Below are 144,179 nucleotides of genomic sequence, written 5' to 3'. Positions count from 1 at the left end.
AGCAGTTTCCCAGCATTGAGATGGAGGGTAAGGAAAGGAAACAGACACGGTTAAAGACAACAGGTAAGATCCTGAGGCCATAGGACTACTCTGTACCTTGGCTGTGGGGTTATCAACATGAATCTAGTGTGTGACAGCATGTATAGAACAGAGCACATACCATAAGGTGGGAATATTATCCCTGAGAATAGAGTCAAGAGGGGCAGAAACTAAGAAAAAGAAAGAAAGAGAAAGAAAGAAAGAAAGAAATTTGCCTTGAAATGGCTGCTTGACCATATGGAAAATCAGGACGAAAGGGAGAGGTGCACATGAGAACCCTTGCTTTGGTAGGTGACTAATGAAGTGGAATGCTGTTTCCTGTATGAAGTTATCGATGCCAACTTTATGTTCCAGAGGCCTTTGTGTAGGAAGCAGAGGAAGCCCCATGAAAACAAAATCCCTGGTGAATGTGTACTCTTAATGGAGGCACAGCCGTGTAAGGTCCTCCAATGCCTTAAACCCAAGCAAAACGGCAAAGCCTTCCCCAGGTTCAGGCACATGGTGAAGCCTTCTCCTGGTCATGTGAGGGTGCTGCTGGTGTGTCCAGAACATGTCCACTGCAGCTTTCTCCCCTGTGTTCACAGCCTGCTCTGCAGGTACTGCTCTTCCAAGCTTAGCTAAACCCGCCCCTCAAGGCAGCTGTCCATCATAAACACTGCCTCCTTAATTCAGCTGTATTGTACACCCAGCCTCCCTGCTCAACTGTGTACCACAAACACACTGAACTTCACGGGTGCTGTGGCTTCTCCTTCAAATAGCCCACTCCACCCAATCCCAGCTCTGCTGTGTGTACCTTTATTCATCATTTCATTCCCTCACTTCCCCAGTTAGGCCAAGTCCCTGGAGCTGTGCAGGATGTGACACTGAATGGAAGGATGTGACATAAATCCTTAAAAAAACACATCAACACAATAATATAGAACTGTCTCCATTTTTTCCTGAGGAAAAGAATGATACAGGAGAAAGGACTGGACCAAACCAGACACAAGCCCAGGACTGAGTCTATCAAGCCCCAACTTAAAGCTTCACACACCAAAGAGGCTGAATGTATCAAGAGATACAACACATATGTAAAAATAGGACTTAGCCATACAACCTGCAGCAAATTTCTGTCTACAGTGAATAACCCAGGGAGGCAGAGTTCTGCAACAATGATGGTTGATAACACCCGGAGACGTCCCCGGGTTTGTCGTCTGTTTGAACATCTGCTCGAACTCAGTCTTGCTCAGACCCAATTGCCATCTCCAGTGACAACATCCAGGAAAATGAACAATAACTTTCTGTAATGATGGTCCAGGAGAGTAAATGACAGCTTTCTATATATATATATATATATATATATATATATATATATATATATATTTTTACTATTTACAAATTGAGACAATGAGAGAAAGCAGACTACAGGACTTAACTAATCTGATGGCTGCCCCCTCCAGCTAACCCACCACTAACTTGGTACCCGATAGCCTCTAGTCAGGACACACCCCAAGCTCACTTTCCACATGGTCTTGCCTGTGTCTTTGCTCAGCTTAGATGATGGTGATTGATGTCCTGCTTCAGCAAGCTCAAAACAAAAAGCCTACACTTTCCTCATCTGATTGGTTTTTATTTCCATGCATCTTTCTAGATACTTGTGGGCTGTAGTATTTCAAACAACCAATGGAATTGCCCTCTTTCCTCATTCAGTCTCTAACTACACAGTCAGTGAATGGGTGGCTTCCACTGACACGTAGAACATGCCTGACAGAGTCTCAGTCCTTCTGGTTGAGCTCAGATGGTTGGTACCCATTCTCATTGATCCATGCCTTTGTCTGCCTGGCAACCATGCAGACTGGTTGGTAAGTATTTTGGATATTCTGATGGACCAGCCTGACTCCATCGTAAAGATGGAAGCCATACTGTCATAAGATCAGAACAAGTTCATTTCCCTTTGCTGCAAAATTGAAGTTGACTGTGCTTTACCCTGTTTCTGGTATTTAACATGCTCCCCATCCTATGGAGTTTTCGTCACACCTGGAATGTACCATAAGGTAAGATGTTCTGCCAAATAATTTTGAAATGTTCAGCCAAGTTCCTACATAATCAAACTCCCCCTGGAACTTCCCCAACCCTTAAAAAAATGAGAGTGCTGCAGTTTTTTGGACCACATAAGCTCCACCCTCTTCCTCATGTTCAATGCTATTTTTCCAAACCTTGCTTTAGGGAGACAGCCCTGTGTGACAGAATGGAAAGCTTGCTTAATAAAAAATGTGGGTAACAGTCTTCACTCTAACTTGGTGGGATCAGCAATTCTTACCGTACTCACAGGCGACTCCAAGCTAATGTGTTGCTGGTCTTTGCTCTCAGCACCATGCTTCCTACTAGAGATTGCCATGGAAGGATGGGCTATGTGTTGTCTTTCAGTCTCCACACTCTTAGCAGGGCCAGCCCCGCTCCCTCACTGCTCCTGTCTCTGTTACTAGACTGGAAACAAATCATGTCATTGGTCTCTTTTCTGCCTAACTGCTGAGCCACCTCCCGACCCCTCATGCAGGTGGGCATGGCAGAAGTCTCTGAAGAACCACTTTGAAGGGTTAGAGGAGGTAGCTCTGTGGCATCTCTTCTGCCCACAGAACAGATGCCAACCCAAAGCAGAATCAAGTTCCTGTTTCCATTGTACCAAATGGTATCACTTAGAACCACCAACTCTTAAGCAGCCACACCCTTCATTATCATTCACAGCTCACAGCCTCTGTTCCCTGGAAACATTTTTTTTTTTCAAATAGAATGATTTTAGAGCAGCATATGTTGCCTGCATGTGACATTGTAATATTTTTCATTTCCTCCCTGGCTTTCTACTCCGAAGCCACCCCCTAAAACCATTTTCATTGAACATCATTAAAAGCAAAACAAAACAAAACACAACACAACACAAACTTCTCCGTCCCCAGGCCCACACAGAGGCCCAAGCCCTGGGGAGCCTGAGTGCAGGACAGACTGTCTTCTCTAAAGTTCAGAAATAAAAATGACTCTTCCCCTTTCAGCACTGTTCCCTGATGTGATTCTATCATCAGTATCAAACACTCAGTAGCAAGAATTTCTGTCGCGCCTTCTCAGCTAAAATAGATTCCACCTGCCCGTTGCTCTTTGTGAGGGAACAATGGGTATAACAATACAGGCCTGCTACAGCGTTCATACGTGAATAGTCTCCATTCTAGGTATTTGCTGTTGGGCCCTGCAGATTACCTGTAAAGAATGTCCGTCTCCCTCCGTGGAGAAAGGTTACACCCCAGGCAAGCAATCCAGGCTGTTTTGTGGTAATGAATCAATAGAGGCCTGTAATTAATGGACTCTGATTTCCAAGTGGTAGGAATCACCTTTGGAACGAGGTGTGTTTTCTCCTCTAGTCTAATTGCACAGCCTAGGGTGTCTCCAGCTTGAAGGGATAAACTTTGTGTGTTAGCATGGACAGGGGTGCTGCAGGAGGGGACAGAGGATTGGCAAATGGGGTTCCTCTGGAGGCTTGTTTGGGTGAGCACTCTGGGAAATGAGACCCACATGTGTCCCATTAGCATGCAGCTGGGCACCAAGCAAGCAACAGGCAAGCCAAGAGTGTCTTCTGGGGTTTTCAGCCCGATTTTTTTTTTTTTTTTTGAGGGAGGTGGTAGAGAATGTTGGTGGCTGGGATGTCTGCCATGGGCTTTAGAATAAACCCCGGAGGACTCATGGCTTGTGCACTGTAGGACTGGAAGGAAAAAACTCAGAACAAAAGCCTTCTTTGAATATAACACATCTGAAGCCGAGTCATTGCTCTGTCCTTGCCCAACACTGTGATTTGAGGCAAATGACAGAACCTTGCTGAGCAGCCCTGTGCGGTCAAACAGGGGCCACCATGTCTGTGGAACGGTCTTGCAGCAATCACACATTCACTGAAGAAAAGCAGTTTCCTGGGGTCCCCTGCAGTTGAGGCGACAGCATAAGATAGCCCTGGTCAATCGGAAGTGGTCACGTGCTGAGCAGAGTTTCCTGGAAAGCTACTGGTTCTTTGATTTAAATAAAATGGATGTGCATTTGACATGTTTCATGCCTCTCCCTGTTTTTTCTTACTGGAATGCAGTCATGATGGCTGGAATCACAAGGCCACCATCTTGTAAACAAGAAGACTAACTCCGTAGTGTTTAGGTGAAGGGTATAGAGGGCTCAGAGGGAGGTGGAGGTGGAGGCCTCAGCTGCCCCTGCCCCTGCCCCATAGGTGCTCCTGTGAGAATGGTATTGCCCTCCGTGCAGATGGCGCTGTCGCTAGAACTCTAGGACTCATGGACCCACACGGTCTCTAAAGGATGCGTGGTTATTTCTGCAAGCTAGCATACCAGGGAAGCTTGAAAACTTCCCTGGAGACTGACTCAGAGAAAGGGAAAGAGCTGCCCCAGCAGACACTTTTAGGATTTTGCAACCAAACCTGCTTCGGGGTTGCCTAGCAACTTACGATGTCATCATGTGTGGCCAGGTGGCTACACCTGGAAGGCGTGGTTACCTTGCCCCTTAAAGGGACCAGCAAGCCATATGGTCCCTCTCTTGGTCTCTCTTGCTCCTGGCCTCTTCTCTCTTGGCCTTCTCGCCTTTCTCTATTGGGGCGCCCCCTCTCTCTTTCCCCCCTTTTTCTTTCTCCTCATTATGTCCTGCTCTCCCTTCTCTCCCTTCCTCCATCTCCATCTAATAAACCACTTTCATATAGAAGATCTGTTGCTTGCCTAATCGTCGTTATTTAATTTGTCCCATAATCTTACAGACACATCACCAGGAATCTAATGCTTGAGGGCCTTGCCACCTCCTTGTCATCTGTTAAGCCAGGCACCTGAACACTACCCCGCCTCCTCAACCACCATCATCATCATCACTACCACCACCTCCTCAACCACCATCATCATTATCACCACCATCATCATCAACATCACTACCATCATCATCACCAAAAACACCACCATAACCACCACAATCATCACCATTGTCACCTTCACCACCACCATCAGCAGCACTGTAAACACCACCATCACCACCACCACCACTAAACCATCATGATTATCATCACCATCATCACCAGCATCATCATTATCATCACCACCACTGCCATCATTATCACCACCATCACTGTCATCATCATCCCCACCTACCCCCACTCCCCACTCCCCACCCCCACCCTGCTGTCACCAGGAAATGAAGGCTTCTGGAGAAATGGAGTTAAATTAAGGCAGATCAGAGGCAAGGCTGTCTGCGGTAGTGCATGAGTACCTGTCTGAATCATGGAAGGTTCTTGAATCTACCCCAAGAACAAAGGCAGCGGCACAGGAATGGGACCCTGGCTGCTGCGCTGACTGGGCAAGGCTGCCAAGTGAAGGACGTGAATCTGGGAACCAGCAGCCCCAAATCCTGACAGCAGTCAAAGTTAAAAGGCCCCTTCCCTAACACGGAAAACTTTGCAGAACCTGGAAAGACAGACAAGCTTTTCCAGCTACCCAAAGTGGCTTGTCATGGGAGTTAGGAGAACAGAGCATGTTTAGAATAGAGCCTGACCCGGGGGATATCTGGTCAGGAGTTTCCTCGTGACCCGTGCAGGGTAACCTGCTGACCCCTCAGCTCTGGGCAGCGTGGCTTAGAGGCTTCGCTCCAGGAGGATAGCACAGTGAGAGTGAATCACAAATGAGCTAATCACCATTAATGTGGTGGCTGAAACTGCCACTCTGACATCCCTACTAATGGCTGACAAATGTCAGGGTGACTTGTGTGCTTTTCTTGTTAATTGAATTGGTTAATTAGGTCCCAGAGGCCTAGCTGCTAATTATGAGCTACAGCCAAATATGAGGGGGGAAAAGAAAAAAAAAAGATGCAAGGAAATTAAGACAAAAGAGAAAACACACGTGCATTCTGCACACAAACAGGCATCCCGACTCCTCTGTGCTTTGCAGAATCTATTGTGACTGTCTCTCCATTCCTGACTTCCACATCTTGATGTGTTCAAAAAGAATTTTTTTAAGGCAAAAAAAATTCCAATTCTGCCTTTTTTCCACTAGGAACATCTGCTCAGACAGTGCCTTGTTCATTAGTTTTCTGCCAATTAGCAAGGAGGAGAATGGAAGAGGAGAGAGGTAGGGGAAAAAAAGGCCCAATTTGCAACCTAAGCTGTTACGTTGTAAAGATGCTGTGTTTGAATGCAAAGGTGGCTACCAGGTGGCTTGTTTTTAACAAAATGGTTCCACAGCCCCTTAGCACAAGTTCTAGACACAGGGTGAAGACAGCAGGTCACACTGTCCTGCTGAGGAATAATTAGTAAAGTACCTGGGAGCTCATGGAGGCTTCCAGAAACAAGGTCAGTGGTGTCTCCAAGAACTGCCTGCTTGGTGGTGGGGAGCTGGCTCCGTCAGGAGAGTGCTTGCTGAGAAAGCTTGGGAGAACTCAGCTCGGAGCCCTAGCTCGGCACTGGAGGTGCACCGGTAACCCCACAGCTGGGCGTTGGGTGGAAAAACAGGCGAATCTCTACAGTTCATTGGTCAGCCAGTCTAGCTAAAGGACCGAGCTTCAGGTTCGGCGAGAGGCCCTCTATCAAGAAAGGTGGACAGTGAGAGGGGGACATTCCTGATACGCACACTTGCACACACACATACAAAGTGTCTCTCAACACTTCATCAAGTCTAGCTGTCACTGTCACACTTCCGTGCTCATTCCATCAGGGGAGAACACGGAAGCAAGTTATCTTCCAGGCCGGTATTTCCAGCCCGCAATGCTTCTGGGAGCCGCTCAAAACACATATCAGATGACTGGTCAACATCCTGAGGTTGGTATGAAAGGGTGGGAGTGTACAGGAGACCAAGGTATTGGGGAGGCAGAGCAGGAGACCCGGAGGAGCTTTGAGGAAGAACCCGACTCTTGCTTCCTGAAGTCCTGGCAGCAGTTAGACTCCTTAGGATTGAGCTGCCTGGCTCCATGCTTGACATTCTGAGAGTGGGAAAGGGGTTAGGTTTGAAAATCAGTGACTAGAAGCTTGGAACGTGAAGCATGTGTGTGCTATGTGAGCCAGGCTCACCTCAGAGCCCGCCTCCTGATTTCTTCCAACCGGAAGTGTTGGTCTCTCCAAGCCCTATGCCCTGCTCCTGGAGACGAAGCTTTGGGTCAGCTACAGGCTGGCTCTAGCTACTTAACTCTTCTGAGGTCTCTGACTTTAACAGAGACGTAGGTATCGTGCAGGAGCCACCATCTACACCGACCCTCTCATGGATATCAAGGTCTTAAGTGTCTCCAGAAAAAACCAGATGGGCCCCATATGGTGTGGCTGGGACACTTCCTGGGAAGGAAGATGGCCCTGGAGAAGGCAGAACAAGAGAGCTGGAGACTACGGCAGCGGCTCCTCCCCCAGCCAGGCGGCAAGGCCTAGCTCCTCCCGAGTGGGATATTGACCTGGTGCTATTGACACACCACCTGCAGAGACTTCGGTCCTTATCGATAACCAATGGCGGTGCCTAAAGTTCAAACACGGCTGGGCGCCTTTCATGTTTGTAAACAGTATTGATGTGCATAAATCAGGGGCCATCAGACCGCTGCACGATTAACATGGATGGAGGCAGGAGATTCCATGTGGAAGAGGCTCATTAAAATCAGAGCTGGGAATGAAGCTGCAGATACCAGACCATTAATGTAAAAGCCCTCTCTCTTGGACATCCTAGACCCCTACCCGGCCTTTCCCACACTGTGGCCGGCAATGCTGCTTCCTTTCCTTTAGGGAAGACAAGGTCTCCCGCCCGTTCAAACCCTTGGTTTATCCCTGCTGCTTCTTAGGCCAGTTACCTTAAAGTCAGCTCCAGAAATGAGGCCCTATCTTAAGACACCGGGTGGCGGTGGGAGAAGACAGCAAATACTGTTGACACATAGTATTCCGATGTAGCCTAGAGCACAAATGCTTGGAACTTGAATTAAACAAGCATCAAATCCTAAGTGAAAAAGAAACGGAGGAGATAGGGACAGAAACGAAGGATCTAGGGACGCTTGCCACTAAATGCTAAGAGGGTCAAATGTAAGGACAAAACTGCTCCAGACTGTCTCCTGCCTCAGTATTTGTTACATTAAGGGTGGCGGCCATTTGCATGTTTGGTTTTGAGACAGTGTCCCATGTGGTCTAAGCTGGCCTCAAATTCACCATGCAGGCAAGGCAAGCTTTGAACTTTTGATCCCTCTGCCTCCACCTCCCGGTGCAGGGATTGCAGGTGTGAATCACTGTGCCTGCTGCCGAAGTGTTTTTAAAATGGATGTGCTTACTCTTGTAACGTAAGCATTTAGGAGGTCCTGAGGCAGGGGCGTTACTGCAAGTTGGTAGCCAGCTTGGATTACACAGTGAATGGTAGACTCACCTGCACTATGGTGTAAGATGGTCTCAACAAGGAAAAGTCTTTACATAGTGAAATAGTCCTATCTGCAGCCTCCACCCCATGGCTGGGGTGACCTGGATGTAAGGGTCACAGCAAGATGAAGGAGTTTCTTCCCATCTGGTTTCTCAGAAAATATTATATGTATGGGCTGGAGAGATGGCTCAGCAGTTAAGAGCACTGTCTACTCTTCCAAACGACCCGGGTTCAATTCCCAGCACCCACATGGCCGCTCACTCCTGTTCTAGGGGATCTGACCCCTTCACACACATAGACAAAACACCAACTTATATAAAATAAAAATAAATATTAAAAAATAAAATGTCATATGTACAACAACACGGAGGGGACCCCTGGTTATCCGTTGGCACTTCCACTTTTCTCCTCTTAGGAGTCCATAAAAGGAGCGCCAGGTGCGCCTTCAGCACTGCACATGCACAACCCATTTCATAATTATTAGCCGGGACAAAGAACTCCCAGAGGAACTGAGGCAGCTGGACAGGGCGTCCAGTGACCGTTCTTCTCAAGACATTTTGGAAGTAAGGTAAAAGAGGTTAGCGACAACAGGTATTAGTGACACTGACACGGGTAGAAGTCTGGGGTGGCAGAGAGGGTTGACTTGCAGTCCAAGGTAGCCATCTAGCAAAGGCCCCATCTTGGGGGACACAAGGCTACCTTACTCTTGTTTTCTTTTTCTTAACGTTTTTGGTTGTTTTAGTTAACATACAAAATAATGAGTTCTATTATGACATGCTCATACATACATGTACCTTAGACTTTGTCCATGTCAGCGTCCACATTTGAGGAAAAAAAAGTTTTATTTCTTCCCCAGATTATTCTCGCTTGTTTTTCTTTCCCCCACATAGCCCTCCATTCTACTTTTATCACACACACACACACACACACACACACACACACACTTCTAGTTCTCCATGTATGAAGGAAAACATGAAGTTTGTCTTCTGAGTCTGACTTATTCAGGCTAACATGATGCTCTTCAGTTCTACCCATTTCCCTGTGAATGACATCATTTCATACTTTGTTAGGCCATCTCCTGTTTTTGAAGTGGTGTCATGACCATGACCCATCCTTTGCCTCCAGGAGCTGTTTGCCATAGTCTGCCCTGGATCTGTCTTCCAGATACCCTGGGAAAGGATGCAAAGGTCCCCAGCACTACATTGTCATGAACAGCACTGGGGCTGGATCCTTACACAAGCAAAGCTTATAAAACTTGCTTTGTTTAAATCTGAACAGAGGGCTTCTCTCCCACAAAACTGACAAGGCTGCCATTTTCTTAGCTGGTCCCAATGAAGTTGCCTGACTGGGCAGCAGGAGAGCTGCTTTGTGTAAAGGACCTAAGGTTGTGGAAGGAGGGAGCCAGGGTGTTCGTGAGTGAGCCATATCATGTTTCTGGGTTTGGGCTAGCTTCAGGACTTAACGCATGTGGTTTTCCAAGATTAATCATAAGTTACAACAAGCTGCCCTCACCCTTGGGGTATTTCATTTGCATCATTTTTTTTCCTCCCAGAGAGTTGAGGGAAAAAAAAATCCACTACATAGCATTGGATATTAGCTGCTTGTCACTCATGAACTTGGAATGGGATTCCAAGCTCATGCTCCATGCTCCAGAGCCCTGGTCTAGCTCGCCAGCAAGCAGGAGACAGACAGATGGAAAAGACCTGTTCCGAAGCACTTGAGTGAAGAGAGATTTGGGGCAGCTCTGGAGTAACTTGAGCCTCCGGCTTCTGAGCTGCACCATTTTTCTGTAGGTCCCAGGGCACTTTCAAAATGAGGCAGTCAGTCCCGTGTATGTGCAAGAGATCAGGAATGAATGGGCCAGCATGTGCTGGGCTCTGTAGAAAAGAAGATGGCGGGTCTGAGCCTGCAAAGGAAGCTTTCTGCTGCACTGGTTGGGGGGGGATCTTTGGTAGTCCAGGTGGTGTGGCTAACTAGACATTACCCAGGCTAGAAGGCTGATAACCACTTTTTAGAGGGGCACAAATTTTCTGATCTTGTATTATAGAGTGTCAGCTGGGTTGGGTTCAGGGACATGCTGTCAGAGCTTCGCAAATGTGAGGCTAATTTTTCTGAAGGAAAATTCTGTCAGATGGTGAAGTAGGTGTGTCACTGAGGCCCAGGGGTCAGGAGGGTACTCAGTCTTCTGCATCCACAGTGATGGAGACACTGAGATAAAAGAGTAAACAAAGGTGTGAGAACCCCTGTTACGTGAGCAGGACTTACGTGGGAAGGTCTGATGAGACAGGGGTCCTCCTTGGCCGGGATAATGCCACAAAATTCCTGATAGACTCCACCTCCCTTCCACACAGCCAGTGCTGGTGCTGGACTTCCTATGTAGCTCAGGCTGTCCTTGAACTCCTGCTCTTCCGGCCTCCCCCTCCCTGCCGGGTACTAAGATTGCAAGCATGCCCCACCATGCCAGGCCTTGATGCTGCAAAATGTTAGGCTCCCCAGTATTGGAAGAGGCTGCCTACTGGAGGAGTGTTCCTTTGGGGTGCCTGTCTGGCCACCACTGAGTGGCCACCTCTTCCTGAGGTGTCACTGCTAAGATATCCTGAGTGCCAGAACCTGACCAGAAATGTAGGTTCTCCACGAAGCTCAGCTGGGTGGGCAGAGGGAGCTGTGCCTCCATCACAAAAGCCAGGCACTCTCATGACTTCATTCTTTACTGGGCCAATTTGATTTCCCTTGTTCCAGTACGCTGGTTAGTATTTAATTTTGACCATTTTTAAACTCCAAATCTCCTACAGTATCCTTCCTCAGGACTCTGGAACACCTGATTATCAGAACAAAACCCTTCTGTCGGGCCATTCATCAGGAGTGGGCTGAGATTAGTTGCCTGTTAAAGCTGCTGTGATCAAAGTATGGCCTAAAGAGGGGCCAAGGAGTTTATTTTGGCTCAGGATTCCAGAGAGAGTCCATGATGCTGGCAAGGACATGGCCAGGGGGTGGCCAGAGTGAGACACTGCCTCATCACTTCTTTGGCCATGAGAAGAAAGCAGAGAGAGTGAATGGGAAGTAGCCAAGGGTACAGACTCTTAAAGCCTGCCCCTGATGAGCTTCTGTCAGCACAAGCTCCTCAAGTAGGCACCATCGTTCAGGAACCAAGCGTTCAGATACGTGAGCCTATGGGGACAGTTCTCACGCAGACTACCATAGCACCTCAGCGTTCTCACCAGCTCTGCACGGACGGCATCAACTGTCTGCCAGTCCTCAAACACATCAGGTGGGGTCACACCCCAGGTTCTGTCATTTCTCCTGGCCTGGAATCCCTCTTCCTTCCCTACTGCTTGTGGGGGAGGGAGGGTTATTCTTTGCATAATTAAGTACTTAGTTTTTATCTTATGCGTATATTTTGTCTCTACACCATATGCATGTCTGGGGTCCACAGACACCAGAAGAGGGCGTCGGAGCCCCTGGAACTAGGGAGGGTCACAGATGGTTGTGAGCTGCTATTGTAGATGATGAAAATCAAATCTGTCTCCTGCAAGAATAGCAAGTGCTTTTAATAGCTGAGCCACCTCTCTCGCCATGCCTTTTCATTTCCTTGGGTTTCTGTTTTTATTTTCTGTGTCGTCCAGACTGGTCTCCTACTTTGGTCCCCCATGCTGAGACTGAAGGTAGGCTCCATTGCATCTGGCTCCCAACCCCACTTTTATCACCAGATTGTGTCTGACTCAAAGGCTCAGTTTCTCCCAGCTGTAGGGCCTGAAGAAATTGAGACCTGCATTGGTTTTCCAGGGTGTAGCTGGGATTGTCCTATCTGAGGCTGAGAGCAAAGGGTCTGGTCTGGGGGTAGCAGGCAGGCACATGTATGTTCTCTGTGAACCTGTCTCTGAGTCCATATTTCTCCTTTGTCATAAGCACACCACCACACTGTATTAGAGCCGAGGCTAATGACCTGCTCTCAGCCTCTGTAAAGACTCTGTCTCCAAATAATCTCACATGTGATGCCCTGAGTGTGAAGAAGACAACAGGAGACACTTGGATGGGACACAAATCCTTTTACAACAAGAGACATGAATGGCGAAAACAGAAAAGGATTCTAAGGGAACATTCAACCCCAGCCACCTAACTGAGGCCTGGAGGGGTTAGATGTTCATTCCCACACAAGCAAAGCCCTGAGTCTCTTAGCTGTGTGGGGTTGGGTTCTTTGTACCACATCTGTTATGGTCACTTTGTCAACTTCCGCCATCTCCTGGGCAGAGAGTGTCAGTGGGGAATTGTGTGGGTGAGCCGGCCTCTGCGTGGGTCTGTTTGGGATTATCTTTGTGTTGGGGTGGGAGGCCCCCGTGTGGGTGGTGCTTTTCCCTAGCAGGGACCCTGAAGACACAGCCGCGGAGAAAGCAGACCAAGCACAGGCGTGCACACACTCACAATCCGCTCTGGAGCTCAGCTGTGACTGGTTTCTTGAGGTGTCCTGCCACCCTAACGTCTGTTATGAAGGACTACGGCCTGGAGTTATGGTCTAACACAAACTCTTTTCTCCTACGTTACCTTAGTCAGAGCATTTCTATCACGGCCACAGGTAACAGAACTAAGGCACCATCTCACCTCATGCTCATTATTTCTTCTGTGGGGAAATTGAGGCAGAGGAAAATATAGGAACGTAGACAGGGAATGGAAGCCAGATGACTCTAACACACAGGAGCTCTAACACACAGTAGCTCTAAAACACAGTAGCTCTAACACACAGTAGCTCTCCACCCCTGCAGTGGTTTCCCAAGCTAGCGCCGTTTTCTATTCACTGACCATTCACTTGACACTGCAGCTCCATGGGAGACAAGGGCCTCTGAGTTCCACTGCACTGGCCGGTGAGAGTGCTTTCTTCTGCACACTGTCATCAGTGCATGTGGACCTAGGCTAGCGCCGTTTTCTATTCACTGACCATTCACTTGACACTGCAGCTCCATGGGAGACAAGGGCCTCTGAGTTCCACTGCACTGGCCGGTGAGAGTGCTTTCTTCTGCACACTGTCATCAGTGCATGTGGACCTAGGGGGAGATCGTTGCAAAGTGAGCAGGATGGGGATTCAACCCAGGGGTTCTCTGTGACCAGACAGAGAACATCCATTTGGACAAAGGAAAATCAAAAGCAGAACCACTAGGCCTCAAGGAGCCTTGAAGATGGGAGAACTAAATATTAACATCACTGGCCTGGGTACCACCATGGTTCAGGGTCACAGTGATGGAGTTCAGGGCTCTATGACACGGGATGAGGCAGACAGATGGTGCTAAAGTGTGAGGCAGAGGCCACTCAAATCACCTCCTCCTAAGTGCTTCCTGGCAAGAAAGCAGAGGAGGGAGACTCATGCATGAAGGGCATGTTTAGAGAATTCACTGTATTGGTTAGGATGTGCCAAGATTGCTGTGGTAGCACCAAAACCCAAATTCTCAGTAGCTTACAGTGACAAAGATCTGCTTGTTATTCACACATGTTCTCTGGGGCCCACAATGAGCCCATAGCATCCCAACGGAGCCAGGGATGACACAGCCGTGCTTGGACCTTCCGCACTGAGAAGTGCATCAATCACTCCCAGGTTTTCTTGGGTAATGCTCATATTTCACTGGCCAGATGAAGTCGCATGGCCAAGTCTTATGTCAACAGGCAGGCATTTATGGCCCTCCCCTAGGGAGGACCCATCGCAGGGGAGGGCTTGACACAAGCCGCAGAAGCTGACGTGTCCCATCCTTACCTCCAACCCTAGTTTAGCTCCTGAAGAACCAGTGGTTCTGGGTGTCCTCCACTTCTCTAGACCTTAGTCTGCTCAGTTACTGGGAGCCATGGTCCTACCTGCCTGCTGGCTCCACTGTGAAAGGGCGGCACAAGTGTGCTGCTAAGTTCCCTGCAAAGAGATTCTTAAAGTATCCTACATGCTAAAGGCTTAAGTTTACTAGAAAGTCAGTGTATATAAATACAAAGACAGGTGGAGGGTGACAAAACAGGTATTGCAGGAGCCAGGGAAATGCATGGTGGGCCTTGATAGGGGGCCGGAGATCAATGCTCAGAACTCATGTGCCTGGTAGTAAGAACTGCACACACACACACACACACACACTCAAACACTTATTTTAACACTCCTGAAACTGGGATTGTCTTTTCACTGAGGACATGTCATAGTTTGAATCAAGTTTATTTTTCTTTCTTGGTGACGTAAATGCAGGTGCCTTTTAAGACTGATGACATCTTACTTTGAACCTTGAGTTCTTCTCACCCAGCCCCTCCTCCTTCCCCTCATCAATTCCAGACTTATAACTGGGTCTTCCTCTGCGCTGGAAGGGAAGCTAAACCCAGCCACAATCCTGTCATCAGTCCGTCCCTCTCCTTCCAGCCTTCTGGAGGAAAATTCAGAGGGAGAAGCTGACAGAAGGGGCCAGCGGTTCGGGGACAGAGCAGACGGAATGGCCACTCCCTGGTCTTATGTGGGCTGGGTGGGAGTGCAGCCGGTCATGCCTGCATTTCAAGGCCTTGGCCGGAGCTCCATGCAGCCCAGGGCTACTATCACAGCACTGCTGAGAGCTGCCCCACTTTCCGCAGTGCAGAAGGAAGCCGCGTAGGAACTCAGAACGGAGAGGGCACATCAACCGTGCGGCAGTTACCGAACAACACACGACCGGTGTCCATTTCTTGGGGAGTAAATGCTACCACATGTGCCTGAGGCTCTCACGCCATTTAGTCTGTGCTGACATGAATCCCCCTGGAAGAGTTAGCATTCGGTTAGGTAAACGTTTCCCCTCTCCCTCCCTCCTCACGTTTCCCCTTTCCAGCAATATCTTGCAGATGTTGGAATTGCACATTGATGGACTCTGTTCCCACACTGGAATGCTGGCCCGGGGAAGACTTGAACGGAGCACTCTGGCCGCCTCCACCCCTCAGCTACGGCCTCCTACATTCTCCAGCTTGTGTATCAAGCCTTCGCCTGCTTGCTGCCAAGTATTAAGTGCTTGATCCACAAACCTGGTGTAGATTATCACTTCACTGTGTAGATGTACCTAATAGAATTAAATAGTTGGCTCCTGCCCAGGAACAGATGTGCTACATATAATGCAACAGTAATGAGACTGAAACCACCATGTAATATTGAGGGAAAGCAGAGGGTGGCTTGTGTTTCTCTAGCTTGGAAGCCACCTTGGAGGAGAGAGAACTTGGAGGGATAGCCAGGGATTGCCCTGTATGAGCTATAGGTCTGGTTCTGGTTTCATGTCTTGCACAGCTCAATATGCACCTAGGAAATGAGTATCAGGGGCTTGTAGCAAGAGCCAACGCAGGGAACACCTGCTCCCCCAGCCTCGTGCTGCCTGGATGTCATGAGCTCAGAACAGGGTCAGGTCTTCTGGGCTCCTCCAGGGAAGAAGTGACCAGGAAGCCCAGGCTCAGGGGTCAGTACATGGGCCGGGGAAAGAGAGAATAAAAAGGAATAGATGAGAACAAATGAAAATCTGGCTACTGTTCAGGAATCTCCTGGTGTTCCCAGAGGGAGAATTCCACTCTGATTCCAGAGGGGTGTCCGGTTCTGGAACCTTTCTCACAGTGAAGAGGAGTTGGCTATCTGGTGTTCTAAGTGTTGAGAACTTTGTTTCCTGGGGGCTTCTAAGAGACTCAGAAACATGCCACGATGAATGGTCGCCAAACCCAACCCTGAGACCAAGAATGCGTCTAGCCACAGGAATGGGATTCCTACTGGGTGAACCCAGAGCTTGGATTTTTTCTGAGTGCTTGGATCCATTTGGTCCCTTTGCCTCTGTATTCCTCTCCTATTGTCCTCTTTTGCTCTGCTCTTCAGCATAATGGCTGTATCAGGTGGCCATTGCTGAGTAACAAACAAGTGCCGAACTTAACACATTCTTTATTTTTACTCACAAGTCAGCTTTCTGATCTTCAGGGACTTCAGTGTCTTGTCTATGCTCATTCACACACCAGTCAAATAGCAGGTTGGCAGGGGACTGGCTGGTATACAATGGTCCTGGCTGGTATACAATGGTCCTGGCTGGTATAGGGCGGTCCTGGCTGGTATACAATGGTCCTGGCTGGTATAGGGTGGTCCTGGCTGGTATAGGGCAGTCCTGGCTGGTATAGGGCGGTCCTGGCTGGTATACAATGGTCCTGGCTGGTATAAGGTGGTCCTGGCTGGTATAGGACGGTCCTGGCTCCTGCAGCCCCTTCTACAACACAGCTGCAATATGATCTAAAAATAAGCAGGGTCCTGAACAAGTTCAGTTGTGCAAGAGGGTTAGCAAAGAATGGATGCATAGTTTCCAAACTCCTGTTTATACACATTTGCTAACAGCCCATTGGCCAACCAAATCCCATGCCTCAGTCAGAGCTGAAGTAAAGGGGACACTCAAACTCATAGGGCTAAAAGAAGCCACTATAGAAGACCATTGAGATGATAAATTGGAGGGCTGGAGATACAGCTAATTTGGTGGAGTACTTGTCTGTGGTGTACAAGGCCTTGGGTTTGATCCTCATCACCACATAAACTGTGGCACACAGCTTAAGTTCTGTACTAGAGAGGGGAACCAGGGAGATCAGAAGTTCATCTTCAGTTATGTTGTCTGGGCTAGAGATTCTGTCTCAAAAATAAAAGAAGAGAAAAAGAAACTCTAAGAGGCAATAAATTAGAAACCTGGAGTTTCCCAGAGTTTGAATTCATAGAGCAGGTTCAGTGGAATGAGTCCATGTTCAGTCTTTCTGTTGGGCTAGTTGCTGGTTGTCTTCATCTGGAAACATCTGTCTTCCTCATTCCCCAAGCTGGCACTTGGGGATCATCAGCACTGTCCTCCCTAACCCCACAAACCACCAGCCACCCCCACCCAGCCCCAGGTCAGTTTCTGAGGGTCCTCTCTACCATAGCCTTCCACTCCCCAGGAGAATGGATAAGACACAGAATGCGCAGGGCACAAAAAGAGAGCCCAGAATGCAGTCTTTGGGAGTGTGGGGTGAAAGTAATGAAGAATCGAGCAGACAAGACGAGATTCTGAAAAGTAGCAAGATGAGGCAAGGATTCCCTCATGCCCTGAGCCCCAAGCTACAGCCAAGGCCATGCCAAAACAAGGGTAAATTATCCCACCTGATCAGAGGGGCAAAATTTAGGATTTCAGCACATATTCCCAGCAGGATTGGTCTAGAAGAGACGGCACAATCCACTTGGCATATAACAACTGCTCAATGAATACCGTATACTGACTGACTAGGAAGCAATCCTAAGAATCCAGTGGAATCTACAAGAGGAGTTAGGAACATGAGGAAGTGGAGCCTGGTTTGCTGAGAAGAAACAATAGGGAGATGCTTACCTGGTTCATGCTACCTCTCTGTGCTGGGCTCCAGCTCCAGCACAGTGTGGACCAAGGTGGGTCACAGTGTCGGTGATGACCAGCTGATGGCTGATGTTTCTCTCTAGACTTTAACTCTTAAACTCTCAGGCTGGCAACCTGGTTGCTCTCTACATATACTTTAACTCTTAAACTTCCAAGCTGGTAGCCTTGCAATTTGGGTCTCTCTCTATATACAGTTTAATGCTATATATGCACTTTAACTCTACATACAGTTTAATTTCCAGAGTGGCTGGTCATGAGAGCCTCTAAAGGAAAAAGACAGCAGAGGGCTTTGTCAAGCCAGGTGGCCTCTTTAACTTAGAGTATAAGTGTCCGCAGCCTTGACAGTTCCTTGCTATAAATACAAGGGGTTGTAAAAAGGAAACCAAAACAAAAAAACCCCTTAGTTCTTTTTAACTTAATGGCTCAGCAGTGAACAGTGGCTTGCTAGAAGGTAGAGCCCTAATTAAGAAGGCCAATAAAACACTCCAGACTGCTTATCACTTACTAAACTTAATAACTTAAAAATATGCAAAAACATACACGTTTGGCAGACAAAGCAGGCAGACACAAACCTCACACACATCTGCACACATACAATCAATAGACAAAAAGGAGCTCCCAAAGACACCATTCATCCACGAATCTGCAAACATATAGATACAATGTACAAATATACATATACACAATACATACAGACAATTAGAGAGACAGACACACTTTTGGATGAAGCAAATGACCTCAACAAATGTTTAATTCTGTCTTGGGCTTTTGGTTCGCTATGTATGGAAAAATTACATCATTAAAAAATAGATACAATCGTTCCATTAAAAAGGGAGCTATAGCAGGACTGTTGATCCTAATATCTAACTAGATAAGTTTAAAGCAGTGGTTTTATCTATATGCTCATTATGAGTTCAAAGCAGACGTTTTTATCTTATTTCAACTGTATATTATGTGTTCAAAGCAAGTTTTCTATGTCAAGGTTTTTCTAAGAAACAGGTGTCTGTCTTGTCTTGTATAGCTAACCATTTAGTCTTTATTCTATATTCATATGGTCTTTCTTATCATGGGGTACACCTGGGCCTTATCCTTGGGTGAAACCTAGGATGAGCGTAAATCAGGTGCTTGACATATGGAAGTCCACAGAGCTCCTAGCAGTTTTAGCTACATTGCAGGAAGGTTTCAAAATTACTTGAATAAAGTCAGAAATTCTTTAAAATCATCATCAGGGGTTATGAAATCATCAATTCACTTAAACAGCACTATGAAGGTACATCTTCAAAATCATCTGCAGGAAATCTGTCCAACAGAGGGAAGCAATAAACAGTGAGTGTCTCTGCCAGGCCAGCTATCTCAAACAAGCATGAAAGGGCAGTATAGCAGCAATAAGTGGTCTTGAGGCAAAATCCTGGGGCTCTTGCCTACACTGGGGTGCACCCACTCATCAGCTGTGCGAAAACAAGTGGCTGCCTCCAGGAAGTCACTTGCTTGCTTCTGCCAAGCCAGCGTGCAATTGCCCCCAGCATCTCATAATGCTATGTGATGCACTGACTTAGCGTGATGTTTTAAATTACATTTTTATGACTCGGGAGAGGCTTACCATGTAATCTGAAGTGAAAAAGCAGGTTACAAATTATGCAACATGATCCCAAGGAGGCATGAAATGGTGTGGTTGCAACATGCTTTATGAGAGAGTTTTGTATCTTTTCTCTGTCTCTATTTTTCATGTTTCCATAACAAAAGTATTTCCCTTACAAATATAAGCATAAAAGAATTTCTAAGAAGAACATGGATCCTGATTTTGAAACCGGGACTGAGTTGCTAATGTCTCCTTTTAAGTCAGGGCCTCCCTGTGCCTGCAGCCGGAGTTTTACTGGGAGAGCCTGCCACGTGTGATGTGCCCTTGGTGCGTGCTCATCTGAATCCTCCGACAGAGTGCAGATTCTGGGAGGCCGCTCATTTTGCCTGTCATTTTCCTTATGATCCCAGAACTCCCTGTGACCTCACATACAGCAGGATCCCTGGGAAATTCTGGTTGAATGCAGAATGAAGACGTTAATGCATGATCATACCTAGGGCGGTGGCAGGCTAGAAGGTGATTCTTAACAGGGTATAACTGAGGAACAAATGGCATTCCATACAGAATATTAAAGAAAGTCCAGTTAAACATGACCTCTGCTCCCCCCCCCCTCCAGTCCTGATCACTCTAAGTCAATGGTGGTGTTTCTGGCCCCTTGCCCTGGAGCTCAGCACCAGGAGCCTGTTGCTTCCCCCTCAGGCACAGGACACCTGTCAGCAGCTCTTGCTGTATCCCGCTTCCATCCACCAGAGTTAGTTTCAGCCATGGGATCCTTCCGGGGTTGGCAGAACCAGTGCTTTCAGCCTGGCCACACCTCTTCCCAGAAACACAAAGATGATCTTGATTTCAGTCTCTTCTTCACTCTTGAAGTATTTCTCACTCTGACTTCAGCACCCCCTCCCCATCAAACACTGCTAGAAACACAAGAAGTGACAGAGGGAGAAAACTACTACCAAGGTTAGAGAGAACACCTTCTCCGTGTAAGGCACCAAAGTTCCCTTCAGAACCCGCCTTCCAGCCTCTAGGGAAGCCGTGGCTGCTCATCCAGCAGAGCTTGAGGAAAACAAAGTGTTTTCATTAGTTTTGAGAGAGTTTTTCTTTGTTATTAGTGAGATTTTCTTCATACACACACACACACACACACACACACACACACACACACACCTCACACCTGTGATATTCTGAGTGACAATAATGGCTACCCATGCTGAGTTCTTCTTCCTCACATCTAGACAGGTGCACCGAGGACCAGGTCCTTAGGTATTTAATTACCTCCCATAAGTGACTGCACTACTGCTCTTACTTCATAAAAACAGAAACTGAGAGGCTGGAGAAATGGCTCAGCAGGTGAGAGCACTAGTTGCTTTTCCAGAGAACCTGAGTTTCCATCCCTGCACCTACATGATGGCCCATAATCACCTCTACCTCCGTCTCTAAGGGATCAAAAGCCCTCTCTCTCACACACAAATAAAAATTAAGAAAAACAAATACAGTAAAGTTTTAATATAGACACTGACTCTCAAAGAGAATAAATTTGTCCTCAGACATCCAGTTAATCTGAAGATACCATTCCAGTCACAATCTCTCTTTCTCACGTACACACACCCTGCATGCATCCACACACTCATGTCAGGAACACAGACTTCTACTTCCTGAGAAAATATCAGTGTGACTTCCTCATCATGGCAGATATGGATTAGGGCGTTTTTGCAGTGTAAAACTGACAGCCCCCTTTTGTTAATGGGTCAATTAGATCCGTGTCTGCACACAGCAATGACTGGTTTGCAAGGTGAACCTTGGGCCTAATCTGGGCCATTAAGTGTCTTTCCCACAGATTGGAACTGTGAGGTCTTCAGGTGGCAAGTCCTTTCCTGTCCCTATCTCATCACAGAGAGGTGCTGCTGCTGCTTTAGTTATAAGCAGAGGAAACAAACAGCATGCTGATGGTGGGAGAAAGGGGGCAGGGAGTGGGGAGAAGCAGAAATTAGCAGCGACAGACAAAGGGGAAGAGGAGACAGGGAGACTCATCCAATTGTCCCAAATTCTCAGAGGAACTGCTTCTTTTTGTTTATGCTTGAGCGAACTAAGCCAGGAGAATGAAGGTGTTGGGCAAAGAGTATGCATTTGAAGGCAAGACTGAGCCTGCAGCACAGGTCCTGGCTCCCAGGAGTGTTCCTGAGGATGCTGGTAGGCCTGAGACAGTGAGGGTAGGAAGGGAGGAAACAGGATGTTTCAGCTAGCACCAAGGCCTGAGCCCAGACTTCTGTGTCTGTGCTACAATCACTCCCTGTTCCTTGTGGCTGCTGGCTCAGCTCAGCCCAATCAATGCCTCATTAACGGGATCCACCTGTGGGCACTTTATTTAATTATCTCAATTGGAATGGAGTCAAGATACCAGAGTTAATGTCCTTCTACTGTCTGAGAGCTAATTATCACCTGTAGCTTGGCCCCAGGCACAGCGGAAGGGGTCGACAGCAGCACTGTAAATGTGCTGGCTGTAACGTAAGCAATTTTAATCTGGATGGGGAAGTGAGTTCAGCGTGACAGAGGACAAGAAAGCCTCTGAACAAGGCCCCTGCTTCCAGAGGTCAGGACATCATCCCTGGGTGAAAATATATCCATTTGGGGGCATTAAAAAGTTCCCAAAGCCCTAGGTCCAGAAAGCAGCAGTGTGTGCCTCGTATACCATTTGGTTAGAGGCAAGTCCCGTTGGCTGTTAGCAATGCAGTCACTGGTCCTAAGGGTGGTTTGATCTGCACATCTGTCTGGGAATGAAACGATGCTCAGAGAAGTTAGGTCATCTGCCCAGACACACATTGGTAGGGGAATGAGCTAGGATTGAAACTGAAACTTGGCTGACATCCAAACTTAGATGTTTCCCTTGGTCTGTTCTGCATGGTGGGAGCCAAGGACTTGATTAGTTTTGGAAAAGCGACCCACTCCTTTCTGAAGGACTGTGTAAGTAGCTCCTGTCTATTTCTGTCTGAAAACTAGTTAGGCTTTCGTGACAGGATGCAGGAAAAGAACATAGAATTTGGAGTAAAAAGTATGGGTGTGAGACTGGGCAGATGGCTCTGCTGGGAAAGCATGAAGACCAGAGTCCAGGTCTCTAGAACCTGTGTGAAAAGCTGGGTTCAGTGGTGTTTGCTTAAGACCCCAGTGATGGAGGAGACAGGAAGAACCTACTGCTGATTTCTAGCTTGCTTGGTCTACATGGTAAACTTAAGGCTAGTGAGGACCCTGTCTCACAAAAAGAGGAAGGTGCCTAAGGGTTAGGATAGAAACTGACATGCAAGGTTGTCCTCTGACCTCCATGCATACCCCAGCACCTACAACTACATGAACACACACACACACACACACACACACACTCATACAATACAAATGTGGGTTTGAATTCTTGCGTGACCCTCCTTAGCTGGACAATCTTCTAAAAGTCATTTAAGTTTTCTAGCCTGAGCCCCACATCATGGAACATGGAGCTCATTGTACTTGCCCTGGATCACGGGGTGTCCCAGAGCCCAAGTCAGATAACAGGACAATGCTGTTCACAAATGCATGGCTCCATCTGCCATAGGGCACTATTTTGCTGGGCACACTTCAACCCTCTTGCCTTCTCCAGAGGCCGAGAGTCACATAACCCACAAGTGAGATGTCTTAGCTTCCAAAGTAGAGTTCCAGAAATAGGAACAGGGTGCCTGCTTGGGAACTACCACTTCCACTTTACACTGGACTAGTGTTAAGTGCACAGTCCCGGGGTGCCTTCAAATGGGCTGCTTGTTGCGAAATACTGGACACAAATCATAGGTTCCTTACAAAGCATGGAATTTAAGCTATTTCTTTGCTTTTTGCCTATCTGAAAGGAAAGCTTTTTGTCCTTGTTATGTAATAGCCAGGATATCATTACTGCTGTATCCTTCAATATTTGTTATAATGAGGAGAGTGTTATTAGTGGGGAGGAGACAAAAGGCATGAACAGGCTTGCCTTCCCTGGACCTATGTGCCAGGGAGCTGCTGCAGCAGCAGCACCCCCTTCCCAGAAGTGGCCCTTGGCATGAACACCTGTGGATGTTCAGCATGCAGCTGGACGTGTAGCTCTGTTGGCAGAATGCTCACCTAGCATGCACAGGGCCCCGAGTTCTGTTCCCAGAGCTACATAAAGTAGGTAGGGCAATGCACAGCTGTGGTCCCAGCACAGGGAGGGCAAAAGAAGAATTTCTAGGTCATTGTTAGCGACATTAAAATGTTGTCCTGGCTTGGTAACATTCTGATATTGTCTCAATTTTAGAGGTGGGGGAGGGGGCGGATAAAAAGAAGCAACTCAGTGTCAGCTAATTCAGCCATCCCAGTTTATCAAGGATGTTTCTGGGTTTAACACTGGAAATCCTGTCTACCAGAAGCTCCATCCCTACTGAGCTACCTGGGTCTGCAGGTGAGCTATCTGGGTCTGCAGGTGACCCTACCCACCTCTGATCTTTCTCATCTGAGTCAGAAGAATAAATGTAGGCTTGAATCTTGATTCTAGTAAGCAAAATTTAGTCCATTTTCTGTAGCTAAAACATATTACTTGACACTGGGGAATTTATAAAGAATAAGTTATTTATTATTTATTATAAACTGGTTTTGGAGGCTGAGAATGACATTCCCAGCTTGTGGTGAGGGTCTTGTTCTGTTTCGTGCATCGTGGAAGCTGGAGAAAGCTGTGTGTACGGGACAGATAGAGCGGAGTCTCACTTTGTAGCAACCTGCTCAGTTGATCCAATCTCTGAGACAGACACTCACTGAGGAGACATGATCTGCTCTTGAAGGTCTTATCCCGCCTCAAACAAGTCCTGACGTGTCACAGCGCTGCCACACTGAGAACTTAGTGAACTCTTGAGATACAATCGATCCATAGCAAGCATGGACCCCACCTTCTCGCTCACGTGGGGAAAAGTCTTAGCTTCTCTGAGCCCGAGTTCCCGCATCTGTGACAGAGCAGCATAAGCATCTGTGAAGACAGAAGGATGGATCAGGCATGTACAGCACTCCCGGCAGAGCCGTCACCCCCACTACTCACTGTTCCCACACGGGAGTCCAGGTGACAGGCCGTGTGCCCTGAGCTAGTTTCACCTCTTCCTCTTCTTTTGCATCTTTCTTCCTTCCTCTGCCTCACTGGCTCCCCTGCTCTCCAGCTCTGCCCCACTGCTTAGCCCACCCCCAGGACACATGATGCTGTTTCTTCCACCGAGCATTATTCATTTCTTGGCAGGCAGTGCTGTGCTCATAAGAATTAACATTTGGGTTTTATTTACTGGCTCCCAAAGTGCCAGGATTGCATCAGGGATTCAGTTGCACAAACTCTCTTGATGGGAAATCAATGACAAATTGAGAGGGGGGGGTCCTGAGGATCAAACAGCAAACTCTTCCAAATCCCTGTTTGAAAACTCAGTCCCAACTGATTTAGTGCCCAAAGTGGAGGTGGGAAGGGGCTTAGTGTCCGCAGTCCCTCCCTGACCACCAAATCGAACAGTTAGACCCGTTCCCAAGTCTTACATGAGATTAGTCACAGGATATTTCATTTTAAATCCAATGGAATGTTTTCCTAAATCAGGCAAGACTTTTCCAGTGTTTATGGTTGTTTTTCTGGAATTCTTTTTGGCTCTAGGGGGGATTTCAAAATTAAATACATTTCCTTTTGGTGACCCTAGGGCCTGAGCAGAGGGGGATGAGACCCTAGATTCGGGCCAGCAGTAACTTGTCAGACTTATTCCAAGAAAACTCCCCCACTGGCTAGCCTTCTCCAGCACCTGCAGCCTACCACGGAGGCCAGGCCAGACAGCTCATCCCTGCAGGCCTCGCTTCTATGACCTGGCTTGCTGTTTCCCCGGGGGACAGAAGATGCAACAGGAGCGTGCAGCAAAATTAGAGTCGGCCTATGCCCCCGGAAGAGAAGCGGGAGCTTTGCCCCACAGCAGCTTCCTCTCTGCCTGGGTCATGGGCAAACACGTGGATTCTAGGCAAAGCACTGTGGCCAGAGGTTGGAGGACTGTCCCAGCCGGGTGGGCTGCCGTTTCACTTGACTTCATAGAGACGGCGAGCCAAGAAGAGCGGTGTTTAGAGAGAAATGCTGAGGAGATGGGGTCCTGCCATGAGACTGGTTAGCTGCCCTGTAAACGAACACAACGTTCTGCAAAGGTCTCAGGGTCTTTCCAGGGTAAGGCCGAACTCCTCAAGGGGTGATTCTTCCTTGTCGTAATTTCAAGTGAGTTCTACATTAACTAAGAATTTCTGCTTTTCTTTGCCTACCACAAATGCAAAGCAAGACAGGGAGAAACATGGATCCTTCTGGAACCAGATTAAATTGGAATCTAGTTTCAGCTACTAAGTAGCTGTGTGTACTTGAACAAGTAACTTAATGTCAGCTGTCCTAGTCAAGGTTTCTATTGATGTGAGGACACACCACAGGGGACCACAAAGCATGCTGGAAAGGAAAGGGTATGTTTGGCATACACGCCCATATTGTGGTGCAGCAGTAAAAGAAGTCAGGACGGACTGAAACAGGGCAGGAACCTGGAGGCAGGGTCTAGTGCAGGGACCACAGAGCAGGGCGCTTACTGGCTTGCTCAGTCTGCTGTTTATGGAACACGAGACCAGCCCCGGGATGGCCCCCCACACAGGGCTTGACCCTCTCCGTTAATCACTAATTAAGATGATGTTCTACAAGCTTTTGTAGACCCCGATCTGAGTCATTGTCTCAGCTGGTTTCCCTCCTGTCTGATGACTCCAGTGTCAAGCTGGCACCACCAGATCTCAGTTTCTCAGCTGTGGCATGTAGAGAATGACAGGCCTCCTTGCATTGTTTCTGGGATGATGAAGTAAATCCTGTTAATGAGTCAAAGGGTTCCCAATACTCACATAGCATGCTCTGCAAAGGGCTTGTTGCTATGAAACATGGCTTCATCCAAAGGTTTGATAGTGCTATCAGTCGTAATTCTTGTAGAATCCCATCCACACAGGGAGTTCCTGAGGCACCTTAGAGGCTGTTGGTGGGATGGGGCTTAGGGAGGCCTGCTGCCTTCGAGGAAGGTGAGGTTAAAAAGATTGGTGGTTCTGGTCTACTATACAAGCCAGTTAGAATGAGGCAGAGAGTAAACAGCAGAGACGCCAGCCAAATGGGTGTAAACACGTAGGAGGTCATTGCTGTTGTCATTCGGATCAGAGGCAGCAAGATTTCAGCTTGATTCTGGACCATCCACCACAGCGGCGGTTCAACCTTCCCAACGCTGCGACCCTTCAACACAGTCCCTCATGCTGTGGTGACCCCCCAACCGTAAAATTATTCTGTTGCTGCTTCATAACTGTAATTTTGCTGCTGTTGCAAATCATAATGTAAACATCTGTGTTTTCTGATGGTCTTGTAAAACATTTGACTCCAAAGGAGTCGGAACCACAGGTTGAGAACCCCTCAGGCAGTCACATAGGTAGTAGCCTCCTTCAAGACATTCTCAGAAGTCTCCATTGCATCATATTGCCTCTCTTCAACTGACTCTCTGCTCAGTTTGAAGCCTACCTTTTGCTGGAAAGGTGGGGTCACCTCCAGATCTGTGGCCTAAGCACCAAATAGCCTGAGCGCTACCCAGAGCTGGAAGGCTAGGTGTACACCCAGGGGTCACCTGATGTCCACTGCTTGGCAGGAAGTGCCAGCATATTAAGTGGTTGTTAACGACAACGTCCAGGGCCACATTCCTTGACAGGCGATCTAAAAGGCCTCATATCAGCCAATTCTGTAGATTACTCTGCATCGTGGAACTTCTAGGAATGAACATGTCCCAGAATAGATGGGGACTGGTATTAGGTTTACTGTGTCTTCTGCATCACAAGGCCTCAGCCTTGACTTACACATTGTTGAGGAAATGGTAAGTCACTGGTCTTGCATGCACAAGGTCCTAAGTGTGGTCTCTAGCAGTGCAAGCATGTGGTCTCTAGCAGTGCAATCATGAGAGTGCGTTCACGAGCGAGAGAGCGCACGCGCGCGCACACACACACACACACACACACACACACACACACACCCTGCAGTGCTGTGCCAGGGACTGTGTCTGATACTGCAGGGTTCACAACATGCACTCTAGCAGAGAGGCCTGTCTCTATAGATGTCACTGGACCTGAATGCATCCAGGCCTTTGTCCCAGCAAAGCTGCATGGCAGCCAATGTGTGGAGACTGCCAGGGCTCCTCCAGGCCATCCTGTATGTGTTTTGTGTCTTGGCCAAGCTTAGCTGTAGCAGGCCACTGCCTCAGGCAGTCACTGGTGGAGTGTGGGCTCTGAGCAAAGCATGAAGTCAGCATGGGTTGCACTGGTGCATCCAGGCTTTCTTTAGCAGGAGCAGCTCAGTTTGTTGACATGCAGGCCCCCACGCCCAGGCTGTCCACTGAGGTATCCCTGTCTGTGTGCCTGGCTCTTCCTGGCGATCAGGAGCACCAGAATTGTGGACTGATTCTCCTCCTCCATTCAAAGGCTGAGAACACTCTTGGCCTCTCACTGGAGGCACAAGAATGGAACAGTTAACAGATGCTTGCTGTGGGTTGTGTCCCTTGGAGCACCCTTTAAGTACTTCCTGCTGGGCCACACATATGGGACCTCTACTGCACAGCTCTCCACTTCTTCCCAGAGGCAGACCAAATTGAGAGACAGTGTGTGGCCACTGATTTTGCAGGCTGGCCACTGGAGAAGCTGTGAAGCTGAAGGCTGGCAGGATCTCCTGGAAACTAAAGGCAATTGTTGACATCTGGAGCTATGTGTTTGTGTTCCAAGTGTCAGTCATCAGCCACAGTTAGGGGAGAGAGGGTCCTGATGTTTGAGGTTAGAATGGAGAGAAAGGTGACTTTACTACCAGTCTCAAAGATTCAGAAGGCTGATAGGCCTATACGGTGAAAGCAACATCCTCAACTGGGTAAATGAAATTCTAGGGTTGAGATTGTGAATTTAATCTAACTATGGCAAATCTTTAAGCCATTCTCTCTCATCTCTGCTTGTTGTTTTCTCTGATCTCATTCTCCAGCTTTTCCCTCTCCTTCTATGTGGCCAGAAAGAGAGAAGCAAGACCCCTTCTCTGAGCCAAGAAATATTTTCTTTATTATAATTGATCTCCTGGCCTCAGGCAAAAAAAAAAAAAAAAAAGAATTGGAAGACTTATAAAGGAGGAGATGTCCTGAAGGAGTTAGGGAAGCACACATGTGCAGTTTATATGAGAGCGAAATGCAACAGAAACTGTTCTCTCCTCTCTAATGCTCAACACAAAGCATATTCTTGAAACAGAGAGATGTGAAACAACACATACACAAACATACAAACGTGGTTTTAACAAATCCAAACAGCCAAATGATCACAATAAATGTGAATGGATCAAAGCCTTCATATTAAAAGATAAAGACTTTCATGCTGAATTTTAAAATAACACATACTAGGTGTGTGGTTCTTAGAAGAGATGCCCCAAATAAAATGACACATCAAAGTTAAAAATAAAGGAGTGGTTAAAAAGTATATCAGCTTTTTTTCCCCACCGCAGAGGAGAAGGAGAGTAGAGAACAAATAGAATGGCTACCAAGCCCTTCCTCTATGTTCAATTAAAAGTACTTCGCTTGGCTCTATTTTCAAAGTAATAATGAGGGAAAAAATTTAGAAGTTCTGCTAAGACATATTCCAGATTAGAGCTTCTCCTATGTTCATTTTTTGGCCCCTTCACTTTCAGAAAGTAAAGAATACATGAAAATCTCTTGGGCATGTCATTCCCTCTTTTTTTTCTCTCTCTCTGCTTATGAAAGCAAAGAAGGTAAATTAAAAGCAAGTCCAGAAGTCTCCCTCTGCTTATTCACATTACCACCCCCAGAAAATAACTTCAGGCTGGCCAGTTTGGAAAAGCTCCCAGGCAAGAGGTCAAATATGGGGCACAGAACTCCATCCTTCCCTCCTTTTCTCTCTCCCTCTCTCTCTGTCTCTCTCTGTGTTACTTTTGTGATACGATCTCACATCTCAGGTATCCCAGGATGGTCTTGAACTCACTGTGTAGCTAAGGATAACCTTGAACTCCCAATTATCTTGCCTCGCCATCCAAAATCTCCCCAGTTGTGAGCTTGTAGGCATGTACCACAGAAAACTTTTGTTAATTGTCCAGTTAGGCTGCTCATTTTGCAACAAAGAAACTAGCACAAAACTGAACTGGTGACACCACCAGAGGGACTAGTGTGCACCTGTTTACACAGGCAGCTTCTCCAAAGACAGACCTTAGAGGGGCTGGGACTTTTAGTAACATACATAAATTATGACTCTATGAGTTCAAAGAAGGCTCATAGATTTTGCATAATGTCAAATAGATTCAAGTTTTCAAACAGTGTTAGAACCATTCAGTGTCATGATAATTTCAAAACTAAAATAAGTCAGTGACCTGGGTGCTGCTAGTCCTCACAAGGGAGGACCTGGGGCTCTACAAGACTCTCAGAGAGCTGAATTGTTCCCGTGGTCACAGGGCCGAGGAGAGAACCATGGCCGAGGAGAGCATGTCTGTGGTCACTCTTTCTAGCTCCCTTTGCTGGACAAGCTGCATTCTTAGACATAGATGTCAGCTTTTATTTTCTTCCTCTGTCACCACTATGCAATCTCAGGGTCACAAGATGAAGAAAGAAATAGGTGAAGATTAAGCACAGGTCAATATGCACTGAACCCAGTCTCACCCTCCTTGGCCTTCAGAGTGAGGTTGCTGAGACCCTTTCACACCTACCCCTCTGATGAATGATGTAACCTTGAGCGTGCACCTCACGAGGGATGGGCCACATGGTGAGGAGAACTCTAGAGAGCTCCAGATGGTCATCTGGAGGGCAGGGCGCTTCAAGAGAGTTCTTTAGCATTCTGGCCATAATGGGTGGTGCCAAGACACTTGGGGGCTAAGGCATGGGTACTAACCTACCCATCCTCCCAGCAGAGGCTTCTTGTCTTGACAGACACCAGAGCTGTTGGGACTGATTGTCAAGGCAATCATATTTATATTAATAAATGGTAACATCCATGCTCACATCCCATTTTCACCATGTCCAGGCTGTGCAAACTCATGAAAATTCCTCAGCCTCTTTGCTTCATTTTCAAAGTCATAACAATAGCTACACCCATATTATAGTCCTGTTGTAAGAATTAAGTGGAAAAAATATAAATCTCCTTTTAAAAAGTCCTGGCTCATTTACACACTCATGATTAGCAATTGCCACTACAATGGCTTTTTCTATATGATGCCTAGATTAAGGATCAGTGTGGTATTTTGAATGGGAATGGCCCTTGCAGGTTCACGTATTTGAATGATTGGTTCCCCGTGGGTGGAACTGTTTGGGAAGGATTAGGAGGTGTGGCTTTGTTGGAGAAGGTGTGTCATTGGGATTTGAGGTTCTAAAAGCCCATGCTCTTCCCAGTGTGGTTTCTATCTGTCTCATGCTTCCAGATACGGAAGTAAGCTCTCTGCTACTGCTCCAGCGCCATGTCTTCCTCCTGCTGCTATGCTCCATACCATGATGGCCACAAGCTCCAACCCTCTGGGACTGTAAGCCCCAATAAACTCTTCCTTCCTTAAGTCATTTTGGTCATGGTATCTCTTTACAGCAGTAGAAAAGTAATAAGGCAATCAGAATGCCTGAGTTCCGAGCCATCTCCTCAGCTAGTATTCTTCCTAGCCTTCAAGCACCTTGCACCTCAGTTTTTCCCATCTGTGAAGTGGGAGTTCTGTATCTTAGGAGGAATTCATATGGCTCAAATGACATCAGAATCCTTAATACTTTAGACAGCATCAACTCTAAAATTACAGTTGCCAGCACCTGCTCTGTGAGCAGGCAGCTACCACGTGCAACACACATCAGCAGCTGTTCTGCACATAGTTCATCCTTCTCTCTTCCCTCTCTGTCTCTTTCTGAGGCTCTAGGATTAGGTAGTTCGCCCTGGCTCTGTCCTGGAACCCAGAGCTGTGGCTCCAGTCCAGTACAGTTCTTAAGGGACTCAAGACACAGAGCATTCTGTCTTCCAGGGCCTAAAGGATGCCACTGAGCATAAACTTCATGCATCTGGATGACCACAGAGGTCTGCAGAAGGACCCCAAGATGGACCGGGCCGGAATGAGTGCAGCTGAGATGATGCTGCCGGCCATGAGGAGGAGGAGTGTTTCCTCAGAGTTAGGCTATGGCTGAGGGAGGTCCCACATGTTCACATTCTCCGCACAGCCTTGAGGAGGGGGAGGCACCCAGCAGTGTGCATTTTATAAGAGCCACTCTCAGCCCAGTTGGCCGTGCTAACAGTGTACCCCACTTGGCAGCAGGTGGAGACAACGCTGAGGAGGAGCGTTTGTCTTCCAGAAGGTCTTCTCCAGCAGCTGGGAGGAGTCTAAGCTGAGGGGGTCGTCCTGGCCCTGCGGCATCGAGTGACCCCTCAGTGCCACATCAGGACTAGAAGCTTCTCACTCGCATTGCTTCTGGCTGTTCACACTGAGGTGTGAGTGAGCCATCACGCTGGCCCACTCAGGATGTCAGCATCGCTGACAGGCTAACTCAGCCAGTTCCTGGTGCACATTCTCTTCCTCCTCCTTCTTCCTTCCCTGTCCCCCAAGTAGCTCAGCTCTATTGAACGCAAGTTTTTGTTTCATGTCCTATGCCCTGATTCTTCTTTATAAACTTTAATTTCAGTTTTATTTTACCAGCATATACCATTATGCATAACAATGGGTTTCATTGTGGCATTTTAATGAACATATCCATTGCATTTTGATCATATTTACTCCCATTTCTCACTCTCGTACTCTCCTGCTGACTTTCTTTCCAACTTCTCTGCTCTCTGCTTCCGATGTGGTGTGTGTGTGTGTGTGTGTGTGTGTGTGTGTGTGTGTGTATGTGTATGGGGGGAGGAGACAGAAACAGACTCAGCATTGCTAACATTAGCAAAGGTGAAGGGCTAGCTACAGGAGCAAAGACACATCACCAGTGGTTACAACACTGAAGGAAATGCCTCGCCCATCCCAATAGGGCTTTAAAAGGAGTATGCACCATCATGCCCTAGTTCATTCTTTTTTTCTTTGGCTCTCTCTCTCTCTCTCTCTCTCTCTCTCTCTCTCTCTCTCTCATGCAAGGTCATGTTTTTAAGGTCCATGTATTTGGGCTTATGTACCTGTCCACACACCACTCCACTGTATCCCAACAACCGGGCAGCTTGCTGAAGAAGGAAGTCAAACAAGACAAGGAATGTACAGGCAGAGCAAGAGGAATGTCCGCTAGGGAGCAGTCTGCAGCGTTTTTTCCCTGGCCTATAGACACCGGCCAGAAACGGAGGGGATGGAAATCCCAGCACAGTGAGTCCTGACTCAGTGCCAGCTGCTCAGGCACACCTGCACCTTCTAGGATGTCTGTGCGACCCAAACTCACATACCACCACCAACTGCCCTTCCAGTCTCAACAGCAAGGAGCATGGGAGCGCTAGGTTGCAGCCCACTGCCCTGTGGAGTCACAGGAGTATTTGCCACAAGTCATTGGCACGTTGTCTTGGCTACAGGGCCGCTGAGGATGGAATCGGGGAACTGGCCATCGAATGTGGAATGTGGCCCAGTCTCCTGGCCGCTCTTTGTGCCCTCTCTCCATCTGCACCAGACTATAGGAACAGGCTGACTTTGGGTTAATCAAAACCAGTTTCATTTTTTTAAATTGAAATTTCACAGGTCATCAGCCTACCCCATGGCCCACTGCCCTTGGAAAGGGTGGGGAAATAATTGAAATCACATGAGCCAGTTTGATTAGAGAAGTAAATGTGGTTTGGAGCAAAGGCCTGGAGTCTTGTCCTTGGTGACTACTTGACCTCCCCTAGCCTCAAACCTCTGGAGACAAAACTGCCTTATGGCTGGGGAAAATCATCCTAATTTAAGAGGCGAGGGGTCACATATCTCCCCAGAGGTCGGCAGTGTTCACCTTGCCAACAGTTGGGCTTGAAAATCTCAGCTGATCAGACCAGTTCCCATCCGATGGTAGCCCCTGTCCCTAACCATAGACCACTGAAGCCACCAGTTAGGTGCTGGGACTGGACTGCAGGTGCAGCTGACTTTATCTGAACACCACAGGTCAGAGTTTGCTGGGAAAGCCTTGTTCACGTGGCTAACGGCTCTAGCAACGAGCACGTCATACAAGGGAAAAGCTCTGCACAGAGCTCTTTGTTGGTGTTGTTTAAAGAATCAAAGCTCATGCTCCTTTGTCCACTTGGGCTGCCATCTCCCCGTCCCCAGCTCCTCAGTCCCCAGTAACCTCTATTCTACGTGCAGCCAGTTCAGTTTGGAGAGAAGAGGGCTCATGAGCCAGAGAGACCGGGAAGCCTGTGTCTGGCTGATTCCGATTGGCATAGTGGTCGTCAGGGCCATCCATGTTGTCACACCCCACTTTAGGGCACCCTAAAGTGAAATCGGTGTATCAGACACATCTGCCCTTCCCAGCCCTGGGCAGCCCTGTCCCCAGGAGCCAGGTTAGAGTCAGCCCAAGACAAACGTTTTCTCTAAGCTTCCTGTAGTCCAGAACTCATACTGGGGAGTTGGTGAGTGGCTGGGGACTGCCTCCAGCTGCCTGAGCTGTCCTGATAACCTATTTTGACTCCCCCATAAGCCAATTTCACAGCCCTGTCGAATGCAAACCAATAATTACCTCTAACAACATAGACAGGAGGGGCCATGCGTGTCAGAGCCGGGAGTGGCTTAAACCAGATGTGCATGGAAAATAGAGCTGCTAAAATACTGAATGACTGAATGGCCCTCTTCTTAATACCTCTTGTTAAACATGCTTTTCCAAGACCCCCAGCTATCTATTGCTTTTTTTTTTTTTTTTGGCTTAGTGAGGTGATTTACCTTTCCCCCACAGACCTCTCCTGCAAATTGCTTTTCAATAATCCCCACACAACCTGCTGGCAGCCGTATTCTACATAACAATGCAACTCCCAAATACATCACCTGCAATTATAACTCTAGCTTTGATGTAAGACCAATTTAAAGATAGAGAATCTTGGTCTAATTAAGGCAGCTCAAGCTCAGACTGATAAGGGCCACCTTCATTACAGCTCAAGTGAGCTGCAAGCTGCCTGAAAGAGTCAGGAATCAGCTGGGAATGTATTCAAGGCATTTCAAAGCACCATCCATTGTAAATCAGGATTCCAGGCCCCATGTCTACAACCCTGGACCCGATGGTAGAAATCTCACTTCCTCCTCTAGTCTAGCTTCAGAAAGAAAGAAGTCTCCGCATTGGAAAGCAACAGTGACAAAGGGCTGTCCATATGGAAGGATGACTGTGTGGGGTCAATCTGCTGATGTCATCTCTCCTTACAGGACTCTAGTGGCTTCCTATTGTTCCTAGCATAAACTTTCACTTCCCGCCACAGCCCTCAGGGCTCTGGAGAGCCCAGGCTGCATTGGAAGGGCCAGCCACATCTAGTTGTCTCCATTACCATGTTTAACTGCCGCGTGGACTTATTCCTAAGTCAGACAGTCCGTGTAGCTGCCATCCCCTCCTCTGCAAGGCTGGCTTTTCTTTTCAGACCCAGTGTCCCCTACTAAGAAGGACAAGCCTTCCCTTCTGTTTTCAGGAGCAGTAGTTCTCTTCCCCTTTGTTCTGTTTGTCCCTCCATGCGATCTCTTCTTTCCCTTTTCAAACTTTGGAGAGCTCTCCTACTACCCAGAATAACACCCAATAAGCACTCAGTAAAAATTTGCAGAAGGCAAAGGACCAACAGTCTCTCATTAAAGAGCCAACACCAAGGCTACAGTTCCTAAGGTTGCAAGGGTTACTGGGAAGGAATTCAGATACCTCTTATCATGCCAAGACTCTTTCAAGACCATAAATGGATATACTTAGCCTCTGCTTGAACACTCTGCTGACATTTCGCCTTGTTGGCCATGGAAGCCTATTTCCTACAAGGTTAATTTAAATCATCTGAAGAGACTGAAAAGATAAAACACTTGGCTGAACAGAACAACACAATCGATCTTCCTAAGACCAACCCTCCTCAAGAGCGATCAGAATACAGACTCATCATTTGGGGTCTTAGTTTCTACCACCTAAAGAGGGTCAGAGAAATAACCAGAGTTAAGATGCTGCTGATAAGCTCTGACATTGAATATAAGCCGCATACCATGCCCCAAAGGGATTGCTTTGGCAAAGCCATTGAGATACAATTAATTAGCAGGCAGGAGGCAGTTGGGTGCCCTCCCTCACCAGCTCCAAATGCACAAATGATTTGTGTTTAGTGTTGGCCTTGATGGCTACAGAACTGGTCCTGCCAGAACAGAGGTGACCAGGTAACAGAGCTGGCTATGACAGCCAAAACAATTGGGTGTTTCTCTGGTTAAGAATCACTAAGATTAAGAGTGTACTTCTCTATACAGGGCATGCTCTTGGCTCTCTGGGGAGCCTTTGAAAGGGCCTGGTTTTGTATTTAAGAGTGAAGCATTGCTGTAAGAATTTTGAGTATATTCTCCTGCAACTGAAAGATGACCTGTGCCTCGGAGCACTTCGGCAGAAATGCTTCTGAAAAGACTGAGACAGAGGACGGTAACACCGAAGACTCATGCCAGAGGTGTGGCAACCCTGAGATGGGCAGTGACATCACAGGTGGAGGGACAGTATGTGGCAAGAAGAAGATGAGGCAGAGGTCACAACACGCAGTCACAAGGCTCCGAGAGAAAAGTGGGAAGCTCGGCTGCAGAAGGGTAAGTGGTCTGCTGTGCAGAGCACACCAGAAGTACATTCTCATGTGTTGGGAAATGAGTGTGGCAACAGGGGTTAGTGTGTTAGTCCTCTTTGAACCTAAGTGTCTGGAGATGGTCCTCCCTGGTTTAGAAAACTGATCTTACGACATGGCACAAAGACACAATAGAAAACCCAGCATGTGATCATAAGTCACACGTGGTAGCACAGAGGGTTTGGTGGACTCTGGTCATTAGTGCTCAGGGTGAGTGTTTTGGGTAGCATCACTCTGGTAGATTCAGCCTGCCTTGTAGTCATTGTGGCTCCTAGAAGTCAGTTTCTCCCTGGAGCTTCTTCTTTTCCTTCTTCCTGGTGAGGGCTGGGAGTAATGGCCAACAGGAGAGAAAGGTAGAGGAGGGGTTTAGAAAAATCTATAGCAGTTGTGGAATTTTATCTCAAAACTTCTCCATTTTAAATCCTTCAGGATTCCTCTGAGGTGAACCCACCTGTGTGTAGGTGACATTCAGCCATTAGCAAGCCACGATGGTAAAAAGTCAGTCAGCATTCTGAAGAATTGGATCAATCAAATCAAAATGATTGATTCTCTTCCCCCTAAAGAGCTATGGGCAGCAGCCAGTGTCCTACATAGTATCTGTGTTTCAGAATTTTCCCCCAGCTGTTACCTACATTTTTCCCTACTGAAAATAAGAGTTGCTGTATTGTGGTTACTGATTTTAAGTAATATTTAGAAAAGAGAGGGGTAAAGCCAGTCAGGGCCCTACTACAAACCTCTTCTCCCAGGTACTGTCTGTCAGTCAAGAAACTTCTAGAACCGCTTAGTCCTTGGCATGCCCAACATGTTAGCTGTGTTTACAGGCTCATAGGACTCTGAGCCTAAAGTAATAGAAAGAAAGAGCTGCCATTTCTTCGATAGTTTCTGAAGAAGAAAGTAGGACTCATGAGAGTCTTGGCAGTCGTGAAATCTAAACAGCAGCGATTCGACCACTCACACTGGCGTGTCTAATAGCTCATGTGTGTAGCTGAAAATTTATTCTCGTACTAGCGAGTGAGTATATGTAAATGAAGGAGAAGGAGAGTAGGTGAACTCATCTACGACCCAAAGACATTGGACTCTGTTGACACCGGTGAGGGATTGGGGCTCCCCCACAAAGTTCAGCAAGAGACAAACAAGCGTGTGTGTGGCCCATTACCCTGCCTACTCTACTATTAAGATACTTAATCACCAAACGCCCTTTCCTAACCAGGGCAGCCTTGGATCCTTGCCTGCTGGTAACTGCTGGACTCCCAATCAGCTGTGCTAGGCAGGGTGACCGTGAGGGCCCTGCTTTGCAGTCTCTTGGCCCCTGCCAGAATCCCGGGGACAGAGCAAGGGAACGGCTGCAGATTGGTGACACTGTCGTCTGCGTATTGCGGAAGTTCTTCAGGATTCCTACCCCCTCCTGGACGGAGCTTTACCGTGTCAGGATCACTGTCTGGGGCTCCCTTCTTCATGCTGAGGGGAGGCCAGATGGGATAGTTTATAGTTCAGTTATGTGTTTGGATGGCTTGTGTGAGACAGCAGCGTGGCTTAATGCCCGCCATACCCCCTCTCTGCTGTTGCCTCATTTCCTGTGGTTGCTGGGAATCCCTGTCCTTCCCTGGCTTGCAGTTGCCACATGTGTCATCTTCCCTATGTGTCCGTTTCTGTCCCAATGTTTCCGTACAAGGACAGCAGTCTTTGGGACAGTAGCACCGTGACACTGTATGAGCTTATTGTACGTCTCTACAGACCTGTGTCCAAATAAGGCTACAACTAACGGTGCTAGGGGTGACACTTCCCATCTTCCCAGGGGACACTGGTGAACTCGGTGCTTAGACTGCACCTTCCCTCCACGGCCCTCAATTCTGGACTCTGAAGCACAACTTGGCATCTGTGCTGGCTTCGAGACAAGTAGCTAAGCACACACATATTGTCTTGTTGGCCAAGATGGAATCGTATCAACTCTGAAGCTGTTTGGGATGTATGCGTTCAACACACATTCAGAGTAGGCAATTTTGGACAAAACTCCCTCTTGCCTGTTTTCTGGAATCTTCGTTGCTTCCTGCATCAGTAATGAAGGGGCTAAGAGATGCATGAGTCTCCACAGTTGTGATGGCGGAGGCGTTGTCCCTGCCACTTTGAGCATTCTCTTTCAAGTCCTGGTTTCGGACCCCTTTTCACACTACTTTACCCTGAGAGGGCGCGCAGTGAGGTTGAATTAAGCCACCGCGGCCTCAGCCAGCCCAGCCCAGGAGCTGCGTTGTCACTCTGCCTAGCAGTCCACGGGGCCTGGGTGGGGTGCAGTGATGGAAATAGACCCTGTTTTTCTGACAGGTCGCGCTGTTGGGTGTGAGCTGGAGTTAGTAGATACCTGACAAGCTGTGCTAACCCTGTGACTCAAAGATAGACCTGAAAGATCAGAAGGGAGCTGACGAACATTTGTCCACGCTAACTGAGGGGGGCATGCGCACTGCCTTCTTTGTGAGACTTTCAGAAAGCACAGGCTCCGCCTAAGGTGACTCAGCAGAAACCTGCCACCTGAGGCAGAGGTGACTTCCAGCCTCACCAGGTGGGAAGGGGTGGGGAGGGGTTGGAATGGGAATTCTATTGCCACTTGAGGAGGACCTGGGAACAGGACTCTGAGAATCCATGGAGAAGGATGTTTCCTAAGACTTCTACCTCTGTCTAGGCCTGTAGGAACAGAGAGAAAACACTGGAGAAGAGTGTGATGGGAGGAGAGAGAAGCTAGCTTACTCAGCGGGCTGGTGTTGGAAGGAAGCAGGGCCAGAAACCTCAGGTGCCTCTTCTCTCACAGCTTCCCACAGCCTCTCCACTCCCTGTGAGGAGGAGAAAACTGGAGTTTGGACGTTAGGAGGCCCAGGCAGCTGGCCAGGTATGAATGCCAAGATTTGTATGTGGTAGTCTTGCACAAGGAGTCCGGCAGGGTGCTGGTAGGGAAGGCCAGGTCTGGAGACTACCTCCATCAGTTGGCCCAATGTTCTCTAGGCAGATGGGGAAACAGGTTCAGAGAGGTACGGCACCTTGCCTAAAGACCCAAACCTGCCCAGAGATAAAGTATGGTACCCAGTCGCATCACACTGATAGCAAAGACAAACAGTCCAGGCACAAAGATCTGTATCTGGGAGAAACAGAGATCTTTAAAACACACAGAAATAAAATTCCACGGTCCCTTGGTGAGACGTGTGGGTAAACCACATCCTGTCTGGGCTCTAGTTTCATTCCTCATCAGGGGCTTCGCCCTCCTGCAGAGCCTCTTTCTCTGTTACCCTACAGATTTCATAGCTGATGCTGACCTTGAACACTCTTTTCCCATCTCAGCCCTTCAGAGAGAAAGGATCAAACACCTCACTTTTGGGATTCTTGAACTATTGTCGAGAGGATAACAGACCCTAAAAAAGCAATTTCTCAAGAAACATTTGGGTCTTGAAAACACACCCGTGTCAAGAGGCTGAATCCTTTCAGAGTCGGTCGAGCTGATCTTGAAAGGATTTCTGCGGCTGTTGTTGAGAGCTGTGCCCAACAGAAGGAGCTGGGTTAAATGTTCTTATTAAGCCAACCTAAGGGCACAGCTCCGGTTTGCTCAGGTGTGTCTGGCCCAAGCCATTATCGTAATAATGAATGTTCTTCTCAATAATGACTGTTTATTGGGTGCTTACTTGGCGTCCGGGGCTATCCTGGACCTTGCACGCAGCACATTTCGTCTTACTCTTAGATGGATGTGACCCTTGCACCCAATTCCCTGCTCTAAAGGAAGAATGGGTGAGAGCAGCATCTTACAAATAGAAAGCCGAGCGTTAGCGAGGCCGAGACACCTGCCCACAGGCGCACAGAGGGTTAGCGGGCAGGTTGTGAACTGACATTTGATCCTTCCAGGTCTGTCTTCAAGCGTGAGTTCATGGATTAAACGGTTTTATGGTCTCACGGAGAATCAGATGAGGACAGGCATGTTCATTTTCCTACCTACCAACAGCTGTTCCTTTCAAACAGCTGCGGCCAATTTCCTGCTCTTACCTGTGAGGTCGGGTCTGTGATAAGGGGTTCCTCCCCCAGCAGCACATGGGCTCAGCATTGCTATCTGAACATATGGGTCCCCTCATCTTCAATGCAGGATTAAGAGCTGGGTTCTTGGACATGATAAGGCCACTCTCTCATGAAGGGGCACCCATACCCCTTCAGAGAGATTGAGGGACCACCTTCTGCCTTTCTCCTTCTTCCAGCTGGGGATATGGGAGGCAGAGAAGCATCCGTGAGGAAGGCACAGGCATTAGATGACCGCACACCTGCTTCAAGGATGGAGTTCGGTGTGGTGACCAAGGAGTCGGGCTCAGGAGCTAGACTCCCTGAATGCCTGGGCCTCCCTGCTTACTATGCGTTAAGGGTTGAACATGTACCCCAAAGGCACGTCAGTCCCACCACCACAGGGGCGACCTTCGTTGGAAATAAAATCCTCACATATTTAATCCACTTTAGATGAGGTCACTATTGGGCTGGCTTAACACGACCAGGAGCCTTATAGAAAGTGGAAGAAGACACATACAGAGAGAGGAAAAGAGGCATGACAACAAGGGCAGAGACTGGAGCCATTCAGCTGCCAGTGAAAAAATTTGAAGGATTTCCCTAGAAACCAGGGTGGAGGTGTGCAACCAACTTATGCTGCAAAGATCTTCCTCCTGCTCCATTCTGACCTGTGCTTTGGAACCAGTCCCCAGAACTGTGAGAGAATCAATTCTTGTTGCTATGGCCATCCTGTCAGTTACTCACTTTGTTGATTTTTGAGGCAAAGTTTCTCTGTATAGGCCTGGCTGTCCTGGAACTCACTCTGTAGACCAGGCTGGCCTCCAGCTCACAGAGACCCACCTGTCACCAGGCCCAGTTCTATCAGTCACTCTTGATAATGCCCATTGTGGGAATCATTTGTCTTCGATGCTTCCCTGTTTTATTTGGCAATACTCAGTAGCCTTCCAGGGTTGTTCAAAGAATAAGTAACTCAGGACAGTACTGAGCAGGTAGTGGGTGTTATCGATGGTCCACACTTCTTGCTTCTGTTAGCATTTTTCATATATAGCCAGCACTGCTTTAATTAGGGTCTACCTAGGTTATGCCTAAAAAACAAAGCAAAACAACAAACAGTTAAGAAATTCTGTCTTAGACTTTCACCTCACTTGATTGCAGAAAAAAAAGAGGTGCAGTGTACCCCAGCCCTGTGCACCCACCCCTCCCCCATCACCCTCCCTCTGATCTGGGTCAAGGGGGAGTTGCTGGAATTCTCCATAATCCTCCTTCATGCTGGGATAGTCTGAAGTACTCATGGTACAGACCAACCTCATCTATGTCTAAGCATTTGTGAGGTGGGAAAGCTCCTTTCTGTTACAGATAAAGGAACCAAATAGCTCACCCTTATTTCTTCCTGCTGACTTTCCCTGCCAATATATGTCCCAAAAGGCTATGAATTCTCAGCCGTTTGACCAAGTTGGTAAGAAGATCTTAGAGATCCCAGAACCACAAAGTCTAGGGAACATTACTCAACAACGCTCAGCCCCAGGCAAGCGCTAATTTGGTGTTAGGTGGAGAATCAAAATTATTTAGGAGTCAGAGTGGAATGAAATCATCCTTTGGTTTTTCATACTATTGTGGGAAATTGTTAGAGTTCAGCAAATTATAGTTCTTGCTAAGCTTTGGCTTTCTTCATGGCCAGCCCCAGCCACACAGCAGGTAGATGACACTAATGAATGAGTAATTTTCTATGCTATGAGAGTAGGTTCTGTGCCAACATTTCCTTTGTAGCCTTTGCTGCTGGGGCAGCCAGCCCAGGTCAATGTGTAGATCCACACATCTCCTCAGTCAAGTCCCTCAAAGGAACCACGTCTTTTTTATATGCATGAGACATCTCAGTTTCCCTGACGTGGCTGAGTATTTGCTTCAAATGCATCAACTTCCTCAAGCCATCCAGAGAAGCCTAGAGAGCGACTCTTGCACTCACACAGGCAAGTGCAACAGGCTACAAGCTTAAAATCTCCAAGCGCATGGCACAGGGGGCACAGTCAGATGCTGATTCCTTGACCTCAAGCTGTGACCAACTGTGTGTCACATCCACTACCCACTTGTACTGGGAGCTTGGAGGCAACGGTTGATTTAGTTTCTCAGCTAGTTTAATCCCTTTGACTGATAATGAAGGCTTGTTGATTCCTCAAACATAAAATTTTAGAGAGGTCACCTTTTCATAAAAAACAACTTCTCTTTCCAGTAGCTTAACTGCGAACGCAGATGACGAAATTAGACAGGTAAATTACACACATGTCCTCATAGCACATATTCACATACACAACTAAGCAGATCAGAATGAAGACGTAATGTAATTTAAAGCATTTTTATTTATGTGTGTGTATCTGTGTGAGTGTATGTGCACCAAATGCATGTATGTGTCAGAAGAGGGTATCAGAACTTCAGGAACTGAGGTAGTATGAACTGCCTGCTGTGAGATATGAGACTCAAACCTGGGATCTTTGCAAGAACAGTAAGTACTCGTAACAGCTGAGCCATCTCTCCAGCCCAGCTGAATTATTTAAATACTGGTAACCACTTGTTTGCTTGCTTCTGGGAAGGAAATGGGTACTTCTGCGTGCATGCCTCATCTTGTCTCTTTTTTCTTGCCCTACAGATGCTAATTTGGGCCCAGGCTTGGCCAGCATAATGACCAGATCCTGATAGTCTGGGATGCTTATCCCAGAAAAGAGACCTGGAAAAGAAAGGCTTGAATCTGTTCTATCCCAAGCATTGTAGAAAGGCAAGTCTAAGTTTGTCCGGTGCTACAGTAACAGAATGCCTGAGGCTGCGTGGTTTACAAACAGAGTTTTGTTGTCTTGTGGTACTTACCGGAGGCTAAGTCTGAAGTGGAAGGAAGCCTCTGATGTGGTGTCATAACACAGCACAAATTCCACAGTTGAGAGAGTGCAAAGCTGAGGCTTCCTTTCCTGTTCCTGTAAGGCACTAATTTTAGGGAACCCCATCCTCACGGCTTCATCTAACCCAGCTTAACCCACAGCTCCCATCTCCAGATGCTTCCAACACATAAATTTGGGATTACATTTTCAATTCCTAAAGTTTTAGGGAACACATTAAAGACAGGGCAGTCACCAACTCTAGAAATTCCACTAACAGCTTTCTGATGTGCATTGTCCTTAAAACATTTAAAGCCAACAGCCTTTATAACCACCCTAAAGGGCCTTTACACAGTTCCTTCTCCCAATTCCCCAATTATGATTAACTCAGCAGGTCTATGCACAGGCTCCCAACTACTCAGAACCCACAAGAGAAGATAACAAGTCTAACACAATGAAATTGTGCTGAATAAAAGTCACCCCCAAATGTGATGCTTCAGTCTCCCCAGTTGTGTCATGGCTCATACTTTCATGTCCTCCCTAGACAAAGGAGCCACAGTTACCTCCTCCAGCTCCCTAGCCAGCCTCCTAAATGTATCATCTAAGTATATATCTGAGCATCACACAGGGTGGGTTTGATAGCACAAAGCTTCCTGATTATCCATGGCATTTGATGTGAGGAGAGTGTGTTGAGAAGATTGTAAATATTTACTGAAGACTCTCACTGGAGAGCTGGGTTTGGGCTCTGCATGGCTCATCCACATCTCCCACAGGCGAAGCAGGATCTGCCACCTGTGACTTGCAGGAGAACCTCACAAGAGCATGGAGCACTATGGCTCCAAAGCGGGGACAATTGCTCCGAGAAGGAGCAGCATGGCAGAGGTGCCCTGAGCTTTGAGTGTCTATAATGGAAGCACCTTTAATTATTCATCAACATGAGGGTTTAACACTATTTATAGTATTAAAGTTAATCATTTATTTAGTACAGTTTCTCCAAAAGAGTTCAAGCTAACCTTTATCATGCTCATTAGGCAGCAACTCATAATAATTAGCACTTGTTCTTTTTCTGCCTCTCGGTTAGACCACAGCTATCCCAAGGGCAGGGCTGGTATCTGGTTGGCTTTTTTTTAAATCCTGTGTTTACATAGTACATCTTTTACATAGTAGGTGCTTAATGCATATTTTTTGATCGAACACATCAATTTAGACCTTTGCTTTTCATTTCATGTTCAAAGATGCACAGACAAGATAATATTTTGAGATTTAAGCTCAGCTAAGTTAAGTTTCCAGGTTTAGGCTCTCTTCCATGCCACTGAGGGACAGACTCTGAGGACTCCTAGAGACTTTTACACAGAGGTCTGGGAGCCCCTTTCACCACTAACCCAGCTGTGAGACTTATAAAAGCATTGACTTAAACCATTGATCAAGAAGTCTCCGTTTGTGGTCTCTGGATCCCCTAATTATCTATGTTCTGGGACTCTAAAACCCATGAAATTGTATGCACAGATGTGCACAGCCCAACTGTACACTCACATCTGGTGAGAGATAGCTTTAACCATTTTCCCTAAGGAGTACATAATGAAATAGAGTTAAGAACCCCTCTCTGTTTCTTTTAAAATTGGGATAGTGGTGGGAGAGATTAAATTGGGCATGCTTTGCATGTAAATCAAGGACCCTTCACCGTGCTCATCCTTTCCGCCCACATTCCTCCTGGGTCTTCTTTAGTACTCCTCTATTAGCTCATTCTCTCATCTCTGTCCCAGGTTCCAAAACCAAACGGTTCCATCGGCTAGGACTCAAGCATGCCAGTTGGCTCACCATGGTCCATCCCAGCCCAACAGTCAAGTCCTTTTTTCTTTCCATCTTTAATCAAGAGTATGATAATGTACTTCTTTGTTATATCCCAAACCAGTGCTCATTTCCATTTGAACTTGCTTGGTGCTCGAGAATGGGAAGGCAAGTGTCTAGGAAAGGCTTCAAAGGTAATATGGATAGGTTCTGTTTCTCTGACATGTCCAGAGCAGAATGTGAGTGTGGATAGAATACTGGGTTGCATAGCTGAGATCTCAGCGAGGCAGAGGCGGGGAGAGCAGTTAGCCACTGTGTGTCAGCATACATTCACTGAAAGTGTTATTTATCCTGGCCCTTCTGCCTGTCACTATAATTGTCACAACATCTTCTCTTCAAGTCCAAACTTTTCTATTTCTAGACTCACTGAAAATGCAATTTTATTTGGATGTGATGATATATTTGTAATCCTAGCACTGGGGAGGAGGACACAAGGCCAGCCTGAGCTGTGTAGTGAGTTTGCTGTTTGTCTCAACAAATAAGTACATAAGCAAATTGAAGAAGATGAATGGGAGGGAAGGAAAAGTGAAGAAATGGGGGGGGGAGTGTTACTAGAGGTGGTAAAACTAGGGACCTGTTTCGTGTTTTTGAGGTTATTGGCTGACAATTTATGTAAGTTGCCAATATAGCAAGCTGAGAAAAACCAGCCACTTATAAGAGGACAAAGTTTGATTTTTGCAACTTCTGGTTTTCTCATTGCTGACATAACAGGATTAAGCTATCGTGCAAGGACAGTCAACTGCAGTGTAACTGTGGCTCCAAGTTGCTTCTCAATCTGTAAAGCAGCTCATCTAGAACCCTGTTAGCTCAGGGATTCTGGGTAGGGCTTGAGATTTCCAAGTTCTGGCAGACTCTATAGAATGCAGTGCTGCTAGTCTGTGAAGCACAGTTTTTGAATTGAGGTCTAAAGTGCTGTTTTGGAAACACAAAGAAGCTAATTTAGCTAATTAGAGAGAGAGCATGTGCTCAGAACTGCTTACGGATGCCTTCTCTAGGGCTGAAGAAGGTGCCAGAGACTACAGACATCCCATAGTCAAAAATACATGTTTAAGATGGAGGCTTCGAAATCTATCTCAGCCTGGTTGGTTGCCATAGTAACAGCAGCAGCATCTAGAAATGCTTTGAAGTCAAAGCCTAAACTCACGGCCTCAGGAGGGTCTCCTGAAGTGCCCTCAGGTGATTCTAGAGCACAGTGACACACACTAGTCCAACATCCAAGTGCTCCGCCGAATCAGTGGGCATCTGCTGAGGGCAGCCGTGAGATCCGCTGAGATGTGAACACTTTCCTTTTGGGTTCAGACTGTTTTGTGTATTGCTTCACCATTAACTCACAGCACCAGAGAGAGCCCAGCTCTGAAAACCTAGGCTCAAAGCATAGTCTCAGAGACCAGAGGTAATGTACTGGGGACAGTCCAACCACCGTCACAGCGAAATGATGGGGATATAATCTATTTATCAGAGGACCAATAATGTGATTGTCCCTAAAAACCCATCTCCACAACTCTGGGAAAAGCATTAAAAAGCAACTAAAGCAACACTCAAGTGTGAAACAGATTACGGCTCACAGCTGGAGGCAAAGACGGTGCAATTCTATCCAATTACACCAATTTAATTGGGTGTTAAAAATATCTTAGGTCCCAACAGTAGTCCCTTGGCCAGATGGAGGTCTTCTCAGGGAAGAATTGCTATCTCTATTTGTTAGAAATTGTGATTGGGAGCTGGAGAGAGAAAGTGAGATGTACTCCTCAGAATCCCCCATAGTGAGTTTCATTTTGACCCTGAGAAAGAACCCGAAAATTTGTTTGGATGTTAAAGATTTCAGGGCTATTCTCTAGGATTTGAAAGAGCACAGTTGGAAGCACACACCTGTGGATTATTTTAGTCATGGGTTACTAGAGAAACACATAAACTTTGTGTGTTCTACCCCTTCTTACAATCAATGTTCTCAAATACATAAAGACTTACACAGTCTAAATGTCTAAGTTGAGGAGAAAAGCCAGCAGCCTTGCATTATTTTGGAACATGGCATCTATTGCAGCAACACAGGTGTTCACGAAGAATTACTTAAAGACACAGGGACATCCTTGTGATTGAATGCTAAATAGAAATTATGGCAATGATGGGCTGGGAGGAAGGCTCAGTGGGTTGGGTGAGTGCCACAGATGCATGAGGACCTGAACCCAGGTACCCAGTGCCCATGTGACAAAGCCATATGTAGCTATGGACACCTGTGGGCACAGACAACATGGTGGCTCATGGGCAGCTCAGCTGCCTCAGTGAGTTAAATGTTCAGCGAGAGATCCTGTCTCACAAAATAAGGAAGATACCCGACATCAACCTCTGGCCTCCACAAGCACCAGTACATACATGTGCACAGCACGCGTGTGTGCGCGCATGCACACACACACACGCGCGCACACACACACACACACACACACACACACTCAATTACGTGATATATTCTAAACCATGTCCAAACAGCAAAGACTAGCAGCAAAAAATTTAAAGTGGAGTCTGTTTAATGATAAATTAATAGTCAATATTTTTGTCAGTTTTAGTTGCATGTTCCTGAATTCTGCAACTTCATATACTTTTTTTTTTCTACAGAGAAACGAAGAGCAGATGATTAAAAAATGTTCGAATTTTTAGATGTGTTTAGATGTGTCGTGTTGGTCTGAATGGCCTGTCCTCTGCACATGTCCACAGTTTTGTTTTGTGTTTCCCTGACCTTCTATGCCAAGTCAAGTAGCCTGGCACTCTCTCCCCTCTGCTCTCTGCCCATTCAGCCTCTCCCCAGCTCTCTACCCACCAGGCTCTTTGTTTCTCTGAGGACATGGCGGGAAACAAGGCCCCAGAGCTGCCTTCCTCTCTTCACTTTGTGTGCCACTTTCTCGCCTCTACCACATTCGAAGCCCTGGGTATAAAGGGCACTAATGTCAGCAGGCTGTCACTCTGGACCGCTTACTCCAGAGCCCCCAGAGCTGGGTGGAGACATCAGAATTTCACAGCTCCTTCTGTGATTCCAGCATGTAGTTAGGACTGAGAATCAATCCCGCCAATCAAGTTGCTTCCCAAACAAGCTCCAGCAAACACAGTCCCAGATCTGCCAAGTCAACCCCACACAGATCATAAAGGTTTCCGGAAATTCCAGTGTTCCAATGCTGAACTGTTGTTATTGTCCCAGCAACAGTGACAATATTATCCTTGTCTCTGAGCTGCTCGTGCACCCGGACTCCAGCACGTTCTTTGAGTTGGTTCAGGTGTACTTGTTTTGAATTCTAGCAGGGATGTTAGTGTAAGCTAATAAGCATATATACACAGTATGCGAGAGCTGGAGAGACAGCTCAGAGGTTAAGAGCACAGGCTGTTCTTCCAGAGAACCCAGTTTTAATTCCCAGCATCCAAATGACCAAGTTGCCAGTTGCAGGAACCCACTCTCTCCGAACCCCATTTTCAGTTCTCCCCTGGACTGTGCCTAGCGTGCCCTGTGCTCGGTGGCTAGCGCCACTACGAGGCCTCCTTCCTGCATAGCAGCTTGTCATGTTCTGAGCAGAAAGCTGACCGTGGCTGGGGCTAGTATGTCTGTGAGGACTGCCAAGAGGGACAAAAGAGATCTCACCTCGAAGTGTTTGGCGGTCTGAGACGCACTGAGGATAACATGGGTGCTATTATTGTTGGCTGTCTTTCTCTGCTAAGTGGGCTCTGCCAGCTGCCAAGACAGTCAGAAGAACAAAGAATTCCATGAATTCCCTCCACCCCACCAAAGCTAAGCCAGGAAGGCAGCTCAGGAGCCCATGATACACACAGTTCTCAGGCTATCCTGCGTTCCCACAATGCATCTGAGTTCTAGTTCCAGGGTCTGTTCTGTGTTGAGGAAAGTAAGCCTAGAAAGTTTACACAGATGTGTCAGTCGCTTTCCAGTGGTCAAGGAGATGCATCATGTTGTTTAGAGCTGGAATTGACCGTTTCGGTCTTTTGCACTTGCTGAATAACCAAATGAGGTGAGAACACACTGAGAAGAACAGAGGGCTGGTCTTAGGGTTTTTCATTTGGTCTTACTGACATTGGGAAGTCTGGCACATCTGATAGACACATGGAGAATAGCCTTGTCATCTGGGGCCCGCCTCGGTGAGTGTGAATATGTGTGAGATTTCACACGTGATCGGTGGAGGAAAGAAGCCGTCAGGCAAGAGAGGAAAAGTATTCACAGTCCCTGGAATGCTTTGACTTTTTTTTTTTCTAAGAAAAAATGAAATTGACATTCTCAGGATGTTGTAAAGAAGGTCCACTTTCCCCCTGTGTGGTATCGAAATTTGAACCACCATAAGCAGGAGAGAAATCTGGTCTTCATCTGCTATGGTTGGAGATGCTCACCTGGTCCCTTCAACAGATTTTCTCCTCTTTATTGAATCTACCTACCAACAGCTCAGCAAGTCTGCGGAAGGGCAGAGCCTGCGCACTCTTAGGAAAATTGGTCAGGAAGTCTCTAGCTTCTTGAAGCCACAAAGCCCAGAGCCTTGAAAGCACAGAGGTGAATATCTTAAGATCATGCTGAGTTTTCATTTTCTACATTATTTCACTGCACTATTAGCACAAATTATTAACAGTGACAATTTTTTAAATATGGTCGTATTTAAAGATTGTGTACATAAAGCCACAGTGATAATGAGCATGTCACTAGAGATGGGGTAAGAATGAGACTTGGAGTAGACAGTTTGTTAGGAAGGACAGCCTCATCTCCACCCATCCCCAACCCTGTTGGCGACTTGTGTTCTCAGGGACTCAGCCAGCCTTAACCACATTGAAAACCATCTCCATGAAACTTCCTAAGAACCTCTTATGAAAATCGTAGAATGTACTAGCGTTGACAGTTAGACTTGGGATTCCTTTCAGTTGCCCTCACAGTCTCAACATCTGTGTTGATAAAGTTCAAAGTGAGCCTCAGAGACAAAGGATTTTCAGCTCCAGCTAAAGAGGATGGGGGTGGGATTTTCTGATTCCCCATCCTGCAACTTCAGACTTACCTGGATGCCAAAGGGACTACTCAGTTGCTCAGCTTGTGGGATTTGTCTGAGGCTGAGTCCCAGCTCTGGTGTTTGAGAGTTAATCTTCATTATTTACCTGTGAGGATGCTTCCAGAGATGAGTAAATCCTGAAGGCTCTGTGCTAAGGAGCGGCCTACCTACCGATGGCATTGTGGGGCCTGGGTGGACAGTAGGTTCCTGGGGTATGCTTTCAGAGGCCGCGTCTGGCCTCTTCTTATACTCCTTCCCCTGCTTCCTGGCTACCATGGGGTGAGGTGCTTACTGTAGCACACATTCTTCCAATGGGAATGACACCTCCGAAACCAGGAGCCACAATAATCCCTCCTTTAAGTTGTTTTCTCGGCATGCTGTGTGCAGCAACTGCCACGGGTGTTTACTTGTTCCGCCCATGTATCCTTGGTTCCTTCATCTCTGTCAGTGAGGATACCAGGAGCTACACCATGGAGAGAAAACCAAGAGGGAAGGAGGCGCGAAGAGAGAATATGACATAAAAGAGCTTGTATGATATCCTGATTGGCTTTTTGTCAAGTAGACATGACCTAGAGCCATCTGGGAAGAGGGATCCTCAATTAAGAAAATGCCTCCATCAGACTGGCCTCTTAGTAAGTCTGTGGGCATTTTCTTGATTAATGATTGATGTCACAGGGCCCAGCCCTCCTCTGAGCAAATGGCACTGGTCCTGGATTATATGAAAAGAAAATTGAGCATGCCATGAAGAACAAGCCAGTAAGCAGAGTTCCTCCATGGTCTCTGCTTAACTTCTGCCTCCAGGTTCCTGCTTTGGGTTCTTGCCCTGACTGTCCTCAGTGACCTGAGAGTTATAAGCAGGAATAAACTCATCTCCAAGCTACTATTGACCATGGAGTTTGCACCACAGTGATAGGAACCCTACTGAAGTCGGATGGCTTAGGGACTGCTGGGCATATATGCATTTAAATCATCTGCGCTTTCCGTTCTGCTAGGATTTTCTGGTATGTCTTGACTCTCAGTTTTCTTTGCGAGATAGTGCCAGTAGTTGTGGTACCCATGACAGAGACGTTACTGGATGAAGAGAAGACCTCTGCTGCCAAGAGCAGGGAAGGCGGGGTGGGGAGATGGGCTACATCACAGCAGTTTTACTGTATTTTCCATGGCTCACAGGAAGTAAACCATGACTACAAATGCCTCCATACTTGCCCAAGAGCCCCAGCTAGGCAAAAGAAGGACTTCAGCCCCTCCCAGGGACTTTATCAATATACCTTTTTGTGTGGAATAAAACACCTCTTAAAATAACATTACAACTTGGGGAAAGACATAAAAAAAATAATGGTCTTGATGGGGAGAGAGCATACACAGCTACTACGGGCTTCCCACAAAGTGTGTGCTGTGTGGAGGCTAAGAATGGCGCTCATAGCGAACTCTTGTACAGTCCCGTAATGCTTAGATTTCTGACCATAGCTAGGCATTGTTTGGCCTAATACATGGAAAGAATGGCCCTGTACTAAGGCTGCTGTGGTGTGCTCTATGGAAACTGCCCCTAGAACCTTCTCCACAAAAAACTCTTTCTCTTGGGGAAATTACTTCCCATGAGGAAGCCCTTCCAGGTGGAACACATTAGTGCTATTTCTGCAAAAGCTGCCCCTTGCCTTACTTGAATGACAAACTTTGTTAATTCAGCCTATTTTTTACCCACCCACTGATAGCTACACGATGAGCAAGACCCAGTCAGAGGCCTGTGGAGCAGGGCGAGCGAAGTGCAGCTGAGGCGCCTGCTTGGTCTGAGCATTTCTTTCAAGGAGACCAACAGTCTATCACCAGCCCTTGCCTCCTGTGTTGTCTATGATATGTGTGCTGGTGAGATGAGAGCCAAGGGAGCACACAAAGGCTCGGGAGGCTTGACCCAGGATGAAGGTTCTGGGAAGCCTTTTCTGAACACATGACTTTTTAGCTGGGAACTGGAAGATGAGGAGACATCCTGATGAGGTGAGAGGGCTGGGAGGGAGGCTCACCATATTTGGGCTGAGCACTCAGGCAGGCACTGAAGAACAAAATAACTGAGTTCCCAAGGACAGGAGAGCAGGCTTGGCCTTTAGGAGCCTCAGAGTCTGGAGGGCAGACACAGGATGGGGCCAGATCACGTGGGGGTTTGAAGAGTGTGGGATTTTAAACTTTTCCCTGAGAACAGCTCAAAGTTCCTGAGAGACTTCTCCTAATGGGCTTATTCCACTTTGCTCCAAACTCAACTCCTGGTAAGTAATGGAAACCTTGTTGTGACCAACTGTGTAGCAGAACCAAGCACCTCAGAAAAGAAGACGACATATGCCAACTCTTCCCCTCTCCCTTTGTTTCCTGCTGCCCAGTACAGAACAAGAAATCTACCCAGGGAACTTTTGGCAAGGAAATGCAGACTAAGTTAATTCTTCCAACCTCACAGTCTTGCCCAGAGCTCCAAAGGGGCCATCGTCTACCACCACCCCAGCCAATGAGACGAACAAATTAAAACTGGGGAGCCAGCAGTCGGTATAGGTTTGCCAAGGACCTCCTGGCAAGTCCTAGGTACTCCAGGAGTCATGCTTTGGCTGGTTGTCAAGGGAGGACTCCCCCATCTCCTGCCTAAAATATGTATTTATAGGCTTAATTATGTGAATTCACTTGCCCTTAGCTCAAAGAAAGTAGATACAGAGGCATTTTAATGCTCCACAGAAATGAAACTGTATTGAAGCCAGCCTGACCTCAGCCCGAATGTCAAAGCCGTTGGATTTTTCAGCAGAAACACAATACTTTTTATAGAATGGGAAGTCAATTGAGAAATCATAAAGTAGAGTTGGGAAGGGCTCTGTGCTCACCAGGGTCAGGTCCCTAGAGCCACTGTGGCCTTGTTCCCTGTGGTGAAGGGTCTAATGTTTTGTCCACTTAAGTTTTAAATATCTCAACCGCTGGCTCATTCCTGGGAATGCCTCTCCACAGGGTGCTAGATCTGGCCCGTGAAGGGCCTCTCCTCGCTGTTCACTCCCACTCACCTCATTTGTCTTCCGCAATGATAGAGTCAGGCATATCTGGTGTTTGAAACAGAAAGCCTTGCCTTTGCTTTCTGTTTCATTCCCAGATCTCCTACCTGTGGAAACTTCCAGATCCGGAAAGGGAGAGGCAGAGAAGGGAGGCAAGCCAGACAAGTTGACATTTGTTCTGAAAGCAGCCATGTCAAGAAGCCAAACCCCAGGCCTGGAGAGGACATTTCTGCTTTGGGAACACATGGGTTCCACAGGAACCCAGCTCGCTAAAGCTCAAGGAATCAGAGAGCACCGAGCAGAGCTTCCTCTTGCCACAGCAGCTGGGACAGAAGGTGGCAGCAGAGCACCAGGCTGCAATGCCCAAACAGTGGCGAGGCTGCATCCCTTCCCAACCTTCTCCCCATCCAGAGTCCTCCTCAGGCGCCAAGAACGCTGTGCTTAGGCCAGGAGTGACCTGAAAATCAGCTTTTAAAGACAAAGCTCCGACTTCCAGAACGGCACGAACATGGTCCATGTTCTACCTAAACACGCTATGTAGCCCAAATTTAATCTAAAAAACACCAAGTCCCCAAAGGGAACATGACCTAGGCATATAAATGTAGTCTTTCATCCCGTGTGGAGGTATTAAATACATTCAGAGCAAGCGCATCCTTCTTCTTAACGTCCTCTAGCAGCTCTCCAGCTATCTCCCAATTTGCCTCTGGTGTTCCCGCTTTCCTTGGCTAAGTTGTTTTATTTATTTATTTATTTTTAAACTTAGTTGGTAGTGTTTGCATGCAGTCCTTCCAAAGCAGGGATCCACACAGTAAGCACTTCTGACTCAAGAGCTGACTCCTGCTGGGAAGCCAATTAAACGCGCTGCCCACCAGGGAGAGTGCTTCTTATTTTTTATTTTTTATTTTTATTACTTTCTAATTTTGGGCCCTGAAATGGCGTCAGTGATCAGAACATTTTTCTGCCCGAGAAACCTAAAGGAGCCAGCGATATCATGCCTTTGATTTGTATTTTATTTATAACGGTCCATACTGGCCAAGTGCACTGCAAGAATTTCCCCAGGGCCTCAGAGTGCTGCAGGAGTAGAAAAGCAAGACAAAGAAAACAGCACAAAACTTTCTCACTGAGTCGTCTCTTCAGAGTGGGAAACTGTCAGGTCCTTCTTTGAGAAGTCGGTGAACTGAGAAAAAATGGATAGAAGAATTGGAACAAAAACCATTTCAGTGGATTTAAATCTATTTAAACGACAATAGTAAATCAAAACCATGCCTCTTTCTCGTTACCAGTGGCCCCAGTGGTGGGGTTTCATAAATGCTGGCTAAGGAAGACTTATGTTCATTTCTAAATATATTCAGAGGGAGCCCTGCCCAAGGTGCAAGGGGCTTGCTTCTAACTTCTGTTTGTTTTGTGTTTCCTTCTCTTCTTGAAAGAGTTAGCATGAAACAGAAAGGCTTGCAAGGGGTAAGGAGGGGATCCAAATAGACTCTAATGAGGAAGAAAGAAAAAAAAAAAGTCATATTCTCCCTGAATGCCAGAATGTTTATTTATTCATCTTTGCAACAGGCAAGGGTGCTTTAAAGTCTAGAAGAGCTCCTGGATGAAGCCAACCAGCCAGTACTCACAGAGCAGTTGACGCTCACATTGTGAGCCGTGCCAAATCCTACCCACTTGCCATCGGGGTCTGGACTGAAATTTCTTTTTCTTTTTTTCTTTTTCCCTTTTCTTTTTTTTCCCTGACTCGCTGGTTTAGCCAGGAGGTGATTTTGAATGCTTATCTGAAGTACCTTACTGGTATTCTGGAGCCTACTAGCCAGGGCTTCCCTTAAGAGCAGGAGCTGTTTCAATTCCCCTTAAATTATGCTCTGTGCTCTAAGTCTTTTAATGAACAGTCAACTTCCAGTGAGACCAACATGCTAAACCCTGCTTGCTAACAATTTTCACAAAATGTGATTCAGAAATTAATGTTTGCAATGTTATGAGAAGCCAGCTACAGTGTGTTATCAGACAACGCTCTGCTAAGACAATCTTTCCTATCTCTTACGTAGAAATCTCATGGGAACATAACTGTTTATCCTGATTGTGTGCAGCCTTGGAAAGTACCACTTTATCACAGGATTTAAAGTTCAACAACTTAGCAGACAGTATTTATTATATAAAGAAAGGTTAAGTGTTTCTTCTGTGAATATCTGATTTTAAAGTCACAAATCCATCTCCCTCCGTCCACGCTCCTTTTCTTTCCTTTTTCCTTCTCCCTTTCATTCCCTCCCCCTTTTATTTTTACCTCCTCTCTTCCTTCCTTCTTTCCCTCCCTTCCTTTTTAACCCTCAAATTGGACGATGTTGAGTTCTGAAAGTCTGTAACAATTCACTACTTCTTCAGGAAAAAGACTAGATTATTTTACATGGCCAGCCTCCACTTTAAGGGAGAATATTCTATATAACTCTGACTTAAAAGGCAATGTCCCAGATAAAAAAAATATTGACCATTTTTGAACAGAGCCAATTATATAATAAACGGAAGCACAAACACTTGAGTGAATTCACAGAGACACACACAGAAAGGTGTTGCCTGGACCACGGTCTCACTGTAGCTCACACAGAGGCCTATTGGCCTCCCACAAACTCCTGTAGCAACTTCCAGCCTCCTGCATGGGACAGCTAGTTGTTGACCTCTGGGACATAGTGCTATTTTCAATCAACCAATTTGACGTGTTGTGTTTTACAGTTTTTAAAATGAATGCCAAATCCAAACAAAAACATGGCTGGTGTGGAACCACATAAAGGGGACCTTGTCATCTGGTGTTTTCAGATCTGTGCGTTATCAAAACCAGCTTCCTGGTGGTGCCCGTCCGGTTTTGAAGGCCTGCAGTTAATTGATCAACATGTAATTAGGCATTGGTAATGACCAAGTTTTCCTGGACTCTAGTTTCAACACTGGCCTTTAGAGAAGTCCAGAGAGGAGAAGGAGGAGGTGGTGCAGAGACAAGGGTAGGGCTCCTTCCCGCTCCCAGCTCCCCTCACTCTCTAAAGCAACCATGGCGCAGAGCAGCATGGCAGAGCAGCAATGCTGGTTCAGCCCTTGCACTGAGCAGAGCTACATTTTTCTAGGCTTCTCTGAGGAATGTCTTCCCTAATACCTGCATGAATTATGAAGCTAACTTCTACCCAGATGTCAGGGATCTGCCCTTCCTCTTCATTCAGGGTGCTCCCAACGCTTAACTCATTATGCCCCTTCGTTTGTCTCATTTTTCAACCAGTTCTCATCTGGATGTTTAAAGGAACCGGAGCTTCTTTTTAAGTCGCTTTGATTTCAGTTTCGGTGAACCGGTCCATGAAACTCTGAAGAGCGTGTTGGCAGAATGGAAGTGGGGGAGGGAAGAGAAGACCACAGAAAACAAACTAAATAGTTAATGACTCACGTTCCCAAAGGGGACTTCTGGCCACCCACCCAACCTAAGCCACACTTCCTGAGGTGTGCTAGCTCCAGGAAACACCTCCCATGGAAGCCTGGGCAGCAAACAAATTCAATCTTTTCATCGCCATGGCTGATTCTTTAAAGTCTGTCTCTTGCACCCCCACTTTCCACTTGATCATTTCAATTTAAAATTCCCTTCATCATCCTTAACATAGACAATTTTCTAAGGCAAAGAGTGACTCCTTAGAGTCTCCATGTGCCCATAAAATTCAACCTTCGAGATTTTATTAATAATCATAAAAACATCAGTGTCCGTCAAGATCGCTCTGGAAAGTGAGAAGCACTGTTTTCTTGTTGTCGGAATCGTCTGAGGCTGTCAGAAAGTGCAAAGGCCCCCTGTCCCCTATGGCTCACTTCTCACTTCCGAGGACATGCCATAGCTTGCAAGTGGCAGGTACAGTCAAAATGCAACTCCCCTACTAGGAAGCTTCCCGGCCTCCACCCCGAGTTGATGACTTGGAGGGAGGCATGAGGGCTCTCAGCACTACATCTTTTTTATGGCATGGGGACGTGGTTTTTAGTAGCCTGAGAAGCTCAAAACAAAGTGCTTAAGAGGACCAGCAAGCCCTAAGCATCAGTCCATGCGCCTTCAGGAGTGACCGTCAGTTAAGAACAACGGGAAAGGCAAATAGGGGATGACCCTGCTCAGGGACCTGTAGGCTGCTTCACCTGTCAGAGAAGCCGGGCTGTGTCATCATGAGCCTTCCCCTCCAGAGGAAACTCCCCTTAAACCCATGTACTTTAAGCCTTGCAGCTAGACAAAGAAAGCCAAAATCCCTAACAAGCAAACTTTTGAGAAATTTGCTTTTAGCTTTAATGTTGCTCTGAGCAAGTTTATGACAGAAACAAGGTAGATGGAAGAATTATTTCTGTTGTTCATAGCTGCGAAGGCTTCACTCCGGGAGGTTTCATGGAACAGCGCTTATCATGGCAGCTGCAGCTCCCATGAATTTCCTCGTGATTTACTTCCTCTAAGCAGGCCTCACCCTCCACAGTCCCAACACCTCCAGACAGTCTGTTCAAAATCTGAGGCCATCACCGAAGGAACCCATTCATTGGACCAGAGTCCTCATAATCTAATCCTCCCTGGAAGTGCCCCACAGACGGAGCCAGAGATACTCTTTACCAAGCTCCCCTAGGCAACTAGACAGTAAAATTAATCATCACGGATCTCAGAAAATGGATGCGTTATAGACCACAAGAGCCCAGTCAATAGGAGACTGGCTGAATTGCCAATCAAATATTTTGTAATCTACAGCTATCAAGGCATCTCTGGCTTCCAGAAGTTTAGTACTATGAGTCTAGTAGTGGATACTATTGACTCCTGACCAGATGTAGTGCCTGTTCCAAATACTTGGGTTATGTTATATTATGCAACCCTCCTCAGAGGTCTGTGAAGTGAGGGCTGTTACTGCTGCCATTTCACAGATAAGGGAACCAAGACCCAGGAACATTAAGAGCTGGTCCTGTAGCTGCCCTTCCAGTGAGGGGAAGGGCTCATGTACCTTAGTGCTGGAACTTGCACTCTTACTGACACTAGAACCCTTCATTCTGACAGTGCCTCCATTTTTAGAACTATTCAAATCTTAGGCTCAGTCTTGAAAAAGGAAGGTTGGAAGGATGTGGCATTGCTGTCACTCTTTGAGATCCCACCCTCATTAAGGGAAAAGGTTAGACTAGATACATGTGCATTCTTGATTCATTCATTCATTCATTCATTCATTCACAGAGAAACTTGGAAGTTGAGATGAGGGAGAGAAGAAATGTAGACAATAGGGCAAGCCGGTGATTCCTCTCAAGAACAGGGCAGAATACACAGGATTTTAAGACTGCATTCTTATTAGGAGGGACCTGAGAGAGTCTATGGGGACAGACAGCCCCCAGTGAGCCATCATTTTCCCTCCACTTACCTTAAGACAATTGTCCTTGATTCTGAGTAAGCCAGGGCTCTCAGTATTACCACCATTGACATTCTGTGCCTGAGAACTCTCTGTTGTGGGACTTCCCTGTGAACTGGATGGTGTTTTTGACACCCCTGGCTTCTACCCTCTACATAATAATGATCCCCTTCCCTTAGCACTGGCCAATGAACGTGTCTCCAGACACTGCCACAAGGACTCTGGGGACAAAATTACCACACCCTGCCCTGGGCTCAGATTACATTGTAAAACTTCTTCTGGAAAAAACAATAACCATGTTACCTTGTGTCCCTTGAGACATGAGCAAAGGTGAAGTAAGCAAAGAGGCTCATCTGACAAGTGCTGACCCTACACTTCTGATTTCGGGGCCAACTTTTACCCAAAAGCTTTTTCACACAATAGAAACACCTAAACATTTCACATTTCTGATACTTTCTCAATTACTTTGTTTTAAGTGTGAAGGAAGTGTTTAAAGAAAGACATTATTGGGCTGAAATGAAGTCATTGGGTAAGAATTGGTGGGGAAGATGGGGTAGAAGGTTTATGGATGTCATCTGACAGTATCGGGAGGAAAAGGAGAATAAAAGAACCGCTTAATACAGGCTTGGCTGTTATTTCTAAGCTAAGACTTCGTCATTGAAAATGTTGTAGTGTTAAGCAAATCTCCTTTTTTTTAAAAGCATATTATAAATGATGGTCCTTCGAAGGGAAATGGGGAAAGAATTCATGGGACTTTGACTAAAGCTTTGAGTGACAGCATCCTGCATGGACACAAAGTGCCGCATCTTGAACAATTTAGTAGAGGAAGAACACAATGAAGAGCTCAGTTAGGCTATTCAAAACGGCTCCAGCAACCATGAAGACAAGAGACAAATGTCTACCAGAAGAGGATGAATTGATTATTTCATGACTAGGACTTTTGAAAAGAAGACGAGGGGAAATGGTATATCTAAATGTTTGTTATTACCTATGTAACATAAACATGTGTAATTTAACATTACTGTTTCATAGAAGTTTATATATTCAAGGTAGCTTTCCCTTTGTAGAATGAAATGGGCCTCATTTCTGGGTTTGTCCTACTTCTAGCATATAGCCTGTCTCAGTGTCTGGTGTTTTCAAGATTCTGTGTTTTAAGGTCATGTTCTCTATGGGAAAATATGACACGTGCCAAAGTAGCTTTCACATGATCATTGTGATTTAGCTTCAGTGTCTGTACTGAGAGGGGGCAGCACAAAGGTTCCTCAAGACAGTCCTCAAGAAGCTCTCCCAGTGAAAGAGCCAAGCTCCGCATTTGGAGTAAGGATTCTGGGGCTCACATGTTTTGGGGTTCTCTCTCCTGACTCCCTATCCTGAGTTCTAACTCTGTCCTTTTTGACCTTGATCTTGGGCCCTTTTCCACCATATTCTACTCTTTGCTTCCCTTAAAGATCTCTCACCTATGTTCTTTTCTCTACGCCTGGCTTGGCACCCAGCTCACTCCTCTCCTTCCCTCTTGACAACTTCCAGCCATCCTTCAGACTCATCTCCATTCTCCTTTCTCCTGGGATCCTGCCTTGGGTCCTAGATTTGCTTGGGTTTCTTTGTTTCCAACTTTTACAGACTTGTAGTTCTTTCCTTCACAATTCCAATTCTTTTCACAGACCTGTTAGCGATGCTGCTGAAGCACGCCGTTCCTTTCGCTCTGTGAGCCTTGCAAGGGCGGGTCGTCATCTTATCACCTAGAGGCCAGGGGAAGCACAGCAGATGCTCAGTGAGAGTGAGCAGCTCTTGGGGGCACCGTGTACCTCCAGGCTCACAGCTACCATCTGTGGGTTAGCCAGGCTAAGATGTGATGGCACTCCTCTAAGTCAAGACTACAAGTACACTCTTTTCTAACCCTCACTAACTCCTGCCATGCAGCTTCGGTTACTCCCTCAGCTTCTGTACGGAAAGCATGAGGCCTGGAAAAGAAGAGAGGCCACGTGGCGGAAGTCACATGCACAGCCGGTGTGATCCGAGCTAGGGTGTGATCCAGCCTTCCTTAGGAGCTTTCCTACCATGTTAGATGCAGAGGTTTGAAGGTGCTTCTGCCGTAAATGCATGTAGGACTTCACCCCTCCCCCCATTTCTTACATTTACTATAGCTGGAGGTAGAGCCTTTGCAGAAATCAAAGCAACAGTAGATGAGGTCTGGAGTGTGGGCCACCTAATGCTACTGTGGATCTGTGAGGAGCAGGAGATATACAAGCTAGCACACTTGCTCTGTCTCATTATGTGATGCTGTGCTCCATTTTGGGGTTCAGCAAGGAGCCCTCAGCAGATGCTGGCTCCCGACATTGAACTTTTCAATCTCTAATACTGTGACCTAAATAGATACCAGGCCTGTAAACTCTCTGCTCAGGAATATACTGCCATAACAATAGGAGCTCTGCTAAAGCATTTCTGCTCCATCACACCATGCTTTGCACATGTGAGATCTAGATCTGTTCATCTCCTGGACCCGGAAAACCTGGAGCCAAATCTAATATTACCAAGGAGCTCTTGACCTCGATCCTCATCTTTGGTCTCTTTGCTGCACTGATTTTTTTTTTCTCTTAGGAATTTGAAATTAGGGTAGTGACTGTTATTACTCTTTAAATAGGAGTAATTCTAAATGCCATGAAGGTTTTGGCTGGTTCCCTACCATAAATAATTGGTGACCTGGCTTGCCGAAGCAGTCTCATTATTTATAAACATGCCTCATACATCCATAGACCCTTGCTAAATTACTTCCTTGCTGAGACTGGATTAGAAGGCCCGCAGAGACGGAAATACGTCTCCTGTTTCTATATGACTCATGACATCTGGCTTAGTGTTGAATACATAGTGGGGACTCACCCATTACTCCTTTATTGGTTGATGACATCACAAGGATTTCCTTCACACAGCAACTGGGAGTTTAGAAATGAAACATAAATCAAGCTAAGTCTTGGATGCCTTTGATGTTACTGCCTTTTGCAAAATTTGATCAACATCTCTTTAGTAGAAACGGTGTTTGCCTTAAAACTCTTGTACACTTCAACCCACCAGCTGACAGAAATATTTGTTGAGGGCCAGCAGTTGCCCAGAACCCTCATGATCCCCATGCAATGTCACTTGCTGGTTTATGGAAGGAGACATGGGCCCTGGCTATCGGGGTGATTTAACTCCCTTGGCCTGGGGTGGCTCTTCAGAAAGATTCTTCATTAACATGGCTCAGCATAGTGAGCCTTTTTGTGTGCTCCAATGCTTCACCAAGACATGAGCATCTCATCAACGAAGCATCTGCAGGCTGTAAAGTGCTTTGAGGAGCCCAGAGGAGCAGCAAGACTTCTCAGTTACAAAACAGTAGATCAAGAGAAGCAGCAGATGAGAGTGGGGAACAGTCGCTAAAGACCATGGTTGGAGTTCTTGGGCAGGGCTACCACAGCTAACTTTACACCAGCATAAACCAGGCAGGAGCTCTGACAATGAGATACAATGAAATAACTGACGCATCATTTCTAGTGAGGCTTTCATGGCTATTTGGCCTAATTAGTTGTGATATTTCACCCAGCATTTGAGAAGCTTTGGGAGAGGGCAGAAATAGTAATGTGTCTCTGTGAGGACAAAGAACAAAGGCTTTGTCTTTCCCCTACAAGCTCTCCTGTCATTAGCAGGAAAGAGACTCTGTCCATTAGCAGGAAAACCTCCTAGAATTCCTGGCTACCCCTCTCCCAACAATCCCTCAATAAATGTCAACCGCTTATAATGGGGAAGATGCTGAAGATTCAGGCCTTGGGCACAGGTTAAAGAGGAATAATTAGGGGCCATTGCAACTGAAGAAATGTCCCCTTCACCATTTGGTGGCAGGTGTGTGTGTGTGTGTGTATGTGTGTGTGTGTGTAACCCTCTCTTTCTCTCTCAAACACACAAACACACATACACCATAAAATGGGAGAAAAAGTATGCCTATGCTTGTTTCTCTATATACCCTCTTTTGGCTAAGAATTATAGAAAACTCAAAATAACAAAACAGATATCTATCTCCCTGTCATGGGAATCTCAGACTCTCACTAGTTTTTGCTCTGCTATCCCCTGGGTATTGACTTCCACTATATGGTTCAAGATGGCTGGTTCATCTCTAAACATTGTTGTATGCTTTCAGAATAACGGGGAGGGTGGTATGGCTCCTCTTCCCAACAAGCCCTCCCTCAAAGAGTATATAACAGCACTATATTTCTATCCATGGCTGGCAGAGAGTCTTTACTGGCCTTAACTGACTGCAAGGAGAGATAGGAATGTAATCACTATTTGGAAAGAGCAAATTCTCAGCTTACAGTCAAGAGATTCTACATCTAGATTCTACTATCAAAGACAAGGACAAGAGTTCTTGAGAAACCACTATGAGTCTCCACATCATTCCCAAGGTCTTAAGAGTTTTAAGTAAAATCTTTCTCAAGCTATGCCACCTTCTTCTGACAGATCAATCAGTCTGGATTATAATGATAATCCAGGTGCTAGGCATTAGTGAATTGAACTGAGAAGGTAGAGAAAACTCAAGCTTCATCAACCATGTTTTCTCCTGGGAATTAAGAATTCTGGTTGTTCCTGGTCTTTCCCCAGGAATGATGCTACAGTGGAGCCACCTCTTGTTGAATTTGTCTGGTAGTGAGACTGTTCTGCAGAAGCTTAGAAACAAGAGTCTTGCCAGCCTGGCCAGGAGAAGTCTGAACAAATAGCCACCCTGACACCTGCTGCGTTTCTGGTTCAGGGATCAGTTAAGTCAGGTCCCTTCTTTGGCTTAGATGAGATCCTTACCTGCCATGTCATTTTCAGCTCACCTTAGCTTCTACGAGTTCTGTTATTTCCAAGCAGATGAATCTTAAGTATGACATGTCTCTGTGTGGCTGGCTCTGGGTCTGTCCAGATGACAAAGTCATCTCTGAGTTCTTCCATCTTGTCTTTCTGAGCTTGTACAAGTGTACACCTCCCCCACCCCCGGACTGTGACCCCTGAAAATCCATCAAGCTGCCTCACCTTAAACTGTTCTTCTTCATTTGCAACAACTTTCCACTAGATCTTGGGATACCTAGATATACCACACAGGGCCACCATGTACCACAAAGGAAAGACTGCTGGAAACATTAGAGAGTAACATAGAGGTTGGAAGAGGCAGTTAGGGTTTGGTGGGCCACTTGGTCACCTCTTATCACAGCTAATACGAAGTTATTTTCTTGTTTCAGTGGAGGAAGAGACCTCAGGATTTCCAACATGCACCTAGATTGAAGGTAAAGAAACTCCATCCTCATAATTGTGCCTTAAACATAAACACACATTTATAAGGAGTGAGGAACTCAAGTGCTGGAGGTCGCATTTATGACTGAAGGTTTGTCTTTTTCAACTATCTCACATCCAGAGAAGCTGTCAGATGACTAGTTGATGATTTTTCTGTCTAAATCAGACTCCCAAATGCAACAATCTAGCTTAATCATTTGTCTCTCTGGGTCTCAGTTTCTGGCTCTGTGTAACGGCGTGGTGGGGCAGGGGCATTCAAATCCCCTTGCAATGTGGAGGTTTTGTTAACCACTACTCAGAGAGAGGTCAAGGGCACCTAGTGGTTCCTGGAGAGAGACAATTCAACCACCAGCTGGGTTACTGACTAGCTGTGTACAGCTGGAAAAGAAACGTCCAACCTTAGACTCACTCTCTGATGCGTAAGTGAAGAGTTCGTGATAGTACCTCTCTCAAGGAGGATGGTCCCCCATGGGGCCAAACGAGCATACTGAGCACTCTGCAGTGTGCCTGGCACATGGTATACGTGCAAGGAACAGTCATCACTCATGTCTCCCAGAGTGCTCCCATCTTGCCAGTTATCACACCCATCCCTGTCTCCATATGACTTGCACAGCACCATGTGACTGACTTGCCATATTCGAGAAATGTTGCTTTTATGAGAACTGAGACAAAGGAATGGAAGGAGTGGCCAAGAAGGTGTCTGGGCTGTGAAAAATTACTAAGTTATTTTCCAAATAATCTGACTTGGCAAAAACAAATGAGAGAAAACGCCCTTAGCAAGCACAGCTCCTGTTAATTTGGGAATCGACGTGTGCATTTCAGTACGGATTTAATCCATATGCCTTCTGATCCAAACCTACAATATTATTGTTTGAAAATAATAATTTGATGCTTGCTAAACACCCTTGCCTGTTGGCTATCCCACAGATCTACAGAAATGACAGTTGTTTGAAAGCTCAACAGTCCCAGCCGAGTCCCTGGGTACCTCTCCACTCACAACCGTAAACTAACAGGACTCTTTCCTCCTGGCCAGCAACAACTGGACAGGGGCAGTTATCTGAATGAAGGTGCCGGCCACCTGTGGGCATGCTGGCCACCTCTCAACACAGCAGATCTCTGTCTGGGGAATTTGAAGAAAACATGATAGAACGAAGTTGCCAGGGAGCTATGGGAAGTTAGAGTGGCAGGGAGACATAAATGTGGGCTAGAGCTGCAATGAACTCTTTGAGCAGATTCCTCCACAGAGCACCGAGTTTATTAGGGAGGGTGCCTAAAACACATTGGCTAGGGGACAGAAGGTGGGGGGAATCAGTACATTTCCATGGGGGCACCCTTGCTGGAGAACTCTGATAGCCAGAGTAGCCTGTGTCAAGGATAAGGGAAGGAGTACTGAGTCTCTAGCTGTGGCTTAAAGGTCACTCATAAGAGGTGTTGATTCCTGAGAGTTTCTGGCTTCCTCTATACAACATTCATGTTAGAGTTCCATGTGCTGACAGTTAGATCTGGAATGCCACAAGCGTTTGTGCAAGGAGCAAATGGAGCCATTATAATGGCTTCCATGAAAGCTGGTCTGGGTGGGAGAACACAGAAAGCAACACAGCTTGATTTTACTTCTATTTCAAACATAATAGTTGCAGCATTTTCTGGATTCTCCTGAAGACTGCATCTTTATGACTACCTCTCTCATTGCCTAGAACTGATTTGAATAATACAGTGTTTTGAATGAAAAAATGCCTCCCATGTCCTCAGGCATTTGAACACTTGCTCCCTGGTTGGTAGTGCCATCTAGGGAGGTTTAAGAGTTATGGCCTGACTGGAAGGGGTGTGGCACGGCACGTGGCATTGAGAGTTAAAGTAACTGTCATTTCCAGTTGCTCTTTCCACTTTGTGAGTAAAGAAAGTGAGCTCCTGCTCCCACCACACTGCAGCAGTTATGTCCGCCTCATGATGCTGAGCCATCTCTGCGGCTATGGACTCTAACGCTCTGGACCCATATGCCCAAATAAACTCTGCAAGTTTCTCTGGTGGCATCTCATCACAGCAACAGTTTTCTGGTTCTTGTACAGAAAGAAAGGAGTTTCCTTTTGTTGCATAAAAAGAAAACACACAGACACAGTATCTCAGAGAATAGTTCCCAATTTTTGCCTCACCTCGGGTAATGAGGAAAAGAAACCAACATGGATAAGCTTGAAAGATAGAGGGAATCTATTGAAAGGATGGGAGGCAGGTAGGAATGGAATGGAAATCGGCAGAACTCAGCGAGGGACGAACAAAAACTCAAAGGTCTCTGTGACAGGCACCTGTTGATGTTCTGGTGCTGCAGAGGAGTACACACCTTTCTGCTTACCAACTTCTTAAGAAACAGAGACAAGTGTCCAGTTGGCCAAACTCTGGTCCCATATCCACTGCGTGGCTGTGCTGCACAGTAAGAGAAAGGACCACCAGAATACTCTAAATACTTCCAGAAGAAAATGCTTTTGGGAAGGAGGAATAGAGGAGGAACAGCACACATGCGCGCACACACACACCTCCTTCTATACCCATTGATTCAAGAGACCTGCTGTGTAATAATGAGAGAATCAAAGATTATAATACAATATAAGAAATTCCATAGAAGAGGTATCTGCATACAAAGAACTCTGGGGACCCAAAGAAAGAGATAATAGGGGACAAGGGACAGGCAAAAGGGTTTGGCTGAGATCCAGTTCAACCATGAGTAATTATTGCATGCCAGGCACTGTGCCCAAAGTGACACTTAATGCAGAGTCTGTGAAGATAAGAAAGAGTTTCCCAAAGACTGAAAGCAGGTGTCCTGGGGGAATGAACAGCATGTGTAAAATCATGGAGGTGTGAAATGGCAAAGGCAGGGACCATGGGGTACAGGAAAAGAGCGTGCATGAGAAGGAACCAGGAAATAGGAGTGGGCTGAGATTGTGAAGTCACAATGGGTTGTCCAGACATGAAGGAAATTGCCAGCGAGCTCCAGCAGATTGTGGCATAGGGATCCTGAGCCCAATTATGGGAGAGACCATTCACTCGGGGCCAAAAAGGTCAGTCAGATCCTAGAACACTGTTCCCAGGGCATCGAGGTGGTGTTAGATCCTGATTTGTGTGTAGAGGGTGGTAATTATGAGCAGTGTCTGCAAGGCAGAATTGGCAGGATTTGATGAGAGGGTAAAGAGCATAGTATGTTCATGGGTGACCATAGCAACAATCATTTTAATGCCTTGTTATCATGAAATTGGGAAGAGCTAGTCTATTCTGCATGTGGTCATCCATAGTTTTTCACGATGTTTCTCAGAAATTGGCCAAGGACAAAGGTGCACCAAGGAGGATCTTACAAAGTGAATTAGTTACACTTCCTGTCCCTGTGACAGAATATCTGGCAGAAGCAAGTTAAAGGAGAAGGCTTTATTTTTGGCTCACAGCTCTGGGATTTCAGTCCTTTTTGGTGGAGATAGCTGGTTGTGGTGGTGGGAACTCGAAGCTGTCACTTCCCACTCCTTGGCAGGCTAGGAAGCAGAGGACATGAGAGAAGCAGGGCTGACTTGTAGCCCTCAAGAGTCCCACCTCCTAACCTCCCAGAGCAGCACATGTATCTGGGCACCAGGTGTTCAAATATGTGGGCACATTTCAGATCTGACTGTCTGTCAGGATCACATCAGATCTGACTGTCCCTGCCAGGTCGACTGCTTCCTAAGCCTTAACTTTCTCCCCAAAGCCTGTGTGTCAACCTTCCCACCTGCTCTTTTTCTGCTCTCACATGGTGCTCTAAGCCACACTTGGTGCTTTCCAGCTCCGCGACTTCCTTCAGGCATCTTGCCATCAAGAAGGCCTCCGTGCTCCACTCCTCTCTTCCTCAAGGCCCATCAGAGAGCCTCTGGTCTCTGACGGGCATAGTGTTGGCACTCCATTGGGGAAGCCAAGGAAACATAGTGAGACAGGCAAAGCTTTCCACTCTCTTGTCTCCAGAAACCAATGAAAGGGGGCAGGAAGCTGGGACATGGCAGGTAACACATGCTTGGTCAGTTTGGCTTCAAAGTGCCGAGAAAGAGAGTCTGGTAATCTGTCACCTGCTCCTGCCATGTTGTGAAATCCTGAGCATAGAAGAAACGAGCTCCCTAGCTTCTGTGATGGTTTGAATGAAGATGGCCCCCCAAAACTCGTGTGTTTTCATGTTTGGTTCCCAGCTGGTAGAACTGTTTAGGAAGGATTAGGAGCAGGTGTGTCGATGAAGGTGGATTTGAGGTTTCACAAGCCATGACAGGCCCAGTTTCTCTCTCTCTGCCTCCTGCTTATGGATCAGATGTAACCTCTCAGCTACTGCTCCAGCACTGTGCCTGCCAGCCTCCTGCCACCTTCCCTGCCATGACGGTCATAACTCACCCTCGGAAACTGTAAGAGAGCCCCAATTAAATGTTTTCTTTTATGTTCCTTTTTATAAGTTACATATAAGTTTATATGTAGTGTCTCTTCACAGCAGTTGAATAGTGACTAAGATGGCATCTTTATCGAAAGTGAGCACCACAGGCCTTAGTTTCATAGTATTGCTGATGGAGAGGAGAGTAATTCCCCCTTACAAACACTTAACATGCTCTAATGTGGTAGTTAACAGTATCACCGTGACAGGCTCTAGCATCAACTAGGAGTCAAGCCTTGGACCCTTGGTGATAGAGTTTTTAGATGAGGCTGACTTGTTGGCTTGACTGTGATTATCTACTTTAGGTTAGCTGAGGTAGAAAGGCACACCTCACCTGTGGGAGGCACCACACTATGGCTGGGGTCCTGACATGCATAAAATGGAGGGAATTAAGCACTAGCCCTCACTGCCTCTTCTTTGTGAATGAGGGTATGTCCATGCTCCCATCCCATCCCATCCCATCCCATCCCATCCCATCCCATCCCATCCCCTGTCCCTGGGTGATTCCACAGATGGCTCTTCTTTCTATATAAACTCTTCAGAGAAAGAGGGAAGGAGACTTAAACATAGACATGAAGGTCACAGCATTCGGAGTCTTCATCTTGTTTTCTGACATACAGTTCTGTGGCTTTGAGCAAGTCCTTCAGTTTCTACCTCAGTTTCCCTCAGTTCCTGCCAGTGTGAGACAGGCTTTGCAAGATCACTCATTGGACTAAGAGCTGGTAGGAATAAAAAGAATCACACTGGTAAGTATAGTTAAAAAATATGCAAATAGACAGCACTCTCACTGTTTAGAAATTCCTCGTTAACAATCGCCCAGACTAGTATGTGATTATAAGTAGACCCCACAGTTTTCTTGGAAACACACACACACACACACACACATACACACACACACACACACACGTCTATGGAGGCCTTTGTCTAACTATTGTTCAGCTGAGAAATATCCAGCCCTTAAAGGCCCCCTTGGGGGTGTGATCTGTTGGAGAGTAGGGCTGAGACTTTTATCACTCTTTCTGTAGCAACTAGAATTTTTTGGGCCTCTCCCAAGTCAAGAAAAATAGTGAGAGCATAACGCTTGCTCAGCATTGCTGTGGGGACACGTGCCAACATGATATGGATCAGGGACTCCGGGGAGTTTTCAAGCCAATAACACACAAATGAAAATAAAATAAATTTGGGCAAGCAGCCTGCGATGCTAATGTTAGGTTCAGGGTTATGAGCCACCTTGCCCTGAAAATGATTGCCCCTAGAGGTACAACATAGAAAACCAAATAATTACTCTCCCAACTGCGATATTTTAATCCCAAAGCCTGGAATCTACCAGATGCCAAAACTGGTTTTCCCCTGGAACTTCTTCAAACTTTCATTTGGTTGTTAATTGCAAACTCTCCTCATTTTATCTCGCTTTCCCTGCACAGTTCTGGAATTTCTATTCTGTTTCCCTGGCAAAGGCTGAATGTCCTGGGTAGAAACAGTTGTTCTCCATCAGTGGCGTTGCAAGTCTTCCCAAGCTCCAATGTCTCATCTCGCTTCTCCTGTCCAGCCCATCGCCCTGGCTGAAGCTGTGCCAGAGGACTCCTAACAGGAAGTAGGCAAAGATAAACAATTAGACCTTAAATACCTTAAGTGCAAAAGCAGACCTGGGGAAGTTCTCTTCGCCAGAAAAACCAGAGTCCATTTGGCTTTGTGGAGAGAAAGGAATGCGCCAAGCAGCTGTCGGGTCCCTCTGGGCTGGCCCATCCCTTCCCCAGACACAGAGCTGATGTTTCTGCATAAACAGAAAGGATGTGAGCTGAGCCCTGAGAGCGATGGCTCCGGAGAATGAAGGCTGAGGTAGGTAGAGCAGTGCCAGGGAGGGGGGGATGAAGACTTGAGGCACCCTATGGACACTTCCACGTGAGCCGCTTCTAGCCAATAGCCACCAAAGAACTGTGGCACCTGGTCGCCTGTGAGAGACTTCCCCAGGGGCCATAGTCACAGAGGCACATCCTTGTGCTGCATCCATATTCCAGCACCCCAAATGCCCTGGCATAATAAATGTCATCTGTTTCAAGCTGCTCAGTTTCGAGGCCATTTGTTATGCAGCATGAAGTGACCAATACATTTTCTCTTCCACAGTTCCTATACTAAACCTTCACTTTTGGTCAATGGCCATTGTGTTTATAAGGAATTATAAATTAAACTTATTATTGTCCCATCCTATGGCAGGCACATTTCTCCAAATTCTGGGTCTTAACCTCCTTTCATTTCATCCCATTATTTAGTTTCTGTGCATATGTATTTGTGAGGCTTTCTGCATGTGGAGTATGTATGGAGGTCAGAGTTCAACTAGCAAAGTTTGCCTTAGTCCTTCTACCAAGGGGTCCTGGGGTTGAACTCAGCTCTTCAGACTTGCCAGCAGGTCCCTTTATCTGCACCTGCTGATGTATGATATATACATACATACATACATACATACATACATATATATATGTGTGTGTGTGTGTGTGTATATATATATATATGTGAGCTATCCTGCCAGCCACTCAACCTTCTTTCATATCTCAACTGGTTGGAAATAGGAGTAGGTTGTTCCAGTGTCTGATTTTCCTCCAGGCAAGCATACGCACTTTGAATTGATCCCCAGTCAGAAAACCCGCTGCCAGCTGGCACATCCCTGCTCACATACTCTCTGACAATGTACATATAGCCTTGAAAAGCAACAAACAAACCTGAGGTCAACCCTGACTCTGTGGCAGAACTAGGAAAGAAGGTCATGCGTTATGGCTTGGACATGAAGTGTCCTAGAAAGACTCATGCTAGCAGTACTCAGAGGCGGGGCTTTGAGGACGTGGTTGTCTCCTGAGGGTGCTGCCTTCATTAACAGATTCAGGGCTGAGTTTATCATTTGATAGTGGGTTTTTTTTTGGGGGGGTGAAGGTAGCTTCATGAAGTAACTTTTCTAGCTGTGGGAAGGAGATGGTTGGAGCATTGCTCTCTGGCTAACTCATACCCAGGGTTCCCTGCAACGTCACTTTCTCTGCCACATGTTTCTGATGCCATGGTATTTTCCAATGGTCCCAGCAAACCTTGGGAATGATGAGCCAAAATAAATCTTTCCTCTTATTGAAGTCCTTCTCTCGAGTGTTCAGCTCAGCAGCATAAGGCGTGACTGTACACCATGTCCCCATGGTTTCCCTGATGGGCATAGGGGTGCAGTGGTGCCCAAGTCCACCGAGAGCCTGGAGTTCATCCAGATGCTCAGCCACATGAGCACTCTTCTCCAAGAGCCTAGGGCTGGGCCTGTCTTAGTCTTTCTTCTACCTCCTCCCATAGCCTCACCCTCATGCTTCATCTTTCCTTTTAGTTCCACTTCCTCTCTGGTGAGATCCCTGAGTTAGGTCCTTGTCCCACACTCTCCATCAACATCTTGCGTTTCTCCCACCACTGCTCATAGATGCCTGGTGAAGAGTCTTTTCTCCTACAAAGCAGTCCAGGACAGCCAAGGCTACACATAGAAACCCTGTCTCAGAAAAAACAAAACAAAGCAACAAAACCACAAAACAAAACAACAAAAGAATCTTAACCTTTTCTCACCGTGTGCCAAAGCGCCAGGAAAAGCTATCTTGTCCCTTGTGTCCCTGCTGCAAACACTTAATAATGAACAGTAAATACCAGTTAAGTAAATGAGCCCCTTGTAGTCTTTAAGCCGGGAGCTTGTTTCCACAACTTTCCAAATAGCTTAACATCAAGTCTTTGGAAAGCAGCACCCTTGGTGAAGAGTTCAGGCCTTAGAAGGAAGCTCGAATGGAAAAGGACATGAATGCTCAGAGGAAGGGAAGATCCAGACAGGTAACACCCTGGGAAACACAAGTGAAGGTGTGCAGCTGGCTTAAATTGTCGAGATAATTCTGTATCCTGCTTTGGTCCATAAACTCTTTTCCTCCCTTCATAAAACCTGTCACTCCCACCACAGAATGTGGATAGGTTCCAAGGCAGTGGCCTTCCCCTGCCTGGTGTCATCCCTTCTTACTCCTTTTGGTTCTAGTTGGTCAAAAGGACAAATCATCTCTGGGTTACTTTTTTTTTTTTCAACAAGTCTCACAATTGAGCATCTTTGAGCTTAAGTGTCTGGGGTTCACGTCACACAATATTCTCACTTCAAGTGTGTTGATGCCAAAGTTTTGAAATGAGTGGAAAGAAAGAGTTTAAAACATTTTCAGAAACAATTTTTATTGATGTGTCAAATATTCTTGGTTTCTGAAAATTTATCTTAGAAGCAGTGACTAAAAAATATGGGCACACTAAGGCTTGCTGTTTGCTGGCTTTCTCTTCAAAAAGAAACCACCTGGAACAAAAATCAGTTGAGCCATGATTATATGTGGCTATCTCCTTCACGGATTAGCTTTTGGTCTGTAACAAACCTCCCTGAACATAAAGCACCCACTTCTGGTTAGGTCACAGATCTCTGAGTCGGTTGTAGGTCTCTACTCTGAGCTGGCTCAGTTGTCTTTGCCACTGGCCTCCCACACTGCTATCATTTATAGGTGAGCTGGTGACTGTGAGAGTTGTAACCACTTTCACTCACCATGGGATCTACAGGGTACATGCAGGATCAGCTGGGCTCTTCTCCGTGTGGTACCTCATGCTCGGTAGACATTCTAGAGTTATGGGAGAGGGCCAGCAAGAAAAAGGCATCTTTGGGCAAGCAATTTTCAATTCTCCCTACTCGCTTCACATTTGCCAGTGCCCACGGTGCTTGGCTAAGCACCATTCAGGAGATGGAGAAAGGCTTCCTTTTGGTGAAGCACCTGCCTCACTGGAACAGAGCGGGAAGGACCTGTGCATGCTTCTACAGTCTATCCTGTCTTCTCCACACAGCTGCCTTTAGTGCCTGATGAAGCGTGCTCATTCTCACTCTGTGGACGAAGACACAGTGAGGGAGAAGGCAGCTCACACTGCCTTGGCACCCAGGGCAGAGCTGTGGTCTGGACTCAGCTCTGTGTGGCTCTGCGACCAGCATTTCTAATCTTTCTGCTTTGCATCGAAGCCAAGTGCGGAGCAGTTGCTAGCAGGTTGCTAATCTGAATTCAAACTTGAATTTTAAAAGAATCACATAGATAGGCGGCATCCTTCAGCCTGTGTGTATTAAATATTTTGAAAATACTTTGCAAAGATTGTTTTCATTTCAAGCTTAATGAAACCTCAGGCCCCAGACGTGGTCAGCCAAATTTTCTCCTCAACTTTCAAACCTTGATGCTTTTTATGGTAAAGCAGCCCGACCCAGCTCTTATATAAGAGAAAACATCTTTTCGGAAGTCATGAGATTCTGCTTCTACTTCAACCCTTGGCAGAGGCAGACTTCGGGGCTCATTGCCCAGTTTCAGCCTCCCTTCCCCCCTCAGAGGTGTCTCAGGCACGTCCAGGTAAGCAGCTCTTTGCGTGAGTAAGAACTGATCTTCCAGAATGAGAAGATAGCTCAGTAAAATGCTTGCTTTCCAGGCACTAGGACCCGAGCTCTGTCTCTAAGCCCCAGACAGAAAAGGCAAACCACCCTGGTACACTCTCAGTGTAGGACGGCTAGGACACATCGATCCTTGAGCCTTTCTGGCCTTCCATTTTCAACCCACTTGTTGAGTTTCAGGCCAGTGAGAGACTACCTCAACAAACAGAAGTGAAAAACAAAACCAAACATGACCAGTCCCAAAGAATGACACCTACCAGTAAGTCCCTTTGCCTCCACACCCAGGTGCACACAAGTGCATGTGCGGGCACACACACACACACACACACACACAGGCACACACACACACACACATACAGGCACATAAAAGAACACACACAGGCTCACTGTCTCCTAAACTCCTCCCAAAACTTGCTTTTCTTTGCAGGCTTCCCAAGGGCCGCAAGGAGCAGTCCTTTCCCTCCATTTGCACTCTCTCCTTCCCATTTTCCCTAACCCAAGCTCTGCCCTCCACACCTCTCTGTCTGAGAAACCAGCTTGTAACAATGGAAGCAACCCCAAAGATGCCTTAGGACCATGTGGTGATGTAATGCTCTTGATGTCTCTGGCAATCCTGTTTATTCTGAACGAACCAAAACACATTATTATTTTATTATTTTTACTTACATCCATCCTAATTTGACTCTGAAGTCTCTCACTGAGTAGAAAAAATTTATCTTCATTTGACAACTTTATGAGCCAAATTAGCCAGCTCTGTCCATTTTTCTAATTTAAATGCAACCCAAAGTCTAGATTGCTTTCACAGAGAGCCAGGCAAGGCCAATGGCGCTTGCTCTCAGGATGGGTTCTCCGAGCAGAGGCATTTCTCAGCCTGGGTGTGGAGGCCCCTGGTGAAGCTCACCTCCTGAGTGGCCATTATTCAGCAACAGTGGATGGTTCAGTAATGGAAACAAGTGCTTTGTGGTTTTTATTTAAGATTTATTAAAGCTCCTCACAGGTTGTTTTTATGAAACCCAGCCCTTAGAGTGGCTGACCTTAAAAATGTGTTTATCTAAATTATATTCCCCAACCCGTTGACCAACATGATAAATAATTTATTTAACATTTCCTTAAATATTATTTGGTTTGGTTTAAACCCAAAGTAGAACCGTCTTCTCCCGAAAAAGAACACTGTCTCATTTTTAAAAACACAACGGAAACCTTTGGAAATAAACAAGAGAAATGTCACCCTTCTCACACATTCTGGTTTACCAAGCGACTGCCTGTTAGCCCACCAGCTGCAAAATGAAATAGTAAGGCCTGGGCGTTAACTCAGAAGCTGGGGGTTGGGTCGGTAGCTGTGTGTTTGTTTGCTTGCTTCTGTTGGTAATTAAATACCCACTACCCACAAATCAACAGGGCTAGCAGGGTACGGAGGGATGATGGGGAGGAAAACACCCTCTCCCACCTATGCCGAAGCTCCTGCTCAGGCTGAGTTGGCAGCAACCTGAGTCCTTCTCTGAAGGTTCTGGCGAACCTTGAGACTAGCAATCATGGGACATCTTTAGAGGAATTTGCTGCAAGTCCTCCTTCTTCCTCAACAGAACCCTCTCTCCACCCACAGACGTGTCAATCATAGCATCCCTGCCTCTGGGCAATCCTTGGTATAGGACATCTGTGAACGGGTTGCTGAGCACCTTGCAAGGACAACCTTACTAACATCTCTCCTGAGTCCTGTGGGGGCAGGCACCGTTCCAGCTCACTTCACAGATAAGGGTAAGAGTGGCTCAACGTTTGCTTTAGGTCATATAAAATGAAGTGTGAAGCTTGGCTGAAATTCCAGGCCTCAGGTATCCCATACCTCCCTAGACCCTGGATGGATAGCGTACTGAGAAACTAAAATGTGGATGACATCAGTCCCCCGGCAGAGATTTGGGAGGAAGCCACCAGGAAGCAGAGTCCTGAGCACTGACACCTCCCTTTCTCTTGTAGACACCTGTCACCCTGCCATGGCTGTCTCCTCTATGGCAAGGCAAAGCTAGTCATGCTATAGTGGAGTCTCCAAATGCAGCTGCCGGCAACCCTCCACCTTTCCTCACATGGCGCTACTCCCGAAATCAAGAAGAGGAACTCATTTCTGTCCCTGAAACCTGAGCAGGTTCCAGGGCTGGCTTGCGCCAGTGAAATCAAACTGAGGGTAATAATATTCTCAAATTTCCAAGCCCATGGCTGGAGCTTTAGCTCTGTGCCTCTTGAGCCCATCCCCCAATTCTTTAAGTCCAGCTTAGAATGATGGATGACTAGAGGCTCATCGTGAAGGATCAGACTCTGACAGAACTCTTCCATTAAACATAGCTTCATGAAAAACCCCAAGCAAGAAAAGCCTGTGCAGCTGAGCCCCAGCCAAGCCACAGACTCTCAAGAACTGATAGGTGGTCTAATTTGAAGCTATTACTTTGGGTCATGGGAGGTGACTTGGTATGTGGCAGCAGGAACCTGACAAACTGACATCATTGGGCTGTTGGGAGGATTAAACAGGCTAATGTATTTGGAAGCAAGAATATTCGGTATGGAGCTTGACATTGGGGTATTTGGCTTGTTTCTAGTTAGTGAGTATTTTGTGCTCAAAATTGTTAAAGGCAATCAGGACACTAAAAGGAGCAAGGCAATCTCCTTCATCCTGTGGCTTATGCTCAAGCCACAGGATGATCAAGAACAAATGCTGTACTATGGAGTACTGAATTCTGTCAAGAGGAGTTATGGCAGAACCATTCTACATTGTCTGTGTGCATGTTAATTGTTGGTTGCTTTCAAGTGATTCCATGAAAATGATCAATGCAGGCAAGTGGAGACCAACAGATAAGAGATGTGTTCTGCTGGAGGCTGTGGTCTGGTTCAGCAACATAAGCCCCACAAGCTCATGTCCACTCAATTTTTGTTTTATGTTTAAAAATCTATTTGCATTTATTCTTTAAGAGTTGTCTATGTGCACACATGTATTTTGAACATATTCGCCCCCAACTTCCCCTCCACCCCCTTGCCGATACGTTCCTCACATACCCTAACTTCATGGTCTGTCTTTTTCTTCATATAATCCATTGACTACAATCTGCATCCATACATGGAGGACTGCAGGGCTATTGACAGGAGCATGGACAACCTACTGGGGACCACATTCCCAAAGAAAACTGTCTCTCCTTCCCTTGGTGGCCATCATGTCAGTAACCCCTCGGCCAGAGGTGGTTCCTCGCCTCCCGTCCATGCTGGGTGCTGACTGGTTTGGTCTTGTCCAGCTGTGGCTGCTGTACATCCATGAGGGCAGCGATCCTGTAGTGTTCAGAAGACACTGTCTCATTCTTGTCCTCACCCCAGTTTGGCTCTTACACTCTTTTCACTTCCTCTTCTGGTGCTCCCATGTAATATGGGTGTCCGCATATGACTCCACAGACACCTGCTCTCTGTGTTTTGACCAACTGTGAGTCTCTCAACTGACCGTTGGTCCACTGCACAGAGATCTTTCTCTGATGAAGGAGCCCATGTTCAAGGCACTGTGGAGCCTTTAGGAGGCTTCTTTAGGAGGCCTGGCCAACGGAAGCAGGTTACTGGGGGCAAGCTTTGGGAGGCCATCACTCCCCCCACCACTCCACTCTATTCTCTCTGCTCCCTGGCCTGTTTCCACGTGGGACATCTCCACCACACACTCACCACTCACCAGCACCAGCTATTCCACACTTTTCCCACCATGGTGGATTAAAACTATGTGCCCAAGTCAACCTTCTTCCCTTGTTTCTGCCAGGTATTTCATCGCTGACACAGAAGTAACTAATACAGATGGTGTGGTCAGAAGGGCCGCTTCAACCTGCAGCATTTGAGCAGAAACCCAAAGGACACAGTCAGCCATGCTTCCATCTGCATGCCTATGATTGGGTGGTGTTTTTTAATTACTCATTTTCACATCATCTACCTGCCTTGACTGAGCATACTCACAGGAATTCCTTATGCAGACCACCAGGAGTCAGGTAGGGCTCGTGTTCCCAGGTGCCCAGACAGCATTTGCTAGCTGGGAATACAAACTACCCGAGCCAAGGAGGCTCAGTGCTGCAGTTTAAACCACTGAGCTGAGGCCAGGGCTATGTTCTGGAGAACATTCCAGCTTCCTGTGTTTACAAAAAGGCTTGTTGGTACCCTGGCTGTCAGCTTCTGTGCTTACCCCGAGAAAGCCCTTCCCTGAGAGTAATGGGAACAGGAACAGCTGTCCTGCTGTCCTATTGAGTGGACAGAAAGCGATGGCATTGCTAGAAGGGAGACGTAGGTCTGTTTCCCTTGACTTGAATCTGCACAGAAGCCTCTGAGGTATAGTGAGGCAGTCCTTCAAGGGCAGGAGAAACACAGAGCCCACCTTCAGTCCAATCCTCCTATACCGTCTCGGAGTCAGTCTGCAGCTTCCTGGGATTTGTTGGAAAGAAGATAGGATGGAGCCCAGGTCTGCACTCAGCAGCAGAAAACCCATGTCGCGCCCCCCCACCCCCAGAAACAGCACTCCAGTGCACCTCACGCAGAATATCATCGATTATTTCAAAGAAGAAATGTCGGTTGTAGTCAAGCCAGGCCAGTGGGTGAGCACTCCATCCTTTATTCTCTCCCAGACCAGATGACAATAGAGCCACTTTGTCCTCTGAGGCTCCACATTCCATGGAGGGTTGCCTTTCGCAGGCCTTCTCCCACAGAGCCCTCACTCTCCCCTCCTCTCCTCCAGCTGCTCCTGGTTCAAGCTGCTGCCTGCCCCGGCTAATAACGCCTTGTCACACAGTGACAGAATTACGGTCTCACACTGGTTTCACATGTCACAAATAATTGTGCTCATGGCGCATCATATTGAAGTTGTCAGGACTCTCTTACGCCTATAATTTGTGTGAGTTGATCATACTTTGGTAAATCAGCAGGTCATGACCTGTGCCCTTTAGCCCCAGTAGCTGGCTGAGAACGACCTACAAATCTTGTGACAGGGACAACAGGGAGGGTATGAACTGTTCAATTGCTCGTGTCTATCAGCTGCCACAGAGAAAGCCCATGTTGGTCTTTCCTCTTGCCATCAGCTCAAGCCTTCTAACATCACACCTCACATCAGACCAACTTAATTTCTTCACATCTGGGTTTTTTTTTTTTCTCCCTGAATTTCTCTGTCTGTCTCTGTCTGTCTGTCTTGCTCTCCATCTCTCTGCCACAAGACGTTTTGGTGGCAAACCCAAATGACTTTCTTGCATGTGTTTTAAATAAGACCCTCAGTCTCTGTGATAAGGCAAGCAGACCTCACCCTTTGCATCCAGCCTAACGGAATGGGGCCTGATGCTGTGGCGAAATCCTGCTGGCAGCTTTACGAATTCTGTTGCTAACACATTGTTGGGTGACCACAAGCAGTGTTCACTAGCCTCTGCTTTCATTAAGGTGCAGTCTGCACCATCACATTTTCTTTAGTTCACTGCCTGTGTTTTATGTATGGGATAGCCAACCAAGATCTTCCATGTCCATACTGCTTTAAAAAATATGTGTGCAAAAGTGAAATGTCCAGGTTCCAGGTTTAGCAATGTGCTGCAGTGTGCTCAAAGGAGGCAAAAGTGGTTTCACATGGGTCTGTCTCCAGGGAAGCTGTTCAGTCAGGAGATCAAAGAGTGACAAGGGTCTTTGCTTTAAGGGGAAGTTATGCCAATTGTACCCAGAGGCTTCCTCCTCTTTACCCACTACCCTCAGCTCTGAAGAGAGAGACCAGTAGATTAGAAATCTAAAATGATGACCCTAGACTGCTTCTGAGGCCAGAAGTGAGGGTGGAGCTATTTGTTGGAGAAATAGCTAATGTAGGGGCTGGAGAGAAGGCATGAGGTAGGGGTGGGGGGGACGAAGAGCTTACACTTCTCTCACAGAGGACAATGCCCATGCAGGGCTGCTCACGCCCACGCTCTAACTGCAGCTCCGGGGGATGACACCCTCTTCCGGCCTCCTCAGGCGCATGTGCGCGCGCGCGCGCGCGCGCGCGCGCACACACACACACACACACACACACACACCATTCACTCACGCAGACATTACATGCATATAAATAAAAACTGCAAAAAGGATCTTCAAAATTGAGGAAAAGGGCTGCAGAGATGGCTCAGAGTTTAAGAGCACTGGCTGCTCTTCCAAAGGCTCTAAATTCAAATCCCAGCGACCACATGGTGGCTCACAGCTATCTAAGATGAGATCTGGGGCCCTCTTCTGGTGAGCAGGTTTACATACAGACAGAACACTGTATACATAATAAATAAATAAATCTTTTTAAAAGTCTGTTAAATAGAAACAAACAAAATTGAGAAAAAGCAGATGTGCCGGCAGGTGACCAACAAGCCAGGCTCCACTCTGCAGGGATGCATACACGTTTCATTTCTGGAGGCATCAGGAGAAGAAGGACACAGGCAAGGTACCTGGAGGTCGCACTCACACAGAGGTGTTACTGGGACCACAGACTCAAGGCAGGTTCTTCTGGTTATAGGCTCAGGGTCACGGCAGCTCCTAGCACTCTTGATGCCATTTACAAAGACTCAACGCTAAGCAAGCTCAGCGCAGACACAGGTATTAAGTGCTCTAGGTTTGGGGTGCCGTGTGCTCTGAGTTTGCTGTTTACCTCCCTTTGATGAAAACATTTAACCGTTCAGGTAGACAGACATGGGGTAAATCACAGAACCACCAAAAATCTAAGGTGACAAGTTCCCTTGCACATAGTGTTTCTTAGTATATCTTACCTTTCTTTTTTTCTATTCTAGGTTTTTATTTGTGAGCAAAGTAGTCTAGTAATTAGCTGAAGCAGGCTTCTGAAGAAAATATTATAACGATGCTGAGCAGCTCTAGGTCACCAGGGGGGCTGCAAAGCTGAGCAGCTCTGGATCATCACAGGGGCTGCAAAGCAAAGCTCCCTGTTGCTGTCTGCCGGGCTCAGTGTGGGTCCTGGGCTGCTCCTGGCACAGACTTTGTCAGCCACACTGGGCTCCAGAGTCAAGGTCTCAGGCAGCACTAGCTGACTCCTGGCCCTGTGGTCATGGCTGCCCTGGCAGTACATGGAAAGAGAGAACAGGAACCTGGGAAGATGTAAGAATAGGGTGAAATCCTGAGGCAGGTGTCTTCATTGTCCTCACTCTTCACACGGGGCTGGCGGAGGTTTCAAGGTATTTGTTTGCAACCATTTAAGGTGTTACATGTTCTGCTGGCCCTTTGACAAAGAAGAAGGGAGACGCTACATCCTAATATCCTGGCCCATTTGTCTAAAGCCATGCACTGGACAAATGACACTGTTTGACAAGAAAGTACTGAGATCTCATTCCTAATAAGTCCTGTCCATAATGAGCTCAGTGAGCAACTGTGTGGAAATTCTGGGGAAGCAAAGGAAAAGCAGATGTCAGAGCACCTGGTGGACTAGCGACCAGATGATCCAGGCTCCCACAGGCCAGCATCCCACGGGAACAATGGGTATGTGCTACAGGTCATTTTAGACTGCCCTGTGTGTCCCTGCTAAGAGGGTGTCTGAGTGGCTGGGACGGCCAAGCAGAATGCTAGTCAAGTTCACAGATGAAAAGGCACCTGAAGATTCAATCACATGCTCTGTTATTAAGGAGGCATGTCCTAGGCATGAGGCTAAATATTTCTGTGGCATTCTCTGGCTTAGCATTCAAATTTTAAGTGGGTGATCTACCGTTAACATCAGCATTGTATGTGTGAGGCAATCTGGCCCCAGAGCTATGGGCACATGGAGTGACTGAACACACCATGAACTATGTTTTAGAACATGCCCACTGATGTTCCGGGGGCAGTAGCATGTAACCTTGTCATGGAATCCCAAGGTACAATATCATGGATGTTTAAGAAATGCCCAGTGATCTGCCTTCTTTCTCCAAACAAGTGTCGTTGGGGCTGAGAGATATAGGGACAAGAAGCTTGAGCAATGTTTCATGATCTGGAAACCTCCAGTTCCTTTAATATGAAGGTGTTGGGCATAGAGAATTAAAGCTATAAGGATTCAGAGGTTGCAGGAGGCCAGGGAAAGGAAGAGCTTCTCCCCCCACCCCCCATGAAGTACATAGCATATCCACTATAGGTCAATGAGACCGCTCCCCTCCCCCTTCGCTTAACAGGGAAATTGTTGAAAACTTTGAAGGAATGCCTCCTTTGTTCTTTAAGGTCCATGATTAATTAGGTATCCGCCTGTTTCAAGATGTTTCGTCATTTATTTGTAAATCTCCCCCAGAGCGTGTATAGTGACTTGGCTCTGATGCACACCGTACCTTGCCAACAGCACTCGGGCTGGGGCTTCTTATGTTTCCTCCTCTTCCCTCTCCGCTTTCCCCTGTAATGCTTACCGGAGGAACAGAGCTGCAATGCAATCAGAGAACATGCTGCTCTTTATGGGTTTCCCTGGCCTGTCAGTAACCCGTAAAAGGGGGTCCTGACCCCTGGTGGGCAGTGCTCTTCCCGCAAGTGGCTGGAGACTGCAGGCTCGCCCTGTGCCCCTCGAGTGAAGATGTGCATTCGATCTGAGTCTGTCCCCATCTCCCCATCTCCACCTATATACCACACCCCAAGAATGGCCTCTGAGGACAAGGCAGCTAGCAAAGGCGTGCAATGCAAAGCACACGGGCTCTGCTTGTGGGGTCTGACTCAGTTTTAGAGTCTCGCTTTGCTAATCTATAAAATGGGAATAATAATGGCCTTGGGGGGGTCTATGTGGGTTTTTCACAGGACAGAACACACTTTGGCTCAGTGCTGCACTCAGAATATGCCCTCTGTGAACATTCGCTGTTACCTCTGTTGTTTTCAACTTGGTCCCTTGATTCTAAACATGCCTGCATAGACACACGCACATGCCTGGATTAGCTGACCTTAGTGTAAGTTTGACTCTGTCTGGAGAAAGAAATTGGTCCCATCAGGCTGGTTTCCAAAGTCAGTCAATCTGTAAAACACACACACACACACACACACACACACACACACACACACACACACACACTTTTACCACATGTAACTCTGTCTCTGTGTCCAAATTTGTCCTTTTTTTTTATAAGGACATAATTATTCATATGAGAGCCTACCCTAATGACCTCCTAGTAACTAGGCAATCCTCAAACTCAAAGACACTGTTTGCAACAAGGCCATGTTTGAAGATACTTGGAATCAGAACGCCAATGTCTTTTTATCCCGAAGGAAAGGGAGAAGGGCCAAAGCTGCCAGTCAGCCCACAGCAAAGGAGATGTGTAACAAGAAGCCAGACAGAATCAGGAAATGAAACATCCATGGGAAGGCCTGGGCTTGTCTGTATCATCAAACTCAAGACTCTTCTAGAATTGTAAATTTTAAGCCACATTAGGGTCACCTGTAAAGCCTTAAGACAAAGCTTTAAAAGCAACAAACAATGGTGCTGGAGGCCAGGGCCAGCGGGACGTGGGCATCACTGTTGTCAAGGAGAGCTTGACAGTACCAGACTAAACACACCAACACCCCAGGTGCTTTTCCTTGGTCGAGCCAGAGAGGCATGGCTTGTTTAAGGACTTACAATGTTACTTAGGTTGTTTAAATGACTCTTAAAAAATTAAACTGACCTCCTCTACAGAATTCCGTAGAGAATATAGAATGTTAAAATTCTCCAGATGGTTGAGATTAAGGAAAAATATACTCTTTCCTAAAATATGCAACCAGTGCCTTATTGTCTGTCTTACTTGGTGGACCAACTCTTGCCTGAACTGAGTGGTAGAGACAGACATTTTCTATCTTGAGTAGTTGCAAATTCTCTAAGCTACAAGAGGGAAAGGCATCCATGCCAGGAAGACGCCATTTCTGTGATGACCAGAATGACCAGCAGATACTCAGTGTATGTTCTGAGGTATTGTGGGTGTCCTGGGTTTCTGTAGGGGACTGGCGGATGAGGGGCTAATTCGCAAGCCCAGATTTGGGGGAGAAAAGACTGCATGAGCACTGTAACGGCAACAATAGCTACCCTGAGAGAAACGGATGTGCAGCTGATAAAGTAGCAATGGTCTCATTACTCATACTTTTTTTTTTCTTTTTTTGGCCAAAATTCAGTTTTGAGTTGTGAAGCAATTCAATGACTATATTCTCTTCTGTGCTCTAGAAATATAAACATGAAAGTAGATTCTTTGAAAACAAAAGACACTTTATTTAGCTGCTTAGAAGGACAAATGACACCTAAATTGACAGTTTCATCTTTACTTCCTGAGAATAAGTTCTGGGAGATGGCAAGGAGTAGGCTATGGTCCTTATAAGGGAACTATGAAGTTACTCATCCTGATGAAATTCCACCTTCTTCTTTCAGAGGGAAATTGGAGAAAAGGGTACAGATGAAAATGAGGCAGTCAGTTAAGATTTTGCAATTGTATAAGGGCAAAGTTTCCAAGCCTCAGAGACACAAATGGTAGGCTTGGCTATAACATTCACAAGAACAAAGCCAGGGCCTGGAGAGATGGCTCAGCAGTTCAGAGCACTTGCTGCTATGGCAGAGGACCCATGTTTGCTTTCCAGCACACTCACTGACTCACAGCTGCCTATAGCTCAAACTCCTGTGGGTCTAATGCCCTCTTCTGGCCTTCATAGGCAATTGCACACATGTGCACATAACCCTCCATACATACAATCATTTTTTTTTAAAGCAGAAATGATGATGATGATAAGCTATCAACAGCCACAGGTTTTACGTCTCTCCGAGTCCTGCTCAATCTAGTGCAGCAGAAAGGGAAGGAAAGCACAGACTGCTTGGTGCTGCAGGGCTGCAGAGTAAGCTGCCCTCCTTTGTCAAGAAGTGAATCTCCAGTATTTATTTGGGTGCAAGCAAAGTGGAATAATGGGGTAGGAGGTCCTCCGTGTAAAAGAAACTCAAAAGCTTTACAGACTGACTTAGGTGTAATCCTTATGGGATCCCTAACAGCTCATAAATAACTTTTAATGAGATTTCCAGCAAGCAAAATAGCACACGGGGTGGAGGGGGATATTCTTTGTGTGTGTGTGTGTGTGTGTGTGTGTGTGTGTATTTTGTGTTCAATAAAGCTCATACTTCATACTGTTGTTTCCCAAGCCCATAACAAAAAGAAAGGAAGCCATTTCAATAAGTAGATATTAGAACTGAAACTATTTAATTAACTGATAGGGACAGGAAACACTTGAATATGTCATTGAAAATTCTTGATGTTGACCAGTCTATGGAAGCTCACAGGGCTGAGTCTCAAGCATGTTCCAGAGTTAAGCAGAGAAATAAATCAAGGTTTGCAAATGTCATTTAAGTTTTCACCTGTCCCACGATTCAAAATTATTGGCTTTCCAATGAAAAACATATGTTGTGTCCCTTGCCTGGGGAGCTGTAATGAAGTGAGGCGGACACTCTCCAGCCTCCCTCCCATCGTGCCCTCTTTATTTCCCATCGAGTGAAAATAATTACTGAACCCTTCAGGGAGCGCTTCCCTGCGTCTGGTCCTCAGATAAGTCCTGCCATGCTGGCTCCCCCAACGCTGCCCCTCTTCCTTCAGGGACCACAGTTTGATTTATGAGAAAATAGTTGGCAAATTGGGATGTCCATCTTGATGGATGACATCATTTGTACCGTTTTGCTGATCATGTATGACTACCTTTTTGTTTGTTTGTTTAGCTCGGTTGCAATTGATCCACAGCCGCAACAGCTGGGAAGAGGAGGGGGCAGCAATCGACACGTCTTGGAAAGGCCACCAGGCAGAAAGCTCTTTGGCCTTTTGTTTCCTGGAAAGCCACCAGTGAGGGTCAGGTCATTCATAGTATTCTTGTAGATGTCATCTTGGGCAGTGCAAGAAGAAACAGCACAGGCAAGACTGAGTAGGCTTCCTCTTTTGGAAGAAGGGAAAAGTGAATGCAGAAAGTCTGGCTTCTTGGCCCAGCGTCACACAGGTAGTCAATATCATGGGTTTCCATCTGGGCATTTTGACCTTAAAATAAGTGCTCTTTTCTTGTGTCTTACCTCCATCTACCCCATTCCGAGTAGCAATCAACCCTCTCCCATATACAGACGTACACTCAGCTGCACTGAGCTGTTGGGTCCACTCCCTCCTTCCGTGATTCCTATGGTGTGTTCCTAGCTAGTCTCAGCCCCCCGAGAGCCCCTCCTATTTCCCTCCTCACTAGCACAAGCATTGCGGGTCTACAAAGACAAACCAGTGACCTTCAGCCACCTCAGGATCCTCCCGCCGCTGCCCCCCAGAACTTCCCAGCTTCTTCTCCCCATGGAAAGTTACAGAAGTGTGAAGTAGAACAGGGAAGTGTGAAGTGGAACCCCAAGTTGTCTTCGAAGTCCTTGAACTCTAACGCATCGTCTTAACACCTAACCCAGCCATTTCTTTTTATGCACCATGTCCTTGCTCGTTTTCAGTTAGAGACAATAATTTCCACCTGAGAACCTTCAGTTAAATGACTGCCCAGCTCATCACCATTTTGCTACTAGCTGTGTGCTCCTCAGTACTGCTCTTCATCTGAGGACCCCTGGAACCCATCCTAGCTCTCTCAGGAGATCAAGTCTAGACTACTGCTTAGACGCTAGGACCTTCTTTTGCCAGCTCTATGTGCCTCCCAGGTTCACCACGTTACCGTCTCTCCCACTCACCCCAGGTGTCCGGTAGGACCTGTACTGACCTTCCATGTCACAATGTCCTGCACAGGTTCCTCCCTCAGCATGGAAAGCTCTTTCTCCTCAACCTGAAAACCCCTATTGCACAGCACTCCTCTGTAGCACAGCTTTCTGTCCGCACCCTGGATACAGCCACAGCCCAATGGAGTGCACCCCACTCTTGGTAACAATTAATCCTTTGCGGCATAAACATCCACTGCCATGTTTGTCTCTTCACTAAAAAGCTGCCTTCACCTGTCACCTACCATCAGTGCCTCAGCACCATCAGCACAGGCTTAGAACTAGATAAATGAAAGTAAAAGAATAAGAAGCTTTTATCACTTCCCACTAGAAACTTTTCAGAATCTAGTTAATCTCAGCCACTGCATTATACAGTTTATAAGAGCTTTTACACATTTCTTTAGGAGCCAACAGTGAAATCAGTATATTTTATGGATGCCATATGCATGATCCTGTTTGATCTCTGTGCCCATGTCATGAAGCCGCTCCAGGCCACCTCAGCTCCTGCCTGACATAGAGGTGAAAGTCAGCACTGGGCTTTGGATGCCTGTATTTGGCTTGCCCTCGCTCTGCCAGCGCTATGTGATCTCAGTTTTCTGGTCCGTAGATTGAGATTAACGTGATATTTCCAGGACAGTTTACCATGGCAATCAAGAGAGTAAGTGCTACAAATAAATACCCAGATCAAGAATCAACCAACTATAGCGAAAGAACAAACCTAGATAGCTGTTTTTATGTGGCCTATAAAGTACTGTCTGTCTGTCTTCTATTTATTGAATAGCAATGGGGATTGAATCCAGGGTCTTCTACATGGTTAGGTAAGTAACCATTTTGTCCCTGAGGTACAATCCTCAGCCATAAATAGATTTTAAAATTCAAGAGAGTAATAATGAATATTCCAGGACAGAAGGATGTTTTATGCAATTTAGGTATCAATGTCTGTGAGTAAAGTTTGGTTGAGACATGGCCCTCTCCATCTTTTACACACTGTCTCTGTGCTTCGTGCTACAACAGCAGAGTTGCAGCTCTGTGACCAAGACCTTAAGTACAGCCTAGCATGCCTGGTAGTGACTGTACTGAGGAAGTTATGCTGCCTGGCCTAGATCAAGTTCCAGCTCCAGCCCTCCTGTGCTGGTGACCTTATGGGGACAGTCAAGAACCCACTCTGGGTCACAGTTTCTGTCTTTGTAAGAGGGAGATGATGGAGCCATTTTCATTGGGTGCTGAGATCACTCCAAGGAACACACAGGAGCATTTATTGAAGACCTGGGAAACATCACAAATATTACTAAACTGCCTTCCCACAGGGCACTAATCTGCCAAGTAGGGTAGGGCACTAGCTCCTGCTGCATGGTATAATTAGATGTTAAGGTGTGAGCACAACCGGATGGAGGAGAGCACAAAGAGCCAAGGCATTATCATCCGGGGGCGTCTGAGCATCCCTGGTTCCACAGTTCCCCTAGGGCTGCTGGTCAAGTCAGCAATTACAAATCAGATTTATATAAGACCAACTGCAAGTTAGGAAGAAACAGCAAGGGGAGGGGACAGAAGACTACGGGCTCTCTCCCAGGTCGCAGACAGCATTCCATGCAGGGACTCATTTAGAGAGCTGGGCATTCATGTCTTCCTGTAAGGAAACAGCAGTTCTAAGTGGTGAGGTAGTTTGAACAAGAGAATATAGGCTGTAAATGACTCAGTTCCAAGCTTCTCCACCCACCCTTCCTGCTAGAGTTCACACACAATGTTTCGGATTCAAATTCTTCTGTAGGTGTCAGGAACACCACCACTTAGTCTGAGACACACACTAACACACATATAGATACACACAGTCGCACACACATAAATGCACTTACACACACACATACACACACACCTGTGGTTGTGTTGCCTAATTTTTTTTAAGAACCAAGAGTAGCCATTTTTATTGAACCATCAAGTTTGAATCAGATGCGTTTTGTCTCTTTTTGCTCTTATTGCATATTTATTCTGGTTGCCGGGTGCAGAGCTGGCCTGTGATCTGCAGGCTCTGATTTTCAGCAAGGCCTCTGGAAGGGGTCATTAGCTTACGGGTACGTTCTTCCTTGCTAGTTCAAGGCAACTCTGCAGATGGCTAATTGTGGTTTCAGGAAAGCAGTGATCCTAGACTCACTGGAAGGTGAAAGGGGGAAAAATAGGCAGAAAAACAGCAAGTAACTAAAAACGCCAGGCCAACCCTAACCTAAAGATTCCACCAGGCACTAGATAGAAATGTCTTTCTAGTGTCAATGAGAAGGCTCCAGAGCTGCAGTTCTTGCTATTTACCATTCCTAATAAATGCTGAAGAGGAGTGAGTTCAGGAGCCATCACCCAGGGGCAGGTTGGGAGAATTCTGCTGTGAAGTTTGGTACCACAGAATGTTTGAGTTGTCCAGGCAAAAATGTGGGCTCTTGTTTATTTGACAATTTTTCTCTCTTGGACATTGTATTTAAACAAGTGTCTCCTTTTGGTCCAGTGTTTCTTCATATTTATTTATAGAAGGGCTTTGCCTTTCCTCCTTCTAATCTGGTTTTCATATTTTGGTGAAAGGGATAATATATAAAATTTTACAAGGGTTTCACTTTCTTTACATTTCCTACGTGTGGGTGTCTGGTGTTCTCATTAGGCAAGTGATATCCATTCATGGACTCACCGCGTCTTTAATTCATGTTAGAAATACAGCATCTTCTGCTATGTTAGGGTGGTATGGAGTTTTCCAAATACTAGCGGACCAATCTTCTACTACTTAAAGATCTGTTCATATCTTTAATTTCCAAAGATTGTCCTTTCCTTCTTAATGATAGAATTTTTAGCATATTGTTTTCTGTGCTCTGCCCAAAGCACATTTATGCATGCCATATGCTTTCACTAGGACCTACAAAAAGTTTAGGCTTTAGTGTTAACGAGAGAGAGAGAGAGAGAGAGAGAGAACAATGCAAGCAAGCTACACTGCATACAAAAAGTTCCTCATTACAGTGAGCCTTCAAAATACCATATGCCTATTGACAGCACCTTGGATTCAGTCAGACTTTGGAAAACTTGAATTTATAATCTTCTGAAAGTGACATAAACTGAAGATTGGCTCCATTCATGTGATGTCACTGATAGATTTTAATTGTGTGGAGAAAGGTTTGGATAGGATAAACGGAATACAAGTAAGCATGCACATGCAATAGTTTAGCCCTCCTCATGATAGTCTCGGGGTGTCCACCTCAGGAACTCTCTCTATTAGCAATATATGATGCTTTTTATCATTATTACCACCATAATTAGTGTGAGCACTTAAAGTAGAAATAGCTGACAGAAAATGCAGTCACTGCTCGTTTGGTTCAAGTCAGGAGGGTCCCTCAAGTCCGGCTTTGGATAATTTTTGCTTTTGTACTATATCCCAGTTTCTACTGGAGAGTTCTCAGAACACCAGACAGTCACTTGTATGTAGAAATCCATTTAAATTGACAAGCTGATGAATGAGCTGGCCGGGTAATAGAGATGGCTGTGGGTAAACATATTGGGTGCAATGTATTTTAATGATGTCTAAACAGTCAGATGTTGGTACACTTAGCTGAGAAGGTCTGTTGAAATGGAAATGCCTTGTTTTCTTCAGGCTCATTCTTGGTAATTTATGGGTCTGGATGTAGTCTGTGAGTTTGTGTATCCTGTGTTTTCCTTCCTCGTTGTTACGGGGGGACTCTGCTCCATTAGGACAAAGCCTTGTATTTCCGTGCTTTCTGGACATTGTATCCCTTAGCAGCAATTGGGCCCCAGAACCAGGATGAATTTGTCCTCCTCCTGGTGCCTCTGAACCCACATAGGGGCTGGCATTCAGGGCACTGAAGCAGTCCTAAACAAGCACGGTGGTGGGAGGTCAATTTGAAGGGAGAGATTATAACACCAAGGACCACCGATGTTTCATCATTTTAGGCCCAAGTGTTTGACGGAACTCATAAGCACTTAGACATACTCACAGGAAAGGCAAGAGATAGGAGAAAGCTAAATGAGCCTCAAGGAAGCAACCAGACAAGCCTAGGTGGAGGAACAAACCTCTTCTTTCTCAACAGGTCAGTGACACCACAAGCATGTGACACATGGAGACAAAGGAAGTCTCTAGCAGCCAGACACAATGTGTGGTGCTTGTTCATAGAGAGGTCTGGACTAGTGTCTCTAATGGGTACATTAGAACCAGCTGGGGAAATTTCGAAGTGAGAGTTTTGAAGTTTTATCACACCACACACACACACACACACACACACACACACACACAATTATAAAGGAGGATACTTAGAGTGATCTCACATGGATTAGAAAAGAAATACAATGAGTGTATAGGATATGTGTGTGTGTACATGTGTATGAAGACCTAGAAGAATATCAGACATATAATATATTATGGTGGTGTATAACATACAATATGTAATTATAGAACATATTATGGTAGTAGTCTCCCTGGGAACTAGACTTATCCCTATTGCTACTCTAACAAACGATCAAACTTAGCAGTTTTAAACAGCTCTAATGTATTATCTGTGCTTCTTAGATTAGCAATCTTAAAAGTTCCACTAAGCCGAACTCAAAGGAGGCTCAAGGCCAGCCTCGGTGTTCTCCAGGTACACAAGGCTACACAAGGCATTCCTTGGCTCACATCTCCACTTCACTCTGACCTCTGCTCTGCAGCACACACCCTTCTCTCCGGCTTTTCTCACACATCACCTCCTCAGACTCTGGCCATTTTGCCTCTCTCTTACGAGAATCTCTGTGATACCTACGCTAAAACCTCCCGATGTATGAGCTGACCACACTCACAAAAGCCTCTCTGATCACCTAAGAGAACTTGTGGCCCCAGCAGGGAGGACAGGCTTGTCTTTAAGAGTATTGGTAACATCATTTGCCCACACAGTAGAAACACACCTTTTCTTCACCTCTGGAGTTTTGCCCCTCTACAATTTTGATTTGGATATGGTGTGTGGAGATTGTTGTTGTTTTTTTAACATTCAAAGCAAAATGGTATATTTCTCTTCCCTCTCAGCAACTCTGCAGTTCTCCATTGGTGAACCTTAACTTGTAGAGGACGAAGAAACAACACGGAAGTACGGGTATTCCCGCCCGGTACCGGTGAGCGGACGCCTTTTCGACATCGACCTTCCTCTCCATGGGCCACAGCAAGGCCATCACTGTCATCCACTAAGCATCTTAGGAGCACCACATTCCCTGGAAACTGCTGTACTCATGAACCTGTCTTATAGGTAAGGACCCTGATATACAGCTCAGTTCAGTCAAGTAGGTGACTTGTCCAAGGCCGCTGTTACAGAGTTTGTTACAAAGTCAGATTTCAAATCCAGAGCTGGTGTGTTTAACTTCCACTCATCTTTTCTCCAGGAGAAAACTGGAATGTCCGAGGCATCTGTCAACAGCCACGAGCAGACCATCCATGCTGTCAGAGGCCTCCCACTCACCGCAGCCAGGCTTCCGAGCAAACTGGAGAAAGCCGGCGCGGCTACTCTGCGGCAGGGCGAAGGCTTGAGGCTCCCGGCTCCCTGCCTGCCTGTAGCTCTGTCTTCTAGAGCATAAGACCTCCAAGGACTGACCTGGATGCTCAACATCCAGGTGCTAGAGTAACCATCTTCTGTTCCAGTGAGAGGAAAAAGAATGAAGTGGGATAGTTAAGACTGTGTCAGTGCCAGCTGGGAAGATTGCTAGTGGTTAAGAACACTGCCTGTTCTTCCAGAAGACCAGGGTTCAGTTCCCAGCATCCACATGACAAATCACAAATGTCTCTAACTTCAAGGCACAAATAGATATGCAGACAAAAATATACATACTAAAAATAAACATTTTTTTTTTTTAAAGATTGTGTTGATGCTTAATGACTGACACGGGAGGCTCATAGCTTCAGGACAAGCAGCCCAAGCTGATTTTGATGCCATTTGAGGGGATCCAGCTGAAGAGAACGCAGTCTGCACAGTGGCTGGATCCCGGGTCTCCAGGCTCTTCCCCCCCACAACCAAGAAGGGCCACAGTGGTTTGGTCTCTCGGAAGACTGCAGACCAAACGAGCCCATGGATCACAGGCCTTTTCCAGCTCACGTTTCATCTCTCCTACTTGAAAGAAACCCTGACGGGCAGCGGCTTAGCACTCAGGTCAGGGCCCTGGCTTGGGTCTCAGTGGTCCGGTCTCCGGGTTCCTTGATGACTATCCAATTGGGTCTGGTTTGTCTGACCATATGTGTGGCATAGATCCAGAGAGCATGTGTGCTGTGAGTAATGCGGCTTGGAGACACCTTTCGTTGTGTAGAGGGGACCTCCCTCTGCTGGGCAGGATGTGGTGTCTGCTCAGATTTTGGTCTAACCCTTTCAGTCTTCAGCCCTGCTCAGGCCTCCAGCACGACTCTCTGACTCAAACTATTGGAGACAGCTTTGCTGTTAGCCTCCTTGCCTCCACCTTCCCCTGTCCTGCCTTTAAACTGTGTCCTTTCAAGATCCCACAGCTAGGCTGGGGTACTTCTTCCGACCCAGAGACACTCCTTTAAAAAACAAACAAACAAACAAACAAACAAACAAACAAAAACAGGCTCAGTGGCGCCCCCTTGCTCCAGATCAGGATAATTGCTTCTTCCAGGTTTTCACCCAGGTTAGCTCACTTCCTTCTCAGCCAGCCTGCCACCAGTGCCCTAGGAAGTCAGCATCGCACCTGGTTCCTGCAAGCTTGTCAGCATGACTCCTGGTGGCTTGTGGTTCTTGATGGTAACATAGAGCCTGAAAACATCTGACCCAAGGAGTGCCATCCTGAGGCCGGGTGTGCTGAACACAGCAAGAGCACGCCGATACAGGGCTACCAACAGGTCAGGATGTCCCATCCCCCGGAGGCTGCCAGAACCATCATAATCAATGTCACTGATGCTCAGAGGTAGGGAAGGGCTCGTGGTCCCCTCTCGCTTTCTTTGGAGTCTCATACTGGAGAATACAAGAACAAAGTTTGGGATGCAGATTACATCACCCTACTTACTGCTCACCAGCTTTTTCTCATGCCCTGCACGGCCCCTTTCCTAAGCCAAGCCTACGTTCTCATGGGCTGAGACCCTGGAACAAGCATGGCCTCCTGGATATTCCCAAACATGGCCGGATCCTAGAAAAGACCCCCTGAGGCATTTCATCAGATGGTCTGAAGCAGGGACATCGTGACTGATAGTATACGTCAGTTACATGCATCCAGGACCCCAGAGGAGAGTGACCTGTGTTGGGGACCATGATTCTGAATTTTCTCTATGTGGTTGACATTTCTTCAGCTTTAACCAATGCATGGGCAACAGCTGGAAATGTGGCTCAGGCCTAGGGTAGCCCTTTGCGTGTCAGAAACACTTCGTTCCATCCAACAGCATAAGCAACTAACCTACAGACTTGGAAAATCTCTCTCTGATGCCATTCCCAAGAAATACTTCTATAGGCGCATACTCTGCCTTTGACAAATGACCAGAATCTCCACCAGGGACTAAGGCATTTTCAGAGAGTCCCTAGAGCCCAGATCTCCGATTCCCATTGTCAGGGCCCTATCTCTGCCCTCATTTCCTGTTACCAGTTCTGTCCCAACAAGCAGAAGCCACCCTTTCCAGAGCCCGACCCGCACCCAGGCAGCCCTGTGCGGTCTGTTCTGTGGACTGTGCAGATGATGTTACAAAAATCAGGGTGTGGAGAAAAGTCCTTCTTTTCAAACATTTTAAGTGGGAAAAAATAGAGAAGGAAAACATAACCGATCATTTTCAAAAATCACTCACAATCAGCTGGAAGGCATTCGGTGAACTTTGTTTTACAGCGTTTTGTGGCCAGTTACAAATTTGGGTCATGCCCTGCAATCAATCTTTGCCGGGAACTTTCGCTGAGGCTATCAGGGGAATAAGACATAAAATGTTAGAGGCTGGATCAAGAATGCACAGATGAGCTGGGGGAATGTGTGGCTAGCTTTCTGGACACAGGATAAAAGAACAGCTGTATGACTCTGCTCCAGCCCAGACCCAGGTTCTCATCCAATGTCACTTAAAATTAACGTTCCAACCATCACTGATGGCACAGAGACCTCACTGAATTAAGCATGGAGACCAAGCCATCTCTTCGTGATTGTTTTATTGGCTGCAAGGCCCATGAAATAATGGTTACAGCATGAAACCGCCTGTGAGAGGCCGGAGGGAACGGCCAAGTCTACAGAATGTTCTGTTGCTTATCAGAGAGGGTATTTCCTTTGCCGTGGAAACTGGGCGAATCTCTAAAAGAGTGAGTGCCAGTCTCCACCTGCCAACTCTAGTGAGCAAGAACTGTTCTCTTTAATGAGCATTCTTCTTTAGGAGGGTGGCGAGGGGAACCCAGCTTTCTTCACTGCAGGGGCAGTGGCTAGGGGACCACCTTCATATTATCTGAAGGACCACAGAGACACACCAGGTGGAGACAAGCTGCGAAGGAAGCGCCCTTTTCCTTCTTGGCATGCCTCCCCTTGGGACATGCACAGCAGTGGAAACTGAAGTCTACCTCCACAGAGCCAAGACTTTCCCCAGATTTCAGTGGAGAAGCTGACCTCTGACAGGAAATTCCTTTGGAGGAAAAATCCTGAATCTCAACTGTGGAGGCTCTTGTTGACATCCTCTGTAGTAAGCCATCTGACAGTTTAAAGATGTAAACTAAGCTGTTAAACAAGTATCAGTCCTGTTCTGAGTTCCCTTGAGTCTAGACACACTAGCTAGAGATAATGATATAGAAATATAATCCTTCTAGACACAAGAAACAGCCACCAACACACTTTGGTGTCCTTGTATGTGCTGGGTTCTGTGCCACACGCCTGCATCAAATAACTCATGTAACCCCATAAAACTCTGCAGTTGGTGGGGTGCTTGTCTAACAGGCGCGAAGTCCTGGGTTCTGCCCCTAACAGTACGTAACCCAGGTGTGGTGGGGTTGGGTGCAGCGATCATCCCAGGACTCAGGAGCTAGCTTTCAGGGAACCTGTTTTTGTTGTTGTTTGCTTTGTTTTGCTTTTGTTTTTCGAGTCCTACAGCTTAGACTGCTGCTGTTGTTGCTTTATGAATAATGAAACTGCGTTTAAATGTTAAGTAACTTGCCAAGATGGCACAGCAGTTAAATCATAGAGCTAGGGTTCAAACCTACCCCACCACGGGCCCTGTGGACGTCTTTCCTTCCTTAGAACGGAGAAGGGAGAGTTAGATTACAGTCTCTGCAGGACTAAGGTAAAGACAATGGCTTTACAATCAGGAGTAAAACAGTAGAGCTTGAGAAATAAAGAGCTAGAATTCTGCTAGGAAGCCCCCAGACATGAACCAGTGAGGGAGACAGCTGGGCTCCAGTGGGAGAAAGGTTAAAGGCAGGGACAAGGCTAGAGGTCAGGGTGGTGAGTCCTGAGGAGCAATGTCCAAGACCAGCAGACCTTCCCCCAGTCAGAGGTCTCTAAGGTCCATCTTCATGCTCCAGAAGTTTTTGTTCTCTTGCTGGATCCTAAATGGGGTGAGGAATGCCTGGGAATTCCAATGAAGGGATTAGCCATGCTGCAGAGTCCATAGACTGCGTGTGACAGTACCTGTGTGCCTAGCATTGTAGGATAGTAGTCGTCTTGAGAGATTTCCAGATGGAGCTGCACAGGTCCATCCTGGGCCAACCAACTGCTCCCCCTGGGGAAGATTTGGGAAGCATCTAGAGATCTCAGTCTCCTGTATTTTCCCCTTCCTCTCCTCTCCTAACAACCAAGGAGAGACACGTGTAAGCACTTTATCCTCCCTCTAGCCTGTTGAGTCCCATCCTGTAGATGACGCAGAAAATCATTCCTAAACCTATGCATTGGACTAGAATCCTGCTTCTAAATAAAACTCAAAGCTGCTCCATCTCAGAAATTAAAAAAAAAAAAAAAAGCTTCTGGATAAGATGGTTTTGATTATGAAATAGAGGCTGACATTCAGCCAGGAAGATGCTATCTGGGGTTCTACTGACAGTGTAGATGAGGCCTGGGGCCAGCCATACTGACTAACAGACTAAAGAAAATAGTTGTCTGCTCTGTTGACCCTTGGGCAATGCCATTCCTACCCTCCCTGGTGACCATTTCATTTAATTGTTGGAAGGCAGAGTTTATGGACTTTTTGCCAGACCCCAGCTCCACTGGAGGCACCTCGGGTTTCAGATGTTTACAAGAGTTGACCCAGGTTGGGATGCCCTTTGTGCAAAACACATTCACTCCAGAGGTTGCAGTGTGGGAGGGAGAAACCCCAGGTACCGAGAGAAGCACTATAAATACCACATCTGCCACAGCACCATGCTGGAAGCGAAGATTCTTTCACGGAAACGTAGTGTTCCTGTCCTGGGACCTTGGAAAGATAAGCACTGGGAGACATTGGAGAAAGTCTCCATTGAAAAGCCTGTTGCTGCTTTCCTGCCTCCACTGAGAAAGAGCCCAATTTTCTGGTATTTGAGAATGAGTAATATTTAAAGGTTTAGGGAAAATTAGTCAAATACACCTTGATTATAAACACATGTACCCATTTCATTTGGCTATTTTAGAATGTGGGTTTTAACCAGCTACCATTAACAGTGAGTGCACACCGCCTCTCTTCCTGTAATAGAGGAGGAAAACAATATTTAGTCATCTTGGATCTCTTTCCAGAGCAGGAAGAATTATTGAATATAAATTGTGTCTTCCTATCACATGAAACAAATGGAACCTTCTAAATTAAATAAAAGGAAAATTAACAATCAGGATTAGGTAAAAAGCATTACATTTCCTTGGGGTTCAAGTTACAAAGATATGTTTTTGTAAAAGAAAGAAAGGTCAGTTACCACTATTAAACTTGTATATTGTTTTATACTAAGCCCTTTCAGTGGCCTCTCTGAGGGACCGTTTAGTTTGTATTACACTCTAATAAACTCCAGGTGTACAGGACAAACTGAATAATCAGAACCCGATGGCCCAAACTAGTTAAAAATAATGTGGTACATTCCTGGTTCTCTGCATTTAATTTATTGTTAATCACTGTTATTACTTACATTTATTGGGTAGTTTTCCCAGATTTATTAGGCACTGCATTTAACAGCGTTATCGCTTGTAGCTGACCATCAGTAGAATCAAAAACATATTTTGTAAAGTCTTTTACCCTAATTAGTAAGATGTTTCCTTCTGAGACTAAGCAGACCCCAAGTGGCTATTTTCCCCCAGGTCAGAAAGAAAGTCCTACACAAAATACGCTCTTTCCAAAACCTCCTGTTGCATGACAAGAGAAGGGTATCGCTGCAGCCTCTGAGGGGACCTTAGGGGACCTTCGCTTTCAGAGCGAGATAATGTGGGGCGTGGTTTACAGAACACAGAAGTCCCTTCTTGGGACTACTATAGTTCAGCCTCTAGGATGCCAAGGAAGACCAGGTGGGACTTGATCTGCCTCCTGTCAGACAGTTTATCACCTAGAAACTGGGCTAAGGCTAAGCGGGAGAAGACAGCCTTGTACTCAAGTTCACACGCAGCTGTTAATGTACTCAGACCCTTTAGCACACAGCACAGTAAGACACACCAAGAGTTGTTTCTGAATGAGGAACAAAGGCCAAAGGCCCTCTAACTTTGGCTGGAGCATACAGTAACAGCAGAGCAACCTCTGAAGTGGGAGAAATGAGTCTTAGGCTCTCAACAACCTTCTGCTGTGTGACCTGGACAAGTCCTAAGTCATCCTGTACAACACACTGCTCTAACATGAGTTGGTTCTTCTAACATGAGGTGGCACAGTGATCAACGCACTGCTCTAACATGAGTTGGTTCTTCTAACATGAGGTGGCACAGTGATCAACGCACTGAATTTAGGACTCCGTTTCATTACCCTCCTTGAATCCACGTCCCTTATCAGGCAAGTTTTCAATTCCTCTCACTAAAGAGACTGAGTTCAGTTTTTCACCCTAAACCCGAGTTGGTCCTTCTGAGATGCAGAAGGGACTATGTGTTCATTCTACCTGAAGGTCTTTGGAATCCTGGATGCTTCCCCTCGCTTTCCAACCTCACCACCCCAGTCTCCTAGCCAAGGTCGGCCTTCTTGTATACACAAGGTATCTGAGAGGAGCAACAAAGGGTTGCTTATTTCGTGCCTCTGGAGTTTCATGACTGTCATACAGTGTGATGGTGATGATACTTAGTGGACGAATATAGTAGAATTAAATAATCTCAAAGGCCGTTCCAGCTCACATTCCACCTGCAACTTAGACACAGATCCAAACTGCGGGAAAATGCCTGGACCTAACCATAAGCTGAGAGGTGCTAGCCTCCTGGCCTCCCCAGGATCATGTTCAATAAAGAATGAAAATCATCATCCCTTCCTGCCTATCCCAGAGGCTGGACCCCTCAAGGGGATATTTTCAAGGACAAATGGAATATTCAATGTGTGGTCACTTTGGAACAATCAAAAGCAGGCTACTTCCTCTCCATATTAACACTACCTCTTCTTAGGGTCCTGATCAGGGAGCAACCCTAAAGAGCCATTAAATATAATACAAAGCAACAAATTAAGTAGTGTTGTTTAAAGACTAATGCAGTTCCTACAAGGCATCTTCATTATATGCGCTGAATCAGTATTTGTGTCAGAACACTTTTGATGCCTCTGAGGGTACTTTCTCAGTAAGGTATGGTTTTGATTCACAGCACATCGATCCATGTTTTAACTACCTAGAGAACAGAGACCTAGTTATAGGGCAGTGAGATGCAAAAGACAAAAGGGAAGAGAGATGGTCCTCTTTTTACCCTTTCATTCATTTGGTAAAGACCTGATAGGAGTCTAGTATGTCAAGCCTGTGTCTGGCCCTGGGCTTGGGAGTAATTAAACATAACCAAGCCTTTTCTTCCTGAGAACTCTGGGTACATGACAAAGACAAGAAGACACTAAGCAATTGATTACAGGATGCCAAGACACCAAATCACTGAACTGAATTATGGTGACTAGAAAAAAAGGGCTGAAGCATTTATTCTGTTTCCCTAATATTAATTAGGTCTTTGGATAACTAACTGGGAGTTGAAGAAATGCTTCTCTTTTCAAATATTTTACCAAGGAAATAAGGAAGAGAAGAAAGAAAGAAAGAAAGAAAGAAAGAAAGAAAGAAAGAAAGAAAGAAAGAAAGAAAGAAGAAAGAAAGAAGGAAGGAAGGAAGGAAGGAAGGAAGGAAGGAAGGAAGGAAAGAAAGGAAGAAAGAAAGAAAGAAGAGAAAAAAGAAAGAGACAGAGAAAGAGAGAGAGAGAGAGAGAGAAAGGAAGGTAGGTGTAGAACTGAGAGATGGCACTGTAGGTAAAGTACCTGAAGTCACACATAAAGACCTGGGTTCAGACCCCTAACACTCATGGGAAAAGTGGGGCATAGCGGCATATAGTTATACTACAAACATGAGGGTGGGGAGCAGAAGCCAGAGGGTCTTTGAGCTCTCTGGCCAGCCAGTCTAACTGAACCAGTGAGCCCCAGGGAGAGATCCCATTTCAGTGGAGAAGGTGTAAGCCTCTGTAGCAGTAGGTTTTCATATGGTTTTTCAATGGATTCAAGTGTTAGTTGTGCCTCCCCAGATTCCCTGCAAGGTATACTGGTACAGCAGTGGCACAAATGTTATAGGTGTAGCCAAATACTTCATGATATGATTTAAGGCCCACTCCATGAGATGGAGTGCATTTGTGACACTGCTAACGTAGTCAAGAACATGAGACTAACTAGGCCAAGGACCTAGGACAGCCAAATGCTAGTATTCTGATCAAGGAACACAGCAATAAAATTATTCCTAGTGGCATACTACTATCCTGGTAGGTTTGTGCTTTGCTTAGCAATCATCAGAGAGCTTTCTTCTTGCAGCAGATGGGAACTAAGACAAAGACCCACAACTGGACAATGTGCAAAGAGTGACAGACTGTGAGGCACTGAGTCTCGGATGAGATGTGGTCACCAAGCCCCTCCCCTCAGGGCTCAGGGAGGAAGTGGAAAGACCTTAAGAGCCAGAGGACATGGAAGACACCAAGGAACAGTGTCCTCCGGTTACAACAGTACTGATACACACGTGAACACACAGAGGCAATGGCATTCAACCTTCATGGGGACAAGCCAGAGTCCCACCTCTGAGAGCAGAAAGCAAACACAGGCCTTCACCTCTAACCACGAAGCTATCTGCAATTGACATCTGGGTGAAGATTAGACTGTGCTGGTTTCTGGAAGTTAGAAGGAAGCATCCATTTTTCTTGTCCTTCTTACCCCAGAGCCAAATGCATCCACTAGTCATGGATTTTCTGTCTTAAAAGCCAGTGGGTTTTTTCACACCCATCACTGTAACCATCTGCTTCCCTTTTCTACCCTGAAAGACCTGGGTGATGACACTGACTCCAGTGAATAACTCAGAACTGTCTCCATATTGAAAGGCCTGTTGATTTGCAAAATCAACTTCACGCAGAACCTTAATTCCATATTCACAGGCCCCAAGGATATACCATTGGACAATTCGGGGAACCCTACGGCCTACTATACCAGATGAACAATGAGCACACGCCGTGTGCCACGTTCCGCCTATCTGGGTGCCAGGATGATGGGGGAGGATAAACACGTACGAGCCTTGTGATAAGGAAGCTTGCAGTAGACTAAGGAGTAAGCACAGAAACAAGTGGCCAAATCAAATCAAAGCACATCAGATCCCCCACTGATCTGAAATCAGAGTGAAGAGGAGAAGAGAGGTAAAACCAGTTGTACCTCCAAAAATATTATCTGCTAATTTACTCCTTCCCAGTTTTGGAACCAACTCCCAGTGTCTGCTTATCTGACCCACAGCACCACTGTTTCTAACTGATCTTTTGTATTTTTTTTTTAAGTTGAGTGTTTCGGAATGGGGCAGGTCCCATTACACTTATCTCTGAACTTGACTTCAGGCTAATTATTTTTCAAGATCCCGGAGCATTCCTGATGCCCTGTCTTTCTGCTTCTGGTTCCCAGCAGAAATTTATTATTTGAGATTTCTAAATACCTCACCCTCTACCAACCTGTCTCAGGGTACAGTGCAACAAATAAAGGGTGCATTGAAATAGAATATTTCAAATAACCTGCAGCATCATTAAAACATCAAATTAAATGAGCAGGAAACAAACAGATTCGAGTTTCTGTCTGTAATCAGATATTCTTCGTTAAGGGCCCTCCAGTGCATTACCACACTGCTGTGCCGGCCGAAACTTCCCGGGTAAGCACTCATCTTACAGGCCAAAATTCTCTTAAACAGTGGAAGAAGAAAGGGGAGGAGACACTTCAGCTCCAGAGGCCTTCAGAGTGAGCTCCGTCACCTATGCTTTCATAGCATCCTGGAAAGCCAACCTTCAATTTTCAAACCGAATCCTAAATCTAAACCAGCACAGCCAACTACTATCATCAGGCTCCAGTCTCTTCCATGGGTGAAGAGCTTCTTAGTCAGAGGCTGGAGGTTAAGAACTGGCCAGATGGTCCAGAGGATCAGCGGCTCTCCTGGCATTTGGGATGGGAAAGATCATCCAAGTATGCCAGGGTCTTTAGTATTCCTGCTCTCCCTCCCTCTGAACCCAGACTGAATGCCATTTACCATACTGAACAAAGATGTTTCCAAACATTTCCGTTTTCTCTCCCCATCCCACAAAAGGCATCCCCAACAGCCTCTGTCTATAGTCTGTCCTCCCCACAGTGTGTCCTCCTCATAGGGGGCTGATGATCATCAACACCCTCATTGTTATGGTTGAGATGTACCTAGATCACCGAAGCAGATGTTTCACCCAGCTGTGGGCTGGCACATCTGTCCCAGCCCTGAAAACAGGAGTGGAATCCTGGCCAATGAGGACAGATATCTGGAAGCACAGCACAGGGTTCACTGGGGGAGGGGAGCAGGTTTCAATTCAGCCTTTGACCTTTCCCTTGTATATGACCTTGATGGTGACTTTTACCTCTGTGAGTCTTGGTTTCTTCATCTAAGAGTTGAGTTGAAAACCCATCTCGCTTCCTGGGTTATGTGACAAGTGAATGAAGTCATTTACAGGAGCCACTTAGAACTGTTCCTGTCACTGAACACTTGCTCACTAAAGACAGCCTTCTATCAATGATTGCCTTTCCAGGAATTCCCAGGATGCAATAGCACTTCAAAGGTAACAGCGCAAGTAGGTTTCTGCTGACTACATTCAGCAGATGCTTCTCTCTCTTTCTTTCTTGGTTTTCCATTAGTCTACACAGGAAGTATATGCATTCCTATGTTAATGGGTCATGGAACCAAAACAATTTCATACCACAAGACCAGGAAAACACTGCATTGAATAATGCCAATGATACCAGTAGACATACCCATGATGGAGATTTCCACATGGCCATCATGGTGACACCATTCACATGTTTGCACAAGCCAAAAGCTAGTCACCTTTGAATCTTTTACCCCGTCCATCCACCCACTCATACCATGCAACTCTTCCCTTTTCCCACTGCTGCCCCTCTGATCAAAATTATCACCTCTTTCCACTTGGAAAGTTGTAAATTTTTTCTTGTTTAGTCCATCCTCACCTCCCTATAATTTGCTTCCTGTTAGGTAGCCAGAGTGATCCTTTAAAAAAAAAATCACACAATTCATCTTATTCCCCTGCTTAGAAATCTCCCAGAACCCTCTTTGTAGTATTTAGAATGAAAGCCCAAGATCCAGTGTCACCTGGCACTGGCTACCTCTCCTGACCTTACCATCCATGCCATGTCACTGGTTTACTCTGCCTCAGCCTCACTCCCCTTCTCTGGATTGTCACCAAACCAAACCCTTTCCTCTTCAAGGTACTTGCACCTGTTCCCTCTGGCTGGAACACCCCAAAACTAGATCTCTGCAATCGAAAATCAGACTGGCTTCTTCTCTGCTCTTTCCTAAGGTCCAGAAATATGCCTGGCCTGCAGAAAACACTGCTTGACAGCTGTTTGTGATGGAGTGAACCAATATAGAATCAAAACAACCAGACAGAGCTTTGTGGAGGATGGCAACCACACCCTAAGTAATGGGTGACAACTCTTTCTGCAAGGGTTTCATCGAAGGAAAGATGAGTCCACACCCTCAAAATTCACAGCCAACTATGATGGAGAAAATCAGGAAGTTGGAGTCCAGACAGGCAGTGAGTTAAGAGTTGCATTTCTTCAGGCAGATGAGCACTCATCTATGCCAAATGCCACACATAGCTGTTAGAGTTAACCACACCATTGACAACAGCCAAAGGAAGCACTACAGCACAGCCCACAGCAGCCTCTGCCGCAGGGCTGACATTTCAAAGCTAATCTGATTACTTTGTCTTTCCTGGAAATGCATGAACCGGTCACATAATAGGACATATTCAATTAGGAGGTTCCTGGTTGTTGAAATGTATAGGAAAAGTGGTTGCTATGAGTACTGCTTCCCAAACAGCTCCAAGCTGGCCTTCCCCTGGAAAAGGAAGTCACTGATGTTCTATTAACTGGGAGAAACTCTTACCTCTGGGTGAGAATATTCTCTATCAAGAGTTGTCTGAAATCAGTGAATATACACAATTGTATCCAGGGCTGAAGAAATAGTGAAATTTTTTGGAACACACAAACCACGGGTTCCGTACCCAGCCACGACTAAAGCAGATATGAACTACACGCCTGAAGTCTTACCACTTGGGAGGTAGATGCAGGAAGATCAGATGTTCAAAGTCATCACTGGAAGCTTAGCCAGTTTGAGGTCAGCCTGAGACATAATAGGCCCAGCTTCAAAAACAAACAAGAGAACAAACCAATAAACAGCAACAACAAAAACCCCAATAAACTATAATTGCATCCTACCAATATAATAATTCTAATCTCAATTTTATCAGATGACATCCAAATGATCAAAGTCAAGGGAGAAGACAAAGTCACCACTAAAGGAAGCAGTGTCCCAGGAGGATTCGAAGAATGCATGGGAGGGTGACCAGAAGGCAGTGGAAAATCAGAAGAGAAGTGGGGTGAGGTACCTTAAAGACACAGACCTGGAAACTCCAGCAGGCCACTGTTGTCCTTATGTTCCTGTAATGTCTCAGTAGTGCTAAGCAATACAGTCTTTAAAAGCTGCTAGATTTGGTGCTTTAGGCTCTGGGCCTAATGCATGAATTAGGAATGTGAAGAATAGACATCAGAAAACATCATTTAAAAAACAAAAAACAAAAAACATCAAATTGCAACATCTCAGCTCAGTATCCAGCAGACATCAAACACAGAGAAATACCAGCATAATATCACGTGTGCTGTGACCACAGCTATCCTGTTCATCTCTGGGAGTCCTCTGCCCAGAATGGCAGAAGTGTGGCCAACTCATACCAGTTTGCCCTGGACTGTCCTGCTTTTAAAACAGAAAGCCCTGTGTTCTGGGAACCCCTCAGTCACCTTCAATAGAGCTTCCAGCAAGCATTTGTTGAATGACTGAAAGATGTAGCTCCCCACAGAGCTGCTGGAGGATCAAAGAAATTGTATCTATAAAAGTCTTTGAAAATTCTAAATTGTGTCCGATTGGAAAGTATAATCCAATGTCAAGTACGATTATTATGAGCATTTGTGCTGATTGACAATGGGACAAGGGCCTGCATCGTAGAGTGTCATGCTTTCTCACTTGTCCTCAGCCCTATTGCTATAGATGGGCTGAAGGGATGAGGGATGGGCAGCTGGAAGGATACAGGGTGTGGTCTGGAGTCAAGCAGGGCTTAGTAAACCCAACCTGTGCCAATCTCTTAGGCTCGAGTTCATCCTATCTATGTTCTAATCTATGGATCCAACAACAACAAAAAACAACAAAAAACAAACAAACAAACAAACAAACAAAAAAACACTGCCACCATGTCCCAAGCACCAGCACTGGGATGAGCGGAATGTGGAAGTGATCAAATCAATAAAATGAGCTTCTCCCAGTGTTCCCAGATCTCAGGCCACAGCCACCACCGGAAGACGGTTGATTTTCCATTTTCTTTACCTAAGTGCAAGGCAGGCATGCAGACAGAGGCAGTCATAGGGAGCTGGTTCACCCTTTGGGTTGGGTGAAAAAGCAGAAGAGAGCAGAGTGGCTGGAGTTCATGAGAGTTCAGTGGAAAGGGGTGAGGGTGACTCGGGAGCAAACAGCATTTTTATGAAGCTGTACTATAGGTCGATGTACTGCCTCGCTTCTCTGTAAGAAAACCCATCAGCAAACTTCCCTGCTTTGGGAAATGGCTGCTCTGCGGGGAAATGGCTGCTCTCTCCTTTTGAATGAACCCCATCAAGTTAAATGCCGCGAAACAAGACCCTCTTTGATTTCCCCTTCACTTTTGCTGCACCTGGCACATGAGTAAGAGAGCTGAGCTTCATCTTTGCTTAAATGACAAATCCAGGCTGCAGCAACAAAGGGAGAGAGAAAAGCCCTAAAGATATCTCAGTGGTGGAGTGTCGGCCTGGAACCTGTGAGGCGCCAAGTTCAAGTTCCCGACTTTTCTTATGGTAATAAAAGGCAGGAGGGGGAAAGAGACAGACTAAAAATCCCCAAACTGACCTGACTTGTGAATGGAAGGAGAGGAGCCTGGGAAAGGAAATGAAAACATGTCAGGGCCACTAATCTGGCACGGGTGTATTGGAAGCACGTCACTCTGGGTGTATCCACATAGTTATTTTAAAGGGACATGCTGGGGGGGGCGCATTTCTACTGACTCAAACCCCAGTATTGTTTTGTTCCATCCATAAAGCCTCTGAGCATGCTTGTGTGGGTACAGAAAATACCAGAAAGTCATCGCCTCCTCCGCACGGTACTAGCAGAAGTCTAGAGAACTTTGTGCGTCTCCCTATACCTCTGAGCACATCCATTCCCTGACTAATCCTGGGCTGTAACTGAACTGAGAAGGTCGTTCCCATTCAGCTGAAGAAGCAGCAGAAGGAAGTCAACCCAAAGTAATCTCAGAAATCCTGCTAGCTTCTTCCTAGCAACCAAAACCTCCATTCAACACTTACAGTTTCCAGGGAAGGGACACAGGCAAAGAGCTTGTAGATTTGGCTGCGCACCTGTAGCAGAACTTAGACAGAACCAGCCGAAGACTGACACTGACTCTGAGTGTGAAGAAGAGCTCTTCCCAGCAAGCCTCAGGACTTCCCGTCAGACCTCCAGGCTTCCCATCAGGCCTCGGGGCTTGTGCATATATCCCTGGGGCTGGATATCATCCAACAGTTTCTTCAGAATTTGCCTTCGCCCTTTCTACTGCAGCCTTTGTGAATGTCAAGGTTGGAATCTCGATATTCACAGGGTTTCTTATGAACTGCCGGCAGGGTCCTTTGGACCATTCTGTGAAAAGGCCCAAAATACCCCAGATTCCTCGGGGATGCCCAACCATCAAAAGCATAACAACTGCCAACTGAGAAGCCCCAATGAAAACCACTAGGTCATATTTTCCTCATGCATTGTCACCTACTTGAAAGGCGGAGTCATTTTGCCTGTCTGGGGAAGTGAGGGGGCGACACCTGGATGAGAAGGATCCTTGTTTCCCCTTGTTTAACCCTCTTCTTGAAGCTTTTGTTTGAACACTCATTGTCTGCCCTGCTCTTAAAATATCCATATGGGTTATGTCAGACCCATCATGACTGTGCAAGGTCACTGCTTGCATTTACTGCTCAGAATGAATGTTCTCATTTCAAAACTCAACCCAAGCTCTAATAGCAAAAATAATTTCCTATCCTCCCACAGAGCTGGAAACCTAAACTCAGTTGTGGAAGAACTGGGCTTAAGAATAAGCGCTAAAAAAATAACAGTTTAGTTTCCCAGTACAAACTAAGCAAAGAACTAGAGCGATGAACGGGAAAAAGTGAATGGGTATAAAGTTTTTCTTTTTATCAGTTCCAGAAAACCAGGGCTCCAAGAGTGACTTGGCGTAGGGCTGTGCTTTCTCCAGCTTGAGTTTTGATGGGAGGTGCATTTTTGGAATTTGTTGGCACAGTTCAGAGAAGCTTCAGATTCTGCTTTTCATCCAGCTCAACAAACGAAAGAGGTGGAAGGAAGCATGAAAAGACATGGAGTTCACCGCAAGCCACCTGAAGCCCTGACACCAGGAAGGCTCCCGAGGATGAAGACATGCTGCTGGGAAAATCTACAGCTTGAGAGCCGAGGGCGGCTTCCATTCTTCCATTCCAGGAGCCTTGGCCAAGCATCTTAAGTTCCCAGAGTTCACACTGAGACTCAGAAGCCTTTAGTGTGCTTTTAAACCATCTTTTGTGGGCCAGAGTTGTGGTTCAGTAGTATAGCACTTGTCTAGCATATGTAAGACCCTCAGTTCAGTGTCAACAGAGAGAGAGAGAGAGAGAGAGAGAGAGAGAGAGAGAGAGAGAGAACAGGATGCGGAATTGGGATAATACATGTTCAGTTCAAATATAAAACCTTGTTATTTTTATTATCTATTTCAGCAGGTCATATTGGTTATATTATATGAGTTATAATTGCTAGAAAGCAAATACTCTCAACACCTCAATAACTAAAACATTTGTATTTTATCTCCTTTACCTCCTCCCCCAGTGGTGTTAGAGAGAGGAGCCTCACACAGGCAAGCACTGGACCACTAAGCCATACCCCACCTAACAGCACTGATGTCTTGCTTGGGAACAAGGTTAGTCTGAGCATCTATAGATCTGCCAAGCTCAGCTCTCATTTGCTATACTTAGTAGGTTCAGCTCAGTGATTTGTGTGTTCACTCAGAGGCCCAGGCTGAAGTTGCCTTGGTTCTTCCTGGTAGAGAACAAGTGCTCCAGGACATATGAAGCACTTGATGCCAGCCAGAGTTTCTGCTCACAACTGCCACACTTGTTTCTTCTACTCACCATTATGGATCAGGGCAAGACAAATGGCAGAACCCAAAGACAAAGTGCCAGGGATGTCTGGAAAGGAAATAATGTAGTTGGCTACTCTATTGGCTACTCTTCTGTTGCTGTGGTAAAATACCATGACCAGAGGCAACTGAAGAAAGAAAGGCTTATTTGGGCTTACAGTTCCAGTGGGACAGAGTCCATGATGGTGGGAGGCAGAGCAGCAGGAAAAAAGTCAGCCAATCAGAAGCAGAGATCACTTTTCTCCCCACACAGAGAAAGAGCAAAGAACAAGGAGCAGGGTGAGGCTATGAATCCTCAAAACCAGCCCTACTAATGTACTTCCTTCAGCAAGGCAGCACCTCCTAACTTGATAGAGACGATTATTAACATCTTCCCACTAACAGAAAGGTTGCACTTAGCATCCAGATGAAAGGGAGGAGGTGACACACAGCATTCAGAAGTTGTGGCACCTGACTTCATGCATCAGTTTGGCCGAGTCACTATGTTTAGGGTCAAATCTAATTCTAGATGTTACTATGATGGAAGATTTTGCGTGAAGTTACTGTTTAAATGAGGTAGTATGAATAACATGAATCAACCTCCATAATGTGGATGGGGTTCATCCGGTCAGTTAAAAGCCTGATCTCTCTTTGACAAGAAAGAGTTTGGCAAGCACATGGCTTTGGGTCTGAACTGCAGTTCTTTTCTGGATCTCCTGCCTGCCAGGCTCCCCTGACAACATGGGACTTGGCAGTGTCCTTAAAGCTATACACAAACAAATAAATGCTTGCGTTGGGTTCTGTTTCTCCAGAACATGCTAACGTAGGTGTTCTGAGAGGCTGAAGTCCTCTCTTCAGCTTGTGGTGGGTGGAGACTGGGCTCTGCCGACATTTGGATCAGAGTTCTGGGAGAAGTTCCCCCTTCCTCAATCATTCTCAGGGGCTCCTGAGCCCGTCCTGCTCCGTGATCCAACTTTAGAAAACTTGTCAGTCTGGGGGGCCGAGCAGCCTGCTCCATGAGTCCTGCAGCCCAGAGATTAGTGTGGTGTCCCAGTCATTCACTCAGCCTTAATGCAGGATGGCAGCGCTGCACCCAGAAACTGGTTCCTCTTATTACTGTTGCTGATTTTTTATTTTTTAAATTATGTATGTGGGTACGTCTTTCTGCTTGTACACCTGCACACCAGAAGATGGTATCAGACAGTTGTGAGCTGCCATGTGGGTGCTGGGAATTGAACTCAAAACTTTCAGATTAATGAGTACTCTTAATCACTGAGCCATTTCTCTGTCCCCTGATTCTTCATTTTTCAAAGACCAGTTCTCATGGTGCCCAACCTGGCTTCTAATTCATCATGTAGCTAAATGCGGTCAACTTGAGCTGATGGTCCCTCTGCCTCCACTCCCCAGAAACCATGACTACAGAGCACTGCCAACTCTCCTGGCTTCTGCTCATTTATAATGGTTTGGTCCCAGGAAGATACATGGGCTACACTAGCACCTGGGTGGTTCATGCTTATGTCTTTGGGTTGACATGACCGTGGGTGTTTTGAATTTAGAAGGCCTTAGTGGGGTCCTAGGAGGCATGTTTAGCCTGAATTACTCATCATGTCCAAGGAGTGGGTTGGGCAGGCTTCTGCCTGACAAACATGGGAGCTTTCACCGCCGTGCTTCTCCCAGGGCTGAGTCTTTGCATGGAAATATTCTGGTGGCTAAAGGTAGGTCCTTTAAGTCAATTCTGGGAATTTCTGGATTCTTCCTTACCCGCCTTCATCCCTAGAAGCAAGAAGGGTGTTGTCAGAGGAACCTTGAGGGAAGGTGGCTCCTGGTGAGTTGTGAAGAATGATCAACAGTCTAGCTTGAGTGGGCAGAAGGTATTGTTCTAGCAGGGTCTGCTACAAAGAGAAAGCTCTGAGGCAGGAGCAAACTGGCCAAGAGAGCAGGGTGGGTAAGGCTAGCACATTTGAACAAGAAGTACTGGGGCGTGGAGATGGCAGTGGACTTAGAAGATCAAGAGGCACCTTGAGGTCACGTGGCAGTGTGCTATCCAGGCACCCAAAGCTCATTTGGGCAGTTATTTGACAGACAGGACTCACTTTAGACCACCTTTCTTTATGTGGTACGTATGTGGATGCAGGCGCAAGCATACAAGGCCTCACAGTTCCATTTTAAGCCTTAAGAAGAACTACACAAAATTGACTGCTAAAGCCAATTTTGCGGTGGTGGGCAGCAAGGGAGAACAATTGCTCACAACAGTGCGAGAGAACTGAAGTCCCGGGGTGGTCTGCTGCTCAGTCTGTTTGCTGGAAACTACCTCTTACTCAGAAAGCTTCCCTCCTCCTTAGGCATGTTCACAAGTCCAGACCAGCAGGCTCAGGGAGACTGCCCACAGGGTATGAGGTCATGGCTCACAGCTTTCCAGGCTAATGGACCTTGAGATGGTATCTCCCAGGGAATCACCAGGGCCTTCCAGTTCTAATGGCATCAATGACCAACCACACTGTCTCAAACTCAGCTTGGGTGTTAAAAGGTATGAGGCAGTGGGCCTCTCTAGTTCCTTTCTTCTGTTTCCTCATGTTTTCCTGTGTCTTATGTGCAATCTGGGGCAGACTGCTGGGCCTTCCCTCCTAATCTGAGCCTCCACAACACAGACCTGGCTCAGTAGGGCTCTAGCCACTAACTGAGAATCAGGCACAGGGTTAGCCTCTGTGCTCAGTTCTGCTTTACCCAGTGTGCTTTCTGGGGGGACTCGCCAAACAATTGGGAGGAAAAATTAGTGGTGGGTTTCACAGCACCCAAGAGCAGAGAGACATAGCCTACTATCTCATCACTATACTGATGTCCACTCAGGGCTCTTAAACAGCAAAGTGGGACAGAGCCACTGGCTGGGTTTGGAGAAAACAGACTTATGCTCTTCTCCTAGGTTTCTCTCTCCCCCCCCCCCCCCGCTCTCTGTCTGTCTGTCCATCTGTCTGTATACTGGTACATGTATATGTGTCTACAAGGTACACATGCATATGTGCACATATAGAGGTCAGAGGACACCTCGAGTAGCAGTCACCATCCACCGTGTTTTCTGAGACAGAGTCTCTCACTGGCTCAGAGCTCACCAAATGTGCTAGGCTAGCTGGCCGGTGAGCCCAGGGATCTGCCTGCAAGCTCGGTGTTGGATTACGGCACAAGCCACAGCATCTGGCTTTTCCCCATGGATTCGGGAGATCAAGCTAGGGTCTTCCTGTTTGCAAGTCCAGCATTTTTATAGCATTTTATAGATTATACCACCTTTCCCTCCTCTCTGCCTGTGTTTTCAAACACCATCTCCGGATATGTGAGCTCTCAGCCCAGAAGAAATGCATGGAGGCATCAAGATGCAGAGGTGACCAGAAAAACAGGCTGGGATGGTGAAATCCTCCACTGGAATCCTGCAACAGCTCAGAGGATCCAGTAAAAGAGAGTTCAGGGAGCATCTTCATGGACAGACAATCACAAAGGCCTGTGGAACTTCACATATGTGAACCAACATATGTATCACAGAAAATGGATGATTCCGTGTAAACCCTAAGCATAGCTCCCGGATACACGGTCAGACTTTCTGAAGGCTTCCATTGGCCCCTTTGCTGCAGTTATCACCTGCTCAGCCTTTAACACAGGTGAATTATTGTAACTGAAAAACAATGATTACTCTTTCCTTTTTCCCTGGAATCGCAGACTAACGGGTTCCCAAAGGCAGTCTGCGATGGTCTGACCAAGAGCAACATGGCAAAATAGAGCTCTGTCATCCCTCGTGAAATTTAGATTTTATTTCACAAGTTTTTTAGGCTAGGAAGGTGCAAAAAATATAAATAATTCATTTCGTTTTATTAATACAAAATTCTGACCATGCTTTCCTTTTCTTCCTGTCTCCTGCATATTTTACCTTAGTCATTTTCTTGTTTTGATTCCATTAAGTGAGAAATGAGAGCAGCTATCACCTGCCACTCAGGGGAAGTAAATGGTTACAGAACCCCTGAGTTACCCATGTTCCTTCTCATCAACAGTCCCCGCCTCCATTCTCTAAGGCTGGTGAGAGTCAAGTGTTAGGTTCTGCAGAAGGAGCAGGGGACACAGGGTGTTGAGAGAGACTGCCTGACACATAGGAGAGATTTCAATTCCGTTAACTTGCTTCTTTTTTAAAACATCTCCATGGGTGACCTGGGGAAAGAAGAGGCAACAAGGGGCCGGCTGGGAGGTTCTAAAGTAAAGTTATTTGTGGCTGGTGGTAGCCAGCCTCAGCTTGAATGGTGGGGAGGAAACTCCGTGGTACTTGGTAGGCCAGTCCCAGGCTGAGAGCAGGTAGGGAGCTGCCAACACGGTGCTTTTCAGTCAGGTTTTCTTGAAAGTGAACCGACGGGAGAAGCACAGATACAACGATGACGGCTTCATAACAACAGACACTGCAGCAAGAGACCCTGAATGAGGAGGAGGAGCTACAGTGCAAACCTCACCTCCTCTGCCCACGAAGGGTGTGCCTGTTGTCCTGGACTGGTAAACAGAGCTATTAACAAGCACACAGGAGACAGGCGGGGTGGGAACAAGATAATCTGTGATTAGCACAAAGCCACCCAGAGTTAATTGCATCTGCACCCCTTTCTGAAATTATGCTTAGCCTATGAATGCAGAACCTTCGGAAGCCCCTCCACAAGACTCCCTGCAAAGGGCAGGTGCTCCCTGCAGTGTTTGAAACATGCACACACATTCTTCAACATGGTTCCCATCATGGGGGAACGCCTAACTCTCCTCTCACCTGTGTGGCTTGGCTTCAGCAACTGGCTTCCAGTGGATCACACCTGGAGGTGACGCTGTGTGGCTTTCAAGACTGGATCGTAACAGGGGTCCAGTTTCTGCCTCTTCCTCTCTCACACACAAAGTTCGCTTTGGGAGTTAATCTGCCTTGCTGGGAGGAAACCCAGCAGTGTGGGAAAGCTCCAGCTGAAGATGTGAGTGGCAGCATCCTGCATTGCTGCATGGGCTAAGGAAAGTTTGCCAAGACTTCTGGGGAGTTCCTCTGCTATAGTCACCCAATAGAGTCCTGACCCCACCCCCACCCCCGGGAACATGCTGTCTTGGTGTTCCCAAGAGCAGCCCATGGCACTTGTGGCTTCAGCACAGATCACAGCAGCTTCTGGAACTTCAAGTCATTCAGCACAACTGAGGCTAGTACAGACCTGCTGTCTGACCACGCTGTCCCAGCAGCCCAGGAGCTGCAAATACCTACGCTTGGGTGCATATAATGCATACAGAAGGGGAAAGCAAGGCCTGATGGCAGCTGGGAAGGCACCGAGTCCACCATTCTTCCTGGAGGTAATCTGGGTTTCTGCCATCTCTTTATGTGGCCTTCCTCTGAGTCCCTCGGTGATTCAGAAGACGGCACCTGGTACAAGATGGGGTCCTTGTGACTCTTTAACAGACTTACCATTCCAAGACTGCTCACTCTAAGCTGAGCCCCAATAAAGGAGGAAACCTGAGTAGGAGCAGGAAGACGAAATGCACTGTTGACTTGAGGGGCCTATAGCTGCCTGTAGAAAGCAAACCAGGCTTGGGAGGGTAAGGAGAAGCTAAGCCATTCGTTGCATTTCTTGCTTTTCTTGTAGCTGTGAGAAAATGTCTGGTGAGGCAACGAAAGGAAGCAAGGGTTTCTTTGGCTTACAGTTTGAGGTACAGTTCATCACGGCGCTGCGGACACAGCGAGAGGAAGGTGAAACAGCAGGTCACATTGTGTGCACACTGAGAAAGCAACAAGTGACCAACTCTGGAGGTCAGCTCTCCATGTCCTGTGTGTTCAGTCTAGGACTCCGGCCATAGGATGATGCTGGGTGTGGTTAGAGCGTGTCTTCCCGATCTCTTAGCTCATCTAGATCCTGTCAAGTGGGTAACTGACAATCACCATCACAGCTGCCATGGGTCCAGTGTGGAGCTGGCTGGCTGGACCAAAAGGACACACTGACCCACCCTGGGAAGTTTCTGCTCCTGGTCTGGGGAGGAGGGTGCATGGGCTCACCTGGAAAGCTCTGAAGAGATCAGGATCCTATAAACCGTTCTAAGATCAGAAGGAAAATAATCATAGGATGTAGGGATCAGTGACCCCCAAAGCTAAGGACTGCAACTTGAGCAAAAGAAAAGGACCACTGCCTTTCAGGATAACAGTTCCCTGAGGACCTGTGAACAACTGCACTTATGGGAACAGCTATTCATTGTCCTCCCATGTGCATACACACACACACACACACACACACACACACTAATGAACGACCAAAGGAAGCTTTTACTTTTCATTATTTAAAAAATTTTAGAGCTAGAGATCAAACCCACCACCTCCCTCTCCTCCAGCTCCTCCCACTTTTCCTCCCAGTCCCCTGTAGCCCTTTCTAAACCCACGTCTGCCCTGTGCCGCAGTATATGCGTGGCTGTGGAGGAGGCACTGGCTGGTGCCGCATCCTCCCATCCCGACTATCCGGAAGTGAAGTGAGCCGGTCATCTCCCTGTGACGGTGACGTGAGCACCACACAGGAGTGGGACGTTTCTCTTTCTCTCTTCAGGGAGTGCAGAACCAAGTTTACAGCTTTTAAATCACAAATGTTGCATTTCGAGTCTGATTTTTAAAATCCCATTGTTTTCCCTTCTGCTAGTTACACACCACAGTTCACCCTTGGCAAACTAGTTCATCTTTGTCCTGGTCAAACATCTCACATTTATTTATTTGGGGGCTCATGCCACAGCGTGTGTGTATGTGGAGGTCAGAGAACAATGGAGAGGAGCTGGATCTCCCCTTTTTCCATGGAGGTCCTGGGGATTGAACTCAGGTCAGATGGAGCATGGCCAGGAGTGCTTTTACTGCTGAGCCACCTCACTAGGCCTTTACACCTCATTTCCTTATTCCCATTTCTTTTTACTAGTGATTTTAGCCACGGGTACTTCCTGCAGGAATTCTCACTTTTACCCTGAAGGGACAGCATTACCTGGACAGCAGGAATTCCTTCTCCTAGCAGAAGTCGGGCCTAAGAAGCCACTTGTCCAAGGTCATTAGAGGAGTAAGAGGTCAAGCTTGACATTGACAGTCTGGTTCCGGGCCTTATGTTTATCTTTCTGTGTTGTCGGCCTCACTAGATTAGAATACGGCAGCCACAGATAAGTGTACAAATGTGCACACCTCACACACGCAGGCACACACAGCACCTTACACACCAGCAGTTCCACAGGTGAAAGTGCTTGGGGCTTCACTCCCTGCTGTTTCTCTCCACTTGAAATTCAGCAGAGCGAGCATGGGGTTGCCATCCAAGAGCATCTGGAAAACAAAACAAAAAAAGTACTCCAAAGGAGCAAGAGCTGTTTGCAAGTGCTGGAGGAGACGCTGTGGCCTTCCTCAGCCCTCACAGGGCCCTTCCTGCTCTCCTCCGTACACGATGCTGCTGACATTGCTGTGCGGTGGAGGAGTGATCTGTCTCCGTGCCCTCCGCTGCCCCATGGCTAAGAGCCAGCTCTGCGAAGGGAGAGCCAGGGGCCGGGAACGGCGCTACATCGATCACGCAGTGCTAGTGCGGGCTCGGAAGTCAATATCTGCTTGACATGCGGCGAAGTGTCCTTGAGCACGCCGGGAGTCCAGCTCCTCAAAAAGTGTGCTTTTTTCTTTCTTCTTCTTCACTTGTAGCTGATAAAGTAGAGACAGGGATGTGGTGGGGAGACCCAGCAGCAGTTGAGGCTCCTCACTTATTTCCAAGTAGTAGGAAATGACTCATTTCCTAAGACGTCCAGAGCGCTGGGGCCGGAGAGCTGGCTCACTGGGTGCGAGCACCCCCTGCTCTTCCAGAGGGCTTGACTTTGGTTCCAGAACCTACGCTTCGAACAGCTCACAAGCGCCTGCCCTTCGCTCCAGCTCCGGGGATCTGATGGCTCTTTTGCCTTCTGCAGGCGCCTGCAGGCCTGTGGCTAATGTTCACAGACTTTTAAGAAAAGGGTTCTACAGCACCGGTACACAAATGGGGGCTGGAGTGTCAGGGAGTCCTTTCGGGACAGCACTGGACTGGCTGCCTGTGGTCTGTTAGGGGATGTGCATTTCCTTCCCGGGTTTGGGGGGCGGTTCCTGGCTATCAGATAGCATGCCAGTTCCCCTTCCCTCCCTGTACCCTGTAGGGCGGAAGGATGGATTCGTTGATAGGGGCTTAGGGACAAGGACAGTTGGTCTGGCTCTATCGCTCTCCCTTGCCTCTCTTTGGGATCCAGCTCTATGCACTGAGCCCTCTGAGCCTGCTTTCCAGTTAAGTGTCTGGCTCTGCTCTCTGAGTCTCAGCCCTGCCTCAGTCTTAGAGGGTGGGGCTGTTTTCTGCCAGGTTTCACATTCGCAGGTTGCTGTTGCTGTTTGGGCACGAGCTACCTGGGTCTGCTTGGCCATCTGTGTCACACCATGTTGGCAACAAGGATGTTGTGGAGGTCATGCATCTCCAGCCCCTGAAGGGATTCTGCAGGATAGATGTTAGTATCGGAAAGGTTGAGTCACTGGCTCAAGGAAACACGTGTGAAGCAAACATCTGCTTGCAGACGTCTGATCGCGCAGCCTTTGTCTTAAACTATTCATCTTTCTGGCTATTGTAATCACATGCCAGGTCCACATGATGGGTTGTCTCCACCCACGTTTTAGGGGGAGAAAACTGAAAAATCTTTTATGAAAAGCCATTTTTGTGAGGCTTTAAAACACTCACATTTTTCGTCCCATTGAGTGACACTGTGATTACATGTTTTAATATTTTTATGTTTTTACTGCAATCTTACACAGTGAGATGACTGACTGTCCCAAGATCATCTCACAAGTTCACTCTCTACCAGTGCATCACTGAATAAAGTAACTGTCCCTGGCCCTAGAGTGCGGGGTCTCCTTGACATTTCACACCTAAGGGGGCACGGGAGGGCACGGGTGGTGTTTAACATGTGTGTGCATGCACATGTATGCAGAGGTGTACATGCACTTGGAGACCAGAATGCCAAGTCAGGTGTCTTCCTCAGTTGATCTCATCATCATATTTTTGAGACAAGATTCCATAAGAATCTGGAGGTCACTGATTCAGCTAGGCTAGTTGCCCAGCAGGCTCTCAGCACCACCAGCACTTAGAATTACACACGAGTCGCCACGTTAGTTTGAAACGTGTGTACTGGGGATCTAAACTCATATTCTCACATGTGTGTAGCAAGCTCTCCATCCACTAGGCCATCTCCCCACTCACTATTTAGGGGTGGGGTTGTAGAAAGTTACTGATATTTACTATCGTTTTATCTTCTTGTAACGCTGCTGTTAATCCTCAGCAGCTGTAAAACCAATCACCACACAGAGTGGGTTTTTAGTTAACCTAGAACACAATGCTGGGCAGTATTTACTCCCTCCTAAACCTCCAAGCCCTCAGTGTCCTAACATTTAGATTTCCCACATTATACTTGCTTTTTGTGAAATCTTAGGTCTGCTTCATGCTCCAAGTCCTCCAAGCTCTCTCCTCCCGCTCTGCTCTCCTCATGGGCCCCTCTCCTTGAGCTCCTCCTCCTTCTCGCCCCTTCCTGTTCTCTAGCTCCTCCCCTCTTTCCTGTCCTCTGGCTCCTCCCATTGCACAACATTGTATCTACTTGCTTTATTTGTGTCCTGTTTACACAAGAGTTGAGCCAGGATGCTTATAGTGAGTATCACAATGCAATATCCAGATTGAAACCAGAGAGTTGGGGGTGGGAAAATCAGCATTTGAATTAACAAGGGTAAGGCATATACATTTTAAAAGAACATTATACCAACAGGGTGGGGTTGTTTGTTTTTTAAAGACAAAATCTTTCTGTACTGCTCAAGCTGGCCTCATACTTACAATCCTCCTGCCTGAGTCTCCAAAACAGACTCGATTATAGGCCAGCTTCACGTCTTCAAATTCTTAAGGCAAACAAAGAGAAACTCCAAATGTAAAGCATGGAGCTTAGTGTGGCCCCTAAGGAACAGAGCTACTTGGGGTTCTCCAGCAAATTCACCAACTGCTTGTTTCTGTTAAGTTTAGCCAGAGTCACGTTCTCCAAAGATCATAATCTCTGGAGCATGAAAAGCAGCAGTTGACATCTGGGCTCCGCATCTCTCTGCCCCAGCCCCTTCTCCTGGTGCAGCGTTGATCCCAGGAATGGAGTTAACGGTTTGAACAGCCCCAGCATAGCTCACAGGTGGCAAGCCCCAATGCAAGCCAGAGTCTCTGTCCTCAATCACACAAAGTTCCCTTCAATTCCTGTTTGAGCTCCTTAGGCCGCATGGTAGAAAATGGATTTTAGTTAATGGAGGGAAATTCATCAGTCTTTTCCTTTTCCTGGGTTGTCTTCTTTTTGGGGTGCACCCCGCTTCCAGAGGTGGTGGGAGACAACACAGGAGGGTGCTTGCATGTAACAAGTGGCCAGTACCCGTTACTGTCAGGATGTGCTGTGTGTTCTCATTCTTGTGCAACTCCATCCGTCCCTGTGCCCTACAGGACATCTCTGACAGTGCTGGTCACCTTGGTTCCCCTCCCTGGGGCTGTGAAAATTTTCCTTGGGGCTGCCTCAGAGGCTCATTGCCTCCACAGGCCCATTGCCATGGTTACCACTGCCCACGTGCATCACTTGGCTGGAAGTGGGGGTCTGTTTTGTTTTGTAATAAACTATAATGAAAGTGCCCAAGAGAAACCATTTCAAAGGAAGAAGACTCATTTTGTCCACAGTTGTAGCAATCCAGTCTGTGCCCGGCTGGCAAGGCACTAACATCATGGTAGAGAAGGTGTGACCGAGCACAGTCGCCTACTTCAGCAGCCAGAAAGGAAAGAGGAAGGAGGGAAGGAAAGTGGGAGGGGGGGAGGGAAGAAGGGAGAAAGAAAGAGAGCAAGAGAGTGACTCCTGGTAGCCAGCCAGTACTGGTGAATTATCCAGTTGATGAAGTTAGCATCCCATGACCCACTGCCTCTGGAGAGCGCTGCAGATGGGAACAAACCATGCACACATCTTTTGTGGGGAAACAGGTCCTATCCAAACTGTTGTACCCACGTGTAGACAAACAACTTTGGCCACCCACTGGGGATGGGGCAGCAGATCTCTTTCTAGATTTCCAAGCCTATCTGAGGAAACCTTTCACTGGAACCCACAAGAGCAACAAGACATAGGAACATTTTTCAGAGTTATACCAGGAGCCCCTTCTGTCCTCTGGCTCAGCATCTTGTCTAACACCATACTCATGACTTCTGTGTGGGGCACAGGGAGCTCTTCCTCTTCTGAGCCTTGGTTCTTGAAATTCAAAACCTGAAATAATGACACCTTTGGAGATGACAGCCGTTGTCTCCTAAGACAATGAGTCTGGTGTGCTCGGCTTGAACGGCAGGGTGGTGGTCTGCTGAGCCAGCAAAGACGGTTTTATTAAATGTTTTCAAGGCATTTATAACTTACATCCGGGGATCCAGAAGTGGCCTGCTTCATGAGACCTCTCTATTACTTACCTATTGCTGCATAGAAAACCCCTCCCCCAAACTCAGTGACTTTAACAACATCCTGTATTATCTCACAGTTTTCAAAGGTAGGGACCCCAGAAATGCTGAGCTGCCTCCCTGTTTCGGGCTTTCTCGTGAGGCTACAGGCAAAGCATTGGTCGGGGTTGGAGGCACCCACAAGCTGACGAGGAAAAGGACCTGCCTCTGACATGTCCCTGCAATGGTGACGTGATTCAGTTCCTGGCACACTCTTGAACTGTAGATTGCAGCTCTGCTCTCTCAAGGTCCTTCAAAAGAGAACCTCCTCAGCTTCTCCCTGCAATGAGGTAGCTGGCTTCATCAGTGAGCATGTGTGAAGGTGAAAATGAATGGGAGAAGTCATGGCCCCTCGTTACCTAGTCTCAGAGCTGGCATCTTTGGGACATAACTCATCCAGAAAGATTATACCAGCACACTGCTTTCAGAACCTTGGGTGTCACTTTAGACTCTGTCCGGTAAAGGTGGGTGTGAGAGCGCAGCTGAACTGTGTGATAGGCAGCAGTGTTTGGGAACGAACTACCGGCAGATGGAACAGCACAGACGAACCTCAGAAAGTGTTGCATTGACCCAGTGTGGTGGTGCACACCTTTAACCCCAGAATTTGGGAGGCAGAGGTAGAAAGATCTCTGTGAGTTTCAGGTCATCCAAATCTGTTCCAGGACAGCCACAACTAAGCTACAGAGTAAAAACAAACAAACAAACAAACAAAAAGTCTACTGTGATTGCAAGTTAGAAACAAAAGAGTAAGCACCTTATGGATTTGTTTTATGAAGTTCTAGTGCAGACAAAATTCGCCTATAGTGCTAGACTGGTGCTCACCTCTGGAGATGAATTACTTAGGAAAACTATTGGGAACTTTCTAGAATGTCTTGAATGGGTGCAGGATATATGAGTGTATACATTTTTCCAGATTTGTGAAACAGTTGGAAAGTTGTCTATTTACTTAAGTTACATTTTACATTAAAAGATCCTAAAATGTTTTCATCATTACCTCACAGTATCTTGTAACTACACCCTCACACTTCTATGTTCCCAGCCTGAGAAGGATGTACCAGTAAAGATCAGATTCACTTCCAGTGTGGGAGGGTTCACTTCCGGTGTGGCAGGGACACCCTCCTTCTTCACCCCTCTGAGCTCACCCATTTGGCAATCATTAAACATCTAGTCTGTGTGAGATTTGTGGGGGATAAAGGAGAAACAGACTTGGCCAGTTCTCTCCACAGGCCTATATGCTAGTACGAGAGACACACATAAATGAGCATGTTTGAGAGATAAGAGCACTGGGATGGATTAGTGATGCCTGCCCTAGGCATGGGATAAGAAAGTGGTATTTGTCGACCCTATTCCGTGGGATTAGGGGTTTAAATGGAGTATGTGTTTTCTGGGTTTTGTTAAATCTGTGTCAAGACCCCTCCACCCCTTTGCCTTGCTCCACATATTTTAAACTGACAGACATCTTTATCACTTTCTGTGCACTAGGCTTATTCAATCCCTTCTTAATTTTTATGCCTATCCCCTCTGACCATTATTGACATCAAATTGGATTCAGTTGATTAGATAATTTTTGAAGAATTTCAATGTGAACTAACAATGTAGGGATCATTTTTCAACTATTTTAAAATATTTGACATAGAGGGGCTGGGGTGTGACTGTTGGCACAGAGCTCGCCTAGCATGAGCCAAGCTCACCCTCCGCCGCTCACAAGCCGAGGGTGATGATGCATACCTATAGTCCCTCGCTTGGGAGAAGAGGCAGGAAAGTCAAAGCCATCCTTGACTACACTGTATACTCAGGTCCATCCTGGGGTATACAAGACTCCTCTCCTCCACCCCAAATCATGTCAGAGACTAATGGCAAAATGATAAGCCAGAGCACACGTTTCTGTCTGGAACTGCTGAGCTTCTACATCAGTAAAAGAACGGCTGTGATGTCATCATATGCCTGCCATAGCTAAGCTCTGAAGCCCCTTCTCCGTCTACAGGGTCCCTGCATGGTGACCATTCCTATGTGAAGATTACAAGTTAGGGTCCTGCCAAATGCCACTGGGCTGTAGGCCTTTCCATCCCTTCCATCTTAATAAACACTGTCCTTAATGGAGGAGAGAAAAACTTCTGAGCTACAGTTTCCTCGTGGATCACCCCAAGTGCTAAAGCTCACTCTCAGTGAGCCTTTTGACCAAAGCGTTGCTGATAGGTGACGTTGGACAAGTCAGTTCCCTCTTGGAGCCTTGGCCTCCTGTGACATATGGATACACACTTGATGAAAAAGTTTTTCTATCTCAAAATAAAATCTCAAAATGTGTATTTCAAAATCAAGATGCTAGAACCCTATGTAAATTCATGCATGCAGTTAACCTGTGGTTTGCCACTTTAATTATCTTCTCTTGCCAATCATTAGGTTACATTTTCTTACTGCCAAGTGGGGAAATGCTTCTCTTTTCGGGTCATTACAAGTAGAGACTAAATGGATCATATTTTCAAGACGCCACGTCAATCTACCACCTGTGCAGCATTAATGTATTCTAAAAGCAGTATTTGGTGTCCGGACATTGAGAACCCGGGGCTGGGTTATGTTTCTGAGTTAAAATGTAGTAAAGTTCACGTTCAGGGAGTTTTCATCTTAATCCAATAGTATCTTAATGGGTGTTTAAGCCTCAACCCACATTTTAACCCCTGAATTCTCAGGCAGAGGTTGGTCATATCATTTTTCAATAGAGGCATTTCATGGTTTATTGATCTAACTCGAGAATAAGAAATGACACTTATGGAGGGAAAGGAGTCGGGCTCAACTTATAAAATTAAATGGATCCTGAGCCAGGAGCTTTAAGGGAGTCTGTGTGTTAAACAAAACACTGACTGAACTGCATATAAACACCGGGTCCATATAAACAGGGGGATTGTCCCCTTTATGGAGGCTTACAATAGCTGCACTTCATTGAGGACAAGGGGAATTATCCCATACAGCGCAGCTCTGCTGCTAGCATTGGGCCTCCAGCAGAAAGAAGGTTTCTGTCTTCAGTGTTTGGGATTTTAAAATAGGCAGGAGGAGAAAAGAGAGAAAGAAGAGGTGGAAAAAAATCATAAAGAAGAGCAGGAATCCAGCAGACCGTTCCCATGGTGGAGGTGACTCACAGGGCAGGCTCGTTCACCTGGTTTGCATTCTTCGTGGGCATCTTCCTGTAGTGGAACTTTGCTGATTAAAGAAAGCTGAGCTGCCCTCCGGAACAAAGGAAAGGGATGCTGGATGCCGAGACCTCAGTCTTTAAGGGCACTTTTTACTTCCCATTTGCACACGTGAAAACAAAGGCACATGGCCAGCAGAAGAAGCATGAGGATGTTGCCTCCAGTCTTGGCCCAGAAGTGACTCTCCAAGACACAGCTCTACCTCTCCCAGGCTGTCACTTGTTCTAGAACATTCTCCAATAGCCCTGTAATACTGTGCTGCACTGCCTACCTCAAACATTACAAACATCGGAGACTACTGTTCAGACAATAGCTCTTGAGAGGTTAGAATTGGAGCCAAGCGATGTGGCAATGATCAGCTAATGCTGGCCAGGTACTCTGTCAGTAAAACAGCCAGTATCAGAAAAATAAGATTTAACCAAGTATTTGTGTGCATTTCAGCATTATTTTAATGAGGAGAAAAGGAATAGGCAGAAGGGAAGGAGAAAGAAGGTGCATTTACAAGGTCCCATGAGTTGGGTAATGTCCCAAATCCAAACCCACCAAGACCTGCAATAGACACGGTGTCACATGACAATTCATGAGCAGTGGGTAACCCTGTGTGTCAGCAAGCACGGATGGCAACCATGGAAAGAAGGCTGGACCCTCTTTCAGCAAAGGGCACAGTGAACAACACGCGACACGTTCAGAGCTGTTTTCACAAGCAAGATTTTTAAAAGGCTGACGGGTGAACCAGCCAAAGAGGAAAGGTCCTGCAGCCACCCACTCTCTGCTTTTGCCAAATGAAGCTGTAATTCATTTTGCTGGCCACAGATCCAGTGGAGTGTAGAGCCGTGGGGTCTGCTGACCACTGTAGGCCAGGTCACAGAGGAGGCAAAAGTTGTGTCTTTCTCATGCAGCTGAAACCCAGTGAGAGAAACACGCACAGGTGCCGGGAGGGAAAGGAGGGCCTATTTTCAACCAGGAGAAGCCTTTCTGAGGATGTGCTATGCCACCTGAAGCCAGAGAATGCGGCACTCTGGGGAAGCTGAAGGAAGCCCTCTCAAGCTGGGGACTCAGCAGGTGAAAAGGCTTATGGGTGAGAAGTGCTTGGTACACCCAGAGGCTGCAAGAGGGCAGGTCGGGAGGGAGGGAGGCCAGTCATGCGAGCTGAGGCTGGAGCTCTGTGCGCCTGGATGGGGGGTTTGGGATTTTATTTCAAGCACAATGCGAGGCCGTTGAAGGGTTTTGCAACAGTCAATAGGAAGGAGTATAAAGGGCCTATTGGAGCCTGGGCACAGTCCCGTAAGCCCTGCATTCAGGACCACACTAAGCACTCGCTGTATTGTCTCCTGACTCTTTTCACAACATTCTCTGAGCCCCTGATTTTCCCAGTTCTTTCTCTCTGTCGCTCTCTTATAGCTCCCAAATGAACAGGAACAAGGGAGGAAGAAGAAAAGACCCCAGGCCTCAGGGGCCCGTGGGTCTGCTAGGAATGCAGAGGACACAGCAACGCACTGCTGTGCTGGAGGCGTGGTGCTGACAGTAGCCCTGCTAGGTGAGAGCAGTAAGAGGATGACAAGAGGCCAGATGGGCAGCACCCAGTCTCCAGGGCCTCGCCAAGTGGTGTGGAGGCAAAGGGGCAGGGAAAGCTGGGAGGTGGGGAGGGGGAGAGCTTTAGCTACGAAATCAGAGAACTCTGGGTCAAGTAGAAACCCTGGTTTGTGGCCAAAGCCATCCTAGATGTCTCAGTTCACACCATATAGGCACACATGTGTGCATGCTCACACACACACACACACACACACACACACACACATATACTCCATCCTCCAGCTTCATGCTGCTATCTGCCCATACCACTGGCCCCCAACCCTCAGATTTCCACTTTGATTTAGCCAGCAGGATGCCTGGTAGGAAGTTAGAAGGTTTGGGATCTAGGGGGAAGATGATCTCCATTCACTAGCTTCCTCCATTCTGTGGATGGCTGCTAAGGAAGTCCTGGGTTCCTCTGGGCCCCTGCTCCCCATCAGTCTGAAAACTGAAGCATTGGTGCTTTGCTCTTGGAGACAGCATGCTTTCTGTCCCTTGCTGGCTTCCTTATGTTGGCTCCCAACATCACCCATAGTCTAAGCATTACCACGTCCTTAGCCCTTTCAAAGGGGCTGTCTGCCTTCTTCTATTCCCTCACTGAGCGGAAGAACACTGACTTTGACTCTCTGTGTTGGAGGTACTTTTGTGGTAGATAAACCAAGTAAAATGATACACAAGATTAGTGTGTCCAGTGGTTAGTACTAACAGCATGAGGGAAAAGCAGTTCAGGGGCTGTGGGTGAGGATACAGGAGGGAATGTGGTGGAATCTCACTCAGCTAGGAAGAGGAAGGAAGCGCTGACACACCACAGTGGGAGGTGAGCCTCAAAGACAGTTAGCCAGTGGCCAGTTAGCCAAACACAAAAAGTCAGAATTGTACGACTGCATAGAAATAATATTTAGAATGGGTAAACTCTAGAGACAAAAGTGCAGTTTTATTACTAGAGGATATAATTTTGAAGTGATAGGAGTATTTGGAACAAGGTAGAGTTGGTAGCTGTTCAATACTGAAAATGTTAAGTTTCTCCATTTCTATCCCTGAAAATGGTTAATTTTATACTATTATGTGAACTCTACTTTAATAGCTTTTTAAAAACCCAAAACTCACCAGAAACTATAAAGTATTGAGTATATAATTGAATTTTCTGATTATATTATATATAATATGAATTATATATATGCTAAAAATAAAACCGATTGCCAACAAGATGAGGCTTTAATGGAATTAATGCCAAAACAAAATGAGTTGTTGAGCTGGTTGAGAGGGATCTGGAGAGAATGAATGTACCTCGTGTCGTGGACTGGCTGTCTGCCTGCCTGTCTCTCCTCATATGGCTCTTCATTATTCCTTCTGACAGTTGACTGTCAACCAGCTAGTTCCTTGTTAACCAAAATACACATCTGTGGGCTTGACTGTCAGTACATCTAGAGGAAGGGTAAACTGAGGCAGAGGCTCCTCCTCTAGTGTGGGCCTCACCTTCTGAGGGACTGCACAGATAAAGATCTGAAGGAAACGCCCAGCTGCCTTCACTTCCTGCTGGTCTCTGTCCCTGTGCTGCTGCTACTGCTGTGCCCAGCCTCCTCACCAGCCTCTACACCAGCCTCCTCAGCCTTTCAGTGCAGACTGTGACTCTCCGGGAGGTTGCCAGGCAGGAAGGCTCAGCTCAACGCCGGCTGGGCCCAGCTGTGTGCTCAGTTCTCACATTCTCTAGTCTGCAGACAGCCACTGTTGAACTAGCCAGGCATTCTGTAAGCCATTCAAGTAAATCCCTCTTGGATATACACACATACTCACATACACACTCATACACACACTTACCCACATACATACACACACTCATACCCACTCATACACACACACACACACACACACACACACACACACAGAGAGACTCTCCTTTAAGAGAGCCCTGCCTAACACATTGGTCATTGAAGAGAACTCTGATATGACTGACTTCAAATGCCACAGCAATTTAAGAGGCAAAGATCCTTTTCAGGATAGTGACCATCTCTGAAAAAATGGAGCCTGTCTGTACTCCCAGAACCTCGTATCTTCCCTCCTGCCTTGCCCCCACGCCCCAACACAGCTATAGGATTAATTTCATTTTCAATTAAAAAAACTGTTTCACAATATGTTCTGGTAGTGTATCACCCTCAGTGCTTTCCAGAACCCCCACATCCCCACCCACCCAGCTCCATGGTCCCTTTCTGCTCTTTAAAACAAACAAAACAAGAAACACACACACAAAACCACCCACAAAACATAATCATATTCATATATACATACACACATGTGCATACTCAAAGCCATACACACATTATTATATTATATTATATTATATTATATTGTATTGTATTGTATTGTATTGTATTGTATTGTATTGTGTTGTGTTGCGTATACCAGAGCAAAAGGAGAGAAAAAGTCGACAGTGCTATTGCTGAGTCTGTGTTTTGCTGCCCAACAGCTTGCAGGTATGGGCTCCCCCCCCCCCCAGGTGTGGTTGGTCTTCCCAGTGAGACTCCGGTGGAGGAAGCTAATTATTCCTTTGCCAACCGGTGTCAGTTGTAGACAGCTTCTTGGTTAGAGCTGCTGTCCCCCAATGTCCCAAACACAGCCGCAGGATTAACGTTTTAAAGGTATTTTAACTTAAAATAATTAGAGGGGCTCAGGAGCTGAAGGCCAGTGTTTACAAAGTCCCTTGGACCCTTCTCTTGATGGTGACAACTTTTTAATCACAGGATACCATTAGGTCATGGTAGGCCTCAGGGCTGAGCCTGTTACTATGATGTTGCTAAATGCCAAGCTATCAACCGGCCTTCTAAATATTTGCATTTCTACCTGTAGCCCTGGCTGCTTTCAATAGTGGTCAGAGAAGCTTCACTTTTTTGCAGCGGGCATCAGTCCACAGAGAGATGTAGAGTATGAAGATTGAGTGCTCAGCCCTAGAAAGGACATGTTTATCAATCCCCACCCAACCAAGGCCCAACCAAGGCCCAACCAAGAACATGGAGAAAGAGCAGAAAGAGCCGGGCGGAGCTGGGAAGACGGGAGAATAAAGAATGGGATGTGTGAGGTGACGCGTCTCCTGGGCGTGGTCTCACAAGCAGCTGAGCTTACACCTCCCAGGATCAAGCCACTGGGTCCCTCCAGATAGAGAAAGTAGCTGCTCCACAGCCCCACCCCTCCCTGAGGAGCTACTGAAAGCTACTGGGGGAGGGAGGATGTTCTCTTAGGAGGGCTGTCGTTCTCTTGCTAGGCTTGCAGTGCTCCAGCAGGTGGCCCACACCTTCCCACACATGCAGCACTTACTGCCCTTAGTGGGGGGGGGGGGTGGAGAGCATAAAATTAGGAGGGGAATGTTGGGGAAATGGGGAGAAATACTCCATATGGAAATGCTCCCTCTTAAAGGAGGTATGATCAGATTTCATTGTGTACCTACTTAAAAGTCTCAAAAATAAAGAAAAACATTAAATTAGAACCAGGAAACTGACATTGATGAAATATTGTTCAATAGAGTACTGACATTATTCTGTTCCCATCAGTTTTTCCATGAATTTGTGTGAGTGTGTGTGAGTGTGTGTGAGTGTGTGTGTGTGCACTTGTTTCAAAGCCACTTGATCATTTGCCACCGTGGGGGAACGCTGTATTGAAGTTCGGCAGGCTTGTCTTCCAGCCGTGCTCCTGTCCCTCCAGCCAACGACTAACCTCTCCTCCACCTCTGTGGCTTTGTCGATGTGTGGATTTCGCGAATGGAACCACCTGAGACCAAACCTCCTGGGGTCAATCTCCCTGCTAAGCCTGCTACCCTTATCCTGCTGCTATAGATCATGATCTGACTCCATCCCACTCAAAACTCACATGAGAAGCCCTACCTCCTAGGGCCCCAGAATGTCAAGCTGTCTGGAGACAGGCTTATAGCAGCTGAGACCGACTAAGATCAGGTTGGGGTAAGCTGTCTGATGTCCTTCTAAACGGGAACTTGGGATGTGGGCATTCCCGCAAAGAGAATTCCATGTGAAGGCTAGAGGTGAGCCAACACCAGTCAAGAGCTTCCCGAACGAAAGAGAAAAATCTAGAATATCCTCTTCTGCGACCGTCGGAGAGAGCGTGACAAGTTGACCTGGAAATGATTACAGCATCCACAACCATTACGGGCATGTCTGCTGGCCCAGCCACTTCACTTTGGCACTCTGTTAGGGCAGCACTAGGGAGCTCATCACTGCCCGCTCCGCAAATGTACTCCTCCTTGCGCTGAGCGGTGCTCCAGCTACGGGTACAGGGGCTTCTCTACACCTTCCTTTACCCACCAAAGGGCCCTCAGGAGGTTTTTAGTGTTAGGCTATTACAAATAAAATTACTGTGAACATTCACGTACTGGTGTTTTGAGACTATTGTTCTATTTCTCTGAGAAAAATAGCTTAGAACATGAGCAATTGTTTAGCAGATAAACCCTTAAAATTTAATTTATTTTGTTTTTTGGCTTTTGACTTTTTTTTTTTCTTTTGAGATAAGATTTTACTCTGTATCCCAGGCCAGTGTGAATTCAGATATAACTGTTACACAGGTAGGCCTGAAATTTGTGGTGGTCCTCCTGTCCCAGCCTGTTATTTGCAAGGGTTAGAGGTATGAGTCATTACTTCTAGCTGAGATCATGAATTTTTATGGTGAGTTGTCTTCCTCTGACCTCTGATAAATTCTGCTTTCATTTTTAGAGACAATAATGGTTCTTAGAAGGAAAGTGAGAAGAGGGGAAGGCAGGAGTCCCATTTGGAAAGAGTGCAAATAGGAGAGAAACTGGGTGTTTTGATAATGCAACAGCCAACAAGTAAGTCAGAAAAAAGCCAGCCAACCCTGGTTTCTGAATGAAGGCAAAACTCAGCTACCATTGATTCATATGCCAGGCACCACGTGCCATGCACTACCTAGACACTGGGAGAGACATACAAACTCAGGGGGCATCTTCGCTCAAGTCTGTCACTGAGGAAGAGAGGGGTGTGTACCCAAGCTACTGCCACACTGTGGTTGCGGGGGATGATGGAAGGCAGGGGACAAGCAACCCCAGTCACAAGCAGAGCCGGCATCAGCAGCGCCATGCATGGGCCGTTCTCCCCGCCCTCCCCGTCCTCTCCTGTGTCATCATGTGAGATGCGAGCAGGCAGCACAGAGCAGGCCTGAGATGAAAACGGACTCTGGCTCAACCAGAAAGTGAACATCGAGGCTCACAATCACTTTCTGACAACTGATCGCTGGGAAACACAGTGTGACGGTTGGATTAATTGCAAAAACAAGAAGCGTTTTATTGGATTATCTGGATCATCTGTCTGGTTGAACCCATTCGCTGAAGGGTGGCCTAACTCTAGGCTCCCACATGCTGCTCCCAAGGGAGGAAATCACATCCACACTCACGTCCACAGCCCGTCAGTCCTCTCTGCTTTCCACTCTGTCCTTCCTCACCCTACCTAAGGAAGCCAGGCTGGCTCCAGCAGGCACAACCCTCCAGGCTTCACTGTATCTTCTCAGAGGACTGGGGGCCCTGTGAGGACCCACTCCACACAAACCAAATAACAAATGTTTGTGTACAAAGGCCTCACTCAGCCTACCATAAGGGGAGCGGTTATTTTAGTGACTAAGAACAGACATCTCCAAAAATGTGACCTCGTGACTTCACTCTTGTAAGGTTTAGCCTGGGAGTAGTGTCTGGCCTTGTACTGACATTCTGCCTTTACACTCTGTATGAAGCACAGGGCAACCAAAACAGGACCAATGAGAGAGTTGCCCCTGAAATGTTAATTTCCGGTAACAACTCTATAAGGTCACAAACAAGAAATGGAGTAGGAGAGAAACGGCCAGCTACCCCAGTGTCTATTTTCATGCTATAGTATAAGAATCTTTAAACTTTTTCTGGAGCCAGGTAGAATATATTGTCTAGATATCCCTATGCTGGTATGTGGTCACATGACCATGCTCTGGCCAGTGAGATGTGAGCAGAAATATGTATACTGCTGGCATCATAGTCGTCAAAAGAATGGCTCTCAATCTTACTGTACCCCTCTGTGCCTATTGTGGAGCAAGGTGACGTGGAGAACCACTTGCGAGCACTTAATAGATGGAAAAACAAGAAACTACATTGGAGTCCCCACCGTACTGAGGCAGCTTCTTCAACCAACTGCTTCCTCTTGGGGGATCTTGTGAAATTAACTTACATGTTAATGTTTAAATCAATGTCATCTTGGTCTTTGAACTAAAATGAGTTTGTATTCTGCTAATACATGGAATCTGAGAGAGAGAATGCTGAGTGGTAGATGGGAAGAGAAGAGCAGAGAGAAGAAGGTGGAGAGTTGTGCCTGGAAGTCGAGTGGAGAACTGGGAGTGTGAGGTGGCTCCTTAGAGCTACGGCATGACGTAATCAGGCAAGCACCATTTGCTGACTAAAAGTTAATGTCCATCATGCCAGCAAAAGCCCCTCCCTCTTTCCTTCCCTCCCTCTCCCCTTCCCTCCCTCCCTCCTGCCCTCCATCCTGGCCTCAAAAGGTGCTCCCTCTCAGCTAGGAATCCTCTCTTCACTCCATGGTTAGTCATCACTTTCTTCGTTGCTCTGACCAAATACAAGAAGCAAAGTAACAGAGGAAACACTTTTTGGGCAACTCAGGGAGTCCATCATGGCAGGGTGAGCATGTGGCAGGATTATTTCCTGTCTGCGGCAGTAGGAGTTGCGGCTCCCATCTCTGTGATCAGCAAGCAGAGGGAGGTGGATGGGTAGGGGGTGGGGGAGGAGGTAGTGTTGGCTTTCAGCTGGCTGTCTCCTTTTTTCTTTCCTTCAGCCCAGGACTCCAGCCTGTGGAATGGTGCTACCCATATTCAGGTTGGTCCCCCCTCTCAGTTAACCCCAAAGGCATGACTCAATAATGCCTGGGTGGCAACCAAAAGTCATCATCCTTCCCACCACCCCCAGCACTTGGATGAACTCCTCATCCTTCTGGCCTGCTAAGGATGGCAGGCCCTCCTGGGAGCTCCTCTCCACACCTTCTCTGCTAATCTACCTGCCTTCCCACACTTCTAACTGTCCCTCCACCAGAGGGTCCTGGGAGGCCAGGGACCACACCGAGCCGTGAGCCACTGTAGGTTACCTACAGCCTGCACCTAGGATACCGGAGGCCTAGTGAATGACTGGCCATGTCAGAGGCTGGTTTTCTCTGTGATCTGGGAATATGGGTAGTTCCAGGTCATGTTGGACCCTCTCGGGCAAACCCCACATCATGGCAAGACACAGTCAGATACCCAAGTGCATCTCTTCTTGGGGAAGGCAAGGAGGACCCCATCACTCAGCAGATATTACTGAAGACTTAAGGTCCTTGCCAGCATCTTCCTCTGGAAACCTCCCACCTTTGTGTGGCTGACAGGGAGCTGGGGGGGTTGTTTTGTTTTGTTTTGTCCCTATTTCCTTTTCACTTTTCACCTCAGCTTTTGTGCTTCCTGTTGTCATTCTGCTGTTCAGAGCTGAGCTTAGTAGCGCACAGCTTCCTGGCTGCCCCCCCCCCGCCTGTGCCCCGTGCCACCCACTGCCTCTGATGCAATGCCCAAAGCACCCACAGCGCCAAAGAAAAGCTACATTTTTATCCCTGGACCCTTTTGCCTCTGACTTTTTCATATCTTATTAAAGCTCAAACCGGTTGAAGCAATTTCTTCAAACGCCACACAGATTACTGGAAACAACAACAATGGGGAAGAAATAAAAGCAGCTAACCTGCAAAAATTATCTGGAATGATCAGTCCCTTAGTGTCTGGCTTGCTTTGACAGTCAATGCTGTGTGACAGAAGGCAAGGGAGAAGACTTGAAAAAAAACACATTGCCTGTAGCACCAGATCACCTTGTGGCCCAGGCTTTTTCCAGGAGCAAGGTGCCTCAGGTCTGGGTCACTAGCTAAACAGGTGTGTGACCCACTCAAGAGGTCAGCTTGCACAAAGGCCCCATGTCTCTTTTAATGTCCTACTATTGTATTCCCAAACACACAGGGACTTCTGCACAAAGGCTCACCTTACACTAGTCCCCAGGAATGTTTTGTAGCAGCCCTGGGAATGGCAGGACCAGCACTGCACTCAGGTGTGGAATCTGAAGATCAGCAAAGCCCCCAAGCCTCAGTGAACCCCAAATCTGCACTTTGGAAGGGTCATAGAGCAAGCCTAGCTTGCAGCCAAAAGCTGGGATCTAAGTCCATCCACATGCCTCTGGACCTCAGTTTACCACCTTTTAAAGGGAAGTCATACTCTTCCCCTTTAACAGTGCTGATAGAATCAAAGGCTCACCCCTGTTACAGAGGCAGCTGCAGAGCTCTGAGGCTTTAAACTGCTGGAAATCTGCCACTGGGGAATTTGAGACAGTCCCAGCCTGTGAGGGAAACAAGGTCCCTGCGGGACAGGTGCTACCTTGGTTTAAGGCTTGGCCATGTTGCTGAGCCTGCACCTAGGACAAATGGAGCCGTTAGCAAGGAGTATATTGACTCAGTAGATAAAATCTCAAGACAGACATTCTTCTCTGCAAAATGTGGAATTTCAGTGCCTGAGGATCATTGTATGCTTACTTTATCACTTTGGTCAGAGGGCAGTTCTCAAGTGACCCACGAGGATGGAGATGGAGATGCACATTCTCATTCTGGAAGGCTGGTGAGTGGCTCACGTGGAGACTTCAGCTGGGGCTTACCCTTAGTGTCCACACCCAGGCTATTAAGTTGTCCCACTGGGGATGTTTAAACTCAAAAGGCAAATCTAGGTAAGGTTGTTGACGGGTACAAAACTCCACGCAGGTCACGACGGAGGCTAGCATGGGGGAAGAAACCTGTCTCTCAGAGGAAATGAGAGTGACATCCATGCAGAAGAGGAGGACCTGGAACTGAGGGACCCAGAGTTACCCTCTCTCTGAGAGTGGCCTGGAACTCATGTGTAGAAATGGCATCACGGGCCCTTGTGGACCTCTGGTCTCATGAAAGCCCAGTAGAAGCAACATAAAGGTGAAACTTTATTCTTTCTGGTAAATTCCATTGTGCCTGAGCACCCAGTGAAGTGACACCTACCATCAGCATACTGTTTCCACTCAGCCCGAAGGAAGGTAATCATATCTGTGCCAGGACAGAGACAGTGTTCCAGAAAACCGCATCCAAGAGATTGCCTGCTGTGCCTGGAGCATCAAGAGACAGGGATAGGTGACCTGTGAGACATCATCCATTCCTCAGAGTTCCCAGGAACACCAGAAAAAATGCTTTCCTTCAAGAGCAGACTGCCTTTCATGGATATGACGCCAAACATACAGGAAATAAACACAAAAATAAAAGGGGGAGAGTACATCAAATTTAAAAAGCTTCTGAGAGCAAAGGACACGATCAACAGAGTGAAGATGCAAGCTTCAGAATGAGAGAAGGAATTTGCAGGCCATGTATGAGATAAGGGTCAATTGCCAACATGTATAAAAAAAATCTCCCAAGCCTGGTAGCTTAAAAAAAAAACAAAGTAAAACTGAAAACCCAGTTAAAAGTGGACAAAGGACTTAATAGACATTTCTTCAAGAAAATATACAAGTGGCCTTTAGAAGGATGATCAGTGCCATTCAGTTGTCAGAGAAGTAAAAAACTAAAACCACATTAATTTACAATGTCAATATGGCTAGTCTCAAAAGAAAAATGCTAGTGAAGATGTGGAGAAATTTTAGAGTACTTCCATACTGCTGATGGGAGTGAAAAAGCCATTCATAGAAAGCAATTTGGAAATTCCTCCAAAAGTTAAAACTAGAACCATCATGATCCAACAGTCCAGTCTTATGGATGCTTATCCAAAGCACTAGAATTTTAAATGGAATGCTATTCAGCTCTAAAACAAACAAACAACAACCTCCAGAAAAAAACAAAAAACAAAAAGCACCTTGGGATGGAGGACAGCTCAGCAGGTCAGAGTGTTGCCCTTGCTCGGACCTAAACCCGGTCCCCAGCTCCTACATTAAGTGACTCACAACAGCCCTGACTCCTGCTCCAGGCATTTGGCACCCTCTTCTGGGCTCCAAGGGTACTCTCTCATTTTACACACACACAAAGAGAGATACACACAGACATAACTTTAAAATAAATAATAACAAATATTTAAATAGACAGATAATGTAATATAGGACAATATGGTTGAACCTTGTAGACATTATGCTATGTAAAATAAGACATATTTTTAGAAAGTTGATTTTTCATGATTCTCTTTATATAAATGGTGGAATGCCTGGAGTGACAGAGAGGTATGACAGCTGTGGAGGAACAAAAAATAAGGGCTTGCAAATCAGCAGCATGCAGTCTCCATCGAGAAGATAAGAGAGCTGTAGAGATCTGCACACTGCTGAGCTGCAGAGACCATATTTTATGGAAAGTTCTCCAATCACAATCAGAGCATTACTTGGTGGCCGAGGGCTGTGGGGAGCCAACCAGATCCCATGTGCAAAATGGCTTCTTCTGACAATCATGAACTATAGGCTCAGATATTTCAAACACTTTACTTAATGTTCTCAAACGCCTCTACCTCCCTGCTCACGACCCTACCTTAAGTAGATTAGTAAGAAAGGGGATGCAAACCTCTTTAAGCTACTTCCTGCTGATCGGAGTAGTTGGGTTCTTTGAGGATACACCAATCTCAGTTGTCAGGATACCAGCAGTCCAGTCAAACAGCGAAGCAGCAAACCACAGCAGCAGCAGCAGAAGCAGTTGTACCACTCAGCAAAAACAGCAGGACTCCACCCAAACCACGTGAAACAGCCGAAGTGGCAAAGCAGAACACGAAGTTCTCAGGAGCGCTTCTCTCTGTGAAAACCAGCAACCCGAACCGAACTGTTTCAAAGCATAGAGATGCAAAAAGTGTTGTCTCGCTGTCTGTGGGCTCTGTTTATCCCTCCTCAGAGTCCACACGAGAATGTTTTTCAGCTAGCAAAACCCTGGTTTCCGGTTGACAAACATAACTGGCCTTTTCACAGGGTGATTTTCCATGGAGAAAAGCATTCCCACATCCCACACTTGGAACCACAACAGAAAACATATTCACATGACACAACTGAGTTTCCAAAGAAACCAGAAACTTCCGCTTCAATGAACAGGGTTATTTCCAGTTGAGGAAACTAGAGCCCAGATAACTGAAGCAATGTCTTTCAAATGTCCATTGTCCACCCCTCTCCTGCCCTATCCACTCACTGGAAAAACCTGCTTTGTTCACAGGCAATGGAACGAGCAGCCCATGGCATTATGGGATCCATTTCTTCTAATCATAGCTTTTTGGACCTGTATCTAACACATGACCCAAGTCAAACCAATCAAATTCTTTCTCTGTCTCCCTCTTTGGAATTTAAGTCACTGGTGTGTCAGTGAATTTGGCGGATCCCAACAGTGTCAGGTCTGGAATCAGTGCTAGTAGCAGGAGAAAGCAGGCCTGCCTAGAAGGAGGTATAGAGACAACTGCAGAGACAGCCATTGCTGACAAGGACAACTTCCAGCTCGTGGTGAAGGCAAGCTGCATGCAGGAGCTACCTCACGATGCTTGGGAAAAGGCCACTTGGCTTTCCTGGAACTAAGCTAAGCATATCTTTCCCTACAACTTGCAGCCCCAGGCCCCAGGCCCCAGGCCCCAGTCCCCAGGGAGGGCTGTGGTCTCATGCTACACATTTGTAACATGGCCAGGAGACTCCATGTGCCCCACAACACCTGCTCGTTCTGTTGAAATAAGATCCCTTTGGTATTTATGGGGTCTGTCTGTCTGGGCATTTTGACGTAAAAAAGGACTTTGCTGTGTCTTCACCAGATTGTGGCTGTGACACACGGCCCAGCAAGGACTTTACTCTCTATCTGAAGCTCTAAGTAGGAATGGCTCCATGACACCTGAAAGCCAACCAGCAGATACCTGGCCAAGGCAGTGGCCAGAGCCAGTTCAGGGACCAAGGGGCCTTTGTCTAAGGCCTGGCAGAGCTCCCTGTTCTGGGCCAGGACCCACATTGCAGATCCTGACATCAGAATGTTCCCAGAACACAGCGAGACTCCAGCCTGGGATGGCCAAGTTCCACGTATTATTTCCCTGCTAGGAAATAAATAACTTGGCATGAGAGCTCACTGGGAAATTTCTTCTCCTCGGTGAGAAGTCTGGGAGCCATCGTTCTGGCAGTGAAAACTCCCCACTTCACTTTTTCAGCGATCGTTGTCCTGACCCATTTTCTGGCCCTTCCAGGGAGATCAGCTTCCTCTGAGATGGGAACTGTAGTAAGAGCTGATGCTCTGGGCTTTTGTGTATATTCTCTTTGGCTTCTTGAACAGCCATATGTTAGAGTATGTGGTATCATGTCATCTTGTAGATGAGTAAACTGAGGATGGGAGAGAGCTGTTAAATGTTTTACCAGAAGTCATTCCCCTGGTGAGAGAGCTGGAAGTCTGTTCTACTCTGCAAGCTCGTACTTACTAGGTTGCTCCCTAAATCCTTCGCTTAAACCCTTCAGTGATTTTACAAGTATTCCGATGACAAGGGTACTGCTGGATAGATGAGGAAAAAAGAAACACAAAGCACCTTGCCTGAATAATCAGCAGAACTGAGCTATGAACACTTTTCTGCCTGATCTCAAAACTAGAGGATCTGGGGACAATGATATGGCTCAGCTGGCTAAAGGTGCTTGCCACGCAAGCCTGGCAACCATAGAAGCCACAGATATGTGGAAGGAAAGGACCAACTCCACAAAGTTGCCTTCTGACCACCACATCCATGCATATAACCACAGGCACACAATAGTAACAGCAAATACGTACATACCAGTTTTAAGCCCAGAAGTTCTGCTGGAGGCCTGCTAAGGGTCTCTGCCAGCCAGCCACTCTGGCAGAGCCTGGATAGAGTAGGTAGTAAGATCCCACTTCCTGGCTAACTGTTGTTAAGACATTATCCACCCCTCTCAGCTCCAACTTTACCAGTACTTCCAAGCAGCCTGTTGTTGGACTTCTCTGCACTGAGAGGCGGGCTGATAGCATTCCCCATTGCAGATGAGAACGGTAAGGCCCAGTGAGGTACATTGATAACTCCAAGATCACAGAGAAGGTAAAAGGCAGAACTGGAGTCTGAGCACCCCATCTCTAAGCACTATTTAGTGACTTCAAGCACCTCCTCAGGGAAGACCACTGGCCCTCAGATAAAGAAAAATGAGTAGCAAAAGTCAGGACTAGAGACAGAATGGCAAGACACATGGATGTAACATTCCAGGGTTTATGATATTTAGTCTCCACGGTCTGTGATCTCGGGGGATTCTCAGGAGACTCTCTTGGTTTCCTGACACATACTGTGGCTTGGTCAACTAAGCTGTCCAGAATCTGCTTGCAGGGAGAGTTCTCAGGCACCATGCTCAAGGCGACAGAAGGGAAGTGGGAGTAATAGAACTTAGCTCTGTGTGATCATAACTGAGGCCTGTGCTGACTATTGCAAGTACCAGGCTGGAAGAGAAGGGCAGAGTTCAAGGTTACCCCAAGTCCAGGCAGTGTCTGAAGGCTTGCACCCTCAAGGACCCATCATAGTTTGGAGCACACCCAACCATAGTAGCAGACGCCAGTGAGGCAGCTTCCTTTGGTGGAAGACAGCTTCTGGCTGGCACCCGGTATCAACTCTGTCAACAGCGGAATAAATGAACACTTGGGTGTCAGCAGTGAACATCATCCTCTGTAATAGCTTCTGTAATGTGCACAGCACAGGAACATGCAAATCTGAAAACATTCATACTCACACACATTTGTGGACACGTGTATACATATGCTTTCAGACCTGACCTACATCGCACCTGATTCCCTTTACAGACTGGAACATTAGGAGAGAAAGGCCATCTTATACTGGAAACCCCACAGAGCAGAAAATGCCTCTCTCTAGTCATCCACCTGGGAAGGTCTAAAGAAGGAAGGCAGAGTGTCTCTTCTCTCCATGGTGTGGCAGAAAATAGCTCAGTGCCTCAACATCTAGTGCTTCTCAGTTTTCACAGCAAGTCCAGTGGTTTGGGCAGCCACACCTCCATCCTCTGCCCTACAGATCCCAGTGAGTAGTGTCCAGTCAGGAAACACAAGACCTGTGCTGAGACAGCAAGCAAGAATTCAAATTTGAAGGGAGTAAACTACATGGCATTCCCATGGGGGGGGTGGCGAGGGAGGAAGAAGAAGGAGGGAAAGCAAGTGAGCTGATACCTCAAAACTTGCTCTCTTAAGAGCTGAAGTAAGAATAGTGCAAACCATGAATCTCTCAAGCTCGCAATGGTTTGGCTGGCCTCACTACCATTAGGGTGGCTTCTGTTGTGACTCAGTTACATAATAGATGGTTGCCTAACTCACCCAGTTGTATACAGTACTTTTGAAATCCATTTTCTCTTATAAACAAGAATGTAATTCTAACCACCAAACCACTCATGATCTTAACCCTGACCCACCTTATTTGCATTTTTTCCTGACATCAATTCCATTTTTCATCCCTTTAATTGGACAACTTGGAACAGCAAACTGACCACCAGCTGCGCAGGGAGGAACCATTCTCCCTTTTCTTCCTGTTTCAGAATTAAAGGAACATTTAATGGCCCCTTCTAAAGTTAAAGGAATCCTCAAGTCCTTGGGGTTCAGTCTGCTGGATCAGAGAAGCCCCCTTAGTCCCTTCCAATATTTGACATCTCCAATAGTGGCCACAAACGTTGGACCTCTTAAACTTCAATACAAAAGTTCTGAGGGTCTACAGAAGGTCTCAGAACCCAACAGAGCTATTAAAACTTCACAAGACAAAAGAAAATTCAGTAACGGAATATGCAAAAAATATGTCCCTGTATCCCCCAGACTGTGCGTCCTTCTAGTGCTTGCCTTCGTTTAAGCATTTCATCTTTCAAAAAGACCCATGACACAGAGTATGCAGGCCCACCTTAACCTGTTTCCTCCTTGACTGGGCTAAAAAAATCACTGTGGCACCCTTGTCATAACAAGTGCAGATAGAAGCCTGGTAATCTAACAGCTTTAAAACTTCCCTTAAAGAGTCTCTGCTGGTTCCCATTTTCCTGGGGTTTCGGTTTATTGATTGGTTTGTTGATCCGGGATAGTATTTATAATATCATCATCATCGGGACTACGTTCTGGGAGAGTCCTGCTCTGGGATGAGATCTTCAGAGACCTTTAACAACAGGGTAGACTTGTGTTTGACTCACAGCCTCAGGACCACTCAAGATCAAAGGAGCAGGATGGGATTAATGGAAAGAGTTGCTGTTCTTTTAAGAATATTTGGAGCTGAATCATCCGACCTCGTGTCAACTCTTTCCAACTTCATTCATCAATGGACTCTCTTGAAACCTCATGGATTCCCTGGCCTATAATCTTCTTTTGTTTCTGTAATGAGATGAAGGGAAATAACTCCCCCTGAAATACATTCCAATTAATTATGCCTCTGAGTCAATCTTTTGGATCATGATAAGTGGCTCGAAGTTAGACACACCACTTCTCCTGGAATATGATTGTGCACACTTGTGCTGGCTTTCTTTACAGAGAATAAGGAAAATCAAACACTTTAAAAAAAAAAAAAAAAAGAACCTTTAGTAATTGATTGCAGTTAAATATTTTTAAGGATGAGCCATGATTTGGAAGATGAGACTGATACGCCCTGAACTTTCTGGAAACATCTTTCAGCCAAAAGGAATTTAATTCGTGCTTTTCCTCTTGAGTGTAAGTCCTGTGGAGTTATCAAAAATTGTCTACAGATTGACTTCAGGTGGCCAGTGTGGGAGGAGGAAAAGAGGACAGGAAATAGGGAGGGTAACAGTTGAGACAGAAATTTTTATTTAACCCAAATAAAGGTTTTATTGTGAGTTTGGATTTTGCGAGGGAGCAGTCAGTGAATTTGGATACAAATTTTCATGGGTTTCTATGCCAAGGCATTGTTGGCTCCCATATAATGAATTTGAAATTTTTATATAAAGAGCTAGAGATCGGGGTACATACCTAAAATCCTAGCTCTAAGGAGGTTGAGCACTGTCTCATACCAAGATCCTATCTAGAAAGGAAGAAAGGAAGAGAAGGAGAGGGGAGGAAGGGAGAAAGGGAAGAAATAAAAGTTGTTTTCATATGTCCAAGGATATATATGAAATGCAAGATGAAGCAACTCATTCAATTGAGTAGCAAGTTCCTTCAAAAGGCCGGAATCGACCAAGATGTCAGCGCTGAGGAGATGTCATTTCCAGGATGGTAGACAGGAAGGGGCAGCGGGTAAAAAAGGCTGAGATACACTGAACAACCTTTAATGAGTGCCGAGTACATGTTGGGCCTGTGCAGAGTTCCTGAACACAAGAACTGCCTGCCCCACTTTCCAGACACTGAAACTGGGGTTAAAGGTCAATCACTGTTAAACAAAGGAGCTGGAGTACAAAACCATGCCAGTCTGCCTGTCGCCTTACTACTGACTCATGCTATGGGCTGGTCAGAGGAGAGTTCGTCAAGGACTTAGGGAAGAAGTTTGCTGTTGGCAGAAGAGAGGGAAAGATGTCAACCATGAGAAAATGCCCTTTGGTTTGAAATAGGCAACACAGAGCTTGGGTAAAGACCAAAAGTTTAACTGGAAGATTGCTCTAAAGGGCACCAGGGACCTCACATGTGTGTTTGCCTTTCCCCTGTCTTAGTCACTGTTCTAGTGCTGTGAAGAGACATCATAACCACGGCAACTCTTATAAAAGGAAGATTTAAACTGGGGGCTTGGTTGTAGTTTCAGAGGCTTATCCATGGCCGTTGTGGTGGAGAGTACAGCAGCCTGCATGCCCCTGGGGCACTGAGAACAAAGCCCCGATCTACAGCAGGAGAGGCAGAATGAGACAGTGGGCCTCTGGTGGGCTTCTGAAACCTTGGAGCTCAGATCCTTCCTCCAACAAGGCCAAACCTACTAAGGCTTATAATTCTTCTCAAATAGGGCTACTCCCTGATAACTAACCATGCAAACGCATGTGGTCATTCTTTTTCAAACCGCCATCCCCCTCCAAACCTAGTTCAGGATCAGGGACCATGGTAGCTCCTGCTTGAGAGCAATGATGTTACCTGTGGCAGTAAATTTCTGTGGAAGGCCAGATGGTCAGAACTCTTGGGGTTGGGAGATGGTCACCAAAAGCCTTAGGAGAGACATAGGCTAATGTGCATGTCTGTGCTCCAATAAAGTCTAATTTGGTACCTTATTTTAAATTGTTATTCTATTTATGCATTTGTGTATGTGAAAGGTAGAGGGGCCACAAACTGAAGGGCTCCTCTTCTAGGCAGGCTCCTTGAACACAGATGAGGTAGTCCAGGTCAGTGATTCTCAGCTCGTGGGCCACAACCCCTTTGGGGGTCAAATGACCCTTTCACAGTTGTTGCCTAAGACCATCAGAAAACACAAATATTTATATTACAGTTCATAGCAGTAGTGAAATCACAGTTATGATGTAGCAATGAAAATAATTTTATGGTTGGGGTCACCACAACATGAGGAACTGAACTAAAGGGTCATTGAGTGTGCTCTGTACCTTTGTCCCTGTTCAGTCTTTGGCCCAGTCTTGGACTTGAATCTGTGTGTGTGTGTGTCTCACACTCCCATGTGTGTGTGCATGTGTGTGTGTATGTGTTTGTACACATGTGCCTAAGTATGGAGGCCACAGGTTGATACGGAGTATCTTCCTCAGTATCTCTGCCTTAGTTTTTAAAACAGGGGCTCACTGAACCTAGAGTTTACCAATTTGTCAAGACAGCTGGCTGACAAGCCTTAGGAATCCCACTGTCTCTACCTCTGCCCTTTTTTTAAAGAGGCACAGCTACTCCACTGGCTAGAGATTTAACTCAGACCCCCTGCTCACATGGCACACTTCCGGAGTCAGCACCTCAGCCCCTGAACTGCACTCCTTATTCTGCTAGCTACGGGCCTTGGTAAAGGTCCCAGGCCTTAGCATACATGAGTGAAGTGAGGCAGAAAGATGGGTGTGATATCCAGAACCAAGCAGGGGACGTGATGGAGCTGAGCAAGGGCTAAGGTGCAACTACAACAAACCGGCTGAGGTGCAGACATCTCTCCCCAAGAAGCCAGGAGCAAAGCAAAGAGACACATGCGTGCACCCCAAGGGAAACAATCCGTCCCCTGCCGGAGGCAGCTGTAAGCACTGAGCTTGTGGGCTTGGCTAACAAGAAGAGTCTTCAGCAGGGACATGGGTCTTGAATCAAAAGCAAGATTCAGGTAGGAGAAGGAAGGGAGGGATGACATGATCAGATGCCCTACAAAGCGTGCCGGAAGTGGAGTGGTCCCCACTACCCCTGCAAGGGCTGAGGACAGAGAGGGTACAGGGCAAAGGTGCAGTCGCAATGTCCATGGAAAGCAGGAAGACACTCAGCTAAGGCTGTAGGACATGGAGACTTTGGGGCTCCTGGATCAGGCTTAGAGGACCAGAGTGGTCACTGGGAGTAATTCATCCACAGGTTTTGACCCTGTGCCTTGTGTAGACAGCACTGACGTGAGGAAGGAGGGTTACCTAGGGACAGGAGAGAGCAGCCAGGAAGCCAAACCACAGCAGATCTCACCTGAAAGCAATGAAAGTGTGTGTGTGTGTGTGTGTGTGTGTGTGTGTGTGTGTGTGTGTGTGCACGTCAAGAGAAGCAGGCAAACATGCAAACCTAAGGCCATCCCCTCCTGGCAGATGCCCTCAGGTCCACCCATGCTGAAGCTTCCTTCTGGTAAACCATTCACTCACTTCTGGGGAGAGACTCACTTCCTGTAAGCAGCACCCACCTAAGCATAATGAGTTAAATTTTATAAAACAGAGTTAATGTATCATTTGCATCATGAAAAGTTAAACATATACATAAAAAAATACATCTATCACACCTAAGAAATCAAACTTCCCAGATTTCTAGAAGAGGAGTCTTTCTAGAAACTACCTTTGGGGGTTGTTTATTTCGTTTTGCTTTTTGTTTTTTCTAAGTATATATCTAGATACATGAATATCTATAGATATATAGACAAAAAATAGATATAGATAGACAGGTGATAGATAAATGATAGACAGATATAAACAGATGATAGGTGATAGTTGATAAAGAAATAATCATGATACAAGATAGACGTAGATACATCGATACATGGATACATAGATAGCTAGATATGGAAATCTCTATATGCATCTAGATAGATGATAGACAAATAATGGAAATCTATATATCTATAGATAGATGATAAATAAATGCATACATAGATACATAGATAAAGAGAGATAGATATAGAGACATATGGAAATTTATACATATGTATATCTAGATAGATGATAGCTAGACAGATAGACATTGATATATAGATTGATACATAGATACATAGACTTAAAGATAGAGCTATATGGATATCTACATCTATCTAGACAAAAAATAGATAGATGATAGATGAAGACAGATAATAGATAATACAAGATAGATAACAGGATGATAGATGATAGATAGATAGATAGATACATAGATACATAGATACATAGATACACAGATATGTACCTGTACAGATACCTAGATAGAGATATATGGATATCTGTATATACCTAGATAGATGACAGACAGATGATAGATAGATACATAGATAAAGAGATAAAGATATAGATATCTATATATATATATATATATCGAGATAGACAAAATGTGATAGACATAGATAATAGATACAAATATATAGAGATAAAGATATATGGATATCCTTATATTTATCTAGACAGATGATAGATAGTTGGATGGATGGATAGATAGATAGTGAATTTTCAAAGACTGGCTAAATGAAATGCCGAAATCTCCAGAAGACTCTCCTTTCAAAGCCTGGAAGCCGCCTGCACACTCTCCAGCTGGCCTGGCTGGAAAGCAAGGACACCTTTCTCAACATTTGCTGAAAATCAAGACCAGAAACACAACCGTGGTCTCTGAGCTTCTGTCCTCCCAGCCTGCCTCCTGAGAAGCCACCTCCTCTCCCAGAAGA

General features: G+C 46.5%; 1 long non-coding RNA gene across 2 annotated transcripts; it reads right to left on the bottom strand.

Moving 5' to 3' along the window:
* Positions 1 to 69,369: 69,369 nt before the first annotated feature.
* On the bottom strand, positions 69,370 to 135,099 carry LOC132648312 (uncharacterized). 2 transcript variants are annotated; one of them, XR_009586693.1, is made up of 3 exons: positions 134,777 to 135,099; positions 133,247 to 133,350; positions 69,370 to 69,548 (listed from the first exon to the last, which is right to left on the bottom strand). It is a non-coding gene; the product is annotated as an uncharacterized LOC132648312 (long non-coding RNA). The 2 variants fall into 2 exon arrangements; XR_009586682.1 differs by lacking the exon at positions 69,370 to 69,548 and having other exon boundaries at positions 133,174 to 133,350.
* Between the last annotated feature and the right edge of the window lie 9,080 nt (positions 135,100 to 144,179).

This window comes from Meriones unguiculatus, chromosome 1 (assembly GCF_030254825.1).
Source record: "Meriones unguiculatus strain TT.TT164.6M chromosome 1, Bangor_MerUng_6.1, whole genome shotgun sequence".
Taxonomy (NCBI): Eukaryota; Metazoa; Chordata; class Mammalia; order Rodentia; family Muridae; genus Meriones; species Meriones unguiculatus.
This window is presented reverse-complemented; position numbering and strand designations above follow the sequence as displayed.